This window comes from Calonectris borealis, chromosome 12 (genome assembly GCF_964195595.1).
Source record: "Calonectris borealis chromosome 12, bCalBor7.hap1.2, whole genome shotgun sequence".
NCBI classification, from domain to species: Eukaryota; Metazoa; Chordata; class Aves; order Procellariiformes; family Procellariidae; genus Calonectris; species Calonectris borealis.
The window spans coordinates 7,510,713-7,653,606 of record NC_134323.1 but is presented as its reverse complement, the minus strand read 5'-3'; the positions used below and the strand labels follow the sequence as shown (position 1 = coordinate 7,653,606).

General features: G+C 42.3%; 3 protein-coding genes and 1 long non-coding RNA gene across 20 annotated transcripts; 3 read left to right on the top strand and 1 right to left on the bottom strand.

Moving 5' to 3' along the window:
* Positions 1-46,792: 46,792 nt before the first annotated feature.
* LOC142087215 (uncharacterized) lies at positions 46,793-64,538 on the bottom strand. 4 transcript variants are annotated; one of them, XR_012675381.1, is made up of 9 exons: positions 64,307-64,538; positions 59,384-59,461; positions 57,354-57,434; positions 56,284-56,375; positions 56,045-56,124; positions 54,984-55,097; positions 53,357-53,473; positions 49,126-49,221; positions 46,793-47,045 (listed from the first exon to the last, which is right to left on the bottom strand). It is a non-coding gene; the product is annotated as an uncharacterized LOC142087215 (long non-coding RNA). The 4 variants fall into 4 exon arrangements; XR_012675379.1 differs by lacking the exon at positions 53,357-53,473; XR_012675382.1 differs by lacking the exons at positions 53,357-53,473; positions 56,045-56,124.
* A 681-nt stretch (positions 64,539-65,219) lies between these two features.
* On the top strand, positions 65,220-72,236 carry CNEP1R1 (CTD nuclear envelope phosphatase 1 regulatory subunit 1). 2 transcript variants are annotated; one of them, XR_012675378.1, is made up of 7 exons: positions 65,220-65,305; positions 67,630-67,701; positions 69,988-70,061; positions 70,400-70,509; positions 70,644-70,698; positions 70,954-71,054; positions 71,473-72,236. XR_012675378.1 is itself a non-coding variant. In XM_075161200.1 (6 exons), exons 1-6 carry the CDS (start codon positions 65,281-65,283, stop codon positions 70,993-70,995), a joined length of 378 nt encoding a protein of 125 aa, XP_075017301.1. In that variant the 5' UTR covers positions 65,220-65,280; the 3' UTR covers positions 70,996-72,236. The 2 variants fall into 2 exon arrangements, 1 of the variants encoding a protein (XP_075017301.1); XM_075161200.1 differs by having other exon boundaries at positions 70,954-72,236.
* HEATR3 (HEAT repeat containing 3) lies at positions 70,968-121,196 on the top strand. Of its 12 annotated transcripts, none has more exons than XM_075161192.1 (17): positions 70,968-71,054; positions 72,366-72,431; positions 74,517-74,689; positions 75,485-75,572; positions 76,025-76,110; positions 76,546-76,653; positions 78,437-78,546; positions 79,310-79,450; positions 80,215-80,498; positions 81,170-81,260; positions 84,306-84,463; positions 85,503-85,585; positions 85,842-85,978; positions 88,494-88,582; positions 89,405-89,548; positions 89,651-89,827; positions 90,769-97,745. In XM_075161192.1, exons 1-17 carry the CDS (start codon positions 71,040-71,042, stop codon positions 90,886-90,888), a joined length of 2,070 nt encoding a protein of 689 aa, XP_075017293.1. In that variant the 5' UTR covers positions 70,968-71,039; the 3' UTR covers positions 90,889-97,745. The 12 variants fall into 12 exon arrangements, 10 of the variants coding, with proteins under 10 accessions (XP_075017293.1, XP_075017295.1, XP_075017292.1 ...); XR_012675377.1 differs by lacking the exons at positions 70,968-71,054; positions 72,366-72,431 and adding an exon at positions 72,793-72,946 and having other exon boundaries at positions 90,769-92,433; positions 96,483-97,745; XR_012675376.1 differs by lacking the exons at positions 70,968-71,054; positions 72,366-72,431 and adding an exon at positions 72,793-72,946 and having other exon boundaries at positions 90,769-96,625; positions 97,348-97,745.
* Positions 98,654-142,164, top strand: TENT4B (terminal nucleotidyltransferase 4B). Of its 2 annotated transcripts, none has more exons than XM_075161199.1 (12): positions 98,654-99,345; positions 121,110-121,233; positions 126,429-126,475; positions 129,324-129,444; positions 130,485-130,592; positions 133,895-134,023; positions 135,305-135,518; positions 136,373-136,499; positions 136,602-136,705; positions 138,589-138,635; positions 139,192-139,356; positions 140,687-142,164. In XM_075161199.1, exons 1-12 carry the CDS (start codon positions 98,801-98,803, stop codon positions 140,864-140,866), a joined length of 1,911 nt encoding a protein of 636 aa, XP_075017300.1. In that variant the 5' UTR covers positions 98,654-98,800; the 3' UTR covers positions 140,867-142,164. The 2 variants fall into 2 exon arrangements, with proteins under 2 accessions (XP_075017300.1, XP_075017299.1); XM_075161198.1 differs by having other exon boundaries at positions 98,657-99,345; positions 138,448-138,635.
* The last annotated feature ends 730 nt before the right edge of the window (positions 142,165-142,894 follow it).

Sequence of the window (142,894 nt, the reverse complement as noted above, 5' to 3'; positions counted from 1 at the left end):
GCGCAGCCCCCCGCGGTGGCGGCTCGAGTTGCCTTTGATCTGCATCGGGGGGGCGGCGAAATCTCCCCCGGATGCCAACGGCTCAGCGGCCGCGGGAAAAGTTGGGGGGGAATTCATCCCCCCACCCCCCTTCTGCCGCCCGGCTGCTTCTGGAGAGCTGGAGGGGAAGATTTATGTACTTTGCCTTTCCCAACGTGTTAAATTTAGCAGGAGCTGGAGTCGCCTGCGCGTCTCTGCTGGGAAGGTTTCTTCTAGAAAAATCCTGTGTGTTTTAAACTTGTTATCCCACGGAGCACTCGGTGCCAAGTTATGAATGAAATTGCTCAAGATAAACGCTCGATGAGTTTCTTCTCCCGCTCAGACGGGGCGTGTTTGTTTCACCCAGTCTTTACTGCTTTGCAGGAACAAGGCACTTCTAAAGCTTCATGCACCGTACCCTGAGCAGCGCGCCAGGAACCGCATCTCCAAGCATCCTCTCCCTTGCACGTGATGGGCCCGTGCCATCACCAGAGCCGGGCGATTGTACATCCAGACATGAAAAGAGAAGGTGTCTCTAACGGAAGGAACCTGGGGGTTTTATTTGCAGATACTGTGAAAATAGCCCTGGCGAAGTATCCCCATCTGGCCGCCCGGGCCAGGCCCCCAGGCAGCAGGAAGGGTGCAGCGCTCTGCCCGGCCTGCGTAGGCTGGGATCAGACAGAGGGATGCAGGGGGCTGTACGAAGGCACCGCTTTCCTGCTAATGATCTTCACCTGGAAAACATCTTCCTCTTTTCTTTTCTTTTTTTCCCCCACACCAAAAGAAACCCAAACAACTCAGGAATGAGTTTGTCGTTTGATCAAGTGAATGTAGTACAGAACTCTGAAGATTTTTCTTAACGCAGCATCACATTTGAATGGCTGTTTAGTGGCGATTTTCTGGTTTCTTAAGGTTTGACAGAAACTACTGTGTTTATTAATGTCACAATAAAGGTTTACAGTTCCCTCCTACTGTATGACTCCAGATTACCACCATAGACTGGACATATAGTAAAAAATGCTTCCTATAACACCGCTATAATCAAGATATATTTCCGCTACATCACTGCGCTAAGTATCAAATTGGGGGTTTGGAGAGGCTAACCCGGGAGAAAGATGGATTGTTAAAGAGCCCATGGCCCCGATTCTGATGCAAATAAAAAATGGGGATAACTCTAGTCAATGGAGATTCACCGTTACAAAAGTGATGTGATACCAGTTTCTATAAAGACATAAGCAGGGTTGACAAGAAAAAAAAAATCATTGTGATATTGATACACTGAAAAATCCAACCAGGATTGTTGGTAAATTTGGTCAGCGTGACCCTAGATTCATATCCGTTCAGCATCAGAGTCGGATCAGGAACTGAATTACTTCTGTATCCTCATCTTATTGGAGAGGCTTAATCCCCAGGCTATCAAATTGTTTCTGTTCTCTCACTGGCCCAATGAATATTTAATTATTCTTACAAAGCAGAACAGCTTCAGCAGGACAGATTCTCATCCCAGAATGTGCCGGCGGTTGGGCACTCTCAGAGGAGTTCAGAGACCCAAATTCAAATCCCCATGCAATCAGGCAAAGAGGGGATTTCAACCTTAGTTTTACACATTCTGCTTGGCAAGTAATTCCCAAGCCCCGTTGCCACCCCGAGCCTCTTTGCCATCCAGCCCCCTGCCCCCACGTTTTCTATTCTTTTTTTAAAATAATTTTAAATGCCACAATTAAAATGAACCATTTCTACAACTTTTCCCCCTTTTTTCAATTCACTAAGAAATCTATAAATTTTCATTTTAAATTTTTTTTTTTTACCTTTTCTCTTGCCAGAGGGCCAATGAGAAGGTTTGTTTGCAAGCCCCTACCTGGTTCGGAGAAGCTGCTGGCAAGGTGCGGAGCCCTGGTCTGAGCATCCCGAATCGCTCCCATGAAAATGGTTCAAGTTCACTCTCACGGCTGTGGTCAAAGCAGCAGCACCCTTGAAACCACTGCTTTCCATGCTGGCATCTGTTGAAAAATACCCAGTTTATAGCTAGAGATAAAGAAAGCGGGAAGGCAGGTTTGACATAAAAAAATGAAACACATACATAAATCTGTCTTTAAATGTAGCGCACACATATATAATTATTAATTCATCCCTCTCTATTATCTTCAAACCCAGCAATACACAGATTTCCTCCAGGCCCTGCTCTGTAAGTACATCTCTGTTCCACAGAGTTTTTCAACATGTGCCTAAATGCTTTGCTGCTCTATTGTCACAACACGTCGTTTGTGTAAATCCTCCAGATATATGTACAGGGAGTTTATGTGGTTCCCCTAGCCTCTGGTCCCGCAGCCACTCTTGAGCAAAGAAAGCCCTGTAACCCTGCCGAGCCTCCCAGAGAAATGCAGAGTTCACATCCAGGCTCTCTTCCCAAGGCCAGAACTTAAACTCACATTGTCATTTAAATAGATACATTCCAAAAGCGCTAATAACAAGGGAAGACTTCACAGGCTTTATTAAAATATTTAAGGCAAATGACACCAGCCTGTGTGCTAATTTAATAAAAATACATTTAATAATTTAATTTAATTATGGTAATTTAAGAATGCAATAAAAATACATTTTGAATCTGTTATCAATCTTGTTTCCTCACAGATGCCTTTTTATTCTGGGGAATTTTAATAAAAGTGCAAAGCCGAGAGTGCGAAAGTGCAGAGCTGTTCTCTCAGGGAGAGAACCAAGAGCCCTCCTGCAGCTCCGGATGACGTCCACATCTCATCAGGTCGCTGGGGCAATTTGGATGCCGGATTCTCTGCTTGGAACCCCTTTTGGGAATGTCACTGTCCTATATTATACATGACAAAGCTCCTATACTATACACAATGCAGCTGCTGGTAAGAGGGAACCAGTACTGAGATGCAGCGGAGATCCCTGAGCTCAGCATGGCTTGTCTGAAGATGGGATTTGCTGGTGGAGGCAACTGATAGCTTCACAGCACCTGCCACCTCCTCCATCAAATTTCCCTTCCAAGTCCCGTGAGACTGACATGGAGGGACCAAGCCCCGATCTGGGGACATGTGGTGGGCCCTGCCCCTCTGCTCACTGGCACGCTCTTCCTCAAAGGCACCAGCGCTTGTACGAATACGCTCCCTTTTCATGTAGGGGAAAAACGATACACGCACTCGCTTTTCTTGCCAACTAACTTGAGATGATGATTTTATTTTGCTCTGCTCTTTTCTGCCACATGCATGCACAGTGAACATAACTTTTAAAGTTTGACGATATTTTCAGGAAGATACCACCCATAGCAATACTAACAATGAGCTCTTTTCTCTTTGGAAAATGTTTACACCATCCCACTATCTCAGGATATTATGCCATCCACACTGGACGGAGAGCATCCAGAACATTAGCATTTTGGCTTGAGTTTTCCCCAAAAGATTATGTTTAAGGCAGAGAGCTGGCATAGACAATGTTATCTCAGGTAGTTCCACCCTGGCAGCATTATAGGAAACCGATGGTTCGGCCTTACTATGGGAAATGCAGGCAGGATTACCAGCCTCTCTATGACGTATAGATTTATTGGCATTCAATACTGAGAGCAAAACCCTATACATTTCTATATATAGACGTAATTATTTTGAAAGTGTTTCATAATCAGTTTGAAATTAGAAGTTGCATAAAAATAGCACAGTTGTGTAAAGGTAAAAATAAAAACTTCATGACAGCTGGGATCTTCAACAAGGAGAGGGAGTTAGGCACCCGATGGACCAAGCCTGCTTTGGGAAATCCAGCCTCAGTAAGGATTTAAACTTTCTGAGGTCAAAAAGAAGAATATCTTCAACACATAAAAGGACTGATCTGGTGGACACCAAATGAGCAGGCAGAACAGGGAAGATCACCTTAATTGTGGAGCAGCCAGTAACAGAATCAACCTTAAATTAAGGAACATATCATACCCATAGACCTAATTAAGATATGCCACATAATATTTAAGAGAAATGTGGCAAAATGCTAATGCCCCAGGAAAAGCTGTACAGCACATTTGATCAGAGGGTTTATGTGCAGCTAAAAACACCACGCAAAACAGGAATCAACCCGTGCCGAAACCTGGTGCCCACAGCACCTCCACCCTCGCCAGCCCTCGGCACGGCAGGAACCGGTCTGGCTGAGGTTTGACAGAAGTGGGTGAACACCTGAGCTCTCTGGATCTGCAAAGGAATACAGTCACATACAGGAAACTATTAAAGAACTGGATTATTTCTTAAAAAGAGAGAATGTTTCCAAAGCACACGGCACAATGCACTCATTCAGCAGAGAGTCAAATGTCACAGTGGATACAGCTGCAAGACAGTGTCGCTTTTTATTTACAGTAAAATATGTCAAATAGGGAACACAAAGGCATCGTCAGGATAAACATGGGACTGGAGCACACAAAGGCAGGCGGCATCCACAGCGCATCAGACAACCTGAATAAAAGCCCCGACTATAATACCAGCCCAGTTTCTATGGTGTTCTTGAGTTAATGCCTCCGAACACTTTACATAAATAAATAACTGGCATCCCACATTTCAGTCATAAGAGAGGACTGACAGCCTGAAATTCGGGCTACAGAGCAGCAGAAACCAGAGGCACTCTGGAGGGAGGATGTGCACAGAAAGAAAAGGCTTCACGTGAAGAGCTGTGGTGTGTCTGCGGGCAAGATCCAGCCAGAGCGCCTGAGTTTACACTTTGGGAAGTTACAGTGAAAAGGGATTGAGATGTTATCCAAGAGCACTGAAAAACAAAGGGAAAGTTTCACTGTGAAACACTTTTATAACGCGCAGGATTATAAGCCTGTTCCATCAGCACGGCACGCATGCCATGTGCACCAGCATTAGCATTCATACATCTCTAATAAGCATGGCGATTTTAAATTCCTTTTCACTTGTGTACGGCACTTACTTATATCAATCATTTTTCCTTGTGTTAAAGAAGACATACAATAGTCTCAAATCAAGGCAGAGTAAGTGGTGCAGTTAGTGACACTTCTTGAAAAATACTATCACACGCTGGAGCTGAATTTAGCTCAAATATCACAAAACACTCATCTATAGAGGAATAGCACACACACACCCCTGCACAGTTACAGGAAAACAAACATTACTGATAACAGTGCTAAAGATACAGGCTACGCAATACCCTACAAACACAAGCAGGTATTTTTCCCTTTCCACAGTTCACCAAGCAAAGTATTCATTTTGGCCTCTGTTCCAATTAGATGCTGCAGGAAACGGTGTGGGAGTCAGGCAGAGGATCTGCACTTCATGACAAAACCACCTTTAGCACGAAGAATTTTCCAGGCTCTGCATCTGCCTTTTGAATATTCCTATAAACTTAACTTATAGCATTATAATGTTACTTAGTAACTTACAATGTTTAGTATAAGAAAGCATCACGTTTCCATACTTTTAACACAGCTCAGAGAAAGTATCTCTCTGTGATTGACTTATTCTGGGTTCCTTTCATCCCCGCTGGACATGGGTCTGTACTGCTTCTCAAAGGACTTAAGGAATAAAAAATACATTCTCAATTTGAATTAGTTAAAAGAGGGTGAAGCCCTGGTGTACACAAGGTGCTCGATGGCTCTGAGGTGAGCTGGCCGGTGGAGGTACATCAGGGTCTCTCTCCAGCTGCTGGCTCCAGCACAAGCCCCTGGCCCTCGCCCGCTCCTCGACGTCAACTCAGCTCCGCCGAGCTCCGACAAGGCATTTCTGCAATGAGGATGGGTCACTGCATCTCTTTCCCCATGAGAGCAGTTCACTGTGCCCACTGAGACCCCTTCCACCAGGGCTGTGATCAAAGAGCTCATTCACTTTCTGGGGCTTTGTTACTTGGGTGGAAGCTCCACTTGTACTCAACAGGCATCTTCACTGCAGCCTGACCAGCAGCTGTGGCAAAAAACACGGTATAGGATTTATAATTTTATTTACATCTCTGCCAGTGTTGCTGCCTAGGATAATGCTGAGATACGGAGGCAGAAAGTCAGCTAAAATGGCAAGGGCAGTGGGTGAAGCGTGGAGAGGCCGGAGGAGAGGAGAGGCACAGCAGCGAGGGCAGCATCAGGGTCTCAGCAAGGGGCTCCAGGGCAAACCATGGCAGCAACCTTCAGGGCTGCTCGTTCTCCACCCGTACAAAGCCGTTTAAGCGCACTCTTTAAGCTGAATGCTGTGTACTTCTACATAACTGAAGGAGAACAAATACGCCATTAGCAGATAATTAGCACTTGGACTCAGAGTACTTATTTAAGGTATTATGGATCGACCTCCAGCATTAGGAGTGATTCATGTCCCCCATATATTCAGGCATCCTTGTTTCTTTTTATGATTATATATATCTGTGGCATGTATCTGTGTAATGTTTATGAGATGTTCAGAATTACACTCTGGGGACAGAAGATTTCTCTTTACCCAGAGAAAAGGTTTAGGAATGTTAATAACAGTGGGCCCATCGCCTTTCCTTACACCTTGCATTCAAGAAGTCCCATTCACGCTAGACCCGGGGCCATCTCTAGAAGTGTAAGGTGGATTTCCAAAGCCGTTAAAACTGGTCCCAGCAGGGTGTTAGGAAGTGCTGGGAGGCCTCTGGGCAAGCTCACCTCGGGAACTGGACTTGGCAGCACCCACACCATGGAAACTGTCCCAAAATGCCATACCAAAGACTGCCAAACATGAAGTGGGCAGCAGCCACCTGGGCTGGTCCCCTAACAGCAGCCAAAGAGCAACTTGTCAGCAGGGTCTAGGCTCTTACAAGCATTTTACATAGGCAAGCATAGCTTGTCTAAAAATTCCTGTATTTCCAAAGGCTTCCACTCCACTGCCGTATTCCCAGTAAAATAACAGGGAGAAGCAACTTCTCCCCACCTCTGTTTCCTCGTAAACCAAATAAAAATAGTAATCCTTGACCACATTTCCAATCCTGCCAGCATTAGCCTGTCATCTACTACTACTGCTGCTACTTAAAAAAGCATGCACCAAGTAGAGATGCTTACCCTTTGCAACAAAACTTCTCATCCTGGAGATTGTCTCTACCATGAAAACCATCAGCAACGGCTTTGGCAACCAGTGGTATGAGGCTGGTGCTCACAACTGCAGTATAATATGTCCCAGCTCAGCCCGGTCCCTGCCCGACATCCCCATCCCAGGGGAACAGCAGTGTCCCCTCTACCTCTGCGCTCGCAGAGCTGCTCATGGGTCCAGGAAAGCAAAGTCCAAACAGCGGCTTCATGTTAAACCAAGCAGCTTGAGGACAGGCTAGCCAAACTGCTGCTGTCAGCCCCTCTTCCAGCTCCTTCCCACTGCACCAAAGAAAAGAAAACTGAAACACAAATCAAGTCCTATTCTACAAAATTAATAGTTTCCACTTGCTTCTTTTCTGTGTCTGCTTTCACTCTGTAATTACGCAAAAAGACATGGCGTACTGCATGGTGCTATTGATTAACAAACCCCACAGCTGCACCGACAGACCCCCAGGCAGTTTTGAAAGCGGCATTTTAAAGAAAGTTTGTTCTTTAATATTGAGATATTTATGGTCTCCCCTCTGAATCTGTGTGATAACGTGAATGAGCTTGTGGTGGGGAGCAGGTGGCAGTGTGAGAACATGCAGTTTTTATGCTTGTGAAAAACTTCTGTAGAAATTAATAGAAAATTATCTCCTCGCTATTGAATAATGTGGGATGATGCCAAAAGCCCAGGGAAAAGATCTCATTCTCTACAAAATTCAGTAAGACTTGTCAAGTAGTTTCTATAGAATCTGCCCAGGTTTTTACAGATCTCTCTTGGTTTCATCTCTCCTCAGGGTTTTGGAAGGGTCATAAAATATTTCCCTCTTATCAGCCCCACTGATGTCCAGTTTAAATCCTATGATTGGCAGTGTTTATTCTTCTCTTATTAGGACTCCTTTCTTAGATAGAAAGGAATAAGTCTTATCAGCGATAAGGCTTACAGTCAGCTGGGCAAAATAGGAGAGGCCAGAGGATACTAAGAGAGTTGGGTTTGTTTACATTTATTTTTAGGGGTTTTTTTTAAATCCTAAAGCACATTTTTAAATGCAGCAGTGCAAACTCTCAAAATATGTATAACAATGCCACTTTAAAAATTGCCCTGCTGTTTGTTTATTTTATTTGGTTATCTTGCTATGCTGACCAGTATTATTGTTGTGTCCTCCACCCAGGCACAGAACGCCCAGGGCTCCGGTGCGTGGTGTTTCCCAGAGGCAGGCACAAGCATCCAAGAGAGCTACAAAAAACTCCCACACCTGAAGCCTGCACACTTCTCTGGGCAACCACCACTGCTGTCTTCGGGTGAGCCTGTGCCACGGGACCAGCCTCCTGGGCTGGGTGGCTCTGGGCTTTCTCGGGTCGGCACTGCCATGGGAGTCTCTGCCATGTCCCGGCGTGGCATGGCACAGCACAGCATGGCACGGTACAGCAGCACCAGGGCAGTTGGAGCACTACCACGCTGCTGCCCAGGGTGGTGGGCACAGCGAGGCAGGCTCTGGCGGCAGCAGTGGGGGCTGCAGTGCTGAACGCCCGTGCCTGCAGCTCCCAGGGGAAAACCGAGCCCAAAGTGGCCATCAGCTCGTGAGCCATCTCCACTTGGGGAACAGCATGAAGTGACCTCCTGGCATGTCTTCTCGAGAGGAAAAAAAAACGCATCCCTGTGAAGACATGCTGTGGGAAAGGAGCCCGGTGCATTTCTGAGGCCGTAGTTCTGGTGTCGTGCCCAGACCCAGGGCGGCAGCTTGGGGGGCTCATCGGCGGCGCAGCCAGGGGCGCGGGGGCCACGGTGGGAGCAGCCGGATGGGCCACGAATTCCTGCCGGCGGCCGGCCCGGCGGGGCATAGCAACGGGAGCTGGGGGAGGAACATGAAGCAGCGGGAGCTGTGAGAAAGCGAGCGGCGCCGCAGGGCAAGGTGGGGGCGCAGGCGGGGGGGACGGAGGGAGGGGGCGAGTGGAGGAGGCAGGGGCGGCGAAGCCGGGGTTGCGCAGCGCCGGCAGCACGGGCTCTCCCGCTGTCAGCCGGGAATGGACAGCCTCTCTGAAACGAGTTTTACGCCATCCTAACTCACCGATTTGTGTACCGCTTTGATTTCTGCCAGCCTGCGCCTGGGCTCAGTCCCCTCGGAGCAACCCACAGCCTCTTCTGAGCACAAAAGAGGTTTGGGTTCAAGCAGCACACATGCCTGCTGCGTTTAGGAAACCCAAATGTTACCAACGCATTCCCAAGGAAAGCAGCCGAAGCCAAGAGCACGTGATGGTGCTGGCAGCCGTGAGCGCCGGCCCAGCATCCGCCGCCAGCCCCGGCCCCACGGGGGGCTTTGCCTTCGCTTTGTGCGTGGCGAGCCGCAGGGGCCCCACACTCGGCCTGAGCCAGCCGGGAGGGACGCTGCCTCCGAACAACCGAATGCGGCCCGCAGAGAGCCTGCGTCGTACACGCACGCTCGCTGCCGCCAGCCCCGCAGCGGGAGTCGGGGGCCACCCGCTGCTCTCCCCACCGAATCCCACCACTCCCAGCCTGAGGCACAGATTAATCCCCCCCACCATTTTTGGGCTGTCAGTCTTTCACAACCCGGCTTTCTTGGCCAAGGATTTGTAACAGCATCACTCCCAGGTGCAGACCGCGGGGGCCGCAGCGCTGCTCCCCGTGCACGCAGATTTCTTTCGAGGCGCTGTGGCACTGGGGTAGCTCCTCTGCTTGGCGCAGCCATTACTATTTTGCACCAGGTCCAGCTCCCAAGATGAACTAGCCCTCGCTGGGGGCAGTCATTGCTCTGCCACTAGATTTCATGTCAGAAAAGATGTTTTACTGCATGTGAGTGTTGTTCCTCTGCATGAAGAAAATGTTAATCAAACTGCAGAGAAGACAAAATAACTGTACAGATACATTAAATATCTAGTTACTACATGATAAATAATTAATAAAGTTAATCTATTTGACCATACTCTGCTCAAGTCATACCCTTACAACCAATCAATAGCAATAAGACATGACATTTGTATGAGGCTTCGCTTTCTCCAAGAGCTGTGTGATCATTAATAACCAACGGCTGAGTACTCCCAGTACCGCACAGGCCAGGGAAAACTTCGGGAAGTTTTGATTACATCAACAATTCTGCTTTTAGTTTGTGAAACGCTACTGAAGTGCCCTGGCATATCTAGCAGGCACATCGGCTGGGGTCTCCCAATTAGGTTAGGGAAGCTAATTGCCGAGCTCCTGTTGACTTTCAGTGGAAACGAATTCCCAGCGAATTCAGGCTTTCCCTAAACCTCAGCCTTCATATTTTGAAAGCTACACATACATAGTGCCAGGTTTTTAACACTTTCCTAATTTTAGCCATGAACATGATCTCTCCTGTATGAAAAAGAAAAAAGACGAAAACAACCTGGTTTAGGAACTACAGAAGATTGCTTAATTGTATAAAGTTTACAAAACTTGTATAACATTTACAAAACCATCACTTCTATTTCTGTTTCAGCATTAGCAGACAACTGCACCTGAAAGAGCTCTCGGCTGGAGGCTATCACAGGGCTGTGAGTCATTTCAGATCGTAGCAACAACCGTCCTGCTTTCCTCAGAAGTTAAATTAAAATAGTTTCCGACACACAGTTTGTTTCTTCTGTAGCGATTTGGAGAGGGAGATTTGCCCCCCCCGCGGGGTGAGACTTGGCGTGTGGGGCCAGCGCTCCACCCAGGCCACTCGCCTGGCTTCCCTGAGTGGGCACACACACGGAGGCAGGAGCAACAGCCCCTTGGAGGCAGCGACAGAGCCGAAGCCAAGACACTGAGTTTTCCTGCAGACCACCTCCTTCCAGCTGGTCCAGGCTGCCCACGGCCACAGCTGCCCCCAGGCTTTCAGCGGGGTCAGCCGTGCCTGCCGGCTGCTGCCGGCACTGCCATGGCAGGAGGAAAAAGATGGATTGTCCCTCTGAGGGTCGCGGGCATCAGCCCTGGGATGGCCGCGGAGATCTGCCTGCAGGTTTTGTCCCCCTGCTCTCCATTTGGGGGAGCCACACACCCCATCCAGCACCACCGCCCTGCCACGGTGCTCTTGTTCTGGTCAGGGTGGCGTCGGGGCGGGGAGATCACCTTTTTGGGGCTTTTTTAGCAGTTACCTGCCCAATGACCACAGGATAAAGGCAGCCTGGCTGGATGGGAACAGGTTGACTGCTCCTAAACCCCAGGCCGTTGCCCTGCTACAAGCCCGCCCTTCCCCTCTGCAGTTAGCTCCGACAGCGCATGTGAGCAGGCCCGCCGCTGCAGCCCATGCCGGCTGTGGCTCTGTGCTCGCATGGCGCAGATAGCCATCGCCAGCACCAAGTGCTGGGGCCACGCTGGGGCGGCTGAACTAAAGAGCTGCAGGAGGAAGAACACAAGAGCTTTGTAGAAATATGTATTTTTACATCAGAGTTCTTTGTATATACAAAAAATCCCACCCTGCTGCGCTAGGAGAAAAAAATCCTGTGGGCATTTCAGACCTACCTATTTTATTAACGCAAACTGCCAGATTCAACATGTGAGCCAGCTTGAAAAACAAGAGGCTGGGAAGGAGGAACATATCCATGGTAAGCGCTCCGCAGGCCCGTCGGTCACATCACCCCTAGCTGGGGATCAGAAATAGAGGTGGGCAAGTGATAGCGATGCAAAACAAAGATGTCTGTAATTTGGAGCCTGGGGCTGTACTGTACCTGCTTTCTACTTACTGGTCAAATGACCTGAGCGTTCCTGGGCAAAATAGTAACGGCAAGCATGTTTTGGACGCGGAAAATGTTCATGGCAACTGCCGCCTACATTTGCACACCTGAACGTGCACACTCGAAACACGGCTGCATGCGCCCCGGTCGGACCTGGTTGCGACACTATGGGCTTTGCACGGCCAGTTGCTAACTGCCCCGTTTGGTGTCGGTGTGAAATATTCATTTAATAGTCCAGTGTGCAATTTCAGGAGATTTCAAATTATTTCAGAATAACATTTCAGAAAATGTCTGTAAAATGAGCTCTCAAGAAAAGACACGTGAAAACTTTAAACCCCAACTCATTAAATATTCAGGGTAATGTATTTGCTCAGCTCTAATCAGAATCCAAAGAGGGCCGATAAACGCTGCTTACGAGCAGTTCAAACAGCAGGATGGGTCAAAGTAAAAAAGAAAGTGAAATCCCAGGGCATCAGCAGTCAGTACAGGGAATTAGTTGTCCAATAACAGGAAAAAAAAGGTTGGGATAAAAGGCTTTCCCAGATAAATACAACTGGCTCATTCTGATGGCTTGCTCTGGAGATGCAGACACCAAAGGTCTCCCAGAAAGAGCCAGACCTCCCCATGCTCTCCCCAGGCACAGGCAGCAAGAAGGCACCTGTCTGCCCTCGCAGGGTGCTCTCATCCACCCCCCAGCTGAAGATTCATAGAATCATAGAATGGTTTGGGTTGGAAGGGACCTTTAAAGCTCATCTAGTCCAACCCCCCTGCCATGGGCAGGGACATCTTCAACTAGATCAGGTTGCTCACAGCCCCGTCCAATTTGGCCTTGAATGTTTCCAGGGATGTTTGCCCTCTCTGGGCAACCTGTTCCAGTGTTTCACCACTCCCATTGTAAAAAATGTCTTCCTTAGATCTAGTCTAAATCTACCCTCTTTTAGCTTAAAACCATTACCCCTTGTCCTGTCACAACAGACCCTGCTAAAAAGTTTGTCTCCATCTTTCTTATAAGCCCCCTTCAAGTACTGAAAGGCTGCAATAAGGTCTCCCCAAAGCCTTCTCTTCTCCAGGATGAATAACCTCAACCCTCTCAGCTTTTCTTCATAGGAGAGCCGTTCTATCCCCTTGATCATTTTTGTGGCCCTCCTCTGGACCGCTCCAACAGGTCCATGTCTGTCTTGTGCTGAGGGCTCCAGAGCTGGACGCAGTACTGCAGGTGGGGTCTCACCAGAGCGGAGTAGAGGGGCAGAATCACCTCCCTTGACCTGCTGGCCACACTGCTTTTGATGCAGCCCAGGATACGGTTGGCATTCTGGGCTACGAGCGCACATCGCTGGCTCATGTCCAGCTTTTCGTCCCCCCTGAGTATCCCCTAGTCCTTCTCGGCAGGGCTGCTCTTAATCCCTTCATCCCCCAGCCTGTATTGATACCGGGAGTTGCCCGACCCAGGTGCAGGACCTTGCACTTGGCCTTGTTGAACCTCGTGAGGTTCACACGGGCTCACTTCTCGAGCTTGTCCAGGTCCCTCTGGATGGTGTCCCGTCCCTCGGGCGTGTCGACCACACCACTCAGCTTGGTGTTATCTGCAAACTTGCTGAGGGTGCACTTGATCCCACTGTCTATGTCATTGATGAAGATATTAAACAGTACCAGTCCCAGTACAGACCCATGCGGGACACCACTTGTCACCAATCTCCATCTGGACATTGAGCCGTTGACCACTACCCTCTGCATGCATCCATCCAACCAATTCCTCACTCACCGGACAGTCCACCCATGAAATCCATACCTCTCCAGTTTAGAGAGAAGGATGTTGTGGGGGACCGTGTCAAAGGCCTTACAGAGGTTCAGATAGACGACATTGGTAGTCCTTCCCATGTCCACTGATGTAGTCACTCCATCATAGAAGGCGATTAGATTGGTCAGGCAGGACTTGTCCTTGGTGAAGCCATGCTGGCTGTCTCGAATCACCTCCCTGTCCTCCATGTGCCTCAGCATAGCTTCCAGGAGGATCTGTTCCATGATCTTCCCAGGCACAGAGGTGAGATTGACTGGCCTGTAGTTCCCTGGGTCTTCCTTTTTTCCCTTTTTAAAAATGGGGGTTGTGTTCCCCTTTTCCAGTCAGTGGGAACTTCACCGGACTGCCACGACTTCTCAAATATGATGGATAGCAGCTTAGCAACTTCATCCGCCAGTTCCTTCAGGACCTGCGGATGGATCTCATCAGGTCCCACGGACTTGTGCACTTTCAGGTTCCTTAGATGGTCTCGAACCTGATCTTCTCCTACAGTGGGCAGCTCTTCATTCTCCCAGTCCTCGCCTTTGTCTTCTGTGGCTTGGGTGGTGAGGCTCAAGCACTTGCCGGTGAAGACCGAGGTAAAAAAGTCATTGAGTACCTCCGCCTTCTCCGTATCCCAGGTAATCAGGTCTCCCATTTCATTCTGGAGAGGGCCTACATTTTCCCTAGTCTTCCTTTTATCCCCGACGTACCTATAGAAGCTTTTCTTGTTGCCCTTGACGTCCCTAGCCAGACTTAATTCTATCAGGGCTTTAGCTTTCCTAATCTGATCCCTGGCTGCTCGGACAATTTCTCTGTATTCCTCCCAGGCTACCTGTCCTTGCTTCCACCCTCTGTAGGCTTCGTTTTTGTGGTTGAGTGTGTCCAGGAGCATCTTGTTCATCCATGCAGGCTTCCTGGCGTTATTGCCGGTTTTCCACTTTGTAGGCATGCATCACTCCTGAGCTTGAAGGAGGTGATCCTTGAATATTAACCAGCTTTTTTGGGCCCCTCTTCCCTCCAGGGCTTATGTCCCATGGCACTCTACCAAGCAGATCCCTGAAGAGGCCAAAGTCTGCTCTCCTGAAGTGCCTGAAACTGGGTGCCTTTGAGGTCTCTGCTTCTCTAACGCTGTCAGAAGTTGGTACAGATATGCACACACGGAAGAAGGCTGCAGAGTCCGGTTTCACTATGAAACCATGCTGCAAAATCCTCTCGCTGTTTTTGGTTAGTAGAAAATATGCCCATGCAGGCAGGGTACAGAGGACCAGAGCAATACTGGCAGAGATGGGAGCTGGAGCAGAAACAGAAGTTCAGCTCTGGAGTCGACGGAAGCGTGACCGGGTTTTTGGTGAATATTATATGGCCTTTGGGCAGTGCCGCGGGACTCGGGCTCTGTGTCCATGTGAAGTGCAGTTACCTCTAAAAACTGTGCATTTAAGCACACACTGCAAGGAAAACAAGGCTCTCGAATCACTCTGACTCAGTTTTACCACTGAGCAAACAGAGCTGATAACTGCTGTGTCTCTCTGGGGAACGCTCCACGACTCAGCTGTATTTGGGTCATAAGAGACTTCAAAGGTCCTTTGAGCAAAAGCACTAAAGTGCTGCAAAATATGACAGGCGCTGGTAGACAGCAACCTGGCAATAAGGCATGCCAGAACTACAAAATTCCTCTAATCTTTCCTCCCCAGCCGAGTCTGTCAGCCCTGCAATCACTTTTGCAGCTCTTCCTTGAACTCTTCCTCACTCTCAGTATTTTTTTTGTACATGATGGGATGCCCAGACCCATCATGCTGTGACCCTGATGAGATCCCGACACATCCAGGTGGTCTCAGAGGGGTGCGAGCCCCGGCCCCGCTGGCACCCCCTGCGGGCTGTGATGACGAGCCGTGTGTCCCTCAGGAGCCCAAGACCTCACATCAGGAAGAAAAAAAAACTGAAAATGATGGAAGAGGCTTGGACACCATTAGAAACCAAGCCATGGAAAGAGCTGGCAAAGAGTTAGTTACTAAATATTTAAGACCAAATAAACCTGACGTTCTACAGGGCTCTGGTCCATTATTTTTGTTCAAACTACATATGCATCCTCTGATATATATCTTCGCAGCCATAAACATAAAACATGAGAGGGACACAGAAAGAAAAATCTTGTTGAACAAGGGAGTTACATACTGTAGGAATGCAGGAGCCTGTGATCTGCGTTATTTCTTTGCTTAAGGCCACCTAGCAACAGCGCATAGGTTAATCCTCCACAGACTGAACAGACAGCATCAGCCAACAGGAAAACAAAACATCTCTGCTAGAAAAAAATCAGAACAAGAATTACCCATTTGCAAGAGGGTTGTAGGAACAGGCAGCAACAAATAAGAAAGAGGTATACATGATATTCCTGCAAAAGGAAGATTTTCCTGTAAATAGAGTTATTGTCCACCTCGTTATTAAAAATACAAAAAGAGCTTTACAACATTTACAGAAAACCTCTGTGGGAGCTGCAGGAGCCCTGCTCCGCAGGGAGCTGGGGGGATGAGCTGGACCGTGGTCAAGGCTGGTTGCCATCTTAGAGAGCGCCTTTAAATGATAAATAGAGTGTCCTCTAAAACAATAAATAAACCTCTGGAGCTGTAAACCTTCTGCCAGGGGTTAGCAGCACCTGCAAGGGCAGGTTCAGATCTCTATGAGCATCTCTTGGATGTTAAGACATATCATCACCTTCTTAAAGCTATTGTTTGCAGCGGCTCAGCCCCTGCTTTGTAGTTCTGCCAGACTCACCTGCACCGGGACGTTCGCTAAAAGGGCCTGGAAATACAGAATTAACTCACCAGGAGATCTCCCGCACAGCTGCTGTACCCTGGAGAAGACACTCTGCAGGGCTTGCCGGCCCCAACACCCCTGCATCCACAGCGCCTGTGCTTCGGCAGCGCATGGGGTGGCCCTGGCAAAGCTGCAGCCCAGGAGCTGTGCTGTCCCCCCAGCATTGCCACTGCCTGCACCGCCCCTCCCACACCCCAAGGGGTAGCCATCAGGGATGGGATTTTGGAGGAAAACGCGGTAGGAGGCCACCGCTCCTCACCAGCCTGCTGCAGCACACTGCCTGCTTTCCCCGCTGCCCCAGGCTGAGTGTCACCTGCTGCTCACCAGTGCCAGCACAGCCGGCACTGTCCCCAGGGAAGCTTCTGACCCAGCTTTTCCAATGGGTCTTTGCAGCATAGCACACCTTCCCATGCTTGCTGAGGGATGCCAGCCAACATGGTGCCACGCATACCTGCATGTCTGGGATGTCATTTATCAAGGGGTTTATTGTTGCTCCTTTTCTGCTCTTCACCAACAGATGGTAGCAGCACTGCTGCTGTCATGCCGGGCCAGGAGCTGCTCGCAGGAGGAGACGACTTCTGCTCTGGAAGTTTTCCTACCTGATGAAAAGTCATGCTTGCACGTCCCCTTGCACCTCACTAACTGAGCTTCCAGACCCAGCTCGGAGAGCAAAGCAAGTATCTCTCACCACAGCATATTCTGAATTCAAAGCTCTAGGGAAGGACATGGGCAGCTGACAGGGTTGTGGCTCTGTTCACCGAGGCTGGTAAATCAAAACATGTTCAAGTACACCAGTGACACCTGGGCTGGATGCCCCAAATGGTGACTCCTGGGCTGCGTGGGAGCCACTGGCTGCACTGGCCGCTCGCACCGGACGGGGCCCCGAGCCACTCGCAGCCTTTGCTGGGCGAGCACCGAAGCCAACTGGAGCTTTGCCTAAGCAAGGTCTGGCTGAGACGGAGCTAAGTACAGACCTCAGGATTTGGTCTGCAGCGAAGCTGCTCTGCGGAGGAAAAACAAACAACCAACAACTCTGCTCTAGAGGCTTCCCCTAATTCTGTAAAGTGCTTTGAGGCTTGCGAGCGGCTCTGTATAATCAATAACACCATTAACGAAAAGGTGGCCAAATGGCAGCTACTTCTGATTAAAATAGAGCCCTTGGTGTACTGCAGCAAGCAGCCATGTAGCCATTTCTCTGATCAGATGCAGGTCTTTCCTAGTGTCATATAATTCATGTTAAAATCACAGCAATAAGGCAGACTTCCTTGCAGCTGTTCAGAAGCCTTTGGAGGCTGCCATTATACTTCACCTTTTTAATGCTTTAGGTATTACAGCTTTATTTTCACCTAAGGCTGTGATCCTAAGCTTCCTCACAGCCTTATCTACAACTCATATTTCAAAGCCTAATTTTCCTGCCCCCAAATGTAGAATAAGATAGCTTGCAAAAAGGGCTGCAAGGAAGCTGCAAGTTCTGCAGTTTTACAGCCCTTCTCCATCAGATCTGTATAGGTACTATTCCTCATGGAGCCAAAAACTTCCTGGAGAAGTACTGTAGCTAGAAGATATTTCTTGACCTGGCGTAACACTCTGTCCACCCCAGCTGGTAGAGAGATTATGAAATTTTAATTGGACTGAGAGCAAGATATCACTATAATTGGAGCCCAAGTGCCTGCACGAGCCCGAGAGCTAGGACTTGCTGGAAATCCTCAACAGCCACCAGCAGCCCCAGTGCCCGAATATGCCTGTGCCGCTGCACGGAGACGATATGCATCCTCCTCTCCACTTGTGCTGCAGCCACTGGCTCCCTTCCAGAAATAAAAGGTTTTGCAAAGGAAGGATGCTCAGGCCCATCCAGGTTTCCACCTCCCCTGCGCTGGCACGAGCAGCAGCACGAGGGACAACGAGACTACCCTAGCTCATCCCAGCATGAGCTGATGTCTGCCCTTGGGAACACACACTCCTCGTCACAAAATGACTCTCTGCTGCAGCGCTGGCAGCAGTCTCTCGCTCCGCTGAGCTGCGTTCCCCTTCTCCAGTGCCTGGCCGGCTGGACAAGCCTGCTGCGGCTGTGTGTGCGCGGCAGCCCTGCGGCGGGCACAGCTTGCCCTGCAGTGTGGCATTTCGGGTTTGCGTATCGACTGTTTTTGTACCACTGTCTGGTAGGACATAAACCAAGCACCTTCCATCACCTCCAAAAGGTAGGCGGGAGCCGTTGGTTGGAAAAGATGGGCATGCTGAAGGAATGCAAATGGTGGGATTATTTATTATTCACATAGATGCTCAGCCCGTAGCGTGTAGCCTGACTCCATGTAATCGTACAAATCACTCAGCTGAGTCACTGATCTAACTGTAGGCCCCACAGCTCAGGGACTCAAATGATCCCAGAAGGACCATGTTCAAATATTCATGCCCAGATGACACTTGCTCCCATGCATACTTTTAAAATCTTTGCCAGACATGATGAGAGATCATTCTGCGTATGTCACATATAAAATAAGATCTCGGTTTTACCAGGAAGCCCACATTAAAGAATCTTCAGGAAAACAAGGCACCACTACAAAATAACAGCCTGAATGCTTAGCAAAGATTGTCTTCATCTAAAGGTCAAAGCAAACCTCCCTTGCATAACACGCTTTTTTCCTAGGTAAGTACAAATCCAAGCTCCGAGGTAGCCAAGTGCTCCCCCTTCCTAACAGCCATCTGCTAATAGAGCGGCGTGCAGCTCTCCCTGCTCTGGCCATCCCCGCTGCGAAGGGCTTATCGCATTACTGCTACTCTGGGAAATCTTGACTCCTGACATCGGCGGTACGAAGGCGGCTGTTGATGAAGCACTGTCACTTTACAGTGCAGCTCAGCAAAAGCTTTGGCTTCTTTTCTACCTGTAATGCCATAAAACCTCAATGGGCGAATGGCCCCACGTCAGGGCAAGGAAAGGGCTTTGCCAAGTGATTTTGTTGGCAATGGTCTTTGTTTACGCTGCTGTGAGCTACAGGACCTCCCCGACCCACCGTGGTTGCTGTATCAAGGCCCTCTCCGCATTTCTGTCTGGTCTGTGCTATTCATGGGACGGGCGCTGCCGTGGGAAGGCTCTGACATTACTGACGGGCTGTGCAGGTCATCCATTGTCCTAAGAAAATAAGTATTTTTGAAAATATAACAAGGAACCAAGGAAGCGGAAGGACAATTTAAAGCAGTTGTGTTGGGCAGAGGCATCCTAGGGGACACCTGAGCATGCTTTCTGCTGCAAGCTGCTGTTTCGAAACTGCTGGGCAAGTTCCTGGCCCTGACTAAAGGCAATGGCACAACTGGGGTTTGCTTCGGTCAGGTCTCTAGCACCAGTGCCCGAGAATGCTCGGGTCTAAGGATGAAATTTAATTTGGCTTATGGGCCTGATTTCCTTCAGCATCAGGATTGCTGAACAGAAAAAATAGTTTTTAAAATAGGTATTTGAAGGATGGGCTGTTTGAGATATAGCATTCACTGAGGCAGAGCTGGGAACAGTGTGTGTGACCCCCAAGGGACGTCCCGTCCCGTTTAGTGTCTGCCTCCTCCCCACGCTCTCTCACCTCCCCTTGGACCACATCTCCCATCACATGCCCGCAGAGCTGCAAACCTGCACCGCCGCACCAGGCACGGCCAGGCCACGCTCTGCACAATGACCCCAGCCAGCCTCCAGCCTTCCTGCGCAGGAACCACAAAGGGAAAGCAAACAAAATAACCAGTAAGAAAATGGTTCGCATTTTTGTAGCAGTTTTCATCTGAACAAAGCATTTTGCAAGCCGTGCTGAATTCAATTAAGGAAGCCTTCATTTCTTAATTTATTAAGAAACAGAGTCTGCTTTATGGTCTCATAATTGAAATCAAGTTGTAAGATATTGACCATATTCACTTTTTTCTCTTTTGTGAGAAAATTAATAAAAAGGAATATTAAAAACCTCAGTCTGTATTGAGTGGGAAGGGAAGGAAATCCACTTCTTTGTTATAATAAGCCATCTATATTTCTGCTTAAACATTTTCCAGTCATGCCATCCAGCAGGCGTACTCCGAGAATCTGAAGCCAGAATGAGGTCCCTGCCCTGGGAGCACAGTATGTCATTTTGGGAAGAAAGTGGCCTGGAAGCTCTGATCTGCAGCCAGCGCTCATCCTGCAGTGACGGGGTGGCCCAGGAACGGACCTGCCAAAGCAACTGGGGATCGAAGTCAAACACTATCAACCCCCCAGTTAGCATAAATAATTGGTTTTCCAACATGAAGGCCCCCATGGTGACTTTCCCATCAAGGAACCATGTGCTACTAAGAAAATTAAAGGTTGAAGGTTCATTACTGGGACAAGTAGAGCACGAACTTTTGCAAAATGCCTCATCGATTAGCATCATCTCTTGACCTAAAAGAGAAACTCTAAGGAGAGCTGATAGGAAGTTGATTCCTGCTGGGTTTTATTGCTATTAAGTATTATTATTACTGATTTTGGCTCATTATTTTCCTTTATTAAAAAAAAAAAAAAAAGAGGAGGAAATAAAGATAAGTTCAATGGGTTTTCCATCAGCCTGGCTCCAGGTAAGGCTACTCACATTGCAAGGCAAAATAGAGTTGCACATACAGATGCTATTAATACTTCCTTTCTAATTAAATTCCACAAGAAATTGTGCAGGATATTTCTGTCCCCATACTCATTCTAGTCCCATCAACTTTTGATTAACTATCCTCATGCACTAGGAATTAAGGTGTGACCTCTAACTTTTTTTGAGAGAGATGTGCTGTTTTTAATATTAACAGCTCCATCTTTTCATTGTTCCTTGAGCAGGGTTGGGAGGAGAAATATAATTACACACAATGGGGGTATAATTCATACATTAAAAGTGACATTAAAATGATAGGTAGCAAAATATAACTGTATAACAGCTTGTCTGTCACTCTTTTATGGATTGCTGGCACCCTCCAACCCCATTACAAACACCTCCCTGGAGGGAGCGCGGCGGGAAGACGTGAGTGAGATTAACGCCAGCGGAGACCTCAAGGCGCTCGGTGCCGCAGGGCTCCCTCAGCAGGGATATCCAATTTAAACTCCTGTTGGGTCTCTGTTTCCCGCGGGCTCCCCGTCCACGAGCTGGCTGCCGCAGCCCACGCCACTGGCACCCATGGGTCCCACTCTCCCGGCAAGGAACCGCCCCAACATTGCGGATTCCTGAAGCAGAGTCCCAGCGCTCCCATTAGGAGATAACGTTATGCGGTTTGATGTATCTGGGGCATGGGAGGCCCTCCTACATAGCACACAGGAGAGCAGCTCTGTGCCCGCAACATCGCCTCCTTCCCAGAAAAATGAGCTGGCCCTAGCAGCCAGGAAGCCAAGCACCCATCAGTGGGGAGGCACATCGAAAGGGCTGCGTGGAGCCAGGCTGTGGGTACCAGCCGCCCGTGGGGCAGGGGATGCCCAGGCCCAGCTACGACTCTGCCACCGGCAACACGCCTGGCCTGGCAAGTCATTTGGGCTTTGCCTGCCCGCGGAAGCTGCAGCCCAGTTTCACTTACACTGCTTGTACGTGGCGACAGAGAAGCTGGTGCCAACACTCGTACATGCAAATCTGGGGATTTTTTCTGCTTAGCTGCAGGGTGCTCCCTGTCAGCCTAACCTAAATGCAAAATGCTGTTTGGAAACTGAATTCGGGCATCATCGGGTGAACACACCAACGACCAGCACCCTTCCCCTCCGCGTGGCTGCCAGGCACCACTCCAGGGCTCCCGCACCGGCTTAGAAGCAGATGGGTTTGTACGCGGCCCCAGCCAGCCAGACTGTTGATCTGCCCTAACGCAACCCATTTGGGCTGAAGTGAATTAGAAATCATCCACACCGGTGGGAGCCGTCCCCCCCCCCGGCAGGGAGGGACAGCCTCCCCACAAGCCCAGCTGGCTCTGGAGGAGGATGCTGCCCATGGGCAGGCAAATTCCAGCTCAAACAGTTTCGGTGTACACTTTCCTCAGACTGCACAGGGCTTTCATCTGAGCGCAAGTGCTTTGGTCAATGACCACCATGCTTTATCGAGTATGAAAATCAAATTAACTTACGCATATGTTTATATTTAAGTGTGACTGACTCCTTGGTTAATCCCCACAAAGAGAAATCTGCGATCACTCCTCTCTTGATAACCTTCTTGCGACATCGGGGCCACGCTGCATCGCCTGCTTGAGCTTTGCAAAGTCCCGGTCTTCACATTCCTCAAACACAAACAGTAAACATTGCTCCTGACGGCAATTAGCTAATGTTCAATTAAAATTTTTTCAGGTCCAGTTTTGAGACCTGAAGATCCTGATGGATTAAATACAAGTGTAAAAACATCCGTGGAAAATGCATCTAGGGCTGTTACTGGGGTAGTCTGAAAAGACACAGCTTCACGTGGGAAGGAAGGTGAAAATCCAGAAAGATCCAGCCTGAACACTGCAGCCAGTGAAAGTCCAGCAGCGAGAGGTCACAATATTCTAGTTAAAATATGCAAATCGTTCATTTTTACCTGGATTGTGAAATGTGTATTTTAAGACAGGCCTGTTTTGGAGCGCACCAGCCCTTCCTGCTCCCCGCTTCTTACACCCGCAAGTCTCATTTAGATACCAGTTAACGAACAGGGAGGCGAGACCATCGGGGATCCCACTGCAGCGAGCAGAGCTTCCTTGCCCTGAGTCACCCTGCAAATTTTACTGCAGGATTTTTGCCATCATTGTATTTGTTTTCAGGACAATGGATGATGGGAGGCCTCCATGCCAGGGGTGCACACCTTGCTTTCTCCAAGCCCTTCCCAGCCACTGCCCCATGCTTTGGCCCTGCCGATACAGCCTATTTCTCAGTGCACAGGAGCTGGTTTTCATCTCAGCTTCTTTTTCCTTTTTTTTTCTTTTTCCTTTTTTTTTCTTTTTCCTTTTTTTTTTCTTTTTCCTTTTTTTTTTCTTTTTCCTTTTTTTTTTCTTTTTCCTTTTTTTTTCTTTTTCCTTTTTTTTTTCTTTTTCCTTTTTTTTTTCTTTTTCCTTTTTTAAACATAGAATATTTTAGCTCATCCTTTAGCATTCCTCACCGTACAAATGTAAGGAATTAACTGACACCAGAAACAAGGTTTTGCTTCATTAATTACAGCAGCCCCAGTTCTTTTGGAGCTGCGTGGAGCAGCGCGCATTGCAGCAGCCCCTGTGGAAAACAGATCACCGACACCGCGCTGTGCTTTCTCAGGCTGCGGCACCGAAAGCAACCCGAAGGAATTAGGTTTTCTTGATGTCTAAAATTAACTCGAAAAAATAGTACTTGCCGTGGTGGCTACCCCAAGTAAAAGCATCGGATGCTTTTTGTGGCAGAAATTTAAACTGGTTTGATCTGTAATATCCACACCAAGGAAACCCATTGTTGCTGTGGCGCAACAGCCTGCCCAAACAGCAGGATGGGGGTGACTGCTTCAGCACCCGTCCCTCTCCCGGGACCCCCATCCCACGCGAGGTCCCACTTTCACTCTTGGCTGGTCCTGCAGGCCAGGGCCAAGCACCCGCCCCAAAATGAGGAATGAATCTCAGGCCTCAAGTACACTCAGTATTAAATAAAATCGCTTTCGATGTCACCATAACTTTCAAGTCAGCTGGCAAATTATGGTTATACAGATTAGAGCAGTCACAGATGTGCCATTTCAGGCAGCACAAACATAGAAACTAAAATGAATTTTTACCGCACCGCATTGTGATAAACAGACGTCCTGTTAATTTCTGGAAACCTTCAGAATGGTAAATGTAAGTCTGAAAAATAATGCACTCCTGGAAAATGTAGGACAGTTGGGATGTGAGGTTAAATCTTGTGATTTATAGCCAGCTGTAGTTTTATGCAGTCTTTGAGTTACATTCTATTTTCCTTGGGCTGCTGGTTACTGAGGCCTGCGTCCTTGTTAGCCAAAAAGGTAAAAGGAGGGTGGATCTCATCTTGAACCTTTCTGGAAGTAAGCTGATTTTTTAAACAACAAAAATTTAAAATATTGGGGTATGCATTTATACCAAAGTATTTATTCTTCTTTTTCCCCACGCCGTCATACCCACAACTACCATTTCACACTCCTGAATCCTGCACAGCCTGAAGAAAGACTATTTAATAGTACCCGTACTATGGATAGACCTTCAAAGTGCCTACCACCATCCAGTGCCGGTGCTCCCGGAAGCCCTATGCGATGGGCAGCCCAGTATGATTGCACAGCACAGGGAGTAACACACTAGAAAATCACTCCAACACCCCAGTTTCAAGAAGCTTTTTTACATTAAAGGCTAAATCTGTCTGTCTACCCAACAATAATGCAAATAATGCACCATGGCACTCAGGAAAACAAGCAGCTAGGAAGTTTTTGGTAAATTTTATATATATATAACACTTTTATTAAACAAAATATTTATGTAGTTAAGATATTTTTGAGCTTCATGCTTCTATTCTCCATGAAGCCTTTACCTGGATATGCACATTTTCACGTTTTATTGTTAACATAAGATTTAAGGGCATATCTAAGGGTTTAGACAGTGGAACCGGAAAGCTCTCCATGGACCATGAGTCGTTAGCTGCTGCTTACAGCAGCCATGCACTGGGCCTTTGGAGTAAAAAACAGGGGATTGGGTTTATGGGGGGTAGCTCACAAGCACCTGAGGGGAGCAGTGCTGTGGGGTGAGGGTCTGGCCCTGGTGCATCAGCCCCAAGGGGTCTGTGGTCATGTGGTGTCCTGGGCACCTAGAGTTGCTGTATCATCACCATGCTGGCATGTCACCCCATAACTTTATTTATTTAATAACATCTTCGCATTTGTTCTTTTTGCACATCCTAACATCTTCAAATGAGTTGAGAGAGCTGTTCAATATATGTGGCTTGGCAGAAAATAATAGCTAGAAAAGAAGATATAATTCTTTCTTTTTCCAAGACAGCCCTGGGTCAACCTCTAAGCTTGTTCATTCGGGGTTTTTTCTATACACCTTCCACTTGCAATCACCAGCCAGCGCTCCGGCACGGTCAGGCTATTCACGCATGCACTTGCAAAAGCAATTTCAGTGCACAGATTTAAAGGCTGCTTTTGAAAACAGGTCTAGCAAGACTGACGTGTAATCTCCTCAGTAGGGCCAGGCAAAGCTCTTGCAAGCTACTGACAAGCACAAGCATTAGGCTAAATATCTTACAAATGCAATTTAAATACATCAGGGTTTCTGTGCAAGAAGGCGGCGCTGGAGCACAAAGAGCACAAGAGCTGGACGTGGACCCAGACTGCAGGCCTTGTATCTACATGACGCCCTGCTCCCTGCAGAGGGGACCGGATCCGATTCACCTCTGCGCAGCTCTGAAAAGCCAGCTCTGATGGTATTAATGCCAGCCGCAGACAAGGCTGTGTCTCCTCACTCCCCGGCGGCACAGGGCAGCAGCCAGCATGCGCCCAGGAAGCAGGATGGTCAGGTCCAGCCCCAGCTATGCTCTTGGCTCAACTGTTGGCATTTCCTTCAGCGGGAGTGAGGCGAGACCTTTGAAAAGGAGCTTGAAGGAGGTGGGGGGAGCCCCAGACACAGCCCCATCCCTGCTGAGCAATGCGAGTGGAGAAGTCAGCAGCGGGGTACAGCTGCCAGCAGCAGCAATGCCAAACACCAGCACAACTATGCACCCACCGTGAGCTGCAGAAAGTCCAAAGAACAGCAAAAATCATGAGCAGCTTAAAAACATGACCTAGGAGGACAGGTTTAATGGCCTGACTGTATTTGGTCTATAGAAGAGGCTCGGGGAGGATGCGCTTACAATCTCCCTGGAGGTAAAGGCTTTTGCAAAGAGAAGCAAACCAGTCCTGCTCCAGGTCCAGGGCAAGGATGATACACTCTAATGGCAGCGGGGAGATTCGAGCCTAGCATTGAGGAAGAACTTTTCCATTAGAAGTGCAGGAACAAGCCATCTCCAGAGATGCTCCAGCCCTTTTCTCTTCGTTTTTCCCTACCAGGTGAGGCAAGGAGCTAGCGATAATCTAGATACGCCTGGTCCCGTTTCACAGGGCAGACAGACTGAGCCATTCCCGAGATCCCCTCCAAACCTGCGCTCCTGTGGTTATCTGGTCCTAAAGCTTCCCAAATCATTTCATGTCAAAGTTTATCAACACAACTGCCTGAGTTTTAAGTGGATAATCCACTCAGCCCTGCCAAGCCAAGCAGCGCATTTCAGAGAGTTATAGCCTCCTCGTTCGGCAGTTTTTAAGACTGGCAGGTTTGTGTGCTTTCTGGATAAGCAGGGTGGCAGAGCCAGACAGCCCTGTGATGTGAGGGCATCGCCAGCAATGAGCTCCAGAGCTCACCTCACACAATTTACATTTCCCTGCAAAATTCGGATGCAGCCCCAGGTAACCAGAGCACCCCACTACCACCGCCTGCCAGGAGCCAAGGTTTCGTGAAAGGAAGGGATCCCGAGGTGGCTGGGAGGTCGCACATACTCACAGGTGACAGGCAAACATTACAAATTTGGAAAAGGGATGATAAATCCTCCTCTGCATAGACAGCATAGTTTTCTGTTTTGCCTTTGCAAGCTCCAGTAGACCGCCTCTCACGTATAGCATAAATGAGTCTGCATTTTGGGGAGGATCACTGCAAATGAGCGGAGCATCTGGATCCCCCACGAGAGTCAATGGCAATCGCAGGCACTTATGCTCCTCTGGAAATGGACGGCGTTTCACCTTTCCTCTCATAAGGGCAAGAAGTTAACAGGGAAACCAAGAGGATAGTCCTTACACGCTCCAAAGTGCATTTGCAACCTGACGGAGAGGGAGTGGACACAGAGGACTCCCAGCCCCTTGGGTGCCTCCAGCCCCAAGGTGCCTGCCGAGGCGGAGCCGCAGCCATCGCTGCCAGCGGTCCTGCTGCAGGAGGGGAGAGCACGCCGCCCTCCTACCCCGGCGTTTCTCACAGCACGGCACGTTGCTGCTGTTAGCAACCCAGCCCCTGGGCCAGCACGGCCATAGACCTGTTGGGGATATCCTGCAGCTTCTTCTAGCTGTGATAGATCTGTTCTAAAAACACATTTCCTCTTTACAGAACTGTTTAGTGGTTCTGAGTAATTATTCCCTGTGATACTATTTTCCATAGTTTTAAGAGCCAGTGATTTATTTTACTGCTGTCCATCTATTAGATTTTCATCTCCTTAGGAACACAAGCACCGAGAAAAGAGACAGTGCAGACTCCCTGTGATTGTACATGAAGCATCGGCAATAAAAACTTGCAGCAAGTTTTCATTTTCTGCTTTCTTGAGCTAAGTTTCCAGAGAACTGACATCCATTTGTCAAAAGGCATTATTATAAAGTGATACCTATGAGTGCCGATATTGACTTACTGTCTCTGTGAAATTTCTTCTTATCTCTTTCCAACAGAGCTGAACACAAAGCTGGCACTGTCTCCAGGGAGCAATTCAAATAAACTTTTAAGCTAGTATCAATGCCCAACGCACCTCCTCCCAGGACTAGCAAGACTTCAAGAAACTCGCTGGGAAGAGCTGTGCAAGTGCCGCTGTGGAGAGCTGTGAGACACGCTCCCCTCTGGTCTGGAGGGGACACTGCTCCGGGGGCCATCTGGGCAGTGGTCACCCAGGGGACGAGTTACCGCTTTCACCCACATGCAGATCTCCCAGGAAACAGCAAAACACCCTCTGCAGCACAAAAGCATGCTCTAAATTAAGAAATTGAGCTGAAAAGGGAAATAGCATTTCCAGGACCTGCAGCCAAAGGAGGCAACCACGCAGCAGAGGGCAGGGCTGGCTCACAGCACACAGGTGTATTTTCCCCCCTTTTTCTATTTGGCAGAGCAACCCAATGCCTCCGCAGAGGAACGGAATGCCGAGAGTAGAGCAAACCTAAGATTGCCATCTGCTCCGGTCAGGCCGGGCTAATTCGGGTGTGTAATGCCCTATGCCTTTTGCCATGTCCTTCGCACGGGCAGTGCGGGCAGACTGCACGGGTGGGCAGCGGTGAGGAGCCAGATTACCTGCGCACCAAGAGCCCGTATTACGGAAATGGTGGTCTATGATCATAGGCAGGCTCCTTCCACAGGCAGGAAAAGTTTTGGCAGTCTTTTTCCCTTGTCATCTCTGCCTGCCGTTATCCCTCCTTGTGCTGGAATAAGGAGGTCAGCCAGACCCACACAATTAGAGGAAATTGTATAAGGTTGACCTTGTACCCTGCCAGGTCCTTTCAAGCGTGGGCAGTCTTTATCAGTAGCAGCATAGAAAACACAGAAGAGATGTGCTTATAGGTGGAAGAATGAGATTGTTAAGACATTTTTTCCCCTCACTCTCCACAAACTAAGATAGTACCTCTGCCACTTGGGTGAACTTAGGTTATTCCCACTCATATCTGGCAGCCCGTGGTTTCCTCCTTCATCTTGACTTCTGCTATTTTCATTCTGTGATGTCTGTACTTTTGCACTATTGGGAGTGGATTGTGTGTGGATCACTAACTTTTGGACAGGTCAGCTATCTCAGCCTGAGCACCACTAGATGGATACTAATAAGAGGAAACGAATGCATCAAAGAAAATTCTCTCTTTTTCTCCTCATATCCCTCTCCCAGGCACGCTGCTTTCTTCTGCTCTTGTTGTTGCTGCCCTTTCTCGCTCTGCATTTATGCTCTGATTTCCGCAGATGGTGCTGTACCAAGACGAGGTAAAGATTGACTTTTTAGGTCTGCTGGAACTACCCGAACAAGCCCGCGTGGAGCCTCCCCTTCAAAAGGAATGGTGTAAAAGAAATAATGGATGCTACAAACCACGCACAAAATTTAACAAAACAATTAGAGCCATGGCTGTTAGGAGACAAGTGACAGCGCTGTGGGGAATGCATCGGCAGAGTGTAGAAGCGGCTGTTTGAAGGAGAGATCTAAACCCTGGAGCACACAGTGGCCTCCACTCCAATTAAGTCATTTGACAGCTGGATGTGGCTGTAGCTAATATTTGGCCCAGATGGACCTAGATAAGCATACCACATGTCTCGCTTCCTTGGTAGAAGATGAGGTGCAGGAGCCCTGTAAGAGCTGAGCAAACACCCCTTCATTTTGCACAGCTTTAGGAGACCTGAGAGTGGAAACCTGGGGGGTCGCTGTGGTTGCTATAATAGATTTTCTGAGGACATTGTCAAACATAAGATTAATTCCTCTTTATTTGTAAGTGATGGAAGCTGGTACAGAACATGGCTGACCATTTATCCATAACAACTGTATACTTGCCCTACCTGCCAATAGACCATATGAAACTCAACCCAGTGATACTAGTGAGTTGGTCATGCAGAAGAAGTGTTGGGGATCAGAGTTTCTCTGGCCACATTGATCGTGCCTGGAGACATGCACGTGTCTCAGCTGTGTTGGCATAGCTGTCTGAGGGCCTAATTGGGCCAGCAAAATCTTTCCTACCGATGGCAATCCCTGAAAAGGAATTGGTCCAGCCTGACTGCCGGGCTGGCTCACAACAGCTGCAGTTAGGAAAAAACATCCCTTTACCAGTAAAAGGAGTATATCGATTTGGGATCAGCAGGATACAATAAATCTGGATTCCCAAAACACTGTTTCTACAGCGCCTGCACTTTGAGGACTTCGAGGGCAAAAAAGCAAGTATCTCGCATGGCAGAAGGACTGTGCTGGGCAAGAGCTCCTGTTTCTGCTGCACTGGCAGATTACAGGACACCAGGCTCTAAAGCTGAGAAATTTGGTGGTTTGAACCCATGAATTCAAAGCAGCTGGGCCCTTGTAGAAGTCTACCTGCATCGGGACTCAGGATGCCCTCCCGAAGCAGTTTGCGTTACCTTCTTTGGAAATACACAAAGCCAAAAATTCCCCACATGGCAAAAGTCTGCCAGGCCACTGAGCATTTAGCAAAGCTGCTGATTTCCAGCAGCAGAGTCAGTTAAGGACTGTGGGGTAGTTAAGAACGCACAGAACACTTGCCTAACCCCTTCCTGACCTCCTGGCTTTTTCTTTTTCTTTTTTTTTTTTTCTTCCCCAATTTAAGCATCAGCTATAGCAACAGCGGTGTGGCACACGGAATAAGGATACATAAGGAACTCCACCTAGTCCAAACCAAAGTGCAGGCCACATTATCAACAAGCCTGGGCACAGCAAGCAGTTGCTGGAGGTGCTATGATCTGCAAAGAAGCCCTGAGAGACGGCCCACACCAGAGAGATGTTCCCAAGCTTGTGATTAGATACAGTGGAGAGAAGCAAACCAGAAGTGCATGACAAATTAATGGCTTTGCAATTTGTCATTACAAGCAATGGTGCGAGTTCAGGTATGCAGACCAGCCTGGTACCAGCCTCAAGGCACTCTGAGCAGACAACGTATGCAACACGTGCTTGAGAGACAGACTTTCAGAAATAGCTTTCAAATCTGTTTTCAAAAGGCCTAAGCCCTTAGTAAACTAATTCTTTAAATTAGTTAAGCATCATTTGTGCTATCTTAGCAAACAAGTGAGTACAGAACCGCTGAGGTTTGGTGCCCAGTTGTTTCCTAGACTCCTTTATGCACAGGGTATTTGTTTAAAGCTGTTTTAATGACCATACCTGCCTGTGCTAAGTAAAACGGAATGATCATTCCATTAGTGCAACCTGGAGATGGTATCTCACTTACGGTTTCCATTTTTCAGATGCATTAATAACTACAGCCCATATTAAATCCCAGCATCAAGGACTTGCTCCAGGTTTGGCTATTAACAAGCCAGTGGAAAGCTCTGCCGACTCCTGCAAAGACAGCCTGACCCCCGCCCACGGAGGCAGCAGGAGATGCACCCAGGGCTGGTTCATGCAGCCCTGTGCCCCTGGGCACTGCTGGGGACGGGAGTGGGCTGCCGGGGCAAACTTCAGCATCTCCTCAGGGAGCTGCACGTCACCTTACCGACTTACCCTTCAACAGGCTGCGTGAATATAATTCTATATACATAGGTCAAATGCACGCGTGACCTGCGGCAGCGCAGGCTGGCAGGGGCATGGCTGCGGGTCAGGGCACTGGCTGTGCTCCCAAGGAGGGCACTGCCAGCATGTCCCGTGGCCGTAGGCTGGTACATCCCAAAACCTTGTGTCCATGCTGGGGCTGGCCAAGCAGCCGGTCACCAGCTCGTGCTGTGGCCGCCTGCCATCACCCACTTCAGCATAATGGCCCAGCAGCCCCAGCCTCTCCTCCACGCTCACGTTTGGGTTTACCAAATACACATTTCATGCAGTATTCCAAAGACTAAACACCAGTCACCTCTGACACAGCTTGTTTTTAAAACCTCATTCGATATTTGTGTGTTGGACTGTATTTTCCCTGGTGGTTGCACCAAGAAATTATGGTAGATTTAAATTTTTCCAACACAATTATTTTCCTGAATGTTTTCTGCTAGCTGAAAAGTAGTGCATGCGGAAAAAAGCAACAACAAAAAAATCAAAATCCTAAAGACACCGGGTCAGGAAACATCCTCCTGCATAGCAGGGTGCTCCCACCCTTGTGTCGAGGAGCTCACAACTGCCTGCCCACAGCAGATGTCTCAGCCCAGCCATCTTCCTTCGGTCATGATCTAACACTGCTATTGCACCAAATGTGAAATTAGGATACCACAGTTCGCTAAAGAAAGTGATGCCCAACTTTGTCAACAGCACTGGTGGAAATGTTTCCACCTCCAAAATTTTTCTGTGCACATCAATCCTTCCTGCCCAAAGCAGGGAGGTCGATGCTGTTTTCCAAACATCTCCAATGAGGTATGAGGCAGGTAGAGATGCGCAGCCTGAAGTGATTTTGGTGCAGGTGCCAGAGAGACCTTATGAGGACTGGACCTTGGAAGAAGAACCACCTCTGATCCCAGCAGTATCTGCAGGAAGCACAGCCGGCCTTGGCTGTCACTGTGCCACCAGGTCAGGCTGCTGGCCACCACAGTTCCTCATTGCCCAGGCTGAACCAAGCCAAAACTGATGAAAACTAACCTGGACCACTTTGCCTCAAAGCAGCATGGGAACACTCAAACGTTCCCATACACCTTTGGGGCCCCTCTGTGGGAGGAAAGGGATGTCAGGGAGTGGGAACATGGTCCCCACTGCAAGGAGATGTCACCTGGGATTTGCCCCCATCATACCAAGCTATAGGTCGCCATTTCCAGCAGTCATTTTTGGAGGAATTGGCTGTCTCGGGGCTGCCCATAGCAAGCCCCCGCATCCTGCCAAGCCCCAGCGGTGGCACAGCCCTCCCACTAGCCTGTGCTTGGCCACCCCCGCGTCTCCAGGCTCGCCCCGTTTGCTAACATCCCCATTAGCTGGTAATGACTAACATTTAGAAAACATATTTCCTCCCACATGGTTCCAGAGGGGTTTGCAAACTAAGCGACAAGAGCTCGGCGCAGGGACTGCTCTGCTCTCTAGGGCAAAGCACCGCGGCGGCTCCAGGGTGCACCACAGCCCAGGAGAAGCCCCACGCACTGCTGCGGGACAGTGGTGATGCCAGCAAGGGGCTTGGCACCGGGGACAGATTCCTGCACATAGAGCCACTCCTGTAGGGGAGGTAGCCCCCAAACCAGGCCAGTATCTCCCAGGCATCAGTGGTTGCTGGTGTCCCCAGGCAGCACTGCATCCCGGCGCGGTCGGTGCCTAGTGAGCGAAGGCTGCCCAGCGCCACGGGGGGCTTTGCACCACCGGCACCCGCTGCCCCACACCTGCCGTGGGGGCCAGGAAAGCCGGCAAGACAACAACCGTGACAAACTTCTGCTACTTTCCTAATTTTCTAAATGTCCAGCCATTAAGCATTTATTTCGAATTCTTTGCCACGGAGTCATTACGCATTCAGGTGGAGAGGAAAGTGAGCTCCGCAGGAGGCTGACAGTAATTCTGCATTAGTTAAGCATTAGCTGACAGATGTACAAAGCAAAGCCATTACTCCCGTCAGCCGCTCTGCCCCGACTCCTGTCCCTGTTGTGGGGTTCCTCCAACCAACAGCTCCAGAGCACCACATAAACGCGGGGGACAAAAGCCTGGTAAGAGGGGGGGTCAGTCGTAATTAGAGGTGAATGAAAGGAGGGGGAAGGATTTTGTCTGGAACACAGTTTGGCAAAGTGTTACTGTTGCATTTATTTCAGTGCTTTTCTGTTGAAGCAGTGTCAGCGATACAAACCTTTCCAAACACACACAGACCATTTAGAGTGAGCATGCCAGAAGTAATGCTTGCATAGTCTTCAGGTTGCTAAATGTTAACCAAATTTGAATTTATTTGAAATCCAGCCCATTAGTAATGATACTCCCTAGAAAATTTGGCCTCCAAATAGCTTTTACTAAATCACTTACTACATACTAATCACTAAGTACTATTAATAGGAAAAGAAATACAGGAAGAGATCACTGGGTACCTTGCACTGAAACAGCCAGGATCCAGAATTGTATCCAGAGATCAATACTGCTTTTCTGCCGAGTAAACTTTAAAAAACATTAAATATATAGAAAATCAATGCAAATTACAATTCCCTACAATCGTTGTTGTGTGCAAAATCAAAAATACATGGAGCAAATAAATTAAATCTCTGTGGTATTTCTGTACACCTCCATCATCAGCCTGAGTCCCGCACAAGCCTGAGCGCTGTCCCATCACCAGAGACAGAGACCCCGCAGTTAAGAACCATGCTCGGGGCTATTAGGAAGAAATTTCCAGTGCAGTAGAAAAATCAAACTGGTGTCTCAGACAACTTTGTCTGACAGGCAGACCAAGCCCTTCGTATCACATACCACTTCATGCAAAATTATGTCCAGGAACCTAAATAGCATCTTATAAAGTTCTTAAAGATATCATAACACAAAAAAAAACCCCACAGCCTTCTATTCTTGCTGTTTACCAGATGACATCTATGTTAAAGGCTTTTGCACGAGCAAGTGCAAAGACACAGTGAGAACAGGACCTGCACTCCCTGTATGTCAGTCTATGTGCAGTCCCCCACAAGTACAGAAAATAAGGTTCAGGAAGAATCAAAATTTACCACTTTTTATGATTCTGATGAGACTTAGTTGAATACTTATTTTCAAACATCTGAACAAGATCTGCTGAAGTTTCAGTGCGATGAGTTCCTCCTGGTGCCAGTTCTTACTATTTTTGCTCCCAATACTGTCACTACTGTGCAGTTTCAGTCCTTTTTCCTCTCTGAGGACAGACAGTGTAGCAGTGAAGGTGTTTCCCTTTAATGCATCTCAGAACAGCTTTTGTCTGCTTTTAGTTTCTTCCACAAACGGGCTGTACGATGAGAGGGAAGCGAGGATGGCTGGGGCAGCACTGCGAGCAGCTGGCGCCTCGGCGGCTGTGTGCACCCGAGCCCCTGACAGCGCCAGGCTGCCTCCAAGGCTGCTTTGGGGATGCTCTGCCCCAAGTCCAGCAGCTCAAGCCAAACCAAACCCTTTCAGTGAACTAAACTAATAGCAAAAAAAAAAAAAGAATTATGAATTTTGAGAACTAGAAACATCCTTTTGTATCCCTTCAGTATTAAGTTTAAATCTAATTCACAGATGAAAGACCCTATAAGCCCATCATTCCCTTTAGGATCTGCATGGAAAGGCACAGAACAACAAAGCTCACACCCACTGGACTTTCTAACGGTCCTGCAGTGCTTCTTGCCCAACACACGAACCCTGTCTCACCTTCTCTCTCTCCCGTCTTTAACTACTTGGACATCACCCACCTTTTAATGACTGGCTTCAACATTTTATTGCTCTGTACCGCCTTCTGTTAAATCATCCTTTATCATTTCCCTCCCGCCCGTTAGACGCTCCCCCTTAATAAATTATTAAAGCATGTATTTAGATCACAGAAGCAAAGAAATTAGATTACATTGATCCATAGCAATTTGCTCCCACACCATTTCTTCATGAAACAACACCCCTGCCATGCTTCATTCTCGTCAGACCTCAACACCGAACTCTCACCTCCAACATTTTCATCAGCTCAGCGTGTGGCTAACCTGGGAGCCGGGGCAGGCACAGGGCAGGGGACACCCTGCATGGTGAGGAGGGGTGGGTGGCTACCTGCTGGGTGGCTGCTTTGCAGGATGAAAGGAGGCCGCCACAGAGGGGATTATCAAACTTGAGAAGGGGTATTTCCTCCTTTTTGCACTCTTTTTCTCTTTGGCAGCATTTTTCTTAAAAAGAGACCAGACGGATTTTAAATTATTTTCAATACTTCCCTGAAATACCAATGTCTCTGTACAGCCCACGGGCGGTTGTGGTACCCTCCCAGGGTCAGTGCATGCCGCACGGCCGTGATGGTGGCAGCATAACCACGTCACACGGTGCTGCGCTGAGGACATGCAGCCGTGGAAGGGGCTCCCAAATGCAAATGCATCAGGAAGAGATTGTAAGGGAACTTCTATCCATTTTTATCCATGGGCAAAAAATTTTTAAACTCACCCACCCCCAAACCTGGTCCTTCCCCAAAACACTCCAGTTATCTCATCCTGCTGTGTCACTTTTTTGACACAGCAATTTAATTTCAAACAGAAACCAACAAAATGGCCAGAGAAGTGTCACCTGCAGGGTACCACAGATAAACACGACCAGCACCAAAACCAGCCTGCACCTCCAGGGAGCTCGCAGTTCTGCCATCAGGAGGGAGTCGAGGTAACCCATTCCATGGGGAAATGCTGTGACTGGCAGGCAGGTTGGGGTGACCACTGGGGCCCCCTGGCTCTTTCTGCACAGGATGGGGGCCTGCACAGGCACCGAGAAGCGCGGCTGAGCCCAGCGCTGGCTCCCGAGTGGGGCGCTGCCCTGCTGGCTAATTGCAGATGACACATGACGTGGGCAAAAACCACTTAGTTTAAACAACTTGCCTCTGTGGGGAAATTCATCTGGATCCAGCTCGGTGTATTCAAAGCAGAATAGCTATTTCTGACCAACTGAATCCATTATCATCCTTATTCCAAACTCTAAAATTAGCCCAGGCTGAAAGTACAGATGAACACTAACATTAATCAGGTAACTCGGTCTGTGCCTAAGCACAGGAGGTGACTTTGCACACCAGTGGGACGGGGGATTGTTTTCCACAGTGAAAAACTATTCCAGGGGGATGCAGTTTCCCAGGGCAGACAGACCCAGGACGTTGGCATGAGGCGCCCTGCTCTGCCCAGGCCGGCACGCGGTACACCAGCAGCATAGGAAGGGCCGGCCTTTGTGGGACTTTGGTGGCAGGTCTCAGCCCTTTGCAAGGGGGATGTTGGATGTGTCAGCCTCCCTGGCAGCCCCGGTGCACCCCTCAGGCAGGTGACTTCCCAGCCGCAGCCACGCTCCACCCTGTGGAGAAAGGGGCAGGTATTTTTCTCCTAAGGCTTCTCAGTTCCCCAATAAGATATTAAAAGGGATCAGTTTCATTATCAAAATCGGCAAGAATAATCGCACAGCTGTACAAAATAGCAGCAGCCAGGGCACTTCGCTTGCACAGAGCCCAGCACCACGTGGCTGGCTGCCCCGCATGGCGCTCATGCTGCAGAGCCTGATATCGCTAATTTTGTTAACTTCCCACATCAAAAAATGAAATTAAACTCTTTCCTTCAGGGCCTCATTTGAGGCTTGCAAGCTAAGAGTTTTCAAGCCCGCTTTGCCACTGCAGGAAGGCAGGAGAGAGCCCGATATGCAAAGGGGGCTTTTCCAACTCGGGGAAGTTTGGAAAAAAAACAGCTGCTTAAGTGCTGTTGCATTTATCAGATCTTTCAGTAGCATATTTGGGAGACTCTTAATAGATGAGCCAGCCCATGTTTCGTACGTTCATAGCAAATCAAAGTAACACAACAATTTTCTACAGGTTCTGTAATGTCTAGGTGGGTGCAATGCTTTCTGCACAGGAGGTGGTGTGCTCCTGCACCGGTCGGTCCCACTGCCCCTAAACACTGGGGTCACCCCCCCTGGGCGGGCTGGGCAGTGGGCAGAGGCAGGGGTGTTTGTTTCTGATTCGGGGGCATTTTTTTGCTTGTTTTTAAAACTCAGAGGCAGCTGGCAAAGAGCATTCCCCTTTCTGACTTGAATCCATTTCAATGTTCGAATGGCAATTTCCACCTTTTTAACCGAAATTTTCATTTCATTGTATGTCCTTTTATAAACGCTCCAGGTAGGAAGCAGAACAAGGAAACAGCAAGGAAACCCAGAAACAACTTTCTGCCCCTCTCCTCCCCAGTTCAGCTACGCAAGCTTTCAGTGGCAGAATAGAGATGGAGCACAGATGCAGAGATAGGAGAAGACCTTTGATTTTCCCCAGATAAAACAACTTTAAATCAAAACTCCCGTATTAATCAAGTGAGAGCTGGTGATTTTCCTAGCCCTGGTTGTTCATATTGCTGCTTTCAGGCATGCGGGAAGGGGATTGTGCGAGATACCCCTCAGTCTGGGGAAGAAACTCCTCTGTCATGCAGCTCTGCTTTGCCTTTCTATTCTTTCCTTAATCATCTGCCTCGTACTGAACGGATAAAAACACTGCGGAATACGGTACTTGTACAGATCGGTATCAGTGAAATGATCAAGAACTTCTAGCCTGTTTTTCTGACATAAACATCCTGATCTACACAACCATCCCGACCTAGCTGAGCAAGACTCAGACGCATTATTTTAATTGCTCTTCTTGCCTTTTTTCCCCCCTCCTTTCTCTTTTTGAAGGTTTCCAGAAGCAAACTCCGGTCTACTACGCCAGGGTCCTGCAGGCCCACCCCTCCCCTGCCAGCCTTCCTTCCTCGCGCTCTGTGGGGCCTGGCCGACCCCCGCCCGCACGGACACCTTTCAGGCAGCCCTGCCGGGAAGAGGAAGGTCTTGATTTAAAACCACGCCGGCGGCTCCGCCGCGGACCCCCGGGCCCCCCCCGAACCCGGGCCGCGCGGGGGGCGGCTCCGCCCCCCGCCCCGCCCCGCCGCGCGCTCCCCGGTGCGCCGCTGCCCCCTGGCGGCCAGAGACGGCGCGGGCGCAGGGGCCGCGGGGCGCTGGGGGACGGCGCGCGCCTGGGAAAGGGGGGGATTAACCCCCAAACACCAGCACCGCTCTGCCCGTCCAGGGCCGGGCCTGGGAAAGCGGCCTGTGGGGCCAAGGAAGGAGGCACAAGGAGCGGCTCCCCCTTCCCAGGGCTGCACCCGTGGGCTCCGGAGAGCCAGCACACCCACGCGCGGCGCTCTTGAGGACACGGGTGGTCTCTGCGTTTCACGCAGGTATCTGTCTCCACCAGCAACAGCTGAGGCAACTCAGCATCTCTGGGCTTTCTCAAACCCTGAAGTAAAGCCGAGCCCATGCGGGTGCTGCTCCAGCCTGGGAATGCCTATCCAAAACCTCTAAAATAACCCTCAAGCTTCCCTTTTGTCCTAACGAGCCACTCACATCTCCCGCTCACTTTGAAGTCACAGCTTTCCTAACCCTCACAGCCCCTTCCCACAAAGCTGGAAAATGGGTACCGGGGCCCCGGCGAGCAGGTCAGCCAGAGGAAGCAGAGCGCAGAGAGGTATGTTTGTGGGTGAACAACTTAAAAAGTCACGGAGCAGAGTTTGGTGTAGAAAGGACTATTTTTCCCTTCCCTCACCCCTTACGTCACCGCTTTAGGACTCCAGGCGTGTGGCATCAGTTTGAAGGAAATGCTCAGTGCTGGAGAAAACAAAGGCACTGAAGGAACCGTTCAGCAAGCTCTGGAGAGGTGCGACAACCCATTAGGAAAGGCAGGAGCTGGAGGCGGAGGCGATAGCTGTGATTGCTAACCAATGGCAGGAGTAATTAATAACACCACCTCGGCTACTGCCAGGGATGCAAGCCTAGAATCGTTAGATTATCTACTCTGCCCATTCATCCCGATGACTTCTTTAAAGCAATTAACCCCTTGGAGCTCTAAACTGTAGAAAAAGCATCAGAGAAAACAACATAACAGTGGTTTCAGCAAGTCCCTACAAGGACGGAAGAAAAAACAGAAAGAAAAAAAAAGAGTTGTTGATGTTGATTCAATGGGTAAACCCCTGGAACTTGGGGCACATTACATCCTTGTCAGCAAGGGTAAAAAGCTTCCAGTTATTAGATGTCTTTCCTCTGCCAAGGTACCTGGACACTTATATCACATCCAATCACCTTTTTGTGAGAAAAATCGATCTCTTAAAACTTAACAGCATGAGGCTTGTTTTCACAGCCACGGCTCGTTTCTGTAGTCTCTAATAGGCTCCCAATGTATCTCCAAATCCTCCCTAAAATATGGACTCAAAACAGGCAATTCTAGTATTTTTCCTCTGAAAACAGCACCAGTAAAAGTGTTCTCCCTTCTGCTAATGGAACCAAAAGAAAAATAAGCCATGCAAGGATTGTATATATTTCTTTCACTGCAACACAGCACTAAGTCTTCCAGCTGCAGCTCCAAAGCACCATCTCCCATCTGAAACACAACTTGCCTTCTTTGTACCCAGATGTGCAGCAAGAGCCAGCTCTTGCCTTTGGCTGTGTTTGCTGATTGAGTCCACTTAGCCAACAGAGTCAGACAGAAACAAAGTCTTTCTTATTTACTACCTCGCTGCTTCACTGTTTGAAAGTTTTGCCAGAAAAAGGGTTTCTGTCACTTAGAAGTGCTCAATCTACGGCACACAGGCTGTGCTTGGCTTGACAAACAAACTCATGCTGCCCACAGCCTGCCTCTGCATCTGACCTTTCCACACAGTTGTCAGTAGCAGAAATTTCAGTAAGATTTAACCCAAGAGCCTAAACGCTTACAGCAAAAGATGAAGAGGATTGAAACCTCACAGCTTCCATGAGAAAGAAGTTATCTGCTGTTGCAATTTCAGTGTAGCTCACAAGAGGCAGCAGATACATTTCCAAGATGAGTTTCTACTTCCATTCATCACGTTTGCATTATGTGTCTTGCTTCAAAACACTTAATTACTTTATACAAATTACACAATCTAGCACTCTTCCCTCCAAAACTCAGAGAGAAGACCCAAGCAGGCATTACTGAACTGTTCCATAGCTGGTTTGCACTGAACTGCATAGGAAATTGCTACTAAATAAAGTAAAGCAATACAATCATGCTTCTGTTTGCTTTTCATAGCCTAGGAAGCCTCACAAAGATTTACGGATGCAAAACAACGTGTTCAGGCTTAGGACATGTCTGATTGAAGGTGTAAGGTCCATCATGAGGTCTCTCCAACACACACATATAGTCTGTCACACTCTCCAATTACAAGATTGCATATTTAAATAAAGACACGCTGCTTCTCTAATGGAGTGACTATCTATTTGATAAGGAGCAATGCATCATTTTATTCACCATCAGGGTTTTTTTTACTATAGGAAGTATAACTAAGGGAGTGCCTTCGGTTACCACCCAACATTTAGCACACACTGCACGCAGTCTCCTGTTTCCTCTGACGTTTGTTCCTTGTCACTGTGATCAAAAGAGTCAGAAGCTTGGGGTACCCATTGCCAGCATACCAAATTGGGTACTCAAAACAAAGAAATCCTTACACAAACAGGACCAGTTACAGATACTTTTTACATGGTTTGCTTAAAGTTACATGGAAAAGCTGTGACAGGCAAGAAACTCCAGAAAGAGCATCGTGATTTTTGTGATCTCTCAGCTCTCAGGCTTAACACAGCCTTAGAGGATTAGAGTCCGTTGCTGACTTTTATCTATGAGGAGCCTTCCAACTTCTGCAACACCCTCTGCCTCTATTATATAAGGCGGCTTTGATTTTAAAATACCCCAGATATATTGAGACAAACATCCTGTGCAAATAAGTGAACAATAATCAAACACAACAGACGACAACCATAACTAAGGAATACAGCATAACTGTCATACACATCAGGGATGGGATTGAACTGGAACCTCAGTTCAGCATCTTCTAAATATTTGATATTGCAGCTCTAATGTTGTTAATGTAGCCCCAATACATAAAACCAGCACTGAACACAGGTTACATACCTTAAATCAATCAGAACTCAGCAGTTCGCAGTTACTGACACTTGAGTCTAAGAATTACCCAGGAAATCAGGAATTGTAATTACAGAGGATGCCAGAATTTGGCAGTGAGCATTTCTGAACGATTAGTTCTCACTGAAGGGATATTAAGAAGCTAAGACATCAAAGTAGCTTAAGTACTGTCAAGCCAACATTTCATTCATAACAGACCTGAGAATGGAAATTTTCTTCCCTCTACACATTCCACTTACATCCCAACAGTGTTACACCCCATTAAACACTATAAAAGGATGATGAGGAAGAAGTATCAAAGAGGAAAATACCCAATAAAATACGTACTTTTTCAAACATCATCAGAAAGTTTACAACACACAAATGAGCACAAAAGAAAGGATAAGGGCTTTAGGCTCACACCATTTATTCAGCCCACAGACCAAGGAGAACCAAGCACACCGTAAATACCTTATTATCACAAGAGGAAACATCATCTTGGCTGGTACCTATGGAGTACTCCCATCTTTAGAAAAACTCATTAAAACAAAAAAAGCAAACTAAAAACATATCAAAGTATTTGTGTATGCCCAACCCCAAGTATCACAGGTAACTACGACAAGACAGTTTGGGAAAGAATACAGAATTAGAAAATGCTTAAAAGAACTGTATCTAAAAACATTTAAATAGTTAATCATCAAGCTTTCATCATCATGCACTCAAGCACGAAAGCAGCAGCACTCATCACTCAGCAATTAACAAGCCAACCAATATTTGTATTTTTCAACACATCTGTTGCAAAGACCAAAGTTTACTGCCACTGTACTACGGTCAGGCACGTAACCCCCAGCCTCCCTACTCACGCTCTGCATTTGGAGAACACTAGAAATCACCTTCATAAACCAATAACTTTTCTTTCTCAATCCCACAGCTCATGTGAGGGGGAGTGAGCAAGCAGGTTTCCCCACAGCCCACCCAGGATTCATACCACGCCTGGGCGCTGCAAGGCATGGAAACGGCTAAGCCCACTGCGCCCAGCTTTTACACACAGCCTTTTAACAATATGCACAAGCAAAACTGCATTAATCGAAGCCTGCTTTTGCAGTTTATAGATTACTTTAGACAAACGTATCATAAAGCAGCTCTTACCTGCAGCAGGGCCCTCCTCCCGTCGCACTGCCAGCAGCAGGCAGCCCTCCCAGGTGGAGGGGGTGAGCTGCCCGCCCCTGGCACCAGGCTCACCTGCCCACCACTGGCTGCCAGCTGGTGAAGCAAGAGGATAAAAGAAAACACAGGCAAGGGCAGCAGTGCACTTTCCTCCCTGGTCTGCAGTGGGTAGAGAGCATGCCATGCTTGTTTTGCCCATGGAAATAAAAGGCAAAGCGAGGGCACCGTTTCCTCCCCCTCGGTTGGGCTGCAGCAGCTACCGGGCTCTCTGCAGCACTTTGATCTGCTCAGGCAGGACAGCAGCTTCAGACGCCTCTTCGCCCTCCACGATTTGCGTTAATTCCCAGGCTCCTGGTGAAGGGTTGGCAGCGGTAGCTGTTTCCCCCCCTCAGCAGCTCTGACCAGCAAGGCACAGCACAGCCGCCAGCCGGGGAGCTGGGCAGCCTGCTGCTCCCCCTCGCCAGCGCTCCTCTTCCCGCCTCCGCCGCCTTAGGTGCATGGCACGAGGGAAGGGATCAGACTGAAACGCAGCCATGAGGTTGGTACACTGCAAAAAGAAGTTATATGCCCCAAAATACACATTTTGAATGAGGAAGTCACTTTCTCTTGCCTTGGTTACTCAAACTTTGCCAGACCTTTGCAGAACGACTACAGCTCAACGACGGTTTCATTTACTCCAGATAGATACATTTACATTCAAAAGCAGGTCACAGTAGCACTGGTGTTTGCCTGAAAAATACTTTAAATCCAAGTTTTCTGTCAGAAAAGTAAATCTAGCTAAAGATGTAAGAGCACAAGATGAAAAATACAGTGCCTTTAAAATATATCACCCCATGAGCCCTGAGGACATCTAAATCAACAGTAGTACTGGCAATATGAAAAGCATTCAATAATTCAATACTCTGGGCCATATGTCAGCCTTAACTACAGATGAAAGTTATCTTTCCTTTTTCTACTTGATCACTGGAACAGGATCCTGGTTAAAATCTCATCTGATGTGTTTTCTTCTCTGTAAAACATGATGTAGGCCTTGAGCGACTACTGCACAACTAAGCAGTTCAGAAAATAAACAGCAGATTGATCAAAGAACACGTTGAGCGCGATGTGGTGTCCACAACACGCCTCCTGCGGGCCCCTGACACTGGCCACGCTTCATATTTATTCCCATCTTCAGGTGTAATATGAAGTTTTGAAGACCAGGAGACAGACAACTGGTAAAGCTTCAGTCTTCTCCACTCCGGGCCTCAGCGAGCCAGCCATTTCACACAGCCCTACGCTCCGCGCACCACCGGTAGCTCTGAGGAGAAGAGGCACCTCCAGAAACTCACAGGCGACTAAAAAATGAGGAGCCAAAGCTGCTAAGTGGGAATTCGCTCTCTCCCCTTCACTTTTCACAACCAGCAGCCCGCCGCTGCACCGGAGCCCTCGTACTCCGCGCCTGAGGAGACACCTCCCCCCGGCCGCGCTGTGCGGCGGGGCAGGCGGCCCCCACCCTGCCCAGGGGCTCGCGCTTCGCCTGCCGGCTCTGGGGCACCGCCCCGCCTCGGCAACACCGGCGGGCTCCCCTGCGCCATGCCTCGGCTGCCGGGCCGCTTCTTCCACAGGGGAAGCGGGATCAGCTGTTTTAAAATGCAATAGGACTTAAGTATTTACCTGGTCGAGGTTCAGTTTGCCCTTTTTTTTTTCTTTACTCACCTGTGTGCTGCACATCATGGCTCTGTTCTTGCACTGTGTACGTTTGTTTGGCCTTTTTAACCAATTTAAAATTGAGCATACCTCACCCAAACACCTCATTGAAGGGGAAACAAGCATTTTTTTGTTGGTCTGTAATAAAGTTTAAGACCACTTTCAAGCACCTGAAATAGCAGGTCAATGAAAGAAGTATCTAAACTACTCGAGGCTGCTCAAAAGTGTCCTCAGGAAAACAAATTCAAAGTTCACAATGCATTTAGTTGACAACGTTCTACAAGGCTTGGGTTTGGGTTTTTGTGTTTCAGGGGGTTGGTTGTTGTTGTTTGTTTTGGGTTGGTTGGTTTGGTTTTTTTGCTGTATTTAAATGAAGTTTCAAACATGATTTCCTTTGTGCACAGGCATGCTGAGTTTAAAACTTTTAGGTTTTATTTTTCTCTAGTTTCACAACAGTAAAGACTAACTTAAACCCAATTCTCTTGAAAAGTAAGCATCCACAAAAATGCCCCACTTGTATCCACATGCAGGTGTAAACTGGTTTTGCCTTGGTTAGCTCCCTTAAATTTCATTTTCACATGTGAAGTCAGAGGCTGAAGCCAACTCCTAAAATAGCAACATAACACCCCTTTTCACTTTAACACGCCTCATTTCTGTTCTTCACAGTGCAGGTAGTGAGGCCTCTTCCACTCTTTATGCCCTTAAGATATTTAGTTTTAGCACCTTCCCCACGACACGGAGGGATTAGGGTTTATGTGCATGAGGTGCCAGGGCCCTCTCCACCCAGGGCTGGAGCCCGCTGCAGGGCCAGCAGGACCTGGTCAACCCCTGCCTGTGCCAGAGCAGCACTGCAACTTCCCAGGCCCTGCCTTTGAAGAGAGAGATTTTACACCATGACAGGTAACTCTTTAGCAAAGTTCACCTCAAAACCTCAAGTGTTAAAAAAGAAAAACCCTTAAATAATACAAGTTATTACATTTAATCTCTTTGGGGGAAGTGGGGAATGATTTTATGATTAAGGACCTACTGTGGGGCTCAAGAGAATTAGTTCAATTCCAGGCTCTGAAACAAGCTTCCAGGTTCCCCTGGGAAAGCCTATGCAATCTGCTGTCTCACATGGACACCGGCAGGGTAATTTATAAGTGCGTGCAGCCCTCAGACATTGTAGTACCAACAGCCAAATAAATGCATAGGTAGGAGTTAGGAGGGCTGCAATCATTTTGAGGATTAGTTAGCTATCCAAGGAGGGCACTACCATTAGACTATCACCACAGAAGTCATACTTAGATTTTTAAAGACAGGTATTAGAGGGAGTCTCGAAAAATAATAAGTTCTATTATTACTTATTCTTGGGCTGACAGCTAGTTCCTAATGGTTTTACCTAATGCATTAAGTGAATGAAAAAAGCTGCAAGATAAAAGTAAGTTGGCAGGCCTTGCAGAAAGACACCACTTAGTTCTCAAGCACAAGACTATTTTCCATGGTTTGCACTGCAGGGAAATTTTGCTCAATTAAGATCTATAGTTGGTATCGTTTCTTGGCAAAATTAAATTTATGAATTGATTTAATTCATAGCATGAACAAATTCAATGATGAAAACTTATCTGACAACGTGAGTTAACGATAGAGCAAATCAACCAAGCACTATCAGAAAAATGTAATACCGAAGTCACTGTGTAACCTTCTAGACTGAAGTGCTCCATTGCACAATCCACAGTGAAAGCATTAAACAGCCTGTCTTGCAAAAAGAACAAAGATTTAACTACTCTGATTTACTGATAAGCACACGTTAGTTCTTCGCGCTTCACTATCAGCAGAAATTTTCCCCTACAATTATGAAAAGCAGCTGTCATATATACACCCATACCAGAAATATATAAAATAAAGACTACTTCCCATTTTTAAACACATTGCAATCATTTAAAAATTTGCCTCCTTTCTGAAAAAGTACTGTGCCTATTATGGTTGCAAGTAATACCTATGATGTATTTTAATGAATTACAGATGTTACTTTCAGTAACTTAATGTGTGCTTCATATACATCTAAACTATTTTCTTTATGAAAGTAATTGCCTCTTTCAGAAGGTGGAAAAATCCACATAGTTTCAAGATCAGTGTTTCTGGCGTTGTTTCTTTATGTTCAATCTATAAGCAATAATTTAACCTTAATATTAACTATTTTTGCAAAGCATCTACCGTTTATTTTGCATGTATTAAATCCAAGTATACTTGATATTTCAGTAGAATAGCTGTTAAAATATTTTTTAAATCTGGTATTTGATTGGCTTGTATGTAACTACAGATTAAGGTAGTTCCTCACATTAATTTACTTGACTGCTTTTCTAACTACAATTATTTCAATATTTTCCTTAATTAATCCACTGTTATAACTTCAAATTATAATGGAAGCAAAAACAGTTGAAAATACAAAAAAACCTCAATCCCAAGTAAATTCAACATTCAACAATATAAAACTGTTTCAAAGCTGTCAGTTATTAGGTGAGCAAGTAACACCAACAATTCTCATTGAGGCTAAAGTCAGTCCTTTCACCTTCATCTCTCTATAAGGTAAAATGCAAAAACAACTGATGGACTTTCCATGAATTTAGAGACATTCTATCCATCCCATCCAACATGCATTGAAAGACAGGTCTGACCAGACCTGCCCATTCTAACTTGAATAGTCAGATGAAGTTGAACCACAAAGTGAAATTGGTGACAACTGTGTAAAAAAGGTGACTTTATTTTGTGAATGTTTAGCAGCTTCTAATTTAAAATTACAAAGGTACAACACTGACATTCATGAATATTTGTTCTAATAGAAAAGCCACCTCAAACTTTTCAGAAGTTCTCACAGGCTGGAGTGCGACAGCAGGTGCGATGCACATGTGGTTACAGGACTTCCACTATTGCCAATGGTGTCAACAGTGTCTTCTTAGTTAAGCTCCCCATTGGTGCTGTACTGGTTTAACATGAATAGCTGTGACAAAATACAATAAATACTGTAAGACAGTTGTAGTTTCTGTATCTGGTCACCCTCCCAACATCTACTTATATCTAAAAATCAACTCCCTTCTTCCATCAGTGAAAGGCTAATTGCCATCTCAATTTTTCATTTTACTGTATTATCAAACTTAATGACTTGCTATAAACTTTTGATTGTTCCATGTCCTCAAACAGGTAATCTAACATCTAACTTCTCACTTCAATGCAAAATATAGTCCAATATCCTATTCCTTTTAGGTATCCTGCATACCTGAATCAGGTTTCAGGTGAGGGCCCACTGCAAAGCTAACATACTCTTCCAGCTGACACTGTGCTGCAGAACATCATTAAAACGAAAAGGTATGTCCTGTCCTCATGTCTGATGCAGAATCATGTATACCCATATTACCACTGATGGGTGCGTCTCACCCATTCTTCTTCCTGTCCAGGCAATGTGTTTCAATATGAATTGGCCACACACTTCCTCACATCTAACCTAAATCATCTTTATTACAAATTAAAGTAATTACTTATTCTATCTACAATGAACACAGAAAAGTTATGTCCTCTTTATAACCTTGAAAGAATCAACCCATGCCAAGAGGAAGAGCTTTGAAAAAAACCACACACGATTCCTCTAACAATCTTTTATAGTTCTGATAACACCTTTCAGATTATGTCAGCTCACAGCTACTGCGCACTCTGATAACTCCATAGTACTGCATGCCTAATAAGCAATAAAACCATCCAGTTCCATTTCACAACTAAAGATGCACATCGGTATATTTTTATATATTCTATTTTATGTCTATAAAATACAGGGATGGCAAATTACTCACACATTCAACCATCATGCTTGGTTATTACTGTAACTCCTACCAAGGAGGAAAAGCTTCACTCCTTAAAAAGGCTGCAAAATACACTCAAAGCAACGATCAGCTTGCTTTGCAAACCAAATCAATGTGAAATGTCACTTGTCTGCTCCTCTCTAAACACTGGCTTTCTACTGAGTACAAGCTCAAGCTAACTCTAAGTCCCTTCCCTCCTCTCCCTCCCCTTGTGACCATGGCTGCTCCAAAACCTGTGTTCTAACACAACAGCCAACTTATTGACCAACACCAAGAAGCTCGCAAGCACAGAAAGCAGCTCTGACAGGCACTGTAGCTAGATTACCAGAAACCATTACCTGCAAGAGGCATCAGTCACCATGGGTCTAATCCCCTTTTAAATTAGTGGAGAGAATTGTTTTTAGTGCCTCATTTTCCTTCCCCTCCCCCACCACTACATGTCTACAAAAACAAAGGCAAAGCCCTACAGAAAAGCCAGGCAGCCTTCCTACAGGCCAGAAGGTATTTCCCTCTCAAGGTCTGCAACCCTGCAAGCAGGGCACATGACTGCGTAGAGCCATTAAGTACTTCATTTAAACTGACTGCGATCTATCTTTTCAAATCTACTCTCAGTGAACTATGGGGATCCAGAAAATTATTTTTCCACCCTCGAAGAGTTTAAAATGAGAACTTTAAACTAAAATGGTGATGTAAGAAAATTAGTTATTTCCAGTTTAGCTTTCATTTGATTCTCCAGTTGTCTTAGAAATCAGGCCTTCATTCTCTCTCCCAATAAAAAAAATTTAAATCAGGAAGTATGCATTATTATTTTTATTTTAAATCTATAGCAATATCTAATAATTTTTCTACCTATTTTAAATTCTAAATACTCTAACTATAAATTACATTATTGTATTTCTACTGTGAATAACATTTCATTTTGCTTGGATGACAACAGTAACAACCATACAGGCATCTATGTGGTAAGTATCTTGGTTATTATGAAAAAGCCAGAGAAACCGACTGGACTTGTATGCTTTAGAAAGCAGTATCTAATTATTTCGATATAGAAACAGTATACTTCAGGCCAAGACTAGCTTGAAAAAAGATGGCCATTGTGTTCGTTATTTAAATTAAATAAAGTTCTCCTGCTAAAATAGATATATGGTTGTCAGCATCAGGAATGTTTTAACTAGAAGTGATTTATAGTTATTAAACCAAACAGCTACAGAACTTTGTCACTCTCACCTGGCATTTGCAAAAGGCCAGCTGTCCCTCCAAGCAGTGGTCATTTTGCAGGTTGATGTCAAGAATATCCCAGACATCCAAATCCTTTAGCAGGTGCTAAAAGAAGAGTGGAAGATTATCCTTTGCATCTGATAGTCCTCTTTGACAATAAAAAACAAAAACCATTTCCAACTGTTTTAAAACAAACAGTAAAATCTGCTTTTGTTTGTACAGGTCACTCTCTTAACTGTGAGGGTCTAAAAACACCAGGCTTAAGAAATGCCAGTTACCCATCTGAAAACAAGTACAGAAACATATAGAAACAAGCACAGCAGACAAAGCAGTGACACCAGACACCAACAGCTACAAATGCCTTAGCCTTTATCATTCATAGTGCCCTACTTTAAAAGATGTAAACCACTGAGCTACAAGTATAACCTTCCTGTATGTATTTAACAGAGCACACTGACCTGCAGTGTTACTAATCTTAGCATAAGCACACAACAAAGTAAAACTCTCCCTGATATTAATGTTAACCTGCACACGCAAGTTAAAACACAAACTGACAATTGGTATGGAAGGTTGAAGCCAGATTTTATTTCCGAGTGATTTTGTCATGACAAACACATTAGATGTCATCTGAGCCTGGTTCTAAGCAAGGATTTAGTCCATGACCATAATGTAGGTCACTAGTTTTGATACAGTTTGTGCCTAGTATTCATTCCAAGGAATCAAACTCAGCACTAACATCGATAGCTGTCAAGAGTGTACGTGTGGTTTCTTTTTACACTACCATTTAATAAAAAAAAATAATCCAATTAAGCAGATGTCACAATAATTTTTGCTGACTTCCCTATTTATTTCAATCATTAAAGCAGTATTTAATTTACAACAAAGCACCATACTCTAATCCTATGCATCCAGGAATATTCATGTTTAAAACCTGAACCGCCCTCACTGTTTCTGCTGCCCTTTTGGTTTTCAATGAGCCTCAGTAACTCAAAAGAATTGCAACCAACTTGGTAACTAAAAAAGAAAGCTTTGTAGAATGGGAAAAGTTCACAACAGGGGAGGCAAAAAAGCCTTTCTAAAATAGCCAGGTGTTCACCTCAACCCATACCAACTTCAAAGAGATGCAAGGACAGTAGCTGAATCTGATTTCAGACTAAGGACATGAAAGATGAGCTTTATATTCTTATGCTTTTATAATGTTAGAACGAATTCATTTTTAGATAAAGCATAGTATACTCCCCTACTCTCCTTTCACATAAAGTTTGCTCTGAAAATAGCATGGCTGAGTTCTAGTCTTTCAACTATTATTTGATCACTGCCAAATATTTGCAAGTTCAGATTTTTTCCACATCCCACCCATCTACTTGATCGTAGTTCACGTAGTATCTACTATGTTTTGTTCTACTTTTATGAGTAAATGTACTGTGGCAAGTGATCAAGCCAGTCATGAAAACAGAATGAATTACTTTGAAATACAAAACTGAAATAGTAGTAGAAGAGCCCCCGACAGTCCATCACCCAAATGAAGGTTTAACCTGAGGAAGGGGTGACTGGCCCAAGACAGCAATCCTGCTTGGCAGTGGAAGAGGTAGAGGTTTATTTAAGGTATGGTGGCAATGCTTGTACACGGCCTTGCACCCTCATGACACATTGTGTCTTCAACTTCAGTTGAAGAATCAGTTTGTTCAACAAGGCTTAGTTTAAATGAACAAAAGTGATAAGCAATTCTTCAAAAGACATTAAGAGCACAAGTAGAAGCTTGCAAGAATCTCATTATCCCCTTATCACAAGGGGATCCAAGAATTTTCCATAGAGTAGCTCCTAAGATCAAAATGGCAGATACTCCAGGTCTATAATTTACATATGTGGCTGGTCTTTTTTTCTTTTACAGATGTTCTGCTGGATTTAAAACTTTTTAATTAAAGTAAGTTTATACATCACTATATTACTAATTTGGTTAAACCAAGAGTTGCATTCTGCTTAATGGACTGATGGATATCACTAACTGAAATGCATTTATGTGTACAGTGTTATGAAAACTTAAATACTCAACAGCATTAGCAGATGATCAAATCCTCACTTTGCAACCATAACCTGTGAGACAACAATTGCCCATTAGGGGACTTGTGTATACGTCCTTATAACGTGTCCAGTTCTGTGAAGAATATATGCACCCTACTTCAGGATGCACATGCCCATTAATACACACACTGGCATTTTATACGTGAACTTTTGATCTCTCCTGCCTATCATTTATTTACAGATTATTTATGTGGAATGTACCCAAGCTTATTTATATCAGATTTAAGAGATGCTTGAAGTTGTATTTCAGTGGGAAACAATATTAACACCTTCAATCACATCTTTTCTGGTCTTTGCATAGTCACTTGCTGAATTCAACTCCACCCAATCCAAGTATTTCCCTGCACTTAACAGAAATAAGTCTAATGCCCAGAGGCACACTGTACATCTCTCAGCTCCCGCACTAGACAGCCATCTACCAGATCAGCTGCCTTGTGCGAAACCCTGGTACACTCCTGTTGCTCATGCTCAGCAAAGGTATTCCCAAAAGCTTTAACTATGAGAACCAGTGCATCCTCCACAGGCATGTTATGACGCACTACAGAGAAGAGATAGCTGGCTTTATCAAGCTTGTGTTTTCATCTACTTCACACATTTACAAAAAGATAGAAAAATATAGCTGTCAAGTCTGTGCAATATAACTGAGTGAGATTTTTAAAGCCTTCCGTTCAGTATTGATATAGCCCTCCTGTAGCTGCAGAGGTTAGTTTTGATTTAGCACCAGTATATGAACTTCATTTGAAGTATAAATGAAAAGTTGTAATTTCTCCTTCCCACTGTCAAAATATTATCGGTCATTCATGATCTAAAGCTAAAACTGAGATAAAGATTCCCAATTCCATATAAAGACTTTCACAAACACCTATACCTGAAATAATAGGATTAGTACAGGTTTTTTTTCTTAATTTCAGAATTTTTTTTTACATAACTTTACAGAACAGGGCGGTTACTTTCCCTCCAGGAAAAAACTGCCTTTTTACTACTGTGTTCCTGATAAGAAAAGATGCGAAATTTGTAAATTTACAATAAAAAGTTCTGAAACAAATACAGATAAAAACTTTAAGAATTATTTTGATTCATTTACATAGAATCAACACAAGAAACTGAAATTTTAATTAAGCAATTTCTATATAACTTCCTATCATTAATTATTATATGTGACAGTGTTATATGCATTTTATGCCATTTAAGAAGCAATCCAGGACAGATATTTAATCACTCCATGTATTATGAATTATTAGAAATTCATTCAGTGAACTACTTTTAACTAGGTCAAATTCTGTTACCAAGAAGTGAAATGAATCAGCGTTTAAAATTTTAATGGGTTGAAAGAAATTTAAACTGCAGTTCTGAATGGGGACTATTTAAAGTGACATCTCTCAAACAAGCTAAACTTTCTATTCATAGAATAATGAAGCATGATTACAGTGCAAGAGGAAAGTGCTACATCGGGCTGTTCAAGAATACAAACCTATCACTTTTAACTTCTTGGAGTGCATGTGTGAGATCTGACTTAGGTAAGGTCTATTATTTCCACCACAAGACCAGGTTCTTGTAACTGACCGCCCATAACTCTAGTATATTCCCCTAAAGAAAAGAGAAGGTGGTTATATCCAAATAGAAGTCTGTGTCATTGCTTCCCATTGCTGTGCTGTTGTCACCATCTTGTACGTGCCAGAAGCCGTAAGTATCAGTCCAGTGTTGTGAAGTGTAAAAAATCACCCAAAACAGTGTGTTCATTGATCAGATACTTCCTGATATTGTAGAAAGTGTAACTGTGATCTCTATGTTAAGCCACACAAAAATTTGAAATTATTTGTCAAAGTATAGTAGAAAGTTGTAATATACATACAAGGAAGTTTTTTAGTGATTCCTGCTTGATCATGTTTTAGTGCTAGATTTGAGTGAAATACACTAATTATTGAAATTATTTATATTTAGCATTTGATTCTATCTCATCATCCTAGTATACTGGGAAATATTCCACTGAAAAGAATATAGTCTATTATGAACTATTACACTGGCATTACTGTAATTTTGTTAGTAGCCTGTGTTTTGAAAAAATAGTTGAAGATAGACATCACAAAAATGAAGATTAGTGATCCATATGTTCTGCGGATAGATGCTAAACATTATCCTTTAAGAATTTTACTGATACCTTGATTTTAGTCTTTTAGACTTGGAAGGTCACATTTCTCACTGATAGCGATATGGAGAGATGAAAGTCACAAGGCTCCATTTGCTTCACAAACAAAAAAGCTTGCTAGCACTGATCCTGAAATTACCAATGGGACAGTAGACAGTCAAGGAAGAACTATGGCTTATTTTTCATATACTGTAGTATACCTACTTTTTTTAAACAGTTCTAAAAGTGTTTCATTTACATATTAAAGCAACATATTTGGGCTTAAAACCACTGAAAACAAATTGACTTGTCAGCTTCAATGATTTTTATATGTTTCAAAAAATTAGAAGTCAATTTACAACCTGCTCTGATTATCCCACATGATCTTTGCATTTCAGGCACATTAACCAACCCAGCAGCAGCAGCTGTAGTTCTTCCTATCTGGATTTCAAGTCTCTCTACTACCAACTAAACATTTCAATAGACCACTAAACCATGATAGTGGCAGAGAAATTCCAACTCATATTTGAAGAGATTATGTACCACTACACTTCTGCAACACTCCATGAACTGAAACAGAAAGTCTCTGGTGTATTCCCAATCATATTTGGGTATCAGAAGGGGATATGTCCAATATGGAGGCCAGTGAGGAGGAAGGGAATTAAATACTGCATTTACAGTACCAGAATTCAATACAAAGAAAAATAACTGTCTCGGCTTAAAATAATTTTGTTGATTCTGTTATTAGAAGACATGTGAAGGCAGAATATATGGTCTACAATTTCTATAAGTTTCAAATGGATTGAATACATAGAAAAGTGATACCAATAACAAATTCGGTATAAAACACTTTGCTACGGGGAGGAACAGAGAAATGAAAGCTAGAATAGCAAAGCAGCAATAAGGAATTCAAAGGAGCTACAGTTTAGATTTCCAGTTCTCTAGACAGTCCTCTTACAAGAAGAATGAATTCTGTGTATTTGAGTGGTTAAGATCTCTGTATTCAAGTTGACCCTCCTCACCTCCAGAAGATGAACAGCAATATCATGAAAACTAACTCTTTTCCAGGATTAGACATACTTGTGATAGAAGTTTGTCTTCTGTTTAACAGAATGTTATTCTAAGAATTCATTTTCCCAAAGCATTCTTCTAGTTTTGTTTCAAGTACTAAGAACTAGAAACTAAACAAAAACTTCGGTGCACTTGAAAGTCCTTTTTATATAGCCAACTTCCATTTTTCCTTCTATTGGCAACTGTGAAAGGAATCTTTCAAAGAGAGGTATCTGACATGCATTAAAACCTGCAAAGATTACTCAGGCAAAAATAGTATGTCTAGATTAAGAGACTGCAAAATCTAACCAAATGCTTTTAAAACAGAAAAGAAATGATGATTGGATTAAGATCAGACTTAACTCTCAAGTCAATTTTAAGAACCTAGACAGGTCCCTCATGGCTGTCATACTCCAAAGCCTGGGAGATGCATAAGAAATTTCAGGACTACCTAGAAGTATTAAGGAGATCCAGAAACATTAAATAGGCGTGATCTTCAAACATTATCTACATATTTGCAGAGTTCTGTTTCTGAACTGAGTTACACTTACCTATGTAATTACCATCTCTGTAATAGAGTTAGCTGAAAAAAATCTTAATAGAAACCTACTTTTGCTCTTTGCTGATGACAACAATGACAGTCAGAAGGTGTCTCATTCTTTCTGCATCTGTTGGTAAAACTGCAGGTACAGCTTCTCTCTACAACCATCCCTGGTGCAGTCACCTGCAACCAAGTGAAAAATCAATTAAGCAACAGCACAGACTGTAAAGTTGTATTAGAACATCACCAAGTCTTCACTACTTTACCATTTAACAATATTGTCAAAAATGATAAAAATAGTTCTTTTAAGCGGGGGGGGGGGGGGGGGGGGGCTTCTTTTTTTCCTGAGGAAATTTGTTAGACATGCAAGAAGGCATAAGAAACATGGTTAAACCTGGCAGCAGACTTCTCAGAATTCAGCTACTGAGAACAGCCCATTCATCTATTCCAACCCACAGAGGATTATTTTTGTCCCATTCTCTCCTGAACTTTCCACCATTTTGATGCTGGGACTCAAACCTCACTCCTCACTCAGGGGAGGCAGTTAGGGACTAGGAAAAGCCATCAGACTGCTTTTTTTTGCTATAGCCAGGCACTAGGAGCTGAACAGGAACATTTTTCAACTGTGTTACAGAACACCTTTCCTAAATACTTTAAGAGCCATGTTGCAAAAATACCCACACTGGACACACACCAACGTAGGAGTCATCAGAAATGAGCTTGCTTGCCTATCTCCAATTTTTTTGGATCTGCAAAATATACACACAGTTCTTCCTCACAGGATGTTTTGCACTCCTTAAGTAACTCAAGAGATTTTTGTGGGTAAGCATTCGTTCTCCTCTCGAGCTGAGTGTAGTATGTTCACCTCACCAATTCTCAAACTCAAACCACTTCTAGCTCCTAGCTCCCAGTCATATATCACATCTCCCAGCCCCACTCCAAATAAATGGACACTCATGAGCTGGAGCCCTAAGTAAGCCCTGCTGTCACAGCCTGCTCTACAGCCTTAGTGACAGATAAACCCACTGACTGCCAGAAAAGATGATACTGTAAACAAATTTTTCAGAATTTTGCTTTGGTGAAAGGTGGTAGTAATACAGACCATCCACCACTTATTGTAATTCACTTACCTTCCACTTCTGCTCATTTCAATAACAGGTTGAATTTTTCAAGTGCTGAACATCGATATACAGCATTGTATTGGCATGACCTTGTCAAAACAAATTAAGAGGCAAAAACGCCAAGAAAAACAATAATTGTCACATTCTATTAAACATTTCGCTGGAATTACTAGTCTTCACAATCTTCCTAGCAGTCTTAAAGGAGAAATAAAGCAATGAATATAATTCCAAGTCTATTGCTCACTAACCTGCCTGTGCAAAAACCAGGTAGTTAATCAAGCAATATCCCTCTTGTACCTTCTTGGAAGAAGACTGAGCACAGGTAAATCCATAAGTGATCCTGCAATTCAGTTAGCCATTATTCCTTACACGGATATTCCCACATGCTACAACTTTCACACCATTCATTAACTTTTCCTAGATACCATGGGATTAACAACTTCTTTAGATAGTGACAGAAAACTCTTTCATATATATTCTTCTCTACCCTGAAGGGAAGTACCTATGTATTTTTGCCATTGAGTTCTATCAGGGATTAAACTTATTTCTCAGCTTCTTTCTTTTATCCCAGTCCACTTTTATTAGACAGATTTCCCAATACAGCTAATGAAAATATGGGTCTCATTGTCAAAACCTTTTTCCCCTCCACCACAGGAATCTACAGTAAGCAACAAATTCTTGAAGTATCTGCCTTCCCTGAAGTTCCAGCATAATGGCCTGTGATAAACATCTGCCTGCTCTGCTGGGAACCCAAGAAACCCCTGCTGACAAAAACATTGCAGTAGAAAACCAGACCAGAGATCTTTTTCACCTAATCCTAGTGTAGCTAAGGATGTAATGCAAGCTCCTCAGTAATGGGCTCCTGCCATACTCCCACATTTTATAAGTTTGCTGGATTGCATCCACATATTCAAATGCAACTCACATTCCCAAGTGTGCTGCTATACCTGGATATACCTGCCAGCTTCCCCTGGGACATGATACTCTGTCCTACTGGCCATGACAGCCTTTTTGCTGCACTAAGAATGAATCTTTCTCTATCGGCTTTCAGAGACCACAAAGCAGAAACATGCTTTTCAATAATCTACACAACAATTTGTGAGCATCATTCAGCAATTCAAGCCTCAATATGTATCCCAGATCCCCTAAAGAGTGGTACCTCCTGAAGATAACCAAAGAGTTAGGATTTTTCTGTAATGATTTAAGGCTACCACCACTAGACCTTGAAAGAACACAGAAGGATATTATGAACTTGTCTGTCAACTATAGATGAAAGTGCATGCTCTAAGAAGGAATAGGAGCTAGTTACAATTCTTACCTTTTTAGGAGTACTGGTATCTCATACTAATCTTCCTTCCCTGTCGAACGCTCATATTGCCGCCCAAATAGCTCTTCAAAGCTAAGGAGAAAACATGTTTTGAATGCAGTCTTCTCCAAGTTAAAATGAAAGGCCAGTTCATGCAAAATATGTTTTCTTCCACGCTTATGGGGGGATTTAAATAAATCAGACATATCAATTTTCAAAATACTAAGTGTAAGGGAATGCTGCCTAATGAATGTATGTTTCACCAAGACTGAACTGATACAAACTCATTTTGCATTAGCAGCTAGTTGCTTTTCTTGCTATTCTGCATCTTCTGTTCCTCCCAGCATCTCCAGTTATCTCCTCTAGTTATCTTGCCACATAATTTTTCTGTATTTCATGGGTATATAAAGCATCCTTTCACTAAATATAGACCAGGCTACTAAAATGAGGTTTTTTAAATCTATTTTGTGCTTTCTTAGAAGGGTAAGCCTGGCACAATGTTTCAACCCTAGATTTTAAATAATTTAGCTTTCTTTAGAAGACTACCTTCTTCAGCATTAAAACTTTTCTTTTAGCTTACAAATTCAGAGACTTAACCAAAATGAGAATATTTAAAACAACTGGCAAAATCATTAGCTGCACTTCAAGAAAACATATTTTGGCAAGAGGGATTACTCCAACACACCACCTGCATCAGATATCTGTGGACTAGCCAGTTAAATTGCTAGTGTGTATCTTAGTAAGGTCCTTTTGCTCTTGAAATTAAAGTATCCTACTTTGAAAACCACTCTCATACTTTGGATTGTAAGCACTTGCAATATCTTTGGTAAACAGACAAGACAGAATGGGTGAAATACAGCCTTTAATTACAATCCTTTTTTTATATCCATGTATTTTTATTCGTACTCTACAGATTGGAAAATAATCAGCAGTAATTGATGGTTATTTGTTGTAGCTATTTGTAATAATAAAAAATGGACAGGTATTTCATTTCATATGATTATTCTTACATTTAAAGTTCAATTTTGAGTAACAATTTAAGCCAGGAAAACCCATTGAGAGATGTAAAAATAAGAAGAAAAATACTTTATATCACAGGTGAGAGATCAAGTTGCAAGTAGAAGACTAACCTGTTAGAATTAGGCCAAATGCAAGTTAGTTTTCTGCTCAGTACAATGATATTCCTATCAAACTGTGCATCTCTCTCTTAAATAACTCCCTACTAGTTCATTAAAAAAGCCTCACTTACCTTCCTACAAGAGTCACTATAACAACAGTTCTTAAAGGACTACATCACCTAATCCCATTCCAACACTTTCCTAAACTGTATGAATAACGAATTAATAACATGAAGTTTACTCAACCATAGCTCGAGCTGAGCTAGATGTTAAAACTCTTGAGAATTTTTCTTCAAGTTTATTTTTAGAAGTATAAACTATGAAAACTGAAAAGTTAGAAAGTAGTCATTTGATTATGCACTCAGCATCTTCTATATAGCTAGATTTAGTTTCTACTGGAGAGTAAGTTTCCCTTACCACTAATAGAAAGAAAAAATTAAAGGAAAAAGGTAACTAATTACAAAATCCTCAAAAATTGCAGGATGACTCCAGAACAGATAAAATATGCACACATGCATTCTGAAAAAGAATAGGGGAAAAGCCTTGTTTGCTCTTGAAACAAAGCATAACATGGGAAAACAAACTTTTCAAAAAATAAGTATCTAGAATCAAGCCTGTACACCATAAAAGTTGTTGATTCAAATAATTACAAGAACATCCACTCTTTTTGCCACAAACTTACACTCAGTAGCCAGATACCCACAACAGACAGTGCTTTGGAATTCAATCTCAAAGAGCAGAGTCTAGAATTTGATAGGCTTCAAGGCATGAGATATTTTTCCTAGGTATTTTATCTATTTATATGACCATATGACTTAAAATTAATGTATATTCCTGCTATAACCTTACAAATATTTCTGTTAAACACATAGGATGTTCAAAGCCTTAGAATAATTTCTATCTATGCTACCGAAAGTTTCTTACCTATTTAGATATTTGAAATCCTTTGAATAATCGTCTTGGGAAGAATGACTCTTCTGACATGGTTTCTAAGGATTTATACTAAAAGATGTAAGAATATGAGGTTAGGTATATGTTACCAGAAAAATCTTTTAAAAGCTAGAATAATCCAAAGTGTTAAAACAATGATAAAATAAGCACATTTAATAGATTTTCATACTACATTTATTTTTTAAAGAGTGTTATTATATCAAATAAGTCATGCACTATTTCTCCTTTACCACTCTTTCACTAACAAACTAAGATGTGAAAAGTCATGTTTCCTTGTTTGGGTTTGCCTAACCAGCTGAATGCCTTATGATACACTATAGAGCAGCTCAGTCAGTATCTCCTGACACTGTTCAAAGAAAGCCTGAAAACATACACTGACATCACAACAGTCACTGCAAAAATTGGCAACCACAGTGGGACATTTTAAGCCAAGATTTCTGCTTACACAAGATCCTTCTAAAGCTTTTGCTTCATCCATTTTCCCTTGAGAAAAGAGGTACTGAACAGTTTACAGTAGGAAGTGCCTTCATTAAGCATCAGCAACCTACAGAATCTAAAGTGACTTATGTTAGTATTTAATTTATTTGCTTCCCATAATAAGATGTGGCACTTGTACATCACTTACACATTCTAAATTAAGCATGTTTTTCGATTACAGTATCGAGGAGACCGTATCTTACTGAAAAGCTACATCCTGAACTCACCGTATGAACTTGCTATAAGACAAACTTGTACATACTTGCTTACTTTGGCTTGTAGCAAGAGATGTCTTTCAGGAGTACAGCTTTGTTAGGGAAGAAGCCACAGTTATCTTTTTTTTTTTTAGTTTTTCCCCCCTCTTTTTATATTCCTATTGCAGTGGTTATATATATAAGCTCCAAAATAGAGCTGGGATATGTTGCACTCTATTTGTACTAATTGCTGGACTTCCTAAAGATCCTATGTTCTAAGACAAGAGACATACAGAGGATGGTGCTGAGGAGGATTATCTAATGTATGAATTAATACAAACATATGATAGCCCTAGGGGTGTTTTGTTTGTTTTTTTTAAAGGCACTGATAACCTAACTGAGTACAAATAAAGACAAATCCATTTAGCTTCTATATTTTATCTAGAAACATTGTGCTTTTCCTCAAAACATGATTAACCAAAAGCCTCAAGAGAAATTATCTTCCACTTCTCTGGTATAACTGCAATACTATAGAGAGAAGAGCAAGCAAAGTTCACCTAACAGAGGGATTGTCACGTTATTTCAGAGTATGCTCTTTTGGAAGCAGGTATGGGATGGAGCAATGTGAGAGAGAAAAAACATAACCAGACTTGCATGCTTGTGGTTATTTTTTTAATAGGGAGCACTTATGCTTGAAGGAATCACTGTTTTGCAAAAGTAGTATCAAACGTTAAGAGTACAGGGCAAGCAGACAGCTCAATGCAAACAACCCTCAAAGCAGCTGCTGTGAATAGGATCTCAGGCTGAACAAAAAAATGCCCAAAAACATGTTTGGAAACAAGAAGAAATACTGCATATCCTGGCAAGTCAACAAAGTATATGGCACATCATTTCAAAAGCCAACAAACTTCCTACTCCTGTGTCTAGCACAAAGCAGACTGTGAGCAGAAGAGTTCAAGCAAGTGATCAAATGCCAAATTTCAGGAAGCTGTCAGCAATGAATGTAGCTGTAAAGCACCACAACCCGTCCTACTGTGCTCTGCACCCATCGCAGCTTTCACTCTTGGGTTCTCTACATTGTTAGTAGCAGTTTGGTTTTCCTATGAGCCTTATTATCATGGTGTAATATCTTCACCATAAATATAAGATTTTAAAATAAGATATCCTTGTTCTAAACACCTTTCAACCTGAAAGTCAGTAAAAGACAACAACTTTGTCACTCAATATCACCATATGAGGAAAGACATTTGAAGAACTAAGGTACACCTCAAAACAAGGAAAAAGCAGATGAATACATCTTTTCCCTCTCAGCTTTTTAGAAAACCAAACACAAAGTGTGGGAGAGCATGAGGAATAAGAGAAGAGGCTGAGAAGACACTACTTGGGAATTAAATAGGAAGGACGAGGAACTGGAAGAGTTGAATACACATTATTCAAGACTGAACAAGAATCCTATCATAATACAAAAACATGATAAAAAAGTGAACAAGAAGTTGTTTGATTTGATATTATATGCCTAATATCCAAAGATTCACTTTTTTCATACACTGCTTCATTTCACTGTAACATTTCTGTTACATATTATTCACTTCAGAAGACATGGAGTCTACCTGGATCTATGCCTGGGCTGAAAGTCAAGAAAGTTTGGAGATGAAATAATATTGAAGACAAACAGCAAAGAACAGTCACCACAGATAATAAAACACTGTGCTAATTAGAATAGAGAACTTGCACAACATTCTTTTAGGCTAACCTAAATGTGATAAACTAAAAAAGGAATTAAGTTATCTTGGACATAAGAAGCCTGTCTTCTGAAGTGCTATGAGGAATAAGAGGGTGAGTTTTACTACTCCTGTCCTAAGTACCTAAAAGTACATAAAAATCTCACTCACTTCAGTTGCAGAAAGGGAGCAGAGGAAAACAAATTAGCTTTACAGACTACTGAAATTCAAACCATTTTTAGCATCTCAAGCCATATCATATTCAATGTGGCAGAACAAGTTTCAAACCACAATTCTAAGAAGTGAAAACTAATCTTCTATTACATTGGAACACACACAAATTGTGTACTTCTACACTATGCATACATTTTGTAGAGATGACCCTGTGAATTTGCTCAGATGTCCAACAAAAGGCTTTCTCTTTTCTACTGAAGATGCTGCTATTTGATAAAGTTCGTCTTCCAAGATAAACTTAGAAATGTTTTCTGTAGTCCTACTACAAAAAATGTAATGGAGAGAAAAAATTTTCTGAGAAGAATTTTTTTGTTGTCTAAACCAAGAAGTCCTGAATATGAATCTCTTTACAAAAAGCCCCAGCAGTTATGTGCATAAATAACGCTTCTCGGGGAAAATGAGATGGCATGAAGAAATAAGGACAGTTTCTTGATAAGATTTTAAGCTTCCAAAATCTACTTAGAAAAGGAATATAAAGCATTAAACATTATCCTCATACCACTAAATGTAACTTGGGATAATACTCTTCAAGCTTGAAAGGTAGTTACTACAATAAACAGATTTATAAAAATACAGGATTAGTAAATTCAGAAAGACTGAATTTTTAACAGCCTTAAATGTTAACACAGTACCTCTGAGGTAACATGTTGCCTCAAGAGGGAGGGAATGTTTAGAGGAAAATGAGCAGGAGAAGGCTGAAAATGCAATCAAACTAAGAAACAAGTGACCCATCCTAATTATCTCTGATAGCAGATGCTGCTAACAGATGCTCTCACATTATGCTCAAAGTACAGCTGTGAGAACCAGAAATAGATACCAAAGATGCTAAACTCAAAAAGATGTATCCCTTCCACCTCGAAAAGAGATACTTGAGATATCATTCTAGGCCGACAAAGCATGTTTCTTCCAATCACCTCTGCATTATGAAGCAATCTAAATGTACACTAGGCCCTTTTGCCTAAGCTGTTAATTTTAAAACTTCACAGGTGTTGGCAGAAAAAGATATCAAGGATTATTAACAGATGCACTAACCCTAAGAAACAGTTTATTCAAGTCATAGTTGTAGTATGATGACAGTTACGTTGTCTTGTCTCATTTACCTTGGCTAGCCTCAAGTCAACAGAATTGTACAGAAGAGAGTAAAAGCTACTTGGAAAAAAAAAATCAGGGAAATAAAAGCATTTTGAACTGTCCAAGAAGTTTTACATTACAAACAAGAAAGGAATTACAATTTACTTAAGTATCTCAAGGGTTATTGCTCTTGGAATTTTCTTCCTGATGTAAGTTCAGCTTTTAAGTGTCACAAATCATGAAAGCTTGAATAAAAACCAGCTTTAAGATATCTGTATCTGTTCAGAAGTAAATCTAATAGCTAAAGCAAGATAAAAGAGATCAGCAGGAGATCTGCTCACCAACAAACTCACAGAAGTATAAATAGTCTAGTGCAAATTACAACTTTCTGATACTTTCAGGATGCTAGAGATCTCCAAGGGCTATGCACAGCACTCCATTTTTCAGAGTAGCATCTAACTCCTTGGGGTCTGATTAATTTAAGGTTCTACGAACTACAAGAGCACAGTTGTAGTAAGGAGGAAAACACCTACTTCCCAGACTCCAGTCTCTTGATTGAGTGAAATATTCTAGTGCCAATAGCTGCTATAGTCTTCATCAATAGCCAGAAAAAACACCACTGAGGTGCTCAGCCTTCCCATGTGGTTGACAGAATTCCAACCACCACCAGTGGGAGTGTTTGTGTTGTTTTTTACACTGGCAAAAACTAGTGTAAACCAGCTAGGCAAAACTATAATAAACTGGACTCATAAACACTCTGAAGAAAATATTATGCCTTCATCTACATTCAGCAGGCCATTACCAAAGCAAAAGTAACTTAAGACTCTCTAGAAGACATAATTTTTTGTGATTACACTTAAAAAACCAATGAGAGCAAAATGACTACAAATCATATTTTCATGATTTTTCAAGTTCCCTTTAAGAAAGTCTTTGTGCACAAGTAAGGCCCTGCCAATGCACCACAAAAGGAGAGAAATAAAACCACATCCCACCTCTGAGAGCACTGCAGTTTTCAGTGACCGCTTTTAGGGTACAGCAACACAAAACTCTCACTGAACCACAAAATATCAATGGAGCCTCCAATATCAGTTAGCTGAAAACAGATGGCAGTGCAGAGAGTCGCGGTCCCTGGAGAGCTCGCTCATCGAGTTACTCTGTAACTCAAAACGGTTTCATTTAGGAAAAATAAGTTCGGTTACCTCTGTGTCCTAGCCGGGACAGCAGGCGACAGCAGTAAGGGCCATGGGATCATGATGGCTGACCTCTGTACGTCCAGTGGGACACTCACAACCTATAAAAACCCAACCTCCAAACACTGCTTTTGGACGCTCACTGTTTCGGGTAGTCACCGCCGAAGCACAGCCGGGACGAGCGGGACCCGCTCGGGCAGCACGGCACAGGCCCCACGACACGCCGCTGTCCTGCCCCCGCCTGAAGGTCACCTCTCCGTGCCGCACCGCTCCCCGCCAGCGGGCGGAGGCACAGCCGGCCAGCCGGGACCCGCCGCCGCTTCAGGAACACTTGCTCTTAAACAAAGCCGGGGCTGGGGAAGGGGCGGCGTGTGGAGGCACCGCGCACCCCTTCTCCCGCCGGAGACAGCGGCCCCACGCCCGGGGGAGGCCGTCCCGGGAGGGCTCAGGCGCTGCCGGGCTCGTGAGCCTCATGTCCTGAGGGGACCAAAACTCGGCAAAACCCCCAGGACTTCCCGCCGTGCGTTGCCGTGCGTTGCCGTGCGTTGCCGTGCGTTGCCGTGCGTTGCCGCGCCCAGCCCGCGCCCAGCCCGCGCCCAGCCCGCGCCCAGCCCGCGCCCAGCCCGCGCCCAGCCCGCGCCCAGCCCGCGCCCAGCCCGCGCCCAGCCCGCGCCCAGCCCGCGCCCAGCCCGCGCCCAGCCCTCACGGGCGCCCCGCTGGCAGCGACAGCACCGCCGCTCCGCACCCCGCCGCCGCCCTCAAATGGCTGAGGCCACGCCCGAGCCACGCCCCTTCCCTCTCCGCAACCAATGCGAACCGTGCTTGCTGAGGGGGGCGTGGCGAGCGGGAGGCTGGCCAGTAGGGCGCGGTGTTGTTGCAGGGGCGGGGCTAGTCCGTGTGTGGAGCGGGCTGGGCAGCGGGCGGCCGGTGGCTGCGGGGCGGCGAGAGGTACGGCCGGCGCTCGCTGCCTCCGCCCGCCCGCCATGAACTCCCTGGACCAGGCTGAGGGTGAGTGCGGCGGCCCGCAGCTGCCTCTTCGGCGCGCCGGGAGCTTCCGGCTCCGCGCCTGGGCTGCCCGAGCGCGCTGCCTCCTCCCTCCGGACTGGGCCCCGCCGCGGCGCTGCCCTCAGGGGGGTGAAGCGGCCCCGGGAGGCCTCGGCTCCCTCTCCGCTGCGCTCCTGGGGCCGGCGCTCCTCCTCGGCCCAGACAGGCGAGCTGGGGCGGGGTCTCTGGGGCCACCTCCGCGTCCTGAGGCTCGGGGGCGGGCTGCTGCTGCGCTCCGGCCGCCCCGCGGAGGCGGAGAGCGGCGCCCGCAGGGAAGGCCTGTGCTGAGGGGCTCCATGCGCGGGCCCGCCAGCCGCCTTTCTCCTGGGGAGGAGGGAGCTGCCCAGTGGGCTTTCCCTTTCGGTGCCCCTGCTCGGCAAGGCTTCTTGGCTTTAGCTTATTAAAATCTGCTTGTGCGGCGGTAGCTACTTCTCCGCTCAGAGGTTTTTACGTGAAATGCATTTCTTATGCATTGCTTGGAGTCCCGTCTAGCACACTGGGCATTGCATTGTGCCAAGGCTCTTCTTGCATTTGAAGAACGTGACCTCAAATAGCCCTCTCTTGTCTGAGAACATTGATGGTTTGGGTTACAAGTTCTTTGAAGTTACAGTTTACAGGATGTCAAAACCCTGAAAGGAGTTTTTAGTGTCCAAAAATAAGACTGGTAGAGATTTTTAAAATGTATCAGTGTCTCAGACTCAGCAGGTGTTTTGTAGCAGATACTAGAGGTAGACATGTCAACAAAAAATGATAATCTGGCATTGTCACAGCTTTGTGCTATGTCTGTACAAGCTGCAGGGGTCTAAGAAGTGTGCCTTGCTAGTTACAGCTGCCAGGTGCCAAAGTGACAAACTCGGAGAAGGTTCTTAGAACATAGATATCCAAAAATAAGTTAAAGCTTTAAGTTCCTGTTTTCTGAAAGGGTTTTTTTTTTCCACGCTGCCTACATTATACAAGTGTTTTCTTGAGAACTTTGTTATCAATAGCTTGATTTTATGCCTACAGGATGCTATTTCTCAAATAGTGGGTTTTTATGTGATGCCTCATATTCCCGCTCTCACTTCAGTGACTAGTTGTAGGGGTTTGTGCTAGTCAGGGAACGGTTAATTAGCTTTAATAGCTGGCAGTGGCTTAGCTTCCCCAGAAGGGAGGTGGAGGACAGGCCGTAACTACCGGGCTGTTGGCAGTAATTAAGACTAGTTAGCTGTTCTGTGGCTGAAGTCAAGATGCTGTAATCTTCCCCCATGAATTCACCTGCAAACCACTTAGGAGTAAATTTACAGTTTGGAAAACTGCATTAGTAATGATCATAATAGGTATATTTCTTCTAATCTTATTCCCTAATTGCTTTATTGTGGTAAATAATTTAGCAATAGTTGCAAGTTGAAGGAAAAAATTTCCAGAGCAGTGCTAACTGAAACACTTTAGCTGAAAGTTAAGTTTATGCTAATAAAAACTTAACTCCAGGTAGAATTCTAGCTTTGACTGGAATGTTGTCAAATATTGACCTTGTTGAACAGAAGCTTAAATCTAACATAGACTTCAGGTGAAACAGCTCCTTGTAGGCAAACATTAGGTGGTTGGCTAAGACTTTTTTTAAACAAATTAGGAGCGTGAACTTGAAATGCTGCTTGGCATTTAACAGCTATTTCAATGGAAAGACCGTGGAAGAATGATGGCAAAAAGAAGAAAGATCTATTTAAAGAAAAAAAAGAGAAAAATAAGATTGTTGGGCTAGTGGTTGCTGTGGGTTTTTACATATATGTGTGCATGTGTATATATATCTTGGCACTAAAACTTTCTACAAAACAAAGTCATGAAAGCCATGCTGCTACAAGTAATCCCTTGGACAGCTGGCAAATGGCCGATTTTTTTTTTTTAATTACCATTATATAGATAATAGAACTTAATGGTTTCCTCATGTACTTAATACTCCAAAATGTGATACTTTTTTTCTGTGTGGAGGGGCTACTTAAGCTATTCTAAATCTAACTCTCAGTATTTTTAAAGATGTCTAAAATACTCTTGATTTCTCAACTATATCGATTTTCTTTTCTATAAGTGGGAATGTTTCTTGCATTTAGTGTAACTCCATCATTGTACTTTTTAGCTAAAGTTGTGTGAGACTACTTGGACTGTGCTTTTATTACATCTAAATGATCATTGCATTGGTTTTCTCTGCCTAAGGAATGGATGTGCATGGGGAAAAGTGAATTCCTTTTATCTTTTACATTAAATTTTACTAAATAGGTGAAGATCTAATTATGCTTGATATACATCCTCCCCAGATCTCAAAGCTTTTGAAAGAAGACTTACTGAATATATTGCATGTTTGCAACCAGCTACAGGACGTTGGAGAAGTAAGTTTGATGTTCCAAGGGGTAAACAGGATTCTCTCTTTCAAGCTTTTTCGGTTTACCAGTGTGTATCTTTGATTTATGTTTGCCCAAACAAAAATCTGTGCTTAAACACTCTTTAAAATTTCTGTGGCATACATTCAAACACTCTGCAACAAGATCATACAAGATAACAAACTAATACTTTAGCCAGAGTTAGAAAAATGAGGTCAGGATTGAATTGGCTCAAGGCTGAATTATTCTGGAAATAGTTGGGACAGTAAGTTGTATTTGTTTCTGTTTTGGTTTGGGTTTTTTTGTTGTTGGGTTTTTTTTTGAAGGCTCAGACTTCCCAGAGAGTCAGTATAGTTACTTGAAGTAAATATGATTGGGTTACATAGTCCCTATAAAATTGAAGGTGAAAAAGTTACAGCGGTGTGCCATAAGGGCAGAATATGTCCTCATCTCTGTTCTAACAGGAAAGTTTGAAGCTGGGGGGAAGGCAAAAAATACCCCAGATGTGCTGCCAACTTTGGGATCAGTAGTCCAGTGGAAACAGACTGGGTTTTTTTGTTCTAAGATTCTGCTGAAGTTTCCATCCTCAAAGAATGCAGACATTTTTTAGAACATATAAAATAGCATCTTTTCTCCTGAGAGGCCAAGAGGTTGATTTCAAATGAAGGAACTGGAGGAATGACTATTTAAAAAGCAAAATGAACAACACCCCCCCTCCCCCCCCCCAAAACACAAAGAAACACCGCCGCCGCAAGCCCCCTTGTTTCAGAGCAAGTGGGAGGCAAGCAGATATTTGCAAGTAGATCTGTGGAACTTGTGCGCACCTACCTTACAAATGCATTTGGCTTCCAGAATTGCTATTTACTGTCGGATATAATTAAAAAAAAAAAAGTACCGGAAACTTCTAAGCATATTTAAATGAGGTTTGCGTAACTAGTATCGCGTTCACTAGCTAACTTTTTCCCCTAACTGCTTGTTTTGCTAGTTTTGTAATTCACAGGGGAGACTGCTTGTTTTGCTAGTTTTGTAATTCACAAAGAGGGACTTTTTACTTTAATTATAATGAGGTATTTAACTCAATGTTAACTTTTCCTCCTGTTATCCAGGGAAAAAAGTATTTATATAGAGAAGAAGCTTTATGCTTTTGATAGATCTTTTCTAACTTTCTTTGAAAACATAACTTGTTAGGGTTACTTTTTTATTTTGTTTTTAATTTTGTAACATTGATAAGGAATATGCAACTCAATAGTAAATTATAGCAGTCTTACAAACCTGGAAGTAGTATTTCATGAATATCTGGGTTTTGTTTTCAGGTTCTTTCCTATGATCCTAAAGGCTGGTAACTGTGTCTTCTCTTTTTTTGTGTTGGTTTTTTGTTCCCGCCCCCCTGCCCCGCACCCGTAAAAGTCTTTATTTGCATCCAGAACTTCAGGCTCCATAGAAAACACTCAGAACTGCCAAATGTCCAATGAAAGCTGCAAGGCTTTATGGGTGTGCAAGAGTATGAGCTCTCTCTACCTTTATGTTTGTTCTGTTTCCTTTTTCCATCAACCCCTGTTCCCCAACCTTTTGTAGTCTCTCAGAATCAGTCTAGTATCTTGTATTACTCTAATACGTATCTAGCATTATCCATTTACAGTGAATTGATTATTCTTCCTAAGCCATTCTGGATGTGTAGAGGTTTTTGTTACTCTTCATGTGCTAATGCTAACATGCCTTCTGATTCCTGTTTAAATTTTGTGGTTTTTTCTCTATGTCAGCTTTCCTTGCTTGTAATCATGTTGATTGGGGTGGGGAGTGTAATGCAACTTAGATGTGCCACTGAAACTCCTGGTGCCAATGCCTCAGGCTTTTCTTATGTAGAAGAGCTAGCGGGATAGAAGCTTTGGTTCTGCTCTGCAATTTAATGGTGCTGCATTTCTGTTGCCCAGGCTGCGTAAGCTCAAATAGCATATGCAACATTTGGTACAATTCTTACTCCAGTCTTCTAACTCATATTTTTGCTAACCGTGTTATTTTAGAAACTTTCATTTTTTCAAAGCATTAGGATGTTTTTACTTGACAGAATTTAGATTTTGGTACCTACTTGTCCTGTCCAGGAAACTTGCACAGAATCTTTACAGCTTCACATAACAGAAATTTCTTTGCCTATTTTCATTTCTACCTTCCAAGTAGAAGCTTTTCCTCCCTCAGAAGTGGGAAAAGAAATAAATGCTTAAGAGCTGCTACTGAAAAATAAATGTTTTTTAATAGAAGTGAGGTATACTGTTTGACTCTCGTTCTTTTCTTTATCAGTGATTCTGATAGTGGTATCAGTGTGCACAGCAACTGGTGCTTGGAACTGGTTAATAGACCCGGAGACACAAAAGGTAAAGATCAGGCTAATCCCAAATGTAGTCGGTTTCATAGCTTGGTGTTGCAATCAAGTGGTATAGTATCTTGAAAACCAAAAGGCTGAAGGTGGTTCTCCCATGACATTGGGACATCATTTTTAGTTAAGCTCTCAAGCTGTCTGGAATTGTTGTGGAATATGTCCTGGGACGATGCCTACCAGAATGCTACACCTTGAATGTTTATCTGAAGAATTGTTCACAAGTACTTAGAAATGCCTAGGAACAGTATTTTTTTTTTAATTAAGTGAACTAGGCAGCAACTTTCTGTATGTTTTAGAAAGTATATAGTGGGACTAATATGATTTCTTTCCTAGGTGTCATTTTTCACATCGCTTTGGAATCATCCATTTTTCACAATTAGCTGCATTACCCTAATAGGCTTGTTTTTTGCTGGAATACATAAAAGAGTGGTGGCACCATCAATGTATCCTTCAATCATGTTTGTCAGGTTAAAAGTGTTGTAGTTACTGCTGTTATTGAAGCCTATGCTAATATTGCTTTTTCAGTTTTTACTTTGTGTACAAGCATTAGCTGCTTTCCTTGACACAATCCACACAGTATAGCAGCCCGATGTCGAACTGTTTTGGCAGAATATAATATGTCCTGTGATGATGTAAGTGTTAGTGGTTCATTGCCTAAACCTTGTTTTTAAAAAAAATGCAAATAATTCAAACAGGCACACAGTTTTTTTTCTGAACAGCACTTGTATACACCTTAACAAATTCTGTGTGTCTGTAAAACTGGAATGTAGAATACTTAGTATTGTTCTATGTGTGGTTTTAAACTTAGCCTGTAAAATTGAACTTGAAGTGCAATTGTTGGGCTCAACTTCCAGGGTCTGAACTATTTTTTTTTTTCTGTCTTGCAGACTGGAAAATTAATTTTGAAACCTAGGCCTCATGTTCAATAAGGGCTGTCTTCCTTCAGTTTTTTCCACTGCCATGGAAACCAAAAATGACCTTTTTTAAGGTAGTATGACAGCAAAAAAACAAACAGGACTGGTTGTCACTGCCTGGGAGTGAAAGTCTTACACAGTTGACAGTGAAAGTGTGCAATATTACTTTCTTGAATATTTATCCAAATTCTTTGTTATCATATTATCAGTGCTTTTGCTACTTCTGATTACCTCTTTTTCAGTATTAGTATCACTTTTTTACTTCAGCTAGAACAGAACATACAGGTGAAGTATGTTAATCGGCTATGAAGTTGAACTTGAAAATCAAACCTCATTTGTGTTATGTGTCTTTGTAAATAGCAGATCGATGCCAATGTTCAGGAAAAGAAGTAATATTTGCTGTATGGATTTTTTTTTTTGTTCTCATGAACAGTATTGAAAGGAACACTTACCATTCCCATGATGTTTTATTAGCACACTTACTCATTACAGCTGTCCTTGTCTCCTGGTCATTCTTTTTGGAACTGGTTAAAAGGCTTGCTGAAAGACTATCTGTCTGTGCTGGAGAAAACTGGTCTTACTGTTTAAGAACTTTGCAAATATATCAAGGATCACAGTTGTCAAATTGTATATATAGTGCACCAGCCACTTTCATTGTGGTCATACGTAGCTCCTTGTTTGATGTGGTTCACAACACTGCTGTTTTAAGATTTTAATATTTTAAAAATTGTCTTAAATATGCTTGTATCTTCCCGATTGTAAGGTGGTACTGTATCTTGAGTCCACATGACCATTCTGAGTGGATTTTTATGCTGTGATAGTCTGAATATGAAACTAGTATTGCAAATGTATAACTTCAGATTTGGTGAAGAAAATATAAAGAGTGCCACAATAAAATAACAAAATTTACTATTCAGAGTGTTAAAAACAAGGTGTAGATGTTATATGTATAAAGTGTAACTTTTGAATAGCTAAAATTGTAAAGAGTTTTAAGAGTTTAAGTTGTTCAAGGTGCCTTTTTAATTTTTTCAAACTCTTTTAATTGACTAAAACTGCAAAGCTGTTGCAACTTCAGTAACTCCTACTACAAGGTAGACTGGCTTTTAAAGGCAGCCTATTGATGTAACTTTGTCAGTTGAGACATTAAGAATTGTCTCCTGTAATTTTTCCAGTAAGTCTTCAGGCCATCCATTATTTTTAACTGCTGTATATTTTGTAGGTTAATGTGTATAAAATAAATTCTTTTTATAAACAGATGTTATCTTCTTTTGTACTGTGCAAATACAGATCTCAAATGAACACAGAAGAACTTCAGAAGTTTATAGCTGAAGTCTGTAACTTTCATACCGGACCAACATTTCCTATATTTGATGTGGTTCTTACAGTCTAAGATACTGACACCAGAGAGAAAGTCCTTCAGTTTTGCATCCTACAGGTCAATCCTGCCTTCTGTAAGTGCTGTTAGAGGAAACTCTTTCATTCAACATGTACCTCGTTTGAGTTTTTGGCCTGGGGAAACATCCAGAGTAACCTCGTGTCCTCGGACACCTGTAGGGACACGGCCGATGCGCGGGTTACAGGGCTGGGGTGGGTTTCGCCCGTTTGGCGGAGCAAGAAGGCGTTTCGCTGGTCTTGCTGGCGGTGCTTGCTGGGCTGCGTGTGCGCCAAGGACGGCGCGGCCGCCGCGCTGTATCTGTCTTTAGGAACCCCCTCACCTGGCAGTAAGCAGCTCCTCCGGGAGGAGGGCTGTTGAGCGGGGGCCGGGGCGCGGCGGGCCGGGGCTGCGCCTGCGCGGGGCCGCACACGTGGGTGCGCCGGCGCCGAGCGGCGCGGCGGCCGCGGAGCCATGGGGAAGAGCCGGGCGCGGCGGTTCCGCAGGGCCCCCTTCTCCCCCGCCGGCCCCGAGCAGCGCCGCGACGGGGAGGGCGGCCCCGAGGAAGAGCCGGCCGCGGAGCTGCTGGAGAAGGTGCGGGCGAGAAGTGGGGGCGGCCGCCGGCAGGGCGAGGGGGGGGGCGGGGGCGGGCTCGGCGGGACCCCCACTCGGGGCCGGGGGAGCGGGGCAGCTGTGGCGTGGCCCGGCCCGGCCCGGCGGGGCCGGCGGGGGCTGTGCCGCCGGTGGGGGCGGGGCGGTGTCGGGCGGGGGACCGGGTGCGGTGCCGCCCGCCCGCCCGCCCTCGGGCGCAGGAAGGAGCCGCGGAGCCGTGCGGGGCGTCCACCGCCGCCCGTCCCTCCTGCCGCCGCGTCGCTTCTCGGGCGTCACGGCGGCGCCCGCAGGCGGCTCCGCAGGGAGGGGCGGCGGCGGTCCTGCCCCCGGCGGGCCGGCAGCTGCTGCCCCTCGGCCCCGGGCCCGGCACCCCGTCCGGGCTCTCGTTTTCCTTCCTGACCGTGTCGGAGGGGCCGGGGCAAAGCGGGGGGCTGCTCTGTGCCCCTCGTCCCAGGACGCACTTTCAGGCAGTTCTTGCAGTGCTCGGGTTCAGGCTACCCCACTGGAGAGTTTTCCTACAGGTAGCCAGAGCGATGAGTCCAAGATCCACACCTGAGAAATAACTGATAGAAAATGCTGAAAAGGACTGGGTTTGGTCATTTGTTGGCCACATTCCTCGTTTTGGCTTAAGTATTACAGGTAAAAACTAGTTTAAACCTCCTCCTGCGCATGTGACTTTAGAATCAGACGTAAAAATCAGTTTTCCTTTAAGTAAATAAATCCCCTTTGTTCACTTCTCCTAACTGAACTCGTTGAACAAATCACTGCTTGATTATTCTTCTGGACAAACCTGTTTAATCTTTAAAAAAAAAAAAAAGAGTAAAAAAAAGTGTATATAAAAATGCACAGGTGAGAATGAACTGAGATACTGTCAGTATCAGTGAGGCGGGATCTGAGGTACCACTCTTTTCCACTCTGCTCTTCATCAGATGTTTATCTTTTCTCTTAGGTTTTCAATGAACTCCGTGACCTTCCAGGATGGGCACTTCTGCTGTTTTATTATTTTTATGGTTTGCAATTGTTACATCACACCTAAACCTCTGTTACAGCACAACTCAGTGTTGTCTGGTGGACGTAGAGAGCACTTGCTTCTTGTCTTTAAGCAGATGTTTTTAGTCTAAAGATTATGATGGTTTTTTGTATTTTTTGATTCTTCAGTTTTTCTTTATGGTGGCATATGTTATGTCTGTCGTACTTCCTTGACGGTATTTTTCCCCCCCACTTTTGTCCATTTTTTTTTAAACATGCTAATTGGAAGTAGATATGAGGTCTCACCAGTGCCAGCTAGTGTCAAATCAGTGTCTGAACTATGGCTCTCTTGTTAAACACCCAGAATAGTATTTATCTAGTCATATAGTTAACACACATAACCCAGGCAAAGATTTATAAACTTCCATGGAAGTTAAAAGTTCTTGATTCCATTCAGGAGCAGTAAAACAGGAGCTACAGTGCTGGGCCTGCAAATCAAAAGGCAGATCAGTCTTCTCACTCAATAAAAACTTCCAGCTACCTTTTCCCTCGCCCCTAATCTGCCCTGTTTGTGTCTCCCCAGCTGCAGCATCCAAGTGCTGAAGTGAGAGAGTTTGCCTGTGCCAGTATTTCCAAGCTGTTGCAGCAGAAGCACGTAATCCCAGCCTTTCTGCAGAGAGACGTTGTCCGGTGCTTAGGACCGTTGTTGATGGATCACAGCTTAGCTGTTCGCGAGACAGCTGCAGGTGCTCTCCGGTAAGCAATTGTTAATATTCAGTTAGAATGAGCTATTCCTGGCATGGTAAAGAAAAGAGTGGGTTTTTGCTGTTAAAAGCCGTGAACTTGAATGCCAGCCTCTCTTAATTTAACTCCATTTTGAGTAAGTATGCCTACGTCAGTTAAAGTCCCGAGTCAGAGGCTTTTCTTGCTCCAATAGGCTGCCGTGAGACTTTAATGTCAAGAGCAGGGTTTAAGTTCGTTACTACCATTTTATGTACTCCCAGTGGAATGCGCTGCTTTCCATCCTTATGTTAAGAAAAAAAATCAACAGTAGTATGAAGAAATACAGAGAACTTGAACGCTGTTAGTATGGCATTTTGTGTCTTGATGACACTGTAGGAGTGGTGGGTTAGTTAGACAATGCACATAGCTGGCTTTTTGAGAGACTTGTAAATATTGAACAGCATCATTTTTAGTTGGTATTCTGCAGTCAGACCTACAGCTTGCTTTATTTGAACAAAAATGTAATGCTAATACTTGTTAACATTCATGTTGTATCTTACACTGAGTAATACCGGACAGAAGTCATGTTTTAGTACAGATAAGCTTTCTAGTTACACTAGACAAGTAAGTGAAAATAATTTTTTTTTCCCAACACCAAAGTTATTCTTTTATGTTAGGAAGGTAGAAGACTAAAGTTACTGATGAAGCAGATTTGATTTTAAAACAAAAAGTACCATAACCTTTAGAGGAGAATACTGAATGCATGTTTTTTTTGAAACATTCCCGGAAAATATTGTGTCTGATCCAAAGCATTTATTTTTTTCCCAGAAACCTGAGTGCTTGTGGAGGATTTGAAGTCTGTGATGACATGGTGACAAAAGACATTATGACACCCCTTGTTGCACTTCTGAAAGAGGTGTGTTTATTCTGATTTTAAAACTGATCTAACCATTGAATTGATTATCCCATTTTCAAAAATAGTTCAATTTTTGTAGCTATTATCAAGATAAGATATTTGAAAGATCTTTTAAAAGAATGTTTCAGTAAGTTTAATAGTACAAAGATTATTCGAGAGATTTCAAACGACTTGCTTCTGCCTCCTGACCTACTAACTTGGGTCTGTGGTGAGATTTGCTGCCTAGGATGATTTTTGCATAAACGGTCTGGATATTTTGGGTCTGGCACGTCAGTCAAGACGAGTCTATTCTGTCAGTCAAGATCCAGATCCAACATTTATGTTGCAACATTTTTCTAGTGAGGTTTTTTTGGTAAACAATTTTGTCTAAATGAAAGCTTGGATTTACAGTTGGGTAGTTACTGCTATTGTAGAATAATCTGTACTGAATACCTATTCTTTGTTTGGTCCAGGTGTTGCAGTGCAGTTTGGAAATTGCATTGAATTCTGTCACCTGCTGTCTTTGTATGAGCAGCCTTGAGCAATATCATCATTTTCTGTATGTTTCTTCCCCATTTTAAAATATGGGTAATAGCATTATTGTAAAGCACAGCAAGATATTAGCTGAATTAATCCTTGTGATTAGAAAGAACTGTTGAAAATTTTATAAAGACTGTATTAGCAAGAAATAGCATTTCAGGTTCTAAAATTACTAAGTATTTCTTTTTATAAAAAATGCTTCTGAAGACTTCAGCAAAGTCTTCAGCAAAGCAAGTACTATAAGAGTCTTTCTACAGGCGAAAAAAATTATCGATGATTCAATTACATTGTGGCCCAGTTTTCATAGAGAATAGAAAACTAGTCAGGTTTTCTGGTAATAAACACTTCATGACAGATCTCTCCATCCACTCTGCTGCTAATGTTTTAAGTTTTTGCTTTTCTTCTTGGGTTGTTTGTTTCCCAAACCTGGTTCTCTTGTTTGGTTGTAGTGTAGCACTGGACTAGATGCTAGCCAGCTCTCTCCAAAGAAATGCAGAGAGATGAACAAAAATTATATTGAAGACATAGCCAATGAGGCTATTAATTTGCTGTGGAATATATGGTAAGTGCTGTGTAAACACTGGCCTTCTAGAAGAGCTAAATTAAATTGTTCCTGAAAAAAGAGCGCTTTTGAGTAATTGAGGCAGAAAAGCAATGACTGTCCTTGCATGGGAAGATGTATTCAGTTGCTGATTCTGAGTTCTGATTGCATTGCTCCTATGTGTGCCTTGCTTAATAAATGGCGAGCCCTCATCTGATCTGAAATACAAGTTTATCTTCTACTGTAAATTACTTTTGTAAGTGAAGGATTCTAGAATTGCACAAAGTAAGTCATTATTTTTAGGAGAGTGACAAAATTTTTTTTCTATTGGTTGTTCATCCTAAGTTCTGATACTGTTTTCTGAACATGTTCTGTCATAGTCTCCTGTACAGTTTGGGTTGTGGGGTCTTGCATGCAGTTCCTGTAGATCCTTATTGTGATACGGGAGATGGAGAAAAGTAAATCCTGATCAGTGGACTCCAGTGCTCTGGGAATATGAGGAGTTTTTGTACTACTTCCTCCCCCTGCAGGGCATACCAAAAGTTAATATTAAATGTTTGGACAAACTATCCTTTAGTGGCTGAAGCACTGATACAAATCTACTTAATTATGTGAGAAAGAATGTGAATTGTTCAATTAGTAGTTTACATTGGAAACACCAGGTGAAGGAAGACAAATGGCAACACTATTAATACAGAAATAAACACTGAAGTGATACAAACCTTTTCTGGAAGTTCTCCTTGAATTTTCTGTTGTTTCTCTTTGTTTTGTAACAGCTCCACATCATTATACAGTTTGGTCCATACAGAATTTTGTTTTGTACTGTACAGTATTTCAGTGGAGCTGCCTCTATGTCTGTCTGTATGGTATGGCTGCTGGCTTGAGGCCTCATTTGTAAATTGTTTTTTTTTTAGGGACTGGAATCTAGAACAGTACAGAAACTGCTTGCTCAGCACCTTACACAGAATACGTGACCCTTTGTGACTCTGACTCAACAATGTTTTGTGTTCATTTTTTTTATTGCTTTTGTAGACATAAGTGCTTTGGAACAGGAACTATAATCATTAAATGTGCTATAAATCACTTCTGTATTTTGAACTTCATGGCAATGACCGTGAACTGCTGACTTCATTGCTAAGTTTGGTACTGATAAAATTGATGCTGAGACATAATATCTTCAAAATCTTCATATTTTTGAAGACCCTTGTAGCTAGTTAGGTCCCATGCTTTTTTAGTTTGAATTTGTCTTGTATCAATATATTAGTTTAAAAATGGGAATAGCTGTGAAAACTTGAAGAAACACTAATCCTACTGTTAGATAATTAAAGTAAATGTCACATTTAGCATTGATTTAGCGTGCATTTCTGAATGTTAAGAGCAGTCATTTTCTGGAGTAAGTGAATATTGATGTGAGAGGCAACAGCCCACTCTGCTGTTGGTGGGTTTGTGGGTGAAGTCTTCCATGGCTGCAGAAAGCCCTGGACTGGCTTGTAGCCCGCAGCTATAAGCTGCCTTTCACGCTCTGGCTGGCTCTGTCCACATGAGACTGTACTTAGGCTCCTGAATACTGTGTGTGAGGAAGCAGCTGGCAGAAGCCAGCTTTCCTCAAAGGTGTCCAGGGTATTGCGGCTTCTATTTCTCCATTTTACAGAGAGTTGATCATAACCTCGATAACAAAGGATAGCTCTTTGACTAATGTGTAATTCTTAAGTAGGTTTTTAAAATGTGAGTAATAGTGAGTAAAATGTTGTTACAGTAATTTTTTCCTGGGAAAAGTGTTTTATTAATCTTTTTTATGCATTAGTGAATGCAACAATACCGCAGTATCCATATTCAATAAAGAAGGCTGTCTGGAGGCTGTGTTACATTACATGAAGAAATTTTCCACGAATGTGGATCTGGCTATTTCAGTAGGTAAGTGGTAAAAAGAGAAGATAAGGATTCAAAGTTTGTTTTTTTTTCTTTACTATGTGAATGTAACACCGATGTCACATCCACTGTGTAATGCACCTGCCTTAGTGTTACTTAAACTTTACACTGAATATAAGACTTTAAATTCCTTCCTGGACAGCACATCATTCAGAAGTTGACATCTGTTGTGCTTGTTTTCAGGCCAAAGGAGAATGGCTTATTGGTGGTTACATGGGAGGAAAAATTTTTTTGAAAGAAAGCTCTAGACAGAGGCTGTGTTTTTCACTTTGTTTTCTGGTTTTGGTAATGAAGGGTTTAATTTGTAGAGCGAAGGACATAATGCATCTAAAAAAAACCCAAACAACTCCTGTCACTTTCAATGTGTTTTTATTAGTAGTATTGTTACTATAGTCTTATAACGGTCTTACAAGTGTTGTATGTGCTTGCTACATTTTTTTGGTGTTTTCCCTAGGCAGTATATAATGGAGAAATTGAATTTTGAGTAGCTGAAATTAATACAGCTTGTCTGGTGTGGTACTTTCCTCACCTGTTTTATGTACAGGTTTGCCAGAGAACGTGATTTAATAGAAAACACAGTTTTTGAAGGACAGTGTCATATCATTAAAACATGATGTTGCATGAAATGTTTTTTCGTGTGCTTGTTTCATTACTCCAGCTTTCAGGAAGATAATGCTTTCTCATTAAGAGAGTGAAAGCTACTATTGGGTTTGTTAATTATCTTTGTGGTTGTTGTTGTTTGCTGCAGCAAACTGCTTGCAGGCAGTGACAGAAGATAATCCAGATCTTCTTTCTTCATTCAATACTTCTGCACAACAAGTATTGGAAACCGTGCTGTTGTGTCCAGAGAGCACAATGAAGCATATCCTTCTGAGAACACTGATAGCAGGTATGATGTTCGAGGGCGTTCGTTGCTTTATGGTGGAGAGCACAGCAGGTAAAGGAGAGTGGGAAGGACAGGAGGCTTAGTCTTCTCTGCTATAGTCTGGACATCCGATCAAGGCCTGTAGAGATGGTTTGTGAGGTTATTTGTGCCTCTTGGGATTGTGTTTTGGATCAACCAAATATTTGCAACTAGTTTTAAAACTGTCTCAAATGCTTGATTCTGAATTCAGTACCTGCTCAGTGTGGTAACCCATTAACTGTTCATTTGGTTTACAACAGTGAAATGAGTCAATAGTAAGTAGTACAGAAATTGTTTTGATTTTAATAGGCGTATTTACCTCAGATTCTCTACCTTGTGTTCTTCTTTCCACCTCAAATGCTCAACCATGGTGATTTTTGATACTGGAGTGTAATAAATTAGTTTAATTTTGAGAATCCTTAGAAGACGGTTATCTCACGTGGATTTGTTATCACAGGTAAAAAGTGTCACCAAGATTGCTCCGCATAAACATTCTGTGTATCCTTACATGCTGAAAATTACTTAAGCTTAAGATGTGGGCATAACGTAGTTATTACAGATCAGTATATGAAGTGCTAAACAGAAAAAAATACACATCTGTAGAGAAAAGACTTGAACATTCATACTGAAATATAAGCACTGAGTATTTTAACTAGTGGAGGCTGTGTCCTTACAAAATACATGGCTATTACAGAGCTGGGAATTGAGTATTTTAACAGATTTTTATATTTCAACTATTTCATGTTCAGGCACTATCTGGAATATCAAAGATACCATTCCACCAGGCAGCCTGGGAAGCATGGTTAATGCAATCCTGAAGATTTTTTCAGAATCGTTAGCAATAGATGCTGGCGAAACAATTATTCGTATGAATGAAGCTGAAAAAACCAGGTTAAAACTTGCTGCGGAGGCAGAAACTGAGGAAAACATGAGTGATGTTATAGACAACTCTGTTTTGAGTGAAGATGATGACATGGAAGAAATACCAAAAGGAAAAGTCAGAAGAGAAAATGATATTTCAGACCTACTTCCAGTAAGTGTGGCTGGCTTGCTCTCGGAGAGCTTAGTGCATTTGGCTGAGCGTTAGCCAGAGTAGCTACCTATTAGTGTTACTAATCCTAACTCCCAAATGGCTTGACTATTTTAGCTAAAACTTAGAAGCCGAGCATGGAGAATTTCAGCTCAACTTGTTCAAACGTGAGGAAGTTGCACGGCACATCAGGAAAGCGCATTTCCATTTTTTTCCTCTAGTGGAAGGTATAGGCTTATCCGACACTTCTCCCTGTAGCTACTGCAGGAAGTTCTGATCTCTGCATAAAGCGAGTGAGACTTTTAATGGTTGTAACCGTTCAGTTGTGAGTGGAGATGACACAGAGGTTAACGAATGCGTTCATTATTGCATACATAAAATGAACAACAGAAATAAATGTTTCTGTTAGGACTTCAGCTAACATTAGGTAATCTTTTCTGTTACAACTTTAGTGCAGGTGGCATTTCTTAAAGGTAAAATTTGTTCTGAAGCATCCAGCAGAAAGATGATAGGTTTTGTTTGCCTCTTGGTTTTGTTCACTTTTTTTTTTTAATGGGGAGGGATGAGAAAAGGAAATAGCTGGATTGTATTTTTAACTGACAGCCTGGGTACTTTAAATTGTGCTGAAATGTTGTTTTACAAAACTAAATTTGGTTCATATTTTTATTTTTTAGTCTGATAAGTGGGAACTGAAAGAAGTGACAGCTTTACTGATGGCTCAGCAGACTGCTCTGGAAATCATTGTTAATATGTGCTGCAGTGAAGGTTTGTAGGAATCTCTTTCATTGCAAGCGTTGCAGTGCATTTTTCTTCTGGAATAGGTCCTGTTTAGTTTGCTGTTTGGTGATCTTAGCTTTTAAGGGTGGATGCACATAGACTTCTTGTCCCTGATAGCCTCATATAGGAGGCAGATTGGATTGTAATTTCTGTTACTAATTTAAGTGGTTTTTTTCTCATTTAAATAATTTCTATCGCTTACACATTTTACACGTACTACAGGTGCCAACATTTAAGAACAAACAAAAAAGTACTTGTGCCGAAGAGATATTTCCTAAAAAGTATTACAGCAAATTCTTTGTTCAGTTAGAACGTGGTCTGAGTGTTCATCTGATACAGTATGGATGTGAATCCTATTGCAGGACTGGGGCATCAATCTTTTTTAAAGCAGATAAATCTTCTAGTTTTGATTTATTTTTGATACTACAAGTGTTGCAAAAGAAGGAGGAGAGACACCTTTTGCATGCAAATCTGGCAGCAGTGCAGATTTAGGCTCAGAGTTCCACCTTTATGAGCTTTTTTGGAACAGAAAGAAAGGCTGTTACTCTGGGGAGAGTAGGAGATAGATATTCTGTATCTTCTATGAGCTCTGATACTCAGTTTTGATAGCTTTTTGCCAAATCTTAAGGAAACCGAATAAATTCTCAGGTTCTGTTTAAAACAAACAAACCAACCCCGCAAAACTCAAAAAACCCCTCCAAAACCTGAAAATTGTAATTGCTAGTACAGTTCATGAGCCTGATGCAAAAGTAATTGTGTAGAAGATAACTTTCTAAGTAATCTTTCAGGTTCTAATAAAATCCGCAGTAATACCCAGATATTCCCAGTGGTGATTTTTTTTTCTCTTACAGCGCAAGGAAATTCTGCACCTAGTATATGAAGCTTATTTCATAACTGCATTTCTCATCTAATGAGCTGTAATTCATAAGATCTCCCCTTTAATTGGAAAATCTCTTGTGGATAAGCTGCATATTCTGCTATTCACTCAGTGTAATGTAAGGTTGATTGTGTTGTATTTCACTACAGTACTTCACCCATTCATGGGCAGGCAGAAACATAGTCTGTAGAAATTAAGAGGAATCTAGAGGCAGCTGTTCATTTAATTTTCAAGTTATTTGAGGACTAAAATAGCTTTAGCCATTATGCTGAGTTTATAGAAACACTCAGTTTGCCACAGAAGTGTGGGAAACAACCAGGCTGGCAAGAGACATGTTTTACTGAATGCTGGCTGGCATTTGGAAGAAGCAGAGCGCTGTCCTCTTAGCGGGGACATGGGAAGAAATCCAGGAGACTCCAGCATCGCTGTCCAGTCTGTAGTTCGTAGGTTACCAGCACTAGTTATGATGGGATTGCCATTGGAAATGCTTCTGAATTTCCAAGAATGTTACAAGAAACCTGATCTTAGTTATGGGCTAATGTTCCAGAGTCCAGTTCCTGCTCTGCCCTGGTCACTCACTGTTGAACATATGATAACTGTTGTCTTTGTTGTTGCTGAATTGCATGGTCGGCTCCTATAGTTATCATTTAATTTTCAAAGGAGATTTTTGTTTTCTTTGCTTTGTAAAGATGCAGATGGAATTTTTTTAGAAGAGGCAAGAGACTGAAAGGGGGGATGTCTGCTTTGTTTTCATGCTTGTTGCCACTGTGAGTTAGTAAAGCATAAAAGACAACCGTTTTCTCATGCAAAGGCTAATAACGCTAGCATATTATGGCTGTAGAATTAACTGGATACTACCATAAGCAAAAGAAGATGCCCGTGTGATCAAGTTGTCACAGCCTAGTGAGTTACTTTGCATCAGATAAATAGTAGTCATCACCTTCAAATAAATTCTTAAGCTGCTGCACAGTGCAGGTGAAATGTGTTCATTTAGACCTTTCTTGCTGTATTTTAAGTGAATGAATTTACCTTTTGCCACAGAAAAAGTGCATGGCTGTTACTGTAGTTACTACAGTACCTGGATCTCACGTGAATCTGTGCTGTCAGACAAAATTACTTGAGGGTGAATATGATACTTTTTCGTCATGGTAGTTGAATGTCCTGACCTATGTACACAGGCAGAGCTTTCACCTGTCAGTGAGGAGGATCAGTCCAACTTAGGACTTGCGTAAACACCAGTGTCACACTAGTTGAAATGTAACCAGGTTTAAAACAACTTTAGATAAATCAGTGTAAACCCTGTGGACGTAGATATATCAGTTTAAATATAAATGATGGACTTGGCTTGTGCTTGTCAGGCCAAGTCCGCCTTAAGCCATGGACAGATTATTCATTTTACAGTAGCTGTGCCCCTTGGTAACACTGCCTCAATCCCTTTCGCCATGTCTGCCCTTACAGATCTGCTAGTAGAGTATATCATGTAAGTATAAACCTAGTTCAGGTTTTTAACTCCAAACCTAGTTTAATTCACTTAAAATATATTGCCTGAAATGGCTGTCAGAGATGATCTGGCTTGCTTTGGCTTGTTTTGCTGTCGTCATTTCCTTTCAACTGGCCATGCTGTGGAGACAGTAACATCTTCACCCAACCCAGTTACTGCCCAGTCAGAGGACATCTGTCTGTGGCTTCAGTATTGCCAGAGGAGACAGTTGCCTTAAACTAGTTGCAGTTAGTAAACAAGTTAAGTTATACTGGTGTATTTGCATGCTTGAATCTACCTCAAAAAGTAAAATGGTACAGTCCAAGTTAAAGTCCTAGTAAATGCTTTATGAAATGTTTCTTCTATACCATTTTTGATATCTTTAAGTGAAGCATAGCTAATATCAGAGAATGAAGTACCCGTGTATGAAGAATCCCCTCATAAAAATACTTGTTGCCTGAGTGAATATAAAATAAATATCTTTTTAAAATAATATAAACAACAGTAGTACAATATTTAGAACTGTGGCTTAGTGGCACTTGGTTTGTGTGGACTTCGTTAGAGCCCAAGAGCTTAAAAGACTCCTAAACCAAGAGCTGGAGCCAGGTTTAATTGAGAAGTAGGATACCTATTGCATAAGTGATGTTACATTTACAAGTCTGTCTTCTGTTCTCAGATCCCTCTGATGACGAATGGGAAGAACTCTCCAGCAGTGATGAAAGCGATTTGTTTATGGAAAACTCATACAATGAGGGGGGTGGGCTGTTAATGTCACCCCTGTGCCTCTCTGATGAGGTTAACTCAGCGTTTCTGAACAACCTCATTCCAAAGAAGGTATTGTCTTTTATTTTTTTTCCAACACATAGTACGGTCTTTCCCTTGTGCCTGATTTGTATCCCAAGTTAGGCAAACAAATTATCCCAGTCCATCTGGAGAAAGGGAATATTTTTTTACATAAGTTTAGCTTCACTTTTTTTGGCCTGGAGGTGGAGCATCATCACATGAGCTGTCTTGACCTAAATAATTTCTTCGTGTAAGTGGAAGTAGAAGGTTCATGTGTTTCAGAAATCTAGTACTTTTTTTTTTTTTTTTTTTTTTAATTTGGCTTTTCCAAAATACAAAATTTATTCCTTGATTTGGACATGAAAAAGATTACTTGCAAAAAGAGAGGAAGCTTTGAGTAGAAGAATGGCTGTCAGATTTCCATATTACCTAAGTGAGGTGGAAGGTAACGTATGTGAATGGCAAGAGTCAGCACTGAAAAAGTGCACGTTCCTCTTTCCCCCTGTTTTATACGTAGTGTCTGAAGTACAATATTTGACACTGACAAGAAGGCAGATGTCTTGTTTCAGAGTTTTGCTCATTCTTATTTGGGGTTGTAAAGATGAAGTTCGTCATTTGAATCAGTTATTGTGCTAGTTGAGCAGCGTGGTAGAATTCTGACCCAAGACATCAAGGTGCGAGATGATTCAAGACTTTTTGTACTTAATAGAAAGCAGTCTAAGTTTCATGGCAAGGTCTTTTAGACTTGCAGCTATCTGAAAATTCTGTAGCGGAATCTGTAAGAAGGAAGATTTAAATAAAAAAGAATAGCAGAGACCTAGAAAATCACCTTTTGTTCAGTACAGTTGGATACTTAAAATATGCTATGCTAAACCCAGTGTAGAATTGCACCATTTGAGTGATTGAGGAAGATTCTGGCATTTTTAGCAGGTGAGACACTTGCTACCTGGAAAGCTTTGAAATATGTAGGTTGAAGTATCTGTTTGACATTAAGCTAAAATTTCACTCTTCCCCACAAACACACCTAAAAAAAAAAAAAAGAAAAGAAGAAAAGGCTTTATTGCTAAATCTTTCTTTTTCCCCTCCCCAGATTCTTGAAAAAACTGCTTTTCCGAACAGTGTTGCTCTAGACATCTGTATGCACAATCCGCCTTGGAAACCATTAATTAAAAAGTAGGAATTTCATTGTCTCTCTTACTATTTTTCATGTATATTCAGTTGTTCTAGAACTCTTAAAAGGATTATCCATTTTGGGTTGCTTTTAAGATCTGGACAAAGGCAGATCTGATACGTGATTTTGAATAAAGAGATACAAATGTTTGTGTAAACTGCACACCGGATCACAACCTTATTTAATTCAAAATCCTTCTTTGTGTTTTGACATCTGTTTTCAAAGAGATCTGCTAAGTGCATTTTTTGTTTGTTTCAGACTGAATGCGGTACAGTGTAGAGCTTTAACGTGTCTTCATAGCATTTTGTTAGTGTCAGATGTGGATTGTCTTGGAGGAGCTTCAGCACTTCAATCCCTTGCACAGCATCTCTCGCAGCTAGTCTTTTCTAAAACGGGTAAGATGTAAAGGGGGCTTGCTGACCTGTTTCATATAGATATAAGGTAGCCATGTACATTGTTAAGTTTTAATGCCATTTTAATACTAATTTTATCCCTTTGATCTTTCAAAATAATAATACTGAATGTTGGAAATGTGCTGACAAAAGAGTGTATCCTGATCAGATGTGTTTATCCAAATTGCATCTTGAGCAAGCACGCTCCTAACGCAAGAATGCTTTATGTCTGTGTATGTGCATGCAGAAAGTCACTAAGTTAGTGGATGAATCCTGCCTTGCTGTGAGACCAGAACTGTTTGCTTGATCATATTTGTGATAATAGCAGTTTTTTCATCAATCAGACAAGCCATGAAGAAGATGGAACATTTTCATTTTAAATGTGCAAACTAGCCTAATGAGACATGTGAAAAAAAGAGTGTCTAGCACAGTCTTTCACATGATTTTTTTCTAGGAATCTTACAAAATTATGGCAAAAGTGGTCGTTGCAAAAATCTTGAGAATGTACATGCTTTTTACAGTGTGAAAGATAGCAGCCACCTTGTCTCCAGGATATGCTTTATGCATATGATTGCATAGCTTTATTGAAAATATATTTGCAATAAGAAAATATGCAAAGTTTTTATGACTAAATATTAAAGCTCCTTAACTTCCTGTTATGGTGGTTTCCTTCGATTTCAATGGAGAAGGCAATAAATTTACGTTTTCTAAAAATACTATTTTAGAATATCAGGTATATGCTGGTAAACGCTGCAATGTATCCACTGTAGTTCCTCCAAGGCACATTATTTCATAGAGGTACTGTGATGGTTTCCCCATAGATCTGCTAGTATCAGTATCATTGGATGGTCTAGTGTAGATACGCAGCAGTTAGCATTTCCAGCTACCTCCTGTAATCTTATACATTAGATCAGCAGCATTCCAATAATACTGTTGGACCGTTTACGCTATGATCTCTCTGTTACTAACACTAGAGAAGCTGAACTGAGATTAAAAAACAAACAAACGAAACACCACACACAAAAAAAAACCACCAAAAAACAAACAAACAAACAAAAAAATGGTTGCAAGCTGATGATCTGGTTCCTTAATGGGCTGCTTCATTCAGACTCTTTTGATAATCTGTTTTTGTTTTAAGGTCAGTGATGATGGCTTTTCAAAAAATAAGAGATATTCTCAGAGGCTGGAAAAGCCTGCCAATTCTCAAAATTGTCAGAAAAACATTTTTCCTAAGACAGATCTGTTGAAGTCTAGCATATGCATGGCTTTGTCATTTCTTGTCTCTTAGAAGCTGAGAAGCTCAGTTTTCTTCCCTTCTTTCAAGCATCTTCATTTGTAGCCACAACTGCGGTGTAGTTCTTATTTGCTGTAGTGTATAGTATGACACTGCATTAATGCTTGAAAATGCATCTGCCTGCAAAACACACTTTTTTCTCAGTGTCATTAAAAGCATGCGATCAGTCTATGGAAGCATTATTACTGAGAGCGTAGTGCTTGAAAAACTAAAATGCAGGAAATGAAAATAAATATGAAGACATTTGCGAGGAAGTTCACATAAAATACTTGTCTCATGCTTGAAGAGCAGGACTTGCAAGATTTCAGGGTCTACATGTTACGCTTTGCAATAGTCAGAAAGTTCTGGGATGAAACTGGAGTACCCTCTTAGCTGAAGACAGAGGGTACTAATAAATTAGTTTAATGGCCCATGTCCATTTTTGTTAACATGCTATTTTTTTAATAGTTAAATGCTATGTAATGGAAACTGCCAGATAGACTTGATAACATACCAGCATGTGGTTAGAAGGAGTTCTGTGGGTTTACAGGGTGAAAAAGAGGCATAAAGATCTAGTTGCTTACATGAGAAAGGAGGAGATACGCATGAAATAATCAAGAGTTTCTGTATCTGGAGTAGTCCAGAAAATAAGAACACATTAGAGGAAAATAAAAAGCTTTGAGAAATGCAGAACATATATTGAAGATGATGGCTGGTGTTGATGAATTTGTAGTTAAACAACAGTAATACAGTGTTTGAATCGTACATTTCTGAAGGTTATTAAACCACCGGCAAACATGCTCTTTATATGAATTGGAAAGAATCCAGTGTTCTGGGTGTCTAAAAAGCCTGCTTAGAAGACAGAAGAAAGGAGTTAAAGTACGTAGTCAGCTTCTGTAGTTTTCTCAGTTCCTGTATTACAGCCTCCATGTGATACCAGTTTTCAAGCTTCTGTTCTGACGGCAGTGGTTTGTACCATACGTTAGGTCACACAAGTGTCTTAACCAAGGATGTGCCTGAAAATGAGGACCAACTGTGGTTTAACTTCCAGATTCAATTAATACTGAATTCAAACAAATCACTATGGTTACAACCTACAAAGACCAGTCTCTGAAAATCTAGCCCTTCCTGTTTGTGGTAATACCTGGAGGAACAATTAAGGGATTAAGGAATTTGTATTTCTTTGCTTCTCGTATCCTTCATCTTCCTGTTTAACTTTTGGCTCTGGGTTCAATTCTTTGACAGAACTCCCTACAGACACAGAATTCCTGGAAGCCATAACCAGCGCTTTGAGGGCTCTCCTACAAACAATGGCATCAAAGAACATCTCCCAGGTAAAAGCTTTCAAACTTAAATGCTCTGGTAGGTTCAAATTCACGTGAGATTGTGCTGGAAAGTTTTTGAAATAAAACCATTTAAACGAAGTGCTAAATTTCAGCACCTGTGAACACTGAAAGAACAGATTTAGTAGCATTCACTCTTTGTATTTTTCATGGACCTTACAGGAATACTTTTTAATATATCTCCTCCTTAACATGTAAACAGATGAAAAGTATTTCAAAACCAAAATAGAAATAAGCCACAGTATCTTTAGGAGATGGATATAATGACAAGCGTTTAGTAAATTAGCACCTACAAATGTGGATTCTTTATTTCCTGATGTCATCTAGTTGAAGCTGGTTGTCCTTCTAGAATCCTGGTTGGACATGAATTAGTGAGCTAAATATAGGAATGAAGCATAATAATTTGTTATACAAGACGTAATACTAGATGGTCTGGTGGTCCTTTCTGGCTTTAAACTGAAAAATGAGGTTCTATACTATAAGTTGTAATGAGTTGGAAATAGCTATTGAGCTAGGCAAATTTGTGAAAATCCCTTTGGGCTCAGAACTTTTTCCTTCAGCTTCATGACAGCCTTGGTTATGTTCTGGAAGAAACACCTTAAGAAGTTGAAAGGGAGAGTTTAACTGTTTTCTTGCTGATTACATTTTCAGAATTCATGTAGTTTTCATAATATAGCACACTGTTTCTCTGTTATAAATTTGCCTGTGTTCTGTAAACACAAATGATCTAAATGTCGTATTTGAGAATTTCCATGAAAATGTAAATATGTCTATCTTCTTTTTTTTTTTTTCCCTCCCCCCTTTGCTAAACAGTGTATGACTCCTGAGCAGCTACTGGCTTTATGTGAAGCTGGTATTCACAGCAGCAATGCCAGTGTTAGAGTGAACGTAGTGAGCATCCTTGGAATTTCTGGCAGTGTCCTGGCAAAAGGACAAGATACAGCTGAAACACTAAAGGTGAAAAAGCAAACTTTGCATTGCAAGCCTAAAACAGTTTTGATACTTCTTTCAACTTCCTTAAGCATTGCTGGAAGAATTAATTTTTCTCTCTTATTACAGATGATTGGAAAATTTCTTCTTGAGGTTGCTATGAAGGAATCTTCTCTTGTGGTAGCAGGGGAAGCCTTGGATGCACTTTTTGATGTATTTGCAGATGGTAAAGAAGCAGAAAAGGCGGCGGTACAGATCAAGCTGCTGCCAGCACTGAAAGAATTTCAGCCAGTGTTCAAAACGAGGGTAGGCATCAAATGCAGCCAGCTCAGGGTCTCAACACACAATGTGGGTTGAAGCTTTGAGATTTGGGCTGCTAGAAGAGATAATTAAGCAGGAATGTATGGCTTTATAAGATGACCAAAAAAAAAGAAAAAAAAAATTTAATTCCTGATATTCCACTTCAGAGGAAAGCAAATACGCTTACCTTGCAGTTTATGGAACCGTCAAGGTAACAGTGCAGCATCTGCATTGCAACATCTGCATTACACCATCAGCATTATTGATGTCCAAATCACTGTATTGTTCTGAAACCCTTGTAAAAAAAAAAATCCTGCAGATGTCTCTGGAGGAGAACAGCTAAATTGGTGGGAGAGAAGTCCCTTCTGAAGTTACATTGACATCTTTTATTTTTAACTTGCTGTAGTTGCAGGTGGACATTTTTGTTCTGTGGCTGGTTAATTAAAATAGATCATGTATTCTGTATTTTCAAGAATCGCAAGGCCAAGGCCAAAATTCTAAACTGTAATTTTAAGTACACCCTTGTCTTAAATAGAGAATGACCTTCAATATGTTGTTTCTTTAGTCAGATGAAGCCTGAGGAGACTTTCATAGTCTTAAAGCTAAGCACTATACACACAAAACACATGTGATAGTGCTACAGTTGTTGGTTAGTTAGATGTGCAAGGTCTTTCATATAAAAAGCTACAGAAAATAAGTGTATGTTTCAGATTTATGAGTGAAATAGCATACCAATAGTAGTCTAGTTTTAGGCAGAGATGTATTATAGTAAATTGACTTGCAGAAATAATTGCTGGCTACACGTGCACACATGAACATGTTGGAGTTCTCAAAAGGTGTGGGTAGCATGCCTTGATAGAAGACATATATACAATTACTATAAACTTTAAGTGGTCTAATAGGAGAAACTTCTCCATTAGTAAAGTATGTATTTCTTGGTTTTACAGATGCGAAAAGAAGGCAAAGGACAACATAGTACAGATCAACTGCGTGTTCTTGACAATGTGAAGATGAATTTAAGAAGATTCATTGCATATCTGGAGACACTAGGGAAAACCCCAACTTGAAACATCGAGGAACTTTAAACTAAGGTTTCCCTTACTGAATACTGTTTTCCAAAAATATAACCGTTTTGAACTTCTAAAATTTATTGAGCAGAGCAGTTTTGCTTTCATGTTAATACTGCATTTTTTTACATTCAGTATTTTTATACTTCTGGGTTGATGCAATATGAAAGTCACATCAGCATATACAAAAACATAGCATACTTTGCAATTAAGTGTTAGCAGTGATAAGAATGTGCTCTTGCAGTCCTGGGGTCTGTACATAGCACCACTGTCATTGTTTAGAAATCCTCACGTATCCTGGCAGAAAACTATAATTGCATGAAAAAGTAATTTAGAGAATATTCTCAGTTATGTGCCAGATCAAGAAGAAAATTTTAAAAGCTCAAGATATTTTTCAGGGAATCGAGCAGTGGCAGAATGTTCGTATTTGCTATTTGCTCTTACTATTTCTAGAATTGCACAAGCACTTATGGCAAGCTTCCCAAGAGAAGTGTGTGACAAGTGTGTAGATTACTATCAGAACTTGGATCTGTTACTTCATGAGGTTCATCGAAGAGAAAACTGTTTCAAATTCATTTATGATAAATTCAGTATCATAGCTTTTTGCTGTGGAAATGAGTGTAAGAGGATCCTACGCTTATACACAGCTCCCTGTTTTTACTTCATTTTGATTGGTATTTCTGAAAATCAAGTGTCGTGATTTACTTTCTTCCTTGTAATTCTACATCAGGATGAATTTGAATTCAGGGAAGTAGTAAGCCTAATAAAAAGTATTTTTATATACTGAGGTATTACCTAAAGTAACTTTATAATTGCTTAAAATATGTTTTTCAAATATTTGTGATAGAGATTTTTAAGCTGTAAAATACAGAAACTATTTTCAAAAAATGTCACCGATTCATGAAGATTGTATGTGAACTTCCATATATCAAAAGCTTTGCTTTTGTTTCTGTGAATGAGATCCTCTCATACACTTTTTTTTAAGGAAGAAACCCACAACCAAACACAGAAGCATTTTGTTACGCTGATTTTTGAAATGGGAGGTTTTCCCCCCCTCCTTCTCGTAATGTGCTGCCTTAGCACAGGCATCTAGTTTTTGGCAAAATTTTGCCCATGGTATTAGGCATGGAAGTACAAAGACCAAATTTGCTCGGTTTGTTAGATTTCAGTCTCTTAGATTGGAAAGCAGGCTCAGGAACTGACTGGATAACTTGCAAATGACTGACTTTATGAAATCCTGACATACGGTATTTTGTCAAATGCAAGAGAAAGTGAAAAATGAGTTTAAGCAGCTATACTGCCTGGAAGTCCTGTTCTTGCTATTACTTTACAGGAGTTGGATGAAATGTGTGATGTGATCCGATGCCTGCTAATCAAATGAGTGAGTGAGTGTGTGGGATTGGGCAGGCTCAAGGGCCATTGAGCCTGGCCTGGAGAAGTCCAGGAGAAGTCCTGAGGAGCATGGAGCGGTTGAAGGGTTATCCTGGGATTTGGCAGGGGCAGGCAGTGAAGAGGGCTGGAGTGTAACAGCTGAGGAAAGAGTAGGTAGGTGGATTATGGCATAAGACTGCACAGTGCATGGATTTTAATCCCAATGTTAGTTACATTTGCTGTACTCTGAAGATAGTATAATATTAGCCTGATAAAAGGCATTAATATTTGTTTGGAGCACTTAAAAGGACTTTCATGCAGAAAGTTCTGCTCTCATTTTCTGGGTGCTCTGTTGAATTGCATGATGATCTAGGTTGGAAAGGATCTCTGGAGGTCTCTTAGTCCACTCCCCTGCTCAAAGCAGGACTTACTTTGGAGTCAGATAGGTTGTTCGAGGCCTTGAGCATCTCCGAGGATGGAAATCCCACAACTCTGGAGAGCCTTTTCCAGTGCTTGACTGCCCTCGCTGTGAACACTTTTGTTTTTCTTTCTCCCCTTGTATCTAGCAGGACTTCCCCCTGCTGCAAAATGTGCCTCTTGTCCTTTGACTGCACACCACCGTGAGGAGTCTGCCTCTATCTCCTCGTATAATCCCCATTTGGTAGTTGGAAAATAATAATTATATTCCCCTCTTCTCCAGGCTGAATAAACCCAGCTCCCTCAGCCCATCCTTGTACATTGTGCTCTAGCCCTCTAACCATCTTGGTGGCCGCCTGCTTGACCTGCGCTACTGTGTCTTATACTGGGGGGCCCAAAACTGGACACAGTATTCCAGATGTGATTTCATGAGTGCTGAAGAGAGGGTAGTGATCGGTTTTCTTGACCTGCTGGCCGTGCTCCTGCTAATGCAGCCCATTATTTGTTAGTGCTCATCACTGCAACGGTGCATTGCTGACTTCTCTTCAACTTACTGTCCACCAGGACCCTTAGGTCCTTCTGTTCAAAGCTGCTCTTTGGTCTTTCAGTCTAGAGCCTGCTCTGTTTTATGGGCTTACTCTGTCCCAAGTGTAGGACTCTGCATTTTACATCAAGTGTAGCAGTCAGAATCTGGTTCCTGGGGACTGTTAGAACAATTAAGTATGTTATTTTTTGTTTAAGGATGTTTTTTTTAGGTTACTAATGAGAAGGAACATTTAATCTTCAAATATGAATCAGAAAGTTGCAGATAAATATATAGAAGATAGGACATCCACTAGAAAACCTAGTTTTCTTAATATAATCTATCAGACCCTGTTTTTTTCCTTCAAGTGAAAAGACAGACTGTCATTTAGATCTTAAACTCTTCCAGCAGTAGGAATGCATGCTTTTTTTTTTTTGCTATGCACTAGTTGGTTGAATGTCTTAAAAAAATCATTTGTATTATAATAAGATAGGTGCATAGTATGAACCATACCACTTGCAGAAGTGTATGATTTTTAGTGCTTAAAATACTTGCTTCTATCTTGTGATACACATGCCATTTCTAGCTAATAGCTGGAAGAGAAATAAGGACATGCGAAGGCATTTTGGTTTCTTGTGAGTTTGTACTAAAACTCTAACATACAAAAACTAAAATATCCCTTCACCTTTGTTTCATCTGAGGTGACTGGAGCACTTTAGTGGGCCTGTTTGGCTGAGGGCATGAAACGCTGACAAGCTGGCAGCTCTGTCTCCAGCTCACCAGATATGTTTGGGTTGATAGAGGGGTAAGCTGTAGCTCTTGGGAGCTGTTTTTGTTGTTTTAACCTCATCGCTAATATTAATGAAGCTTTTATATGTGATTTCCTAATATCCCATGTTGTAAGATCTTTGCCAAAGTCTATTGCCCTTACCAGTGGCCCATAGCAAGATGGAGCCCTCATCTTCCTTTGGGGTTTTTATTATATTTTAGCCAACTGCGTATTTTGATGTCTATACTTTTATTTCTCTGAATGAGAAAATCTTACTCTATCACCTGCCTAGCTACCAGTTTAGTGTAACTTGCTCTTGGTGTCTAATGGAGGGCTTGTGACTGAATGAGAGGTAATAATTTTGTATGTTAATTTAGAGAGCATGTTCTGCTTCTTAAGGGACAAGATAGAAGTTAATAGGAAAAGCACGGAAGGCTTTTGAAGACTTCTGTCTATGGCAGACAAGGCAAGTTATCGGTGATTTAAAGTGTCAGATTGGGGCCTAAAACCAGGAGAGATTTATAAGTATAGAAGAGCTAAGCTGTAATATTGGGACTATAAAAGTTGTTCTGACAGAGTTAAGGAAAATTAAGGCACCAGCAGAAGTGGCAATGTGGCGCAAATTAAATGTTTTGGGAGCTCTTTTGGCACTGGTTTATTTAAATAGGTTTAGGGTAAGCTTGACATGAAGACAAGATCCTTGACAGCCTACAGAGGCAAAGCCAGATCTTGAAGATACTCTGAGGGTGGCAGAAATTGGACTGATCTAGACAGTGTGCAGCATAAGTCAATAGATGCTAAATAGATGTAAGTGATCTTCATCAGTTCATGTAATCTCACAGATAAGACTGCTATCAAAACAGGTATCTGAAACTGAATTTGTTTGCTTATCCCGGTCCCTAAGGCATCATCTGTTTGTGCTTCAATTAAAAAACTGCAATCCTTTGAAAGTATGGATTGCTTCTTTCTTTGTCTCCCTGTCTGACACCTAGCACAACAGAATCTGGCTCTGGGTTGAGATTTTATACCAAAATAGGTGCTGAATTTAAGTCGGTGTATGGTATTGCGTAAAGAGTGTAAAGAGGGCTGTGTGCTCCCCGCCCTGTTCAGAAGCAGTAGGACTGGTGGCATTTGCTGCTGCTTTCGTCTCTCTGCAGCCTGCAAAATGTTGAATCCCCAACTGTGTAGATAAGGACTTATCATTGCTATGTGGTTTTATTTTTGCTCTCTATGAAAAAAACAAGTGGCAGGATTTAAATAAGCATTTGTTGTGAAGTGCTTTTTATACGTCATGCCTTGACAGTCAGAAGATGGCTGTATACCACACTGTAGTCAACAATTTAACTATTTGGGGTTTGTGGTGGGTGTTGAAGGTTTTTTTTTGTACAGTAAGTTTTTTTTAAAGATTGTCGTCTTAGCAGAACAAGAATAACTTTAACCAGTACTACTTGGCTTGGTTTTACATTTGTATTTTGAGAGAAAATATTAAAAAAAAATCAGAGCACAGTAAAATCACAAAATGAGAACTGTGTCAGAGAACAAATTAATTTTAAATCCATTTGTAGTTTAAGTATTATAATTGAAATGCGTATCTTGTGGAATATGAACATAAAACAACCAACCAAAAATGCGCATAAGCTCAAGTTTTGTTTCCTTAGTAATTTTCAGTAAAAGCATTCCCAGAGGATTGGATAGAAATGTCTAGCCTTACATTTACTGTTGCAAATTCAAATTCAGGTAATGATAGTGGTAATTGAAAATAATGTAATTGTTCCTTTCTGGGACAGATTAATTGAGCAAACAATCTAAATATAGTTTGCGCTGGACATACTGTTAAGATGTATAACATTAAGATAATTGGCAAAAACTGAAAACTTTGACAGTCACAGCAGATTAAGGAACTTGAAGTTTTTCCACAAGGGCTGAAACATGGTGGGCCTTTCTGTTTGAAGACACTTTTACTTGAGTGGTGGGGTTTTTTTGTCTAATTTCCAAATAAATTCAAACTGTTAACTTTCGTACCTTCCAGGAAAAATGGCATGTATTTAAATTAATTTACACTAATTTCATTTTGTTTCTGTATGATTTTCATAAGTTCCTTGCTTCTGTGAGTGGCATTTTGTCAGACATAATTCAGTGACCACATAAAAACATAGGTTGAGACTTGGACACAAAGGATATGGTAAGACACTTTTTTTTCTTTCAAATCTGGGTGTCAGGAACTCCTTGCATTACTATTATATTAAGAGCTTAAATCAAAATGCTTGTGAACTGAAATAAGATACCGTTGTAATAATCTGTATTAGTACGATTGTGGCTGCTACATGGTCTCAACACAATGGAGGGTCCCGATGCAGCCCTGGCGTTGCGAAGCGCTCGCATAAATATACCACTTTTAAAGGATTTCAGTATACCTTCTTCCAGTTTTGTGTTCCTTTTTTGACAAAAATCCCAGTGAGGATTCTTTGTCTTCTTTCTCCTCTGACATGTGAAAGTTTTTTTTGAACTTTTAAGGAAAATTGAATTGGCCTCTTCCCTCCTCCCCGCCCCTTGATGGAGAATGAAAGGCACTTCCACAATTTAACTGAAGAATGGCTGATTCAGCTAGAAAATGCATGATGTTTCTAAATAACCTTTTCTGAGAGGTTCTCTTTTTAGTAAGTAAAAGAGTTAAAGTTCAAAGCCATGATTAAAAAATCACTTTGACCATATTCAAGTGGGTTGGTTTTTTTTTTTGTTGGGGGGGTATTTGCCTTTGTTTTGTTTTGGTTTCTTGTTGTTTTTTTTTTTAATACCCTGTAGGTATATTCCCTAATCTAAAGCCTTTGTAGTATCACATCACCAGTGTTGTGTCCTGGCTTTATTTGCTTGGGACTAGGGTTGCTACTTGAGGAATCCTGTAAATTAATAAACCTCAGTCCTTCAACAAAACTTGTTTACATTTATGTGCTTTGAGTGTAGAACAAATCATTGTTTTTTGCAGAATTAGCTTTAAAAAATACAAAAAATACGTATTTTTTCTGTTATCTCCTTAAGGATAACATGAAATCATTTGTTAGACTTACGCTCACTTTTCTGTGTTGTGTTTAAAAAAAAGAAGTTTATGAATTGAAACCTTTTTATTTGTATCTTTGATGTAAGAGGAACATCAGGCTAGTCACTCTGTAGTTACCTTTTTCTGGTATGTTTGTAATTCTCAGAATAACTGAAGAATGTGGGTTTTGGAAAATAGGGTTATTCAGGGTGGTTTTTCTCCAGTTCCAAGCTGTGCTTCAGTTCCACCAGTTTCCACTTGGCGTTTGATGGTAGTTTTAGATACAGATCCTAATTCTGAAAGCAATTAAGTCTGTCAACTCAAAAACCAAATTTCACCGCACAGCTTCTTGCTGTAGTTGGGTTTCTCTTGGACAGTGCACGTCAGACACCCTGTGACAGAACAGAGGAGGGCTGAGGACAAAATGCCCTGCTCTGGGATGGTGGGGAGAAGCCAGGAAGAGAAGTCTTTGGTTGTCATCAGGAGGTGGTGCTAAGACTTCTGTGCAAACTGTCCACCTCATGGAATACTAGGAATTGAAATGCAGCTTTTTAATTCCAAAACCTCCACCTCCATCTTCCTAAAGAGAAATACTCTCCCGTGCAATTCAGAAACTCTGGGAAGCACCAGGCCCTCCGTGCAGTATGCTGTAAACTTTCTAGCTGATATTAAAAATGTTTTAAGGCCGTAGTATGAAAACACTACAAATAAAACTGAATCTGACCAGAACTTGTACTACTAAATGTTGCTGTTTGCTGTGTTGTCTATGTAATATGTTTTTCCATCTGCAGAAGCACGGGCTATACAAGTATGGCACCTAGGCTATCTTTTCCTCTCCTTTGGAGCTGAATGAAAGGCAGGAGGACCCAGAAGTATCCATAACCATCCCAAAAACAGTTTTAGGGGAGTGCAGTGGCAGCTGATGGTGTATGAGAAGGGTAACGCGACCGCAGAAGACGCCGTGTACCGCAAAGCGCTGGTACCGGTACGCCCGACGCCCTTATCTAATGTACACATGCACCAGCCTTACGGGTTGACAGAAGCGGCACCCCCCACAGCGGTGCCGTACCCTGCGGCTGCTCGGACGCCCTCCCCGCCGCCCCAGCCCTGCCTCCCCCGCCGGCGGTGCTGCCCCCTGCCGCCCGCCGGGGCCTCCGCCCGCGGCCCCCGGCCGGCCCCGGCCGCACCTGCCGCCGGCGGGGCTGGGGGAGCCGGGGCGAGGGCTTGTCCTCCGCGCGCGGCCCCTCCCTGACGCTGCCCCGCACCCCTGAGGCGCGGGGCCGGTGGGCCGCGCCGCCGGGTCTGCCTGCAGCCCGCGCCCCGCTGAGGGCCGGGCCGCCCCGGGCCCGGGCCGGTTCTGCCGTGAGAGGAGCCGCCGCTCCCGCGCGAGAGCCGCCCGGCCCCGGGGCTCCGCTCCCCAGCGCCTCGGCCCCGGGGCCGGCACGGCGGCAGAGGCGCGAGGGAGGGCCGGGGCCGGGCCGGGGGCCGCCCGGCGGTGCCGGGCTCGGGGCGGCGGGTGGCGGGCCGGGGGAGAGGCCGGGGCCCGGCAGGGGCACCGCCCGGCCGCCGCCGCCCCCCTTCATTGCGCGCGGCCCGTGTGCCGGCGGCCCAGCCGGGCCCCGCCTCGCCGCGCTCGCCAGGAGGGGCGGGGGCTGTGGAGCGACGGCAGCGAGCAGGCAGGCGCGGAGCTGCCCTTCCATAGGAGCCGCCATTAGCGCTGGGACCCGGTGACAGGGTCTCGGCGTCGGCGGCCGGCGCGGCGCGGGGAGCGGAGGCAGCCGGGGTGGGTCCCCGTTTGATGGATCCCCGGATCGCCTGGTTCCAGCCAGAGCAGCTCGGCCCCTCGAACCGCCTGTGGATGCAGATCTGGGAGACCACGCAGGGGGTCCGCAACCTCTACTTCCAGCAGCAGCAGCAGCAGCAGGAGCAGCAGCAGCAACAGCAGAGCGCCCCCGCCGGGGCCGGCCCGGCCTCCCCGCCCGGCATGTACCGCGCCCCCCGCGCCGACCCCCAGCCCGACTTCCTGCCGCTCGAGAGCGCCAACAACCAGCACAACCGCAGCCACCACCAGGCCTCGCCGCCCCCGGGGGCCGCCGCCTGGGCCCGGCCCGCACGGGGGGGGCCGCCCGCCGCCGCCGCCGCGGCCGCCAGCAACAAGAGGAAGCGCGACAACAAGGCCAGCACCTTCGGGCTCAACTACAGCCTCCTGCTGGGGCCCCCCGGGCAGGGCCGGGCCCCCGCCCTGGGGGACGAGCCGGCCGCCCGGGCCCAGGCCGGCCTGGCCGAGCCGCTCTACACGGGCACCCCCTGGAAGAAGAGGAACTACAGCCAGGGAGTCGTGGGGTGAGCGGCCGCGGCGCCGGGCCGGAGGGCGGGCGAGGGGGCGCCGGGCAACGGCCAGCGCCGGGCCTGGCCCCGGCCCGGCCTCCGGAGGAGGCGGTGGCCGAGGCCCTCCCCGCCCCGGGGCCGGCCTGGGGAGCGGCGGCCGCACGCCGGGGCCGGGCAGCGGTGGCGGGGCGGTGCGGTGCCGCGCTCGGGGCGGCCGCCGAAGGGCGGCGGCGGCGGGGGGCGCTGGGCCGCGGCACCTGAGGCGGGGCGCGGCGCAGGCCCCGGCGGGTGGCGCAGGGCGGCCGGGCCGGGCCCGCGGGGCACCGCTCGCCGCCGGCGGGGGCAGTGGGCGCCGGGCCGCTGCTCCGGCTGTCAGTGCCCGGCGCGGCGCGAGCCGCCGGGGAGCGGCCGTGCGCGCCTGCCGCCCGGCCCCGCTGGTGCCCGCTGGCCGAGCGGCCTGCGGCGGGGCAGCCCCGCGTGCGCCGCGGCGCTGACCGTCCTGCCCTCAGGGGCGAGCGGCGTCGGGCCGCGCTGCGCGGCCGGCCGGGGCGGCGACTCCTCAAGGGAGCGGGGGAATAAACGCGTTTGGCGGCGGGGGCAGCGCCTGCCCGGGTGCCCGTGTGCCCGCTGATGGTGCGGGCACGCCTATCCGCAGCGGACGGGAGCTCCTCGCAGGCTCCTCCGCTGTCACCGCGGGTGCACGTGCGGCGTCTTAGACGCTCCTCGCCCGGTAACGCGCTGTGCTCCTCAAACACGGGTGTTTCGCTGTCAACCTGCTGCTCGCTTTGCGGTTATTCTGGTTTTTGTTGTTGTTGAGGTGTCTAATAGCATTGCTGCTCACGCACATGCTGCGGGGCTGGATGAGGCGCTTCACTTGGCTGTCGCTCAGGGTGGCTGAGCTGGGGGAGGAAGGACAGCAGGCAGCACGCTGTCAGCTGTGCAGGTCCTGCACGCCTGCCCTCCGCAGCCACTGTCAAGCACACTTCTAAAGCTTTGTGCTACGTGTGGATCAAATGCATAGTAGGAACTATAACTTAAAAAAATTAATCATCTTCTGCTGTTAAAAGAAAGTGCATAGACTAGGTAATTACACAGGGAGTGTGTTTTCTAAGACCTGACAGAAAGTATGCACACATGCTGGCACTCGCTCTCAGAAATAAACTTGCGTGCATGTATAGAGCATTATGGATTTCAGTATGGGATTATTAATGGTTTTCATGGAGCTCTGACTGTGGAATGCATGTGCTGATCTGAGTATTTTGTCCATAGTGTTTTTGTGTTAGCTTAGGTCTCATCGGTTGGTGTTGCATGAGCCTACAGAGATCGAGGGCAGGCAAACACATATCTTCTGTCCTGTTTATCTGAAAACTGTTTTGAGCCTTCCTTCCTCCCTTTTTTTAAACACGGGGATGGCTTTTGATATGGGTGATGCCCTGCATAAAAGCCATTTGGTAATTTCTGTGGCTTTTTTTTTTTTTTAAAGTTCATGCTTTTCAAAATATAACCTTTGCCTTGACCCATAGCATGTCCCTCCTCCCAGCTGCAAGAGCACGTTGACGTGTGTTTGACTTGTTAAGTATGGATTTCTCGTGTGGTGTATGCAGGTGTAATACCCTTTTCAATCCTGCTCCTTTACAAACAAGTCCGACTTCGTTCCAGAGTTCCAACAGCGGAGGTGTATGGTGACAGTCGAAGGCCAGGAAGAGCTCATTTTAGAAACCAGTAATGATTTGGGTGCAGCAGTTTTTGTGTGCCAACTTGCACCTAAGGATCCTTCAGCCCCCTCCCACCGGAAAGCGTTGACCTTTTTGCCTTCTGAAATCGCCGTTCTATAAGATTTGTCAAAATGACTGTCCAAATTTGCTGGTCGCTTTGGAAGACAAACTCTTACCACCTCTGGCTCCCTATTTTCTTGCCAGCTCCTGTGTTACCTTTACTGCTGGGATTATAATAATTCATAAAATGACACTGCAGAAGTGTGCTATTTTAAGTTTTGTAGTAGCTACGCATTGGAACCTTCCATAACTTTCTTCACAAGACTTAAAAGTAATGTGTGCAAAACATACTAAGTACTGAATTTTTGTAAGTTAGTTTTTGGACTCTGTTTATCTTCTAGCTTGTCACTTATTTACTTGAAGGTTGGGGAACATTTTTAGAAGTGCCTTTCTCTCTCTCTCTCCCTTTCTGTCTCATAAATCCATAAACCTTTTCCCTGTATTGAAGATATAGGAGGGAAAAAAGTGTGAGCTTCAGCGAGAGATTAATAGTAATAATAACAACAGCAACTGTACCAAAGTATTCAAGGTGACATCTTGCTAGAGTAGAATTTCAGTTGAATCAGTTTCAAACTCCAAGTGGAAGCACATTGTGGACTTTTTTTTTAAATAGTATCAAAAAGTACTCAAATATGTTGGTCTACATTTGGCTTGACTGTCTAGTTTGTGGCATATATTTACATGATCTAAGATTCTGTTTTAGCTATTTCCTTTGTTCAAAGCAGAGTAAAGTAGAGTGGCTCTAAGTTACACCCCTACGTTGCTTTTCCTAAATTACGGAAGTGAACGATGTTTGCTTCTAAAAATCTGTTTCTTCCAAAGGTATTTAGAGGCAGTTGCCTAACAAATCTTGAATGAAAAATTGTGAAAGCAATTTCTAAAAGGAGCTGAAGCCTCTTAGGAAAGCATAGAAAATGCTTAGGTCTTGTGAAGGTTGCAGTGTGACCGACTGGCTGCTGGCAAGGCCGCATGAAGCCTCCCGTGTAACTGCCTGTGGTGTGCACTAAGGTGCTGCCATCGCGCTCTCATACAAGTTTCTTTTTAAGAACTGTCTTGTAAGGCATCTGTCTCCGATCTTGAGACACTGGACAGTAACGATGGATAGAGAAGTTCGTGACCTAGCAAATGAGGTTGTTAGTAAAGTAAATGTTTTAAATTAATTATTTCCAACATGAATTCCCAAATTTGTGTTGACTAGTTCTAACAGTTACTGAGGAAAAAAGATACCTGCAGCTCTATTATAGCATTACTTGTGTGTTAACAAGTACTTTTTTCTTCCCTAATTGTTTCAATGCAAATTGTGAAAAAATATTAAAGGCTTGATGCTTTTCCCTGTCTACCGTCCTGTAATTTTGTTCAGTTGATCACTTTAAATTTTGAAAACGATAGTGTTGTGGAACAGTCCCATTTTCAGAAAGATCAGACCTGACTTGTGAACACAGTTGAAAGCTGATACGTGGCATTCATTTTTCCAGTGCAAGGATGTCACTTGTGTGTACGGCTGTGCAAAACCAGCTTTGAATATGCGATTATATTGATCAGCTGTCTGGAAAAACAGTCCAATAATTTTTAGCTAGTTGGACAGTTTATGTAAAAACGTAACAGTGTGTAACTAGCTGTCTAAAGATTTAGGTAAATTAGACATGTTGAAAGTAGAGATTTTGGTCAAAAGCTAAGTATCTGTTCAGTCAAATCTTTGAATTTTTTCAGGTTTTTTATTTTGATTGAGAAACATACTTTCTTAGTTAATGCTATTTATACATACAAAGAGATAACCAAATAGTTAAAAAATAACCCACAACAGTATTGGTTTTGATTTCAAGATAGATTTCTTATAAAACATGCACAATATTTGCTAACATTTGCCAATGCTGAAATACTGACAATTCAACACATGGCCAGTTTTTATTCCCACAGAGTTAATGGTGCTATTGCATACATCGTATTCTGGCCTATCTTTAATATTTTCCCTTATTCTAAGTTTTCAGACTTGCAGTCCTATTAATAATGTAGATGTTTGCATGACAGGTACTCTACTTTGTTCTGGCACTCTTAACTGTGACTTCTGAAATATCACTGTAAATCAGCTGTCTAGCGCTGCCTGCAAGTTGCTTTGCACCAGTCGGATTCAGCTTGCGTATCTTACATCCTCTGGGGACTTTGTCCAGAGACAGTAGTGCTAAAAAGAACAGATAGTGCAGAAAACGAATGAAAAGTTTTACAGCATGTGTATGATGTTACTGTTGACTTAACATGTAACATACCTTTAAAGAGTTTAATTGGATTTGTCTTGACAGGGTAGCAAAGTACTTGGTAGCAAAACTTACGGATGCAGAAGGGTGTGTGGGTTGGGATTTCGGCAGGGATTCTGGGTGTGTGCGTGTGTGTCCCAAGGGCAATAGTAAATAATGTTAGTAGTATCACAATTAAAAAGGAAGAAAAAGTATTTGGGATACTGAGATGGATGTTTTACAGCTTTCACTGAGTTTAGATTGAGCCTAGCTAAAAGGTGACACAAGAAGAACTGCTTAAGCCAGAAGCCTGAAGCATAACAAAAATAAAGACTTGCACTTAAGTTTGGCCTGTCTTCTCGTAGGTTTCTGTGACTCTTGTGCCAAAGGAAAGATTCCAGTTCGTACACAGTTCCCAGGTAGGAGATGTGGATTTTGGGACTCTGTAGGGAGCTGGTTAGTTTTCACAGGAATCTGAAGCCAAAGGCAAGAACCCAATCAATGCATTAGTTAAGGAGAGAAATCGGTAATATGGACTCCTGAGGAGGAACCTGGGTTAAATAGAAAACTGTGTTTTCAACAATTTTGGAATATTGAATGCACAGTGTTTTGAAGTACTAACGGAAACTTCAACATGAAAGGGAGAGAATCCTGTGACCGCCAGAGGAGGGGTGTGCACATGGACGTGCACACGCTCGCAGGCTGCCCAAGTGCTTGGTATTGAATTGAGCAGGCTTCAGCTTATTTGATAGAAGGGTTCCCAGCATGTTGCCCAGGGTTACAGAGGATACCATGAAGTAAAATCATAACTACCTTAGGAAGAAAATAGCTTAAAGCCATATGTCTTTGCTACAGAAGTTCTATTATGATTTTTTTCATGTGAAATTTGTCAGCTTCTCAGGTCTTTTAATCTCTTTTTTGAAAGAAGCTAAGTACGTTAAAGCATGTGCAAGCTCATTCTCTGCAGGCTTTGAGCTGACCAGAGGACATGTAGCTACAGTAACGCAGCCGACTGTCTGAGATAACTTACCCTGTGTCTCTTTAGCTCTTGCTCAGGCCCTTGCATGGCATCAGCCACAGTAGCATGATCTCTACATGGGCTGGAGCGTGAACAGAAAGAACTGGGTGTAGAGTGAGCAGAGCAAGTATAGAATCATAGAATCATTTAGATTGGAAAGACCTTTAAGATCATGGAATATGTGTACCTACAGCAAAAAATCTAATAAAATCCTAATCAATTATGTTGTTAATTCCTCATGTACTCTTAAGTGCTTAAATTAAATGCATGGGTGGTGCTTGATTTGCTGTTGCATTACTCAATACGTACAAATGCTTCACATAAGTAAAACAAGCACTTTTGTGCACAGACTTCTGACTTCTGGTGAAACAACGAGGTGCATGCATGAGTTCTAAATGTATCTTCTGTTAGAGTTGGTTGCATGCGTTTTGGATTAGTGAAGACGTACATTAAAACGCAGGTCGCAGTTGAATTCACTGTGTGCATCATGCATAAAAATTAATTATTCAGGAAAAATTCATAGACATAAATCTACTTGCTCCCCGAAAAAGCCTCTTAGAACAGTATTCTCTCCTCACTGTAGCTGTGTATGTAGTAAGGTAGAAGCGCAAGGATGTGACTGAGTGCAAATCCTTTTCTTGTGCCTCTCTGATAAGATCCACCGTCGCTCCCCGTCTCGTCCTGAGTCATGCCACAGCACGGTTCTGGCAGTACCCTTGTGACAGCTTGTGCCGCTCTTGAAGGCGGTCATCTGGGTTTTATGAAAGTGAAATCGGATATTTCCCCACAGCCTCCTGTAGTAAGAAATTACTTCTTTTGGAGGGGTTGGGAGAGAGAAACAAGTTTACTAGGAGATGAAGATGTTGGACTGAAGGCAGTTTGAGGAAACCTTTAGGAAATATACTGTAAATATTATATAACAGTATTGTTTGAGCTTGCAGAATTTTGGAATGGTGCCAACATTTCGGCATGTTTTGTTTAGACAATTTAAGGAGGACTTCAGTGGCCTGCTGGTTTCTACACGTGCAAGGAAGCGGCATGTGAATGTATTCTTGTGAGCTGTTTTGTTTTCTCCAATTCTTATCTTCTATTTGAGACTTGGGCACCTATTTACCTTGGAGTGGCTATATAAGGAACAGAAGTTTGGCAGACTTTTTTTGGTAGATAGGGATGTCTATATTAAGTAATAGGAAGAGTATGTCATTCCCTCTTATGTACTTGCTGATTCCCAAGAGTTGATACATGCTTTCTGTAGGAGTATGCAGTTGAAAAAAGAGGCTCTCACCCTGAAACCTTTATTAGTACTATATTAAACTGTCTTGGGGTTGTAGCTCTTATTTTTTAATTGGCAAACTGTTAGTATAAGGTCAGTTTTAGGAAGCCTGAGATTGTATTGTTGGTCCTAGCAAATCGATGAGGACCTGTGTCGTGAAAACATATTGTTGCGTTTTTCTCTCCTTCAGATTTTTTTTAACCATCTTACTGTTATACTTTGTCCCTGGGCAGCTTATACTCACTTACTTAAAGTTGGAGTATGAGATCTGTTTTTTACTCTGGGAATTTGCAATACTTGGAAATGCGGTTTTGAGAAGTTTTGTATGTAACCTTGCTATCAAAATAGGCAATAATATAATAATTCCTATTTCTTTTTATTGACCTCATAATTTGGTTGTTTGGAATACATCTCTGAGTATGGGGCATGTGCTCCAAAATAATGCACTTGCCCAAAATTAAAGAGGTGACTTTTGCTTCAAAGTTTTTTGTTTATATTGCATGTGATGTAAAACTGGTTCCTACACTCTTTGCTGGATGTTGGAACTGGCAGCAGTAGCAGAATGCAGCCCAGAGCCAGGTTAGGTATTGTGTTGAGAGGTGTGTGTACTGGTAGTGATATAGCGACATAACCAGTGAAAATCTTGCATAATACATATTATAAGCAAATAAATAGTATTGCTGTTCTTAATGAGCAGTTTGCATGCTAATTCATTGTTTGAACATGCTAGGATTTCTTAAATCATGAGCGTTCGTCTTTTTGAATTATCTTTTTGGATGAACTGCCAAAGAGTGCTCAAGATGTCAGTTGCATTTGAATATTGTTTTCTGTCCCTTTGCCTAGAAATTGGGACTAAAGAAAATATTCCTATAAACAAGAAAAAGAGAGGAAAACTAGTGAACTGGATGCAGGCTTCAGATATTTTTCCTAGGCTGAAAATAGCTTTACGGAAGGAGCAATTTGAACTTTCATCATTTTGTAACTTTAACCTACAATAGATAACACAGCAGGAATTTTTTCCAGGAATACTCTGAACTTATGATGTCAAAGCAAGAGATAGACATGGATCAAGGCAGCAGAACGCTTGTTTGAAAGTTTGTAAAAAAACCTCTCCTACAGATCTCTAGAGCCTGTTTAAATCTTTTCAGTAACTTTGTATTGGTGATACTCATATGTTGTGTCATAATCATGCAACTAATGTATTAGTATTGCTGCATTTAGTACAGGTCTTTTGATACTAGCTGACGCTGATGGTTATCTTTCTGACCCTTGAAGCTGTGTCACAAGATCTGTGTGAGGCTGAGCAGCACAGCCATGAGCTGATTGTGTACCACGGCCGCCTCGCCACGGAGCTCTGAGGGTAGGTGGCAGGTAGGAGGCAGCTGCTCCAGGGCAGTCCTAGCACATCAGCTCAGGGTTGGCTGCATGACTGGGTCTGAAGATGTCTTATGCTGGTACATCAGCAACATCTGTTAATTTTCTTCCTCCCATGGTGACAATTAAGATTATTTGGCAGCCCTCATTCCAGATCAGCCTCTCTGACAGTCTCGTAATGTCTTCCATGGCATGAGAACTACATCTGAATTATTCAAAAGCAATATGCAGCTAAAGAGGCACAGTCTTGCTACAATTGCTTGAGAAGGCTTTACGGGCTGGAATTCTCCACCATACTGTATCGTATACATCTTGCGATTTTTTTTTGCATTGCATTTTATGGGATTTTTACTGGAAAACAATGGTAGCAGAGGCTCAAATAAGCAGAGGTTTAGGATCAAAGTAAGTGTTTGTGCCTCTCGCTCTTCCGTCTTGTCGGTGTGATTTATTAGGGGGGGAAATAGCCAACACTATATTGAAAATGTTGTTAGACAGCATGGAGGAAATAGTGTTGTGATTCTACAAGTAATAGGATACAACAATGCAAGCATTAAAGTCCTCTAGAAACTTCCAAATCAGGGAAATGAGGGCAGTAGAGGAAGAGGTGTGTAGGGAGTAGGAACATTGGCTCATCATCTTCACCTAGTGTAGATTTACTTCCAGGTAGATTTAAGTACATGCATTTAAACTGTCACATGCTTTCTTACAATTACTTTGTTTATGGACCCAGTAAAATCTGAAAGAACTTGCATTAACCTGTCACAAATATCGAGTATAGATAAGCCCTTCATATAATGTCATACTGTAATTAGAGTAAGAATACCGCTAAAATGCAGCATGCAGGAATACCGTGTTGTAGTCTGATGACTAAGGCGTTGATCTCACTGTTATGTGTCAATGTGTAGTCTGAAGATAGCGAGTCCTTAATCAAAGCTTGTTGACCTTGCCTGACCTCTTGATGTGTGATTGAGCTAGACTGAGGAAGTGTGATAACATAACTTTTTTCTTTTCTTAAGTTTTTGTCTCACTGTGTTAATTTTAAAGCTATTGACTTCCTCTGTTACTTTAGGAACAGCTGATATTTTCTTATGTATTACAAAAAGCAAAAAGTTTTTTTGTTCTAGTTTTGGGTTTTTTTATTTGGTTTCAAAGGGATTGTTACAAAAGGCATACTCCTTTATATGCACTTACATTCCTCCTCCTTCTCCCTCAGTGAGATTTTTGCTTTAATCTCAAATAAGTATGCGTATCATTTTTAAAAATTGTGTGAAGTTTTACTCTGGACTTGCACCTTGCACAATGGCTTTATCTTTTACATATTCAGAGGTAGTCCTGGTCGGCAAGCTTTCCACAATGTCACTTAAACATGGTGCGGTGAAGGAACTATCTTGATCTGAATAATGGTCGTGATTGCAAATCGCACAGTTTTGGGTCAATATTGAGCCAGGCTGAAAAAATGAGGTCCTGATAGTTTATTTTATTTAATTTTTGCTTTGTTATGTCACACTCTTCTTCAGTTGGGTGATTCAACTCACACGCTTGAGGATCTTCTATTTACTTAGCCTTCTGGTTGTGTTTTGGACTCAGTGTCTTACTCTCATTCATCCATGGGGATTTTTCCTTGTTTCCTTTCCTTGGCAGATACTCACAGGAGAAAGTTTTCATGTTGATTTTTGCCTTGAAGAGCTAGTTCGTTATTTGAGGTAAGCAGCTTCTTTACATGTACCTCTGCTTCCAGAATCCGGTGGAAGAGAAGTTTGCGTCATCCAGCTGTTCGACTTCCTCTTATGGGATAGTTTTTGAGATTAGGCAGAAAGGACGCTACTGATTTGCTTTTGTTGCTGTCTTGTAATTACATTATATATCAGCTGCAACCGTTTCCTTACCTAAAATCTATCTAAATTTGAATTAATTAGTGATCTTCTGAAGCTGCTCTTATTACAACTTGGCCAAATGTGACAGGGCATATACAGGTGGCAAAAGATAATGTTTCAATGGCAGTAAGTAGCAGTGTCAGCTCCTGGCATAACAGCACCTTGGAGCAAACGAAGAGAATAACTGTGTAATAACAAACTTCCTCTCTCATTTCTTGTATAATGTGGTATTTGCCTGTAGGCATTAAGTCACTGAACATTATATGCTGGAATAGTACACTTCAGCCTTTGCTCCTCTAAAGCGTACCTGCTTCAGGCATGCTGAAACATGCTCTTTCTAGTTGCTATTGATTCAGCAGTTTGTAGAGCTCGCAGCAACCCTCTTGCGCTTCTCTGATAGCTGGTCTCCACTGCTGCATCTTCTACTCAGTTTTTTGGTACGCTAGACACATTTGCTTAATCTTCAAATTATTATTGAAATTATTTTGAGAGAGTGGTTTCAGTAAGTGAGTTTGATGAATCTTGAGTGGGTTTCTGAGAGCTCTGCCCAAGCCCTCGCTCTCCATTTGCTGCTTTTGTCGGAAGACTGCACACAAATGTGTTAATGCACAAGATGTGGACGGCGTGAGGAGGTGTGCCGTGCCGGGGATGTCCCATCCTAGAGTGGGTTCCAGCGTTCACCTACGTGATATTAGGCCTGGGTCAATTGTGAGGATTTAACTCTCAAACCATTAGAAGTCTCTTTTCACCATGTGCTAATTCTTTGATCCTTATGTCCAAGCAGAACCCAGCAATGGAGGTAGTTGCATGAAATCTTTTATAAGTCATCTTTCAGCGTATATCGGTGTTTCTGAATTTTAAGATTTTGGACTCATGGAAAGCATTTCAGTGAAGTATTTTCTAGGTTTATATAGGTAGTTTTCTGACAGATGTACTAGCTGAAGCTTCAGGGGGAAGAAGATGATAAAAACCATTATTTGATCCAGAGGATTAGTCAGAGATCAGCTTCTCCAGATACTTTGAAGGACGAGAGCTGTCACCTACACTGGAGGAGGAAGCATTTCTTCCAGTTCCTGATATTGAAGCTCTTGAGCATGCATCTCTTATCACTGGGCTAATAGAGGTGACCTCAGGAAACATTTTTCTGTGATCTGTTTAGGCATTGTCCTTTTTTGACGGTTATTGTTTGTAGCTTTCTAGCCCAGAGTGATAAGTGGAGCAAAAGGAGGGACTGGTGACTCTCCAAAATATTTTGCAGGTTGAGTGCTACTGCTCCCAGCCCATACCTGTCCATTCTGCCTTGCAAGTGGGAGTATCTGAGCACAAGAGAACAAACCAGAATATGAACAAATAGTTACTAATATATACCTTCAAGGGAGCATATTACTGCATCGTGAGTCCCAAAATGAAATCTGCATTGTTTAATCTGAACATAGTTCACTGTGCACACCCTTACCATAAAGATAACAAATCATCAAAGTAGAAGGTTACCTGAAATGTTCCTTGTACCTTGCCATAGTATGTGTGATTGTTCCTCCTCCTCCTCCTTCAAAATGCATCCGCTCCAGTCACTTTTGAGCATTTGGAAGTGAGAGGGAGAACTACTGGGATTTGAATTTTGTGTGGATATGACAGCAGCACATCTAAACTTGTATTGATATTGTAGCAGTGTCACCAAAGTGCAGTAACACGTAATAAATGGGTGATAAGCTGGTTCTGAACATGTGCTAAACAGGTAAGTTGGGGTCACTGTCCATTTTGCTTGAAGAATATAAATTTAACATACAAACTTAAAACCTTGTGGTTTTAATAGTAAGTGCTAACCTCATAAGAAGTTTTGACTATTTCTAATACAGGAGATATGACCACAGTGACTTGTGGCTCACTTTTTTATTCCTTGAATGTTCCAAAATGCTGTGCAAAATTACCTCCTCTCAAAAAAAAAAACTGTGAATGTTAGAAAATGTTAGAAAGCTTTAGAAAGCTTTAGGAAAATGTTAGAAAGCTTTTCTAACATTAGAAAATGTTAGAAAGCATTGACTTTCCAGGTGGCATGCTGGCACTTCAGATTTAATTTGAAAGTATTCTTATGCTGGATCTGAAAAGATATTAACAAACTGCAACTGTGGCTAGTTACTGGACTTAATATTTTTATATTAAATTATTTTAAGTTTGATCTAATGTATTATTGAAGCAGAGGTGTTTAGAGTTTTATTCTGTTCTTGGTTCTTCTGCCTACTTGGCAGCTAGAAAGCAGGCTTACTGCAAGACGAACGCGAGGTGGCTTTCTGGAGTTAGCACAGTGCACTCTCAGGTCTGCGTTACTAACTTCCAGGGACAAGTGTGTAAGCAGTACTGGCTGCCGGTAGGAACTCAGACTTTAAACAGCTTTTTGACTTGGCTTTGAGGTGAACAGCATAAGCCTGGGATTGTGGTAGTGTCTCCCTTCCTTCTTAGGGGCTGATGTGGGCTTATTTGGGGTGGATGTTTGAAAGTTTAAATCAACTCTGATGGAAGGAGGCGGGAGTTAATAATTACATTGCTCTCTTCCCTTTCATTTAACTAATCTTTCAAGTCAAATAATTTATCAAGCCATAAACACAAAGAATATTTGCCAGGCAGAACCTGCTGTGTGTGTGAAAGTAGAGGACTTTTCTCCACTCTCTTCTGTGTCAGAAAACCCTGTTTTGAGCCCCACGCGAGGCTTGCCTGGCTTCACGTTGGGTGACCCGTTGCACACGCTGTACACACAGCCGTTTACGTGGTGATAAAGGTCTGTGCTGCGAGTTTTTAGCTCCGATCAGAGTCTTCAGATGGAGGTTTTTTTTCCAAACACACGTTATCCATCGGAAGTGCTCGTCAGCCTGCAGGGAGTGTGTTAGTCTCGCCTCTGCCCAGATAGCATGCGGTGTCATTTATTGGCAGGTCAGAGATTGTTTGTTCATGTGATAATATTTACTACACTAACAAAATAGTAGCAATATACTAGTGATGTATGAAGAACCGTCCTGATAGCCTGGCTTTATGAAGACAAACAGAAAGGCGTATTAGCTGATCTGCTGTTCTGGTTTAATAGTGACACCACTGGTGATATTTGCAGAACTGATCTAATACCCTTTTTTTTTTTAAACTCCCTTCTCCTACCTGTTGTGCCGGTACAGAAGGGGTCAGACCTACTCGCAAGCATTGCGGGGATTTGCTGGCTATAGCTTTTGTTACAATCCTAACACAAACCCAAACATCACTGTGTTATTGGGAAAGTTCAGCTAATATAAATTGAACTGCTACTGATGCTGATAGTTATTACTTTTACTTCTTGTTAAGTTCTTGTTTAAAAAAGCTATTGTTTGGTTGTTTTGAGTGAGAGCTTTTTAAGCAAGGGGAATTGGCAGGCTGAGGAATTACTAATTCGCCATTATAGGAAATAGATACCTTTGACTTCTCTGTGGTTTTAGCTGTTTGGAAATTTACCTCAAGTTGTAATTACAGAATGTATGAAGTGCATGCTAACAGTTGCACTTTAAACTCAAAGGCTTTTAAAAATATATGTCTGTATTTTAAATTATGAGGTTGCAAACTGCATAGCTGGTCTGTATGTGTAACTATTCTGTATTCTAACAGACTAATGCTTTTCTACAAGTGAGCTAAAGAAAAACCTTGTGGTAGTGTTTTATAGGAGATGTTGGAATTACTGGGGTGTTTCAAGATAATTAGGTGTTACTAGAGTTGAAGCCTTTTTGTCATTATGAAATAAAACAGCTATTTCCCATCTCTGCTCTTCCCACTTTGTTTTTCCTGCACAAAACCTTTCTCTCCTGCTTCATCTTGTTCTTTTGTTAGTACTTTTTCTTTCAGCTCAGTTGAGGTAACAGTTTCTCGTAATACTTTTTTTTTCACTCCTTTGTTAGCAAAACACATGCCTTACTTTGGCAACCCATTGCCTGGGAGAAGAGAAGCAGCAGACTCTCATAGCACTTGCTTACAGAGATGGGAAGGAGGGACGATATGTAGATACTTCCCAGGGAAGAAATAGAATGCTATTCCCACACATGTAGTGATTCAGCTAGATTGTTTTTATGTACGATATGATTAAAAAAAAAAAAAAAGGCAATGGGAAGTAAGGGTACTTTTCAAAATGGTCTTTCCAGTTGGCATTTGATGTTTTTGCTGGAAAAATGCTATAAAAACACAGAGGAAGACTGAGTATGCATATAGCATGGGTTTAAAAACCAGTGGATCAGTTGCAGAGTTATACTTCAGATTGCTTATTGGTAGAACTAACTCAAGCATCTGATTTATAATTAAAGTTCAGTAGGACTGTTTTTCCTCTTGAAAGACAAATTTCTGTAGGAAAAATTCTAGTATGTCTGAGTGTATTTTAGGAAGACAAAGCACACATTGCAATTTATAAACAGGCAAAAAATGCTCACTTCCACCTTGATAGGAAAAAAAGTGTCTCTTACATTACTTCTTGACTAAAGAGTGTGCTTGGGAGTTTTAATTAGAAATAACTTAAATCAGTTTAAAGAAGATAGCATTCATCCTGATTGAAGCAAAGGATCTATAAAATAAATAAACTGAAAAGATGGAGATAACAATTTAAATAATTGAAAAGAACTGCCCACATTGCTTCTTTCTCCTGTCTTTTAATATGTCTTTACTACACTTTGGCATTTCCATAAGGCAGTGCTATATTACTGCCTCTTATGATGCAGTTAAACCTATAAGTTAATGTTAAATCCAGGACATAAATAAAAAACTACATTAATTTGAGGGGTTTGGAGAATGGGTGTTGATTGTGTGGAAGAAAGACGGGTCTGTGCTGTACACTTTCAAATATTTGCACAGGATAGAAATCGTAGGTCTTGTAATGTAAATTTACTGGCATTTTTTTTTACTCCACAGCATTTGAAGAAATGTGCATAATCAGTCCACCATAAATTGTTGAAGTGAACAAAACACACAAAAGTGTTTTCAAACTCAGTATTAGAGTGATTAGATTAATCCTAAAAGACATTAGTCCTGAAAACAGGATCTCGGTTCGTGAATCATTTACGTATTTGTGAAAATTTTGCCCTCCCTCGGTCCTAAAAGGCAATTCTGTGAATTACCCAGCAAACAACAAATGCTAGTCAGAGAGGTCAAGCTGTTCTTGGGTAAATACCGAAAGCTACTCGAATATCGCTTGGTTGCCGGAGGTGGTCTTCTGGATGTAGATACGCCTCTTGAAGGTGTTTCTTCCACTGGCCTCTTTTCGACCCTTGCCATCTGGGTGGAAGTGGCTGCTGCTGCCGTCCTCGAGGGGTCCTCTTCGGGCTCCCCGCTACGCTTAGGAGAAGGTGGCTGCTTTAGCTCAACTGATGAAGGTGGTGGGATTTAACTTGGCTAACTTTGCCTTAGATGGATTAGGGAGGCTTGAGTAATCCTGTTACAACAGACCTTGTGGCTGGGAAGCTGCGGAGTGGTGACAAACACCTGGGCTACAATGGAAGCGGACAGAAATAAATCTCGTTTGCCTAGCTTTCTGCAAAGTGAAATTCTCCATTTGCATCTTAGGAAACTGTTTATACAGTAGATACTCTGATTTTTAGTGATGTTTAGTAATCATATGGCAGTGGAATAGCTGTTTTTTCTGCATGTCTGTTTTTAGGTAAACTGTGAAAAGATGGTCTGTGAAGCTGTATTTCAAATGAGTGAACTGAACTGAAGAAAAATGTGTGTTATCAGGAACCCAGCTCCCTAAGCTTTCCTGGTTTTGCCAGGTTACTAATATGAACATCTTTTGGGATGTTTCATTTTAAAGCTCCCATAGGGCATATGTGGCTCAAAATACGGTTACTATGTGACCTATAAGATACTGATATGGTTCAGTAACTAAGGATATAAAAAGTCAAAGTCTTTGAGGCTTTTGAAAATAGTTTGCTTTATTATGCATAATTCTAGTTTCTTATGAGATCTGATATATCAGTCACCATGAAACTTCACTGCCTATTAAATCACCTGCAGAGGCAGTTAGGTGGTTTTTTAGTAGCTTAAAACCTAGCAAATATTAAAAGAATTTGGCTGCTACAGAGACCCAGGAGGTAGGGAGAGGACCTCAGCAGATGCTTCATATTTACAGTTCCCTTTACTACTCTAATGTTTGGTTTTGCTTGAGTTTGTAGGTGGGAAAATAATTTGTGATCTTTACAGTGTCTGCTGCAGTTCCTGCTTTGTTATTCAACACATGTCGATGGTAATAGTAATCTAGAAATTATTTTATTAAGCTTGTGGGAGATTCATGTTAAAATTGAAAGTTAATTTGGGAAGCTGTTGGATTCCCCATCTTACAGAGTGTCAGTGTTGCTTTTAAAACAAGTATTTAAAAAAATATATACAATTGTGAGGGGGAGAGGGAGGATTGGGCTCTCTGTGTCTTTCCTTTACCTTAGTTACAATTTTGTTCAAAACCGCTTCAGGACCAAGTAGGTCACAGATGGGAGAGGGAAAAGCTTTGTTTAGTTCACAAAACTTCGAAAGGATCAGAATTTCCTACCATAATTCTTTTTTTTTTTTTACAGTTGCAAAAACAGTACCATCTTTTTCTTAGTAAAACATCTTGGAAAGCTTCAAACCGAAGTTATTCTCACTTCTGTGCAATGCTAGCTTTCCTGTCGGGAGTGGAGGGATGGATGCAGTTAGGACTCTTAAGTATTGATGTTTTCAAGAACCTAAAATACCGCAGGTTCCTCCTTCACATTCTTCCTCAAAGACAATTATAAACCTGAAATTCTACAATATTTTTCTTTGTTGCCTTTGATTTTTGTTATTTTTCCTCCAGAGCAGACTTAAAATGGTCGGGGCAACTAAACACTGGAATTATTCATCTGAAGAAAATTCAGATACAGAAGACTTATTTAGTGCTACAGGGGTACATTGCGAATGTCCCATCCAAATGTGGATATAAAATCAATAAATTCTTAAATCAGAAGTGTTTCATCTTAAAGCATAGAGATTGGGAAGGCAAAAGTCATCTGTGTGTTCATTGCTTACTTCTGCCCACTGTCCACACAGATTCTAAATAGTTTAGATTTTCATCATTCTGAAAACGGAGCTTCCTTCAGAAAATCCTGCCAAAGGATAAATTGTAGTGCACGAGCACGATTTTTTGCACATGGTTAATATCCATTGTTTTAAATTATCTTCAGTGATGTTGCAAATAGCATTTCCTGTGCAAAGGAGTATATATGCCCAAGGCATCCATCTGTGGGATGGATGAGCAGAATTTTTAACCCAGTCGTTTTTAACAGTTGGAGCAGAAGCTATGGGTAACACTCTGATGAGAGAAATTAGAACATGCACGCCTGCATAATTTCTCCTGTGAAATGGAGAGTGAGGAAGAGCCAGAGGATAGTGGAAGTATAACACAATTCCAGAATGACAAAAGCAGGAAATTTTTCAATTAAAACTTATTATCCGGGTTAGTATCATGCTGCATGTTGGCATGCAAAGGCAACACTTAACTGCTATCCTGTGATTAAGTGAAACCAGTTAGAATTATCTTTATCTCGCTGGCTGCTCTGCTTAGTAGGACTGTGCTCTGCTTCTCAGCTGCTTGGGGCAGGCAGGGAGGGTCCAGGCATGGTCCCACTCGGGGCAGCCACTGGTGTGGCTGGCAAGTGCTGGGCATTGGTTGTGTTGGCTTCCTCCAAGCTGCCGAAATCCGTGAGCACAGTGGGCTGGTCATTTAGTCTGCATCAGGATCCTCGTGCAGAGATGTGAAACTTGTAGTATCTCCAGTTACAGTTCATAAAGCGACATGCCTCCCAGCATCACTCTTGATTCCAGTTCTGGACTTGCAGCAATAGCGAGTTGTGCTGCTTTATGTGTCGGGTAACTGAAGTGTGTGGTCAAGTGTATGTGCTTGTCCACGTATCTGTCTGTGTGCTGTGCATATAAAACAGAAATAACATTTTGTTCATATGTGGTTATTTTTTAATTGACTGCCAGAGGTGCAGTAAGATTCATACTCCAGAATAAGTATGATATATGGATATATGTAAACTAGTTAGAGAATCCAGAATTGCACATTTAGAGCCCACAAGTTGTGCTACAAAGTAAAGTAAGATGTGATCAACTAAGAAAGAAATGTAATGCACTGTGTTCCATAGTCCTTGCATCTGCACAAAAGCTGCGGCTTTTCACCTAAATGGCTTGAGTCTAGCAGACTTGCGTTCCTCGTTCTGCTATTCCGTGATGTTACGGTGGGAAGTCCGTCTTGTGATTACAACTTTTGCAGCCATAATTTATTTTTTAATGATGCATCACTATCGCTGTCAGGTAAACATTACAGATACTATAATCCACTACATTTAGTGGCTTCTCTTCTCTATAATTCTGTTCTGTCTGTGAAATTCTGATGGAATCAGCTTACCAGACTTGAAAACAGGGTATGATGCAGCTAGTACTTTGTTTTAAAACATACTCAGAGAAAGTGTAAGAGACTATTTTATTTTTCTTTTCCCCACATGTTAAGATTTCCTGAAGTACAGGGTAAAGGCCCACTTGTTACTGCTATTTACTGTCATAAAAACAGTAAACTAATGCTCTTATGCATTGCAGAGAACTCTCTCCATGCAGCCAGGTCTTGGGTGTTCGTATGCTTCAATATGACTATAAAGCCAAATGAAATATCTCTCCATAGTGAGATCAAGTTTCTTACAGTGTAATTTCTTTCTAAAAACATGTCTCCTTTTAAGGACTTTTATCTAAAATAACTAATGAATAATGGCATTAAATTATGATGCCAAAAATAACTTCTCAATCTCTTTGATCTTCATTTTGGCTAAAGATGTAAAATTCCACTAGAGACTCTTGTAAACAGACTCCATTAATCCAAACAAATTGTTTTGAAAAACAGCGACTATAATAGATGTTGATTAAGACAACGAATAACCTTGAGTTTTAATTTTCAATACAGCTTGAGTTAACTCTACATTAATTGGAGTCACACCTCTAAGTCATGTTGTACTGCTCTGAAATCTGCATGTGGCTACTTCTGTTTGTCTTGGCTTTAATTAATCATTCTCTCATTTCTTGGCAGCAGCCATTATCGGGCAGGGAAGTAAAGTTCCAGGTGTTCCTTTACGGCTTCTGCCTGCCTTCTGCCTACTGTGGCTCTGTGCAGCACAGGCGGTCCTAGCAGCATGGAGTCTTGCAGCAGATGAAACACAGATATGTCTGTGGTGTCTCCAACTGGTGTGCTGATGGGAACTTTCTCCAGTAGTGTTTAAGCCTTTCTTCTACCGTTGAAAAAGTTCAAATTTCATTTTTTCTACATCTGCATTGTTTAGTAACATTCAGTGCACGTGTAATGGAAGTTTCTATGTTTGCATGCTGCTTAATTTTTTGTTTTGCCATAAAGCTTTACATGACTAAGAATAAGAAGGATCCCATTTAAAGAGATGCAGACATACGTTATTTATGTTTAGAAAAAGAAATACATCTGGTTCTGACAACACATCATTATTTTATGTGCTTCTAAAGAATGCACCAACTGATATAATTATCTCGATTAAGAGTGTCAGTGGAGTTAATAAAGAGAAGTGCCCTGAGAACTGCAGTGTCTGTATGGCTTGGCCCTTTGTGCACTTTGGGGACATCATTTCTGATTGCCTTGTTCTTTCAAAGTTCCCTTATGGGGCAGGGGAACAATTAACTCCCGTAAAGCGGAAGCCCAGGAGCAGCTGGGCCCACTAATGATGGGCAGTACGGATTTGTGCTGTGCCATACATGAATTTCTCCCCAGGGATTGTCCCTCGGTATTATCCCAGCACGTCTTGTGCCGTTAAGTGCCCTCAGACAACGTGGTGCCACTCCTCATGGCACGCCGTGCACGCGTGCACTCAATCTTATGTTACTAAAAACATTGCTGTGGGGCAAATCTTGTCCCTTTTGGATGTAACCAGTCTGTTCCAGCTAGTCCAGAGGAGCAGAGGCAGAAACGGGGCTGTGTTGCTTGATCAGTTCCCCACAATGCAGCCCGCAAAGAAAGTAAAAGAGTTTGCCAGACATGATAGGAAGCCTTGGGCTGACTCCCAGGTCTTCCTGTAAGCTGGCTCACCAAATTACAGTTGAAAAATAATTTGTGTTTTCTAGAGTTTGATTATTGGGTTTTTGCCTGTTTTCCTTGTTGCTCCTGTTTCTGAATGCTACCTTGATGGTCCAGCACATGGAGACTAAATTAGCAATTCAGTATGTGTGACTGGCAGTGGGGACAGAGAGTGAACTTGGTTGTTGGAGTGCTCAACTCGTCCTTTATCGCATACTTCTCACCTGAATTCAATTCTTGCAATGGGAGGATAGCCATAAGAAGGTTTTAAGTGCCAACATGTTGAATAGGAGTGAAGAACAGAAGAATAGGAGATGGCTGAAAAGCCAAAAGCAGAGGAGTCAGTGCCTGTGTAAGGGATGGCAGTGGTGGTTTGGAATGTGCAAGTTGCAAGCTTCCAAGGAAAAGCAACAGAGCAGCCGTAGGAGGAGGTAAGAAATTTCCTAGCAATGTCAAAATAAATGCTGAAAACAGCACTTACCGATATGGATATTGCAGCTGCGTTGTTCAGAACATCCTTGTGGTACCTGAGATGTTGTGCGTGAACAGGGCTTGGTGCCAGTGTGGCAGTAAGGGGGGAGAGGAGGGAGATGGCACCTTGCATTTTTGCAGGAGATCTTTTGCGGGGGGTTGTTTTATTTTAGTTTTTAGTTTAAGCATTTGTAAGGCTCCCTCTGTAGGTGTCAAAGAAGGAGAAGCTTCTCCAAAGGTTGATTTAGAACAGCTAAATCGGGTATCTGTGTGGATCTCCCTTTGGAGGAACTCTGTCAGAGGAGTTTTTCTCTTTGCGTTGGCTATAGAGAGCCGTGGTGATGGCCACCACAAGTTGCTAGGCTTTTATGACTATTCCCCTAACCGTGGGGGGGGGGGATTCCAATAAGTGCTCAGTGAAAAGTAATGTAAATATTTTATTCCTCTGTCTCTCAGAGAAAGAAGCTTGTGTTGTTCATAACGCTGCAGTATTGAAGAACCTAATGCAGATGGTTTGAGTTCTGTCCCTACCCTGACTCTGTTAAATACAACTTTCAGATATTTTAATCAGTTTTGTTGACACCTGTATACAACTTCCAGTTATTAACATCTGATTTATTTAAGTGTGTGTGCAGTGGAAAAATATTAGATTCCACATCTCATCTAAGGGCTTGCTCTTAATAAATTGCTCTCTTCTGATGGTCCCTCAGAGCTTTAAGGAGAGAAGCAGTTGTACTTGGTAACAAGAAACAACACATTTTAAAAAAATAACCAGCTATTACTGTAATGGTCATTGCAGGAAACAAATGAAATTAATTTACCAACTCTGTGGCTGGAATTAAAGGGTTGTATCTGGGTTTTTTAAATACGTTGTTAGTCAAGGTGATGTGTTTACAATATTACAGAAACAGAAATTTGTGGCACTGTATGAAGACAGTTTTATTTCGCCTCTAATCATAGGCAATCTAAAGGTAACTTACTGACTGTGAGAAGCACGTGTAATACGGTAAACTGTCAAATATGTGGGTTAACTGTCTGTCAGTCACTTATTGTTCTGAGCCACCACTGCTGTGTGTGTACTACTTATTTTCTTGTTATGGGGAGAGAGTGCATATTTAGTTTATGCGTCTTCTCTAAGCAGTAAAAGAAGCCGTTTTTCTAGCTCTAGTACTGGCACAATTACTATCAACTTTCTAAGAGCTTGGTACTGAACGCAGACTGGTGCCTGAGGCTCCCTAGCTGGTGCCAAGGGGCTGACTAGGAAGCGTTGGCTGAAAACCTCATGTTTAAATTTTTGCGAAGTGTGTACTCAGAGCTTACAGCTGCGTTCGTGGTTGAAGACTGAACCATTTCTGTGTTACACTGGCATTAAAATACAGAGTGTGACTTTCAATGTGGATTGAAGGCACTTGGATTTAGATTTGCTTCCACGCTTTCAGCAAATGCAATGCAATATTGACTTATGGCGTAAGAAACTAACAGGAAACTAAACGTTACTGAGTGTTGTGAATCTGGATTTTTCTTTTTTTTTAATTGCATGCTACTCTTAAACTGCCCCTTAACTAAATAGGTAACTAGGAGCTTAAAAAGCATGTTTGATGAGAGTAGTTGCTATTTCATTCTCCTGGGGTTTTTTTCCTGATTTTCTGTTCTTCTTTTTTTTTCTTTCTTAGTCTTCATGAAGAAATCATTGACTTTTATAAGTATATGTCTCCCAGACCTGAAGAAGAGAGAATGCGGATGGAAGTGGTGAACAGGATAGAAAACGTTATAAAAGAGCTCTGGCCTAATGCAGATGTGAGTAGGACACTGTTCTATTTGTTAATATATAAAAGTAACATTTTGTGCCTGTTTACTTTGTGAAGTATTGAATAATGAAAATACTGTTTATTTTTCCATATTAAAAAAAAAACAAAGGGATTTCTGGTCAAATGAGAGAGATTATCTTTATTTCTAGAATAATACAGGTCAACGTTTTCTGTCAAACATAGGAACAAAGACAAGCTAGACCTACTGTGGTCAAAAAAAGGGCATAATGTGTGGCAACATTTGGTCTCATTAATATTTATTTACTGAGATTAATGGGAACGTATCAGGCATGCATGCATGCTTATAAAGTATTGTGTTAAAAAAAAATTTTCTGCAACTCATAGCTTCACTAGTAGCAGGGCTTTTAGTCCAAACACTTGCTGTCTTGAATAAGTCTATTAAGGTGGAATGCCAGCAATGCCACATTACGTAGACCATGCTGTTTTTAATGGGTAGTTAAACTATATCGACATATCTTACAAATTCAAAGGAACCAGTTTTTTTTGTACAGGAACAAACAAGTCTGTAGATCTGTGTATTGAGCTTAAAATCTGTAATGCTTCTTTCCACTGAAGATGGGTCTTTGCTAGTACTTCGTTCAGTCGAAACAAGAGTTTCTCCTATGCAGAGCTATGCTTTTTTTAATAAAGGTTGGATTAAAGAGAAGCCAGAGAAGTTGCTTTTACAACTCAAGATGGTTTTATGAGGACACAGTTGGATTTTTAGCGTAATTGAATCTAGTTTAATTGTATCCCTCTACTAACATGGTGTTCATTTCCAGAATGCAGATTGTAGCCTTAGTCATCTATCTGTAGATAACAGTAGCTGAAAATAAGGACTTGTTAGCCAGAATAGCAAACCAAATTCAGACAGCAGAATCTTTAGTATAAGGAATGGTTTTTGATCCTGCCACGGTAAAAGATAGTGTTTTGACATGAGTGACTTAAACCCACTGTTCATTTCAGATCTTCGTGACCTGTTTTTTGGAATGTGTTTTTAGAAATTGGCATAATATGACACAATATGAATTCTGTATAAGCTATATGTATGTGGTGTGTGGTTTTGTGTGTAAAATATATACTCACATTTTCAAGGTGGTTCGTGGTGTTACGGACAACGTATTAGTGACATATAATATGGAAGGAGCACTCACTGCTCAGAGATAGCCGCCTTTGCACAGTTGTAGGGAGTTGATAGAATCAGTACTACAGGTGTCTGGTAATCTTCTCTTTGAGCAAAACCAATAACCTTTCCAAGGGAACCGTGTAAGAGACTTCAGCGTATCTCACAGGTGTTGTGTAGCTCTCCTCTAACCCAGTGAAACAGTGTTGTAGACCCTAATCAAGAGCAGTAGTGGGCTGCCAGTCTGACAGGCGATAGTATAGGAAACGGGGCGGGTATGAAGCAGTGCTTACTGTTAATGCACCCTGCCAAAAGTCTTGTAGTAGGGGATTTCACCAAAATAACTGATTGCTTCAGCCTGGAGAAGGTGCCGCTATGTCCTGAACAAGTTTGTGTGCTGCAGACTTAACCTGTGTAGTGGGGTGAATGGATTATTACCAGGGGATCTTTGTTACCACTAACACTTTGAATGGGGCACAAGAACTTAGTGCTTCCAGAGATACTCTGTTTGTAGGACAGACTTGATCTGTAAAAACTAGGTCTTTTGTATTAAAAATATGGTTTTTTATATATATATATGATGTTGGGGTCTTGAGAAAATAGTCTTTCTTTAAGCTACTGAAACTGGGTTTTTGTAGCCATAATCTGCTTAAGAAGGAGAAGCAAATTACAAGCCCTACCACAAGTGACAGCTGACCACTGGGCTTAGCTGTAACGTGACTGAGAGGAAGCACACACCGTGCCATTGAAAACTGAAGTTAACTTTTCAATTAGTGCCAGTTAAAACTGCCATGACCGTCTTTCTTCGCTGTTCTTGAAAATATTAGAGGGCAAGAGTGTGTCTGTTCCTTTTTCTGAAGTCAGTAACTGCTCTTCAAAGCCCAACTCTGTATTTTGCCTGCTGTTATTACATCGAGGAAGAATTCTCCTCTTGTATGCCCTTCTGTTTTCTGGAGGCTAGAAGGGAACTGAACAGTGACAACAGCATGCCAGGTTATAATCGGGACATTACTGTAATGTTATTTTTCTAATAGTTTACAGATCTGCCTAGGAACTGACCTGCTGAACTCAACTGTGTTCAACTTTGACAGTCTCTTGTAATTTTTCAGTCGTTTGAGTTAATCACTAACCTTTTGGAAATCTGTGTTGGTTTAGCTACTTGTAAGATTTAAGTTTGAGTACGTGCTCTGAGAAGGTGGAGTGTTATCTGGTCCAATGTCCTCAGCTTTAGCTGTAGTGTAAAGCGATAAGTTAATGTTTAAGCTGTTCATTTTGAGTCACAGATGCAGCGAATCCAGCTAAAATAAACTTGTAAGTTAAACATACACATTTAGTTTGTAGTTTCTCACTAAACATATAGATAAGACATACTCTATAAAAATCAGATACCGAGAAAAGGAAAATCAGGCTTCATGAATCTAAATGTATAGAGAGCATGTGGAGTGTGTCTGTGCACATACGTTTTTTTCTTTTCCTGTTCCACTTAGGAAAAGGCTGAAAAAGCAGATGGAGGGGGGATAAAACTAGGTATCCTAAACTGTTACTTTATTTATAGATGTTAGCAATTGTGTCATTTGCTCTCTTACTCAAGGGAATGTGCTTAGAAGGAAACATTCCTAGCAAGTGAGAACTGTTCTTGGCATCAGCAAGGCTCTGACCCTAAGAAAGGCTTTAATTACACTCAAACTGAGCAACCCAAAACATTAAACGAAAGCATTTTAAGACAAAGTTTTTTGACCAGTTGAATGTGAAAATTTGACTATTGAACAAACCAGTACTTATACAGTGGAATTTAGGATACATTTGTCATAATGTCCTCAGCTTTGTGTCTGAGTATTATGTGGCTTGTAGATCTGAAGAGAGGTAATGTTGCATACTTCACGAACTTCAGTTATGAAAATACTGTGTTTGGGAATGGAAATAGAAAGATGAACTCTATTTAGTTTGATAAACTTCAGAAAATTCTACTTAATGATGTAGAAGAAAGGGAAATTCAAATTGGCTACGGATAGATGTTTTTGTTTTGATGGAGGGATTTTGGTAGCAAGGACTTTCCAAGCTTTTGTGGGTTTCCAAGTTCTGTTGTGCATAGTGAGGACATATTTGGACACATACCGTAATTAAAGCTCCTTCAGGAACTTTGGAATCTAATATGAACAAGTTCACAGAAATGTAGGATAAATAGTAACACTAACATACAGGAGTAGGAGGAGTCCATTACAGTACTGTGAAGTCTTAAGTTACCTTATGAATGCAAATACATATCTCTGTCCACATAGAATAAAAAGATAATCGGCAGCGTTGGCACACCGCAAAAACTAATGCTCACGTCTCTCAAGTCATAACAGTGTCCTGTATTTGGGATGCTTTAAATATGTACATGGCTACAGAGCTTCAACAGTTTAAATTCCAATTTGATAATAAATCAAAATCCTTCAAAATTTCTGTTCTGATTTCCCCATTCTTCCAGCTTTCCAGATTTGTCGAGAGAGGGATTGAAGTGTGGGTGTGGGTTTCTTTTATAATAATTCCGTGTTTCTCATACTCCAAATTATTGTACAACAGCAGATGTTGTCTCATTCCTTTCAGTAAAGGTCATATATGTTGTATCAGTAAGTTTATGAATACTTTCAGGGTTGTTTATTCAATAAAGGCTCTTTTTGCTCTTCAGCTGAACACACCATTTTGTTTGATAATGTGAAAGCACGTTTAGTTTTTTCCAAACCCATCAGTGGTTGTTTTATTGTGCAAAAGCACTTCTCAGATGTTTTTGTTGGCCAAATAAATCCTTGTTTGACTGAACCCAGTTTCACAGAGGATGCTTTTGTTACTATCCTGGATTAAAAATAGTTATTATTATTATTACATTCGTAGCTTTGCAATGCCTTTATGCTTTTGTCAAGATCTAGTACAATATTGATGCTAGTTCTGTGGCATCTCTTGCAGTCTTTTCTAGTTTGAGAAGCTATGAACTTTCAACATTAAATTTATTGCCATAATGTGGTTTTTGTTGGGGGACTGGGGTGAGGGGGTAAAAAGAGGGAAGTAATATAAAATAATCAAGAGGAGCACTCATACTGCTTCTTAGTCTACTAACGTATCAAGCCACTTACTTGCAAAACATCATCTTTTCCATCTCTCCCTTTTTCTTATCCCAAAGGGGAAAAACATAAAAAGTGGGTCACTTGACATACAAATAGGTGGCAATCAATTTAGTGTATGAGACTCATTAAAGCAGAATAAGCAAGTCTTTAAGGGGCTCCAGGAAACACATCAGAAGACTGTCTGGTTGAAAATTAGTCCAAATGTGTAGATATTTTTACTTTGAAGTCTCACCAGTCCCCCTTTGAGACCTAGCGCATGAGTCCAACCTCCCAGCGAGGCTTGGCTAGGTTAATGAGAACATGGTTTCGGACAGCTTACAGTGGAAACTTGATTATTTAAACCTCCAGTGCTAGTAAAAATCCAGCATGATAAACTAAATCTGTGGGATGTGAAACTTTCTGAAACTTTTTTTGTTTGTTGTTTAAGCAGAAATAAATAGAATTGTGCTACTTGCTCTGTAATTCAGAAAAAAAATGGATTGTGATTTAATTTTTTTTTTTAAGGTTTGCAAAGCAACGGAAATATATTAAACTTAGAAAATGTGTTTAAAAACTGAAGGGTATACTTTGAGATATGAAAGCAAAAAAACAATGAACTGATACTGTTTTTTTATGTTCTATCATTCTTAAGTGTTTTAAAATCTTTTGGTTTATGGGTTTTTGCCAAATTTGGTCATGGTGAAAATTTTTACATTACAAAGAAGGTTTTGTAGTAGAAAAGTCAAAGTTATTAATGTTTCGTGGGTAATAAAAATGAAGATTAGCCATCTATACCACATTGAAGCTGTAAATGCTTTAACAGAAAAGAGTGCTTCTGTTCAGAATGTGCCTGTTAGCAATACCAAAATCTACCAATGGAGGGTAGCAATACCCAGCCTTTACAAGCAACTTAATAGAACTTGTTTGTCTTTTGAAGCCTGAAAATATGTTTTCATATATCCTGTTCTTGTGTTTCAGGTGCAGATATTTGGAAGTTTTAAAACTGGTTTATATTTACCTACAAGGTTAGTAATTTTTCAGTGTAAATTCCATTCAAGAGAAAATTTAGCCTGTGGAACCTGTATCCCATTTGATCTCCCAATATCTGTATTACTTGTGTGTATGCTTGTTATATTAAGAAAGTGTTAAGCTGTTAGTGTACTCTGCAAAGTGTACAGAAATATAGTAATTAAGACTATTAACTATAGTACATGTGTCTATATAGATTTTGCATGTATCGGTAAGAGATCTGAATTACCACATTGTCAAAAAAGGCTTATTTTGTGATTTGGCTTCATTAAATGACTGAACCAAAATAAGAGATTGGCCTTAAAAGAAAAGCTAAATTTTATCTCCACAGTCAATTAAATTGAAACATTTAACATTACCTTGTTAATGCTAATGTTAGCATCGAAGAGAAAAGATCACATACAGAACTGTTTTTTTCTTTCAGTATTCTTTTGTGAAATCTGTACAATAGTCAGCCTCTACCTTTTCCAATTTATTACTAGTTTTCATAAAGAAAAGTCATTACTCAGTGCCACTGGTATCTTCTGTGCAGAAATTGTAAGTATTTTTGACAGTTAAATAGAAATAGGATGAAAGGCTTAAATGGCTGCAGGGGATAAACACATTTGAATAGCATAAGTCTGAGGTTGACACTTGAATTGCATTCCATACTTTGGGAACATGAGGAATTAATATCTAGTACTGACAGCAAGTGATGGATACCTGAGTCGTCATTTCATCTCTTTTTGAAAAAGAAAGTATCTACAGATACTTTAGTATCTGCTTTAGTCTAAGGAGTTGCAGGAAGGCCAAATTGCTCAGTTTCTGTTTGGAAAGTCAGAAGGAAGGTGTACAAATACACATTGTTTTCACATTTGGCCTCGTTCTTGGCCTTTTTTTCATTGATTTTAAATAGGCTTGATTGAACTTGGTTGGATGCTGATAATGCAAGAGATATTCCTATCCACGTGACTGATAGCAATAGTTCTTTACTATATTTGCTTGATTGTTTTGAAACTGATGTAACAAAAACGCTTTGCTGTTGTCTATTTGAGTTCATATACTGCCTTTCCTCCATATCTGTTTCAGCTGAGTTTTTGGGAGAGAACAAATGCAGATACTTTAAAAACAGTACATAAACCTACAAAAAACCTTCCTGTGGCAGTACTTGCCAAACTTCAAAATAACCAGCATTTGCGTGTTGGTACTGTTGCCTCCTATCAAAGCTTCCCTGTGCCCTAAGTTTTCCCCATCCGTTAGTAACTGTATAGTTAATTTAGATTTCAGGTTCTGGGATTCAGAAAGACCTACAGTGTGTTTTTAATTCTGTTACTCTGTGTTAGAATGTGCCTAATATCCTTTTACTTAAACTGATATTGGGCACACAGTTTAGCTGCTGGATCTCTGTTATTTTGCAGGCAATATCTATCCTCAAAGTGACAACAGAGCTGCTTTTTTCTCTCTTGGTGTGCATCAGAAAAACGTCTCCTGTTGTTAACTGTCAGCATCAGTAGTGGGTTTAACACCAATTTAGTTTAGAAGAGAAGTGTCCAGCAGCATTTCCCGCTCTCCACACAGGTTTTGAACTTAGTTTTCTGAAACTGGCTGCGTGCTGCCTGTCCTTGTCAGCTGAATGGTATGCAGCTGAACTGCTGCTGAACTTGCCTGCTGCCGACACTGCTTGTCGGCAAGAGATATTTCATCTAATGCAGATGTAGTTTCTTTGAGATTGTTAAAGCAGTGCTGTTTGTGAATTGACGGACCTGTGGAATCTGGAGGGCAGGGCGGGGGAAGTATTTCTGAATTTTTTGGTGTTTTCTGTTAGCAGTTTTCCATATTTCTGTAGTGGCCTGCTAGTATAATTATAGGATTATATGGTTGCCTCCTTTGTGTTCCCAACCAAGCAGGGGAAATCAAAGAAGTAGTTGGGGAGCAAAGAGGAAAAAGCTCAGGATCTCACAGTAGCCTTCACTGCCTTTGGACACCAGTCACCTTTTGAATTTGAGTTTAGGCATTGGATTAGGGCGTCAGCTCCCTGTGTAGTCAGATGAATGTGTATGTGCATAGGGAGGAAGTGTAGTGGGATGGAGACACCTCTTCAAGGAGCTAAGTTAATGAGTGAAGTTAATTAGATGGTTTGATCTTATTTAACAGCTTGTTGCTTCCTGAAGTCAAAGTTGCCACGGTTTCCTCTCTCCTTCCCTGCTCCCTGTTCTTGGCACTACAGGCCAGCTGCTTACCATGTGCCCACTGGTGCTCTGATCACCCAGAAAACCAACTTTGAGTTGCAAAGAAGCAGGAAATCACCCCAGAATGTTTTGGGGTTTTTTTAAAGGGGTGGGGGGAGTTGGTTTCTGCCAGGCCCATTAATATGTTGAATTGATTTGCTGTGGATCAGACAAATACCAGACCTAGAGTAAAGGAAGGAACAGTGCCAAGCATCTGGGAGTAGAGGATGGGGAACAGGACTTTCCCTTTCAGTGACAGACTGTTAAATCGGCGTTACTGATTAATACAGCCCAAAGGTGGTATTCACAACAAATTAATTTCTTGCTCTGAAGCACTCTGGAGACGCTGATCCCTCTCTGCTGACAGCGTGGCCTGAGGAGACTGATCTCTGGCTTTGCAACCCAATTGATTTGTATGTGTATCCGTACCCCTCCCATTTGGTAACCTGAAATGTTCTGTATTTCCTCAAGTGTAAGAGTTCATCCTCACCCCTTTCCTGAGAAAATTAAGAAGAAATTATTTGATTAAGCTACATTCTGTCAGCTTTATTTTAGTTATGTGTGGATGTCAGTTGTTTATCTTTTGAGTTTATTGGTCTTTTAATTTAAATAAATCTATATTTTCTTTCCATTTCAGTGATATTGATTTAGTTGTGTTTGGAAAATGGGAGACTTTACCTCTTTGGACCTTGGAAGAAGCTCTTAGAAAGCACAATGTAGCAGATGAAAACTCAGTGAAGGTTTTAGATAAAGCAACTGTAAGTTTGGGGGAAGAGGGTATTTCCTTGTTCTAAGCTAAATTTCTAATCAAAGAAAGATCTTGGTTAAAAGGATTAATTTTCATAAGCAGAAACTGTTTCGTATATAAATTTGAAATAGAACCAATAGAACCTTTTTATTTAGTACGGTTTTTATAACTGACAAAATAATTGATAGTGCTCCAACAGAAGCACTGTTTGGGAAAATCATCGGATTTTCTGTACTGCACAACATACACTTGCTTTTAAGTGAGGTTATACTAGTCATTGTTGTGAATTAATGTGATTAGACTTGTGAATTTCTGGACCAAGTTTGTACATAAGTAAATTATTTATTTTTTCTTATTCCAAGTAAGCAGACATAATGCATTTTCACATAGAATTAATAAGTACAGCCTTGTATAAATATGTAATGGTATGTCTTGCGCAGGATAGGATTAATTCCATTATAACTTCCTACCTTTTGCTAATTGTAAGAGTATGTAAGAGTGTTGGGGTTTAAACAGGTGTCTAATTGATGGCTATTATTAGTAGGGAGAAGTAATTTGGAAACCACTCAGGTGGAAATATGTCAGAGTGCTCTCAATATCTTGTGCCTCTTGTTTGAAGATAATTTTGATGAGGAATCAATTACCCGCAATGACATGAGTGTGTCTTTTCTTAAGAAGATCTCTCTATTACCATTTATGTTTATTTCTTAAGTGTTTGTCTCCCTCTGGTGTTTGTTTTTCCCACTAGAACAATGCTTCTGCACCAGGAACTGACTAAAGCAATTTAAAATGAATTTGAAGATGAAGTGTGAAGTTCTGTTAAACAGGATAGTAAATTGAAAATAGCATTTATGAGTTAGAAAAGCAAAGTTTATGTAAACAGATTGACAAGGAGAGTGAGTTCATAAATAGACAGGAGTCCTGTTTTCTCTGTGGACGTCCTCTCTACAAATACATAAAACGTTTCAGTTTTACTGGTGCGTATAAGTATGAATGAAACCAAATGTGTCTTGGAAATCTGTATTGACTTAATCTGTCTTTCCTTTGCAGGTACCTATTATTAAACTGACAGATTCCTTCACTGAAGTAAAAGTTGATATAAGCTTTAACGTACAGAACGGGGTTAAAGCAGCCCAGCTCATCAAAGATTTTATCAAGGTTAGGCAACAGAGCTGAATATTTGATGACTTAATTTGATTTTCTGTATTACTTTGACTGCATCCTTACTAGAGATACGCTTTCACTCTCTGTTATTTTTTGCTGTCTGATATTGTTATGTGACATTCTTAGGTTTTAGATATATTGCCCTAAAAGGCATGAAGGTAGGAAAACGTATAAAGAAAGTATGGAGAAGTCATAATGATACTATGACTAAGGAAAATACATTAATACCTGTCTTAAATGTTCTGCTCTTGTAACTGTGGTTCCTTGAACTTAAAATTAGTAATCACCACACATTCCTGCAGAAAGTAGGAATAATCTTGTTCTAGATTGAATATTGTTTCAGCATACAAATGCTAATTAAGTAGAATAAGTTAAATTTAGTAAGTTATTGTTCAGGGATTCACTAATACCTGTATCATAGATACATTGCAGTTATTTTTGTTTAATATATAGGATCATTTTGTTAGGATTAATGAGCTTTTGTATTTAAGTTTTGAAGTATCGTTACACCCTTTTCTTTCCTTCCCTTCCCCTATTCAGTGCATTGGACAATTGTAGTAAATGTCTCATAAAGGCAATAGAAAATTTTTCTTGGATTGAATTTTCATGTTCTGTGTAGGGAGATGAAGTGCAGTTCAGTCTCACTTAAGTGCTTAGGTATTACTGTTCTACTAACTGCTTTGTTTTTTTAACCAAACTAATGGACATCAGGAGAATCAAAGTATTTCAATAGTTAGACAAGTAAAACTCCTTTAGAAAACTCCGTAAATCTGAATAAAGCAAGCACTTTACTTTCAATCCTAAGGGTTAGAAATCATGTATATCTGCTTTAATAATGGCATCGAATTGCAAGAAGTCTTCCAAATTTTGGGGGATTTTCAATTGCTGATGAGTTGAATGTATGGCCTTCAACTTGTTAATCTTCAGTTCTTTTATGTATGTTTAGTAGCAAGTATGAAAGTAGCTCAGTTTGCTTCTAGAGTGTCTATTTCTTTAACCTGTAGAAGGACGCAGGAGAAAAATCTCTGTCTTAGTTTAATTTCAGTAGAATAGTCTGAGTTCTTGTCTGCGTAGTCTCACCTGTGTGCTTAAATAAACCTTCTGCTTAAACCTTGTGCTGGTGAGGCCTCTTGCCTCCACCTTCAGAGTAAGAGGGTGGCATGGGTCTTCCCTCAGCCTCTATCTGAGGAACAGAAGTCGATTGTGGTGGCCAACCCCTTGGTGCTAAATCAAGACCAATAGTTTTGTGCTATGTAGCTCCTTGTTGGGGAAGGAGGATGCCCACGTTCTCTGTCGTAAGATGCCTACCTGGAATTTGGTAGCTAACTTCAGTTTTTACATCCTGTGCGTTGTCGCATTGCCGTGTGGTGGACAGACTGTCTGTGTTTGGTTTTCTGCCACAAAACAGGAGCTGTATTTCTGTTACACTCCACATATACATTTATTTTTGGGTAAGTCCATAAAGCCCTGCATACTTGCCAGAAATTGCCTATGTGCTTCTTAATTTCAAGACAGGAGGTAGTCATCTCTTGAGAGCCCGAAGGCGTTTTTGTGCGCTTAAAAAAAAGAAAAAAGCGTTGGTGTGTTCCTGTTGCCCAGGTTATTTGTTAAGCCTTTGGAGACACTTTGGCCTTGGGTCGGGGCACGGCGAGAGCAGCTGTGCCCCTGGGGAGAGAGCGGGAGCTGCGTGTGGCAGCCGGGCAGGCACAGGGCTGCAGCCCCGCGGTTCCCCAACCCGAAGAGCAGAGCAGGTCTGGGGACCGTCGGGGTCGGCTCACAGTCCGGCCAGCGGCTGGAGACAAGTCCCCAGCGAGGGGGTGGAGGCTGAGGATGCCAAGGCAGTGCTTAGGGTCAGGAGTAGGGTCAGGCCAGCATCAGTGCGCAGCAGCGTGGCTCGGGCGGACACCAAGGGGAACAGCTGAGGTGAAAAGCAGCTCTCGAGCGAAGTGGGGGGACTCCCAGCCAGGCTTCCCACATGGCGCTTTCCCACCCGGCTGTTCTCCCAGCAGCCCAAGCCAAGGCCATGGAGCTGTGCCGTACCAGAGCTGGCCTTGAGCACGGGCGGCTGAGCCTGGTGTGGCGGGGAGAGGTGGCACTCGGCCCTGACACACGGCAGGTAATGGCTACGCTACCGTGGAGGGTCGTTTGTTTAACTTGGAGAAAACTTGATGGGTACTTGCCAAGTGACTTCGTTGGTGTTCTTGAGGATCTCTCTATAAAACACTTGCAGGGCATTCTCTTGCGTCTTATTTTGTCCCACCTAACTTTGAATACCTAACGGAGGTGTCGTGTTCAATGGTAGCCTTGGAAATGCCTGTTTCTCTTCATCCAGTTTACTTAAGATGTCTGTGGCAGCTGAAGCCTTAATTAAGGGTTTGCAGTTTCCTGAGAAAAATCCTGTCTTTCAATTTTGGTATATACTGATACTCAACACTTCAGCTTGTGACTGTAAGTTCTTAAAGTTCAAAAAGGTGATCTTGAGATCTTCAGTTAAATAGGGCTCTCGATGCTCACCGTAAGACTCGTGCAGAGAAGTTCTTGGAGAAATTCTTCTTTTCCCTTTCATGTTTTGCAATCACAGATACCATGATCCACATCTCTTCTCTGACACTAAGGAACTTTTTAGCTCTGTGTTGAGAAAAGGAGAGATGCTATCGAGCCTCTTTTGCCCCCTCCCCTCTGAGGGGATGTACAGAGTGCAGGCATAGCCCCAGCCTCCACTGCTGTCCAAAAGGTCCATGTTCTCCGCACGTGCAGCGTATGCACGCCTCTAAGGGAATCCATGCGGACAAACCTATTGAAGGACCAGTTACCCAAAGGTAAGTATTTGGCTCCTTTAAAATGTCGTCTTGGTGTAATTTTGAAGGAACATTTTGAACTCTGGGCATCTGAAGTACTTGCAGGACAGAAGTCTCAGTCCACTTTGGGATATCACCTTGGTTGTAGCAGGAAGGTTTTGTTAGAGACGTGGATATCTCCATAGTTCTTCCTTTGCTTTCCTTTTCACTTGTATGAGAAAAGCAAGTGTATTTATGTATTCATACAAAATCATTCTGATTTTATGAGGTAATAACTTTTTTCTATTGTTAATATCTGCCATCGGAGTTTAAGAGGTAAAATAACTGTCTTGATCACAGGCAGAGCACTTGGCTTCTCCCCTGTTACTAAAAATAGTAAGTTAGAATTATACTTAGTTTTGAGACTTAACGTATTAACAGATAGCTTCAATATGCTTTCTTAGCATCAATTGTATATATGCGTCACAGTATCCTAACACCTTTGTTTTTCTCTTTCAGAAATATCCTGTATTACCGTATCTAGTTTTAGTATTGAAACAGTTCCTGTTGCAGAGGGACCTTAATGAAGTATTTACAGGTGGAATCGGTTCTTATAGTCTTTTTTTAATGGCTGTCAGTTTCCTTCAGGTAAGCTTAATGAAATCTATTGATTTGGTGCAAAAGGACATTACATTAAGAAGGAATTTAATCAGTCCTTAAATTTAATCATTTAAACTATCCTGTTTGTGGTTTTGCACCCCCTTTTCATTTAAAAACGGACACATCCCACCTCTCTTCTGTTCTTTCTCCCACACTGGTACTTTTGGTGTTAGAGATATTTGGAACATCCCTTGGTGTGTCCAAGTATACGCCTGTATACCAGGCACATGTGTCATTCATGGTAAAGTAACTTGACTATTGTGTAACTTATTTGGAACAAGCTGCGTAGCTTAGTGTTAGATGCAGCTGTCCTTTATAACACTTGTTATCCAGGTCATGCACCCTGTATGTGCTTTGATGAATGCAATGGAATTTTCTTGTTTGCCTCAGTTTTGAAGCTGATGTCCAATAAATGTGTTTTACAACTTTCTCTTAAATCTAAGAGAACAAAGTGCATGAGCTAGATCTATATTGTTGTGCCTGGGGGAGACAAATCCTGTGGAAATATGAAGTAGCTGAGTTCTGGCTTTATCAACCTCGTTCTTTTTCTTGTACTAAATGTTATTGTATAACTCTGTGTGTGTGTGTGTGTGTGTATGTCTGTATTTTTCCAGATTGTAGTTACTTTTAAACCTGAGCCTTGAACTGGAGCTCGGTGTTTGCTGAGTGCTATTACAGTTGCCTGCTGAGCACAAAAGAAAGGAAGGCAACAGGCATATCTTTTTGAAAGAAACCAAAATCTCTCCTAACCCCAGTTTTTTTCTGATATTGACTATTTGCTACTGCAAAAAAAGAAGTCAAGTTTTGTATTTGTTACAATTATGAACTGGTTTTGTTCATAATCTCTCAGGCTGCATACCTAACAGTAGACGGAATCATTTATATAGCTGTGTACATTAAAAGCCTGTATTTGTATTGCAAACCCAGGTTTGTGATGTGCAAATATCTTTGCTTTTTCACAAGAACCCTGCCATTAGTGTTGGAAGTTCACTTATTAAGCTGAAAGTTCCAATACAAAAACATTAATACTTGCCAGCTTTATTTTTAAGAGGTAACTAGTTTATAAAAGTTTTGATAGCATCTTATTTTAAAGATGCAAAACTGCTTTATCAAGGAAAAATACTGTATTTAGACGTTTGCTTTATATATTACGTTTTATTATTATTTATTATTGTATTTAGACACGTTTGCTGTGAAAAAGAAAAGGCACTTAAAGGCACTTGAAACTTGAAGCTTAAGAAAATTATTTTTTTTCTCTCTTCATAATAGCTGCATCCCAGGGAAGATGCCTGTATGCCCAATGCCAACTATGGTGTTCTTTTAATAGAGTTTTTTGAATTATATGGACGTCACTTCAATTATCTGAAGACTGGAATCCGAATAAAGGATGGTGGCTCTTATGTTGCCAAGGATGAAGTGCAAAAAAGCATGCTGGATGGCTACAGACCATCAATGCTGTATATCGAAGATCCATTACAGCCAGGTATCCTCATAAACCAAGATTTAACATACTGACTAAGAAAAAAGTTAGGGGAATGCTTAATCCAGAGGCGTTAAATCAAAGAATAGCATAGCAAAACCCAAACCGAAACACCTCATTCATGTCTATGAACACAAGATGCACTCAGAACACAATGATTTTCTGTAAGACGTGTTCCTAGCAAAAGTTACGGCGTCACCCGAGAGCACGCCTGTTCTGCAGTCAGGAGGTAGGGTGTGAGAGGGCACGCCAAACCACGTCTACGGCTGTGGTAACAGCGGTAACACTACAGCAGCATGGGCCTGAGTGTGGGCTAGATGTACCCCTGTGTACGCATGGCCCCTTTCAAGCTTGTGCTTGCTTGTATCGCAGTTGCACCTTATAGTGTACTTATACTCTTATCGATGCTCTCCTGTTTGATTCTGTGAAGCCACATAAATACGTAGTGGTTTCATTCTGTACTGTTACATTTATGTTAAGGTTGATTGTTTTCTTGAACGTGTGGCTTCTGAAATGGTGAGTCAAGTGCTGTTCATAGAAAAGAGTTAACATATTTCTGATCTAAAAAAATGTCATCCAGGATAGTTCTGTTGTATGTGTAATATATGCAGTGCATGAATTTATTTTTTTTCTTCATGTGTTGCACTTTTACCCAGAGAATTGCCATTTTAGACTTCTGTACATGTAAATATCTATAGGTCTTTTAAGCTCTTTCAAATATTTATGATTCACTAATCCTCTTCTATTCCACAAGAAGTAACTGCAGTGAGTTGGAACTTAAGGAAATATTACTGTCTCGTGTCTGAAAGGAGGTAACCACAGTTTGTTTATTTATTTAATTATATTCTTATTTTAAGGTAATGATGTTGGGAGGAGTTCCTACGGTGCCATGCAAGTGAAACAGGCTTTTGATTATGCCTATGTTGTTTTGAGCCATGCAGTTTCCCCAATAGCTAAATACTATCCTAACAATGAAACTGAAAGGTAAGTTTTATGATTCTAAATCTCAGACATTAATTGCTCATATTTTTGTGTACCTAAAAATTAATTGTGGTGGCGTTGGTTTTTTTTTTCCCTGGTTTACAGTATATTAGGTAGAATAATTAGAGTAACGCAAGAGGTGGCCACCTACAGAGACTGGATATCAAAGCAGTGGGGAATGCAAAGTAGGACAGAGTCTTCATGTAATGGTAAGTTGTGACTAAGCATGGCTGATAGTAGGAAACTTCCTGCATATTTTGATCATTTAAGTTTTAGTGTAGCTTTTGCCCCACATAAGGCAATGTATGCATCTTAATATGAATTTACTTTTTTGCTCAGTAGTGATGGACTTTTCCTGTGTTCTCATCCAGAAAATTTAGATTTGTACAAAAACAAAAAGGCTACACCACAACATCTTTATTCTACTGCCATAGATTTGGTCAACAGAGAGGTCTGTAAAGAGTGCTGGCATGCAAAAGGAGGCTTTTGAGAAACTTCCCATTTAAATTACACATGTTATTACTGTCACACTTCCTTTGTCCTTTCAATGTGGACAAGGTTTTAAGAAGAAATACTGAAAATGCTAGTTTAAATCTAAATCCTTACCCTCCATTGTTCTTTTATTTTTCATTTTAAAGTTTAACATATTGTACGTGTATGGAAGCAATATTTAAACCAGGATTGACCATATAAGTGGAATAAGTCTTTAAAACAGAAATCCTGAAATATCATAATTCTTGTTACTGACAAATGGAAACACACAAAATCTAGCCAGAGAACGTGCTGAAAATGCCCTTTAAAATCATCTTTATTTTCATTGCCCGTCTTCTGACTCCACCAGCCAGTTGCCACCCTCTTTTGGTGTTGGTGTATCTGCTGGCTGGGAGTTTTCAAATTAAAATTATTTTTAATGCTCTGCAATTAATTTTAGAATGTTAGCTACTTGGAACCTTCTCTTGTTAGGGATTAATCAGAGAAGATGACACAACTACCCAGTCTTTAGGCTAGGTGGGGATTTTGTTTATTTGGTTTTAAAGCATTTGTTAGTGATTTCCCTCACTGTCCTTGTAAATTGAATGTGCTTCTTGGCCATTCATGTTTTATCTGTAGACCCTTGTGGCACTGCCGTCCCATGCTAGTGGCAGACAACCATGGTTCAGTCCCGCAAGCTCCAGAGTAATAATTAGCTACCTATTGTGATGTATGTATTAAACTCTATATACAAATACAGCTATTGGAGCAACAAATGTGTATTATATATCAGAGATAACTTCTAGGTGTCTTATGTAATTAAAAAAATAAAAATAACCCTTTATCAGGAAGATAATGGTGACAGTAACAGTGGTTGTCGTGTAGATTTAGTTTAGATTTAAGTTCTGGTTCTTCTTTTTTTATTAAGGTAGCAGTTGGAGAGGGATGGGAGTTCTGTACCTCGTATTTTCAATGCAGAGTATCATACAAAGCAACCAGACTTATTTGGAGTTCTTACGGCCCTAGCAGCTCCAAGAGAAGAAAAATGGGGGTTGATGAGTATTGGGCGTATAGGAACAGAATTTAAACCTATGTATTTGAGTGCTGTTGAAGTGTGTCGTGTTATTAAGCAGCACATCTGAGCTCTTACTACCTTCTGCCATGTCTTATCTCTCCAATTTCCGTCTTGAGCTGTGGGTGATGCTTGGTGGTTTTCATGGTGTACATTAATGGATCTTGTCAGAAAATCCCCACACCCTCTGTGGGGTGTTGGCTTGCTGCATGCAGTACCTATGTACAAACACATGCACACATGTGCCTGCATGTATTAAAAGTATGTATGTGTGGAGATGTCTGTACATGTCCTGCTGGATATAATAGATGTATAATACCTGAGTGGGTATATTTAAAAAAAAAAAAGCAACTTATTTTAGCAGTTATGTGTTAATGTGTGGTGATGCTTCTATTTTGTTTTTAATAGGTAATGGAGTAACCTTGATAGTAGATACTCAGCAGCTAGACAAGTGCAACAATAATCTTGCTGAAGAGAATGAAGCACTAGGAAAACCTAGAAATAAAACTTCAGAAACACTTAGTAAACATTCTTCAAATTCTTCATCAGGTCCTTTATCATCATCGTCGTCTACACTGTCCAGCTCTAGTGATGTAGTAAGTACTGGAGGTTTTCAGTTTGTTTGGTTTCTTTTCCTGATTTGTATTGCCACAGAATACATTTGGAAAGCTCGGAATCCTAGTTAGTTATTTCATCCAGAATCCTAACTTGCATAAGATGTTACCTCTCATGCAATTTCTACACATGTAAGTTGCAGAATGTTTTTGATGCAACACATGTAGAAAGTGAATACAGTAGATACAAAGTTACATAGCCCTCTTTTCTGCGGGAAAACTCTATTTCAAAAAAAAGATTGGTAAGCCATATGCTTTTTAAAAAAAAAAAAGAAAAGCCTTAAAAAAAATCTGTTTGGGAATTCTATTTAAAAAATAAAAGACAGATCCCAAAATCAGAATCATGCATCGATACATTTTTAAATCTGTCTGTTTTACTCAGTAAGAATTCTGGATTGAAAGAATTTTAGTATCTAATAAAATAAACACGTTTTAACTTTTGTCCACTGCTAGCTTTATTTTTAAGGGAAAAACTCACTTGTAGAAAAACTCACTTACTCTTAAGAAAAACTCACTAATACTCTACATTTTCTTGAAGGATTCTGATGGAACACCTTGCAAAACCTCTAAACAATTGAGTTGTCGTCAGTCTACTACAAACAGAGTGGGGTCACAAGAAGTGTCACTGGAATCCTCCCAGTCAAGTGGGAAAACACAAAATAGCCAAGCAGCCAATACATCCAGCAACACGAACAAATCTCAGGTTTGTGAAATGTTTGGAAACAACAACTGTATAGATTATTTGAATATTACACATGCCCTCCGTGGAAGGGTAGCTTGTTCTGGAAAGGAAACACTGCGTTTTTCTCCTCCCCTTTATCCCACTAGAAAGCTTTGAGCATTGATTGTAACTAAAATCACCTGGTTCTCTGTTTAGCTTACAGAGATGAGTTTACAACAGCCTTAAAACAGATGAAATCGGATTGATTTCATTTTGGGAAATCCAGATTTGCCAGAAGTATACAGCTGTGTCGCACCCATTTTTCCCTTTTGCAAAAAGCTTGTCAGTCCAGTCTTTACTGCAGAATTTGAGAACTAATGAGACTTGCCTACGCTTACTGAAAAACAGTTAGCAAAAATGTATGTTTAAATCTATGACTGGCTGCTCTGTTAACTGTTGATACTTGTTGAACTGTCTTTCATTAAGGGAGATGAAGATTCCTTGCTGATACATGAAATTGCCTCTCATTTCCCCCTAAAGACATCTTTATGATGAGACCTACCAGAGCTTATGCATTCAGGGGATTTCTCATATTGAGGAAAGCTTCTATGACAATGCAGTAATCTGGAATTATTATATGCCTCTATATACAATATACTTTGGATGTATGCAGTTTAAATTTTTATACTTTTTCAGAATTTAGGACTTCTTTAATGTATGAAAAGTAGTCTGGAATCTTCTGGAATATTATTCCTGAAAAGTAATTCTGAAGACTTGCTACCTCCCCCTTGCTGATGATCTATCTCTAGCTAGTAATGAGACAGTTTATAAACTAGGCGTTGGATGTACCATGAATGTATGTTTGTGTTATTACACAGAGCTAATTCTGGTGCTGGAACGTGAATATGCGCCATCTGAGAGACGCTACATCTGTAAAAAGATGTAGTATAGAATTAATCCTAGTCTTAAAAGAATGTTGTCTTAATTTTGCACAGAAGATGAGATTTGAGCAATCTTCATCTGTCGTCTTGGATTATGGACTTCTGTTTTCTGTAAAACACTTGTTTGATGTTTGCGAAGTAGGAGCGATAGAACAGTTCTATCCTTTTCGAAATTCAAAGTTCTCTGCTCTTCTCTCTTGACCTGCATGGGTTTGGGTCTAGAGTTGAATATTTGTTTGCAACCACCAAAGTGAAAGATTCGTGGTACTGTGCTGCTGTCTAATCAATGGCCTGGCTTCTTTTGCCATATCAGTTTTTCCAAGTGTGACACTTTCATGAGTTAACGTCCTCATTATCCAGAAATAGGGTTGTGTAATTGCCATGCTTTTTTCCTTCCAGCACTGATTTACCATGTTCTCTTTCTTTTACAGCATGGATCCGCACGGTTATTTCGCTCTTCTAACAAAGGCTTCCAAGGTCCAACAAACTCAAGCCACGGTACCTCAGTCACAAACAAACAACATCAAGGCAGCAAATCACACCATCAGTTTTTCCACGGCAAAAAGAGGAAACACAAGAGGGATGCGGCCCTTTCGGACCTTTGTAGATAGTTGCCTATTTTATGACTGTTCTTCTGTGTGCAATGATCTCATGCTACAGGATAGTTTGATAGTGACTCCTTGGATCTCTTCCGGAGCTTCAGACTGTTCAGACATTGATTAGCAACTGCATTTTTTTTTTCCCAGCTCGCCACGGAACGGATCATGAAGATTGATCACTGCAAAAAAAAAAAAAAAAAAAAAAAAAAGGAAAAAAAAAAGGAAAAAAATTTAAAAAGAAAAAAAAAATTTAAAAAAAAAAAAGAGGAAAAAGGCTGCTCATTTGATAAGTCATATGCTACAACAGGGTCATTTAGGATATAAAAGCTTGAATGTAAAATAAATGTATTTCCCATCAGCTCATGCTGACCTGTAGAGGTAGTACTCAGTGTGTCTAGGGGGTGGTAACAAATAAAACACAAAAAAATAGGAAAAAAAGGCAAAAAATTGTATTTTGAGGGAAACCCAGCCTTTAAAGGTGAAAGTAATTTGTGCATGATTTTTTTATTATTTTTGCATATACTTACCATTTTATTGTGTATATATAGATGACCATATAGGAAAACTGACATTTGTAATAGTGGATTTGTTAATACTTTTTACATAACATTACTGTTTAAATTGTAAACATAAATTTTTCTCAGGATTAGTTTGGAAAATAATCTGAATTGTCATCTTAACATCCATATAAAGAGACATTACTAGTTATATTGCTCAGAATTTCTTTTCTTGGCATTTAAAAGATTTAATAGAACATTTGATCTGCAAAAGCTGTTCCTCTGAAAGAAAGGTTTATGGTGGCAAATGAAGTTTTTCATTTGTATAAAGTGTACATGTACTTTGTGTAGACACTGAGCTTGTCATCTCGGAGAAGTAACCTTCACCTTGTTTTCTAGAGTGCCATCATTTCAGGCAATGGGGTTTTATAGTTGCATCCTTCTCTTCCTCCCCTTAGTGGTCTCTCCCCGACCCTTCCTGGTTTTTTAAAGAAATACAAAGCCAATTGGGGGTTTTTTGTTTGGTTGGTAGTGGTGATTGTTTTCTTCTTCTTTTTTTTTTTTCTTCCCCCGTTTTTAAAAAAAACAAACAACAAAACTCAGTTTGTTACAGATGTTTGCATTCCTGGGCTGCTTTAATCCCACGCCTCTTTGTTTGTGCCTTCCCTCCCCCTTCCAGGTCTGGGTTTTTTTGTCTTTTATATTTTTGCTAACTCCTGTAGGATATGATAACTGTTGAAGCTTTAAGTAAATTTTACAACTGAAGTATTTTTTTCTCACTCCCCTCTTAGGCATTTTTATATTTACACTTAATTATTTTAAAAAAAAAAAAAACCAAAACAAGTTCAAATAATTAAATATATTTTGTATTGCCTTAAAGACCCAAACTTTTCATATCTCATAGTATTTCTTCATTGACCTAGTTATCATTTAATTTAAACTCCGCATTTGTCTGGTTCAGTTGCATTACAAGTCTAGGTTGCAGTAACTTTGATGCCATGAATGCAAATTCAGTGTGTAATTACACTCACAGGCATAGCTTGGAACAGGAGTTGGGACACTTCAGTGGTAGAAAGTTAAGTGGCATTTACTTTCACATATTTCTTTAAAGAGGAAAGTCCGTACTTGGCATACGTGGCTGTATTTAATGCAGCTGTTCTGGAGATGATGCTTTTATAAAAAGTACTATTAGCTTTTAGAAACTTTTTTTTATATACATTTACAGAATACTACAGACCAACCTGACCTTTAATGGGCACTAATGAGTGCAATGATTTTTAAAGTAAAATAATGCTAAAATAAGACCAGAACTGATGTCATCACTTAAATTAATAGACATTTTCAATGTGTTAGTCTTTTACTTCAAAAAAGAATATATATATATTCCAAAAATATGGAAAGTCATAACATTTACTCAGACACTAAGCTTAAGTGATGTTAATTTGACAATGGTTTTTTAAATTTTAGATTCATATTTTAATTTGATCAGATAATTTTATCAACATATGTTGAGCTTTTGTTCATAGAAACTAGTAAAAGTTGT

What these genes read in the sequence shown, in the direction of transcription:
- CNEP1R1 (XM_075161200.1), top strand. Translation starts at nt 65,281, where the DNA reads ATGAACTCCCTGGACCAGGCTGAGG. An exon ending in AGAGTGGTGGCACCATCAAT is followed by an intron (nt 70,510 to 70,643) that starts GTATCCTTCAAT and finishes CAATCCACACAG; the next exon opens with TATAGCAGCCCGATGTCGAA. An exon ending in ATAATATGTCCTGTGATGAT is followed by an intron (nt 70,699 to 70,953) that starts GTAAGTGTTAGT and finishes TCTGTCTTGCAG; the next exon opens with ACTGGAAAATTAATTTTGAA.
- HEATR3 (XM_075161191.1), top strand. Translation starts at nt 72,827, where the DNA reads ATGGGGAAGAGCCGGGCGCGGCGGTTCCGCAGGGCCCCCTTCTCCCCC. An exon ending in ACAACCTCATTCCAAAGAAG is followed by an intron (nt 84,464 to 85,502) that starts GTATTGTCTTTT and finishes TCCCCTCCCCAG; the next exon opens with ATTCTTGAAAAAACTGCTTT. An exon ending in AGCCAGTGTTCAAAACGAGG is followed by an intron (nt 89,828 to 90,768) that starts GTAGGCATCAAA and finishes TTGGTTTTACAG; the next exon opens with ATGCGAAAAGAAGGCAAAGG.
- TENT4B (XM_075161198.1), top strand. Translation starts at nt 98,801, where the DNA reads ATGGATCCCCGGATCGCCTGGTTCCAGCCAGAGCAGCTCGGCCCCTCG. An exon ending in AGCTCTGGCCTAATGCAGAT is followed by an intron (nt 121,234 to 126,428) that starts GTGAGTAGGACA and finishes CTTGTGTTTCAG; the next exon opens with GTGCAGATATTTGGAAGTTT. An exon ending in AGGTTTTAGATAAAGCAACT is followed by an intron (nt 129,445 to 130,484) that starts GTAAGTTTGGGG and finishes TTTCCTTTGCAG; the next exon opens with GTACCTATTATTAAACTGAC.